Genomic DNA, 144,179 nt, shown 5'->3' on the forward strand with positions numbered 1-144,179 from the left:
CACTCATGAGTTCCAAAGTGCTATTAGTAGTCCAGATACCACAATGATTGTGCGTAGGGAGCTAAAATGAATGGAATACAATGGTCGAACAGCTCTTCATAAGCTAAACATTTACGTTCTGGCGCCAGTCAACAGATGATGACTGGATACAAGTGATTTTGAGTGTCGAATCGCGCTGTGCGGTGTGGCAACCCAATGGAAGGGTGTGGGTTTGGCCAATGCTTTGAGAACGTCGTCTGCCATCCTGCGTAGTGCCAACTGAGGTAAAGAGGGGGTGGTATCTGGTATCGGGATGTTTTTCGTGGTTAGGGCGTGGTCTCCTTATTGCGCTTAAGGAAATAATGATGAAGGATATGAACACGTTGTACAGTATTGTGTGCTGTATATAGCAGAGGAACATTTAGAAGGCGGTGATTTCTTGTATCAGCATGACAATGCACCCTGTCATGAAGCAGTACCTGTGAGACAATAGTTCGTGGACACTAGTGGCCTGCTCACTGCCCCGAGTTCACAACTGAATCCAATGGAGCACCTTTGGTATGAGTTAGCTCGCTGCAGACGCCAGAGTCCAAAGTCACTACCTTCTATGGTTTCAGCTCTTGAGCAGAAATAGGCTGCTATTCCGCCACAAACATTCAGACACCTGGTAGAAAGTATCCCCAGCAGAGTTCGAACCGTCATAAAGGCGAAAGGTGGACACAACCCGTATTCATATCCAGTAATAGGTATCTGTAAGCTTTTGATCAGCTAGTGTACACTCACTTCAGTGCTCTAAAATAATTATTACGGTCACTTGCCTCAGTCGTTTTAATGGGACATTCCAGCCAATCCTTTGAGTTTCCGGTAGCTTTTGACTAATTTGCTTCACGTGTGAGAGGTGAAAAAGATTGACTATGAGCGTGCATGTCGCTACTCTAATCATTAGCTATGATGATGGCGGCAAAGACGAAACCGGTAATCAGTTTCTTTAAGTAGCATGTGACCAATACACTGTCTTTAATAACATAAAGCCGGCCCCTGTGGCCGAGCGGTTCTAGGCGCTTCAGTATTTCTGAATATTGAATTCTCTAACGATTTCCGAAATGGAATGTCCCATGCGTCTATCTCCAACTACCACTCCGCTTTCAAAGCCTATTAATTCCTTTTGTGCGGCGACGACCAAGTCGGGAAACTTTTCACGTGAATCACCTGAGTATAAACGACAGCTTGTATAGACACTTAAACTGTTTTACCTATATTGGTATATAGTATGGGTATAGTTCCTTATTTCATCGTCAGCCGTTGTGACCGAGCGGTTCTAGGCGCTTCAGTCCGGAACGGCGCTGCTGCTACGGCCGCAGGTTCGAATCCTGTCTCGGGTATGGAGGTGTGTGATGTCCTTAGGTTAGTTAGGTTTAAGCAGTTCTAATTCTAGGGGACTGATGACCTCAGATGTTAAGTCCCATAGTCTTTAGAGCCATTTGAACCATTTAATAAAGTAAAATTAAACTTTTTCCCCTCTGTATTGCACGTCACATTTCGGAAAATGATGCTTGCGACGTAGAACTTTCTTCTGTCTTTCTTCTGCCATAGTTATTACAAACTTGCGCGAGAACGTTGTTTTCGCCATCTAATGGACTCTTTGTTGAAATTTATCTGGATGATACCACGCAGATGATTCGTTCTAATGGCAACTCACTTCGGTCCACTTCTTCCTACGCTTGTAGTGTTTGTCGGCGACAACGTAATAAAGATAACGCTTCATGTAAGATGTATTTCAGTGGAATACGCGTTACGTGAAAATGAATTCATAATTACGTCCCACGACTTGAAGGCTGTCACTCTGGGATCTGCCCCTGCGCTGGCGTTTCTGTGGAGTGCTTGATGGCGGCAGCTGCTGGGCGCTGTACTCTGTCGGAATCCTTTCTCGCTGCTGCTCTTTCCTTCGGCGCCGGCGTGCCGGGAACTAACAGGTGTTCCCGTAATTGAGGGTGGCCACAGCTACAACCTCTCCGCTCTCGGCGTGGGTTAAATCCTGCGGTTGATGTTTCCCTCTAACATTCGGATTACGTGCTACGAAACACCGTCTGGTGTTTACTCTGTTTCCCTCTAACTTTCGGATTACGTGCTACGAAACACCGTGTGGCGTTTACTCTTTTGCACCCAAATACTGCCATTTCATAGTTATACTTCTGAGTTTGTTCTAGACCAGGAAATTTTAATTGCACAGGCCTTTCCACTGAAAATTTAGTACATTTCACTGTATAACCACATGTCCTACCAACCTGTTTCGTTATTTAATGAAAATGTATTTGGTTTTACCGTCTTGTGTGCACTATCGAAATGGTTGCAGGACATAGGGTTAAAGCTCAACCTGTCCAAAACCCATGCGATACTGGTGGGTCATTCTAGGATCATTAACCTGAAATATCGGGAATGCCTAACGTCTTTAATTCTCAATGGGACAAATATCATCTTCTCCCCTCGAACAAAGATCGTAGGAGTAATAATAGATGAAAATCTAAATTGGTCTGAGCACGTGACTGCTTTGTGCAAAAAGGCATCAGTGTCTCTCAGTACACGCAAAAATATGAAAAGCTATCCTCTCTCGGTTTGAAAAATAAACTTGTACAAGCACTTATATTTGCAACTGTTGACTTCAGCGATGTTATGCTGCACGGCCTTTATCAGTAAAGCTCACGACGCCTGGAACTGGTTATGCATGCCTATGTTCGTTATATCTGTGATGTTCGACTCTTCGATCATATTTTACCACCATAAGCACAGCTGTCTTAGCTGCGCGCAGGCAAGCGCCGATATTTCCATGCCCTCTGTCTTCTCTAATGTCTTATCAACGAACACTGTCCTTCATATCTCTCCTCGACCTTAAGGCTTCTCTCTGAACAAAATGGCAAAAACACCCGTTCCCATCAGAGCAAAACCCTTTCTGCCGCAGTCCACTGTTCAGCCACTTTCTTGCAGTTCTTCTGAGTAGCAGGAACTCGAGTCTGGAATAATGCCCCGCATTACGATAAAGAACAGAATAACATATACAGGTTCAGAAGATATCGCTGCTGAACCAACAATAAAGATTACCATTTTCCCTGCATGCACTCCTTATACTTTTACTTCCTTCTTCCATACCAGATGTTCCTTTTTTCCTAGTAGTGTTAGCTGGTGCGGCCTCCTTAAATTTCCTTTCCCGTGAACTCTTGTACACTTATAATTACTTTTTCTTACTTTTGGACTATCATTACTGTTATTGTTGTCATTATTATTATTACCATTATTATTATTAGTGGCAGCAGCTGCACTAGTACAAGTACTGCAGGAATTAACTTTATTATTTCATAATCAGTTCACTTATATTGCCACTTCAGACACTCAACTCATTTTGATATTGTTTGTCACATTAAAATTGTTATTTCTTAGGAAACCATACGATGAAAACCGTACTCAATGTGGGCAACCGTGGTCCGATGTAAGAGAGGACCTGATTGCAGTAATCGGATAACGTTAAATAAATAAATAACCACCCTTCGATTCATAATTTGTTTACCTGTTATTTAAAATCTCTTTTTTCCTTTACTTTTTTTTTACCTCAATTTCATTTTGCTTCGATTTCTATTGACTTAGGAAAGGAAGACTAACCTGAACAAAAACGTACCATCGTGGACTTCAGTCATACACCGCGCCAAAGTGTGCCCTTTTTAATTCAGAAAATGTCAGTGGAAAAGCCACTGTAATGAAAAACATGTTTTTAGGAGCATAACTTTGTGACGAGATAGAGAATAGAATACAAATGAAGAAGCAACACATCAAAAAAAAAAAAAAAAAAAAAAAAAAAAAAAAAAAAGTTCAAATGTGTGTGAAATCTTATGGGACTTAACTGCTGAGGTCATCAGTCGCTACGCTTACACACTACTTAAGCTACATTTCCCTAAGGACAAAAACACACACCCATGCCCGAGCGAGGACTCGAACCTCCACCGGGACTAGCCGCACAGTCCATGACTACAGCGCCCTAGACCGCTCGGGTAATCCCGCGCAGCAACATGTCATAAAAGGACAAGAGCGTATCCTAATATAGACAAACAAGGCGCAAAGCACTATACGAACAAGAGACTAAATACTTGGAGTAGGACAACACAGCAAAAATTGAGGAATTTACAATCGAAGTAACTGGACTTTTTTTTGTTTCAATTGTTTGGCAGTGGGATACATCTCAGTGACGACGGCAGGGGTACAATAGAAGAATCTGATCATTAGATTATCTAAGTGCATTAATTCTGAAGCATGCTACTGAGCCAAAATGGCTCTGCTACCCCCCTCCCCCCCTGGCATGTCTGTGGACTGCGTAGCCGGAGATTCAGAAGCCGCGCGTCGGAGAGTGGTAATAACTTTGTGAAACGCCCTGTAGTTATTTCTTGTAGCGCAGAGGGACAGAGAGAGCGGGGAATCACCGGCTCGGTCTTCAGTTTTCAGACCTATGAAGGAGGGAACTGCATATCCACAGTCTGATGACCCATCTTCCTTCACGTTTCTACCCCCCTCCCCCCCCCCCTCATCCCCCACCCTGTTAAAGCCCCAGCATAAAATCTAGGAATTAATACGCTTCTACTGCACTTATTATTAGATGTGGTACATAAATTTGATATTAGTTCTTAATCGATTTCTATATCTAAATATATACTCAGCAAACCACCGTACGGTAACCTGTGCCACAGCGAGACTTTTCCTCGTCTGTTCCACTCGCAAGCAAAGCAAGGGAAAAACGACTGTCTCTATGCCTCCATACGAAACCAAATTTCTATATTGGTGGTCCTTACGTGAAACGCTCATTGGCGGCAGCAGAATCATTCTGCAGTCAGATTTAAATGCCATTTCTCTAAATTTATTCAATAATGTTTTTCGAAAAGAAAGTCGCCTTCCCTCCATTTGAGTCCCGAAGCGTCTCTGTAATACTTATTCGAACCTACCAGTAATAAATATAGCAGCCTGCCACTGAATTACTTCAATGTCTTCCTTCAGTCCTCGCCGGCCGGTGTGGCCGTGCGGTTCTAGGCGCTTCAGTCTGGAACCGCGTGACCGCTACGGTCGCAGGTTCGAATCCTGCCTCGGGCGTGGATGTGTGTGATGTCCGTAGGTTAGTTAGGTTTAAGTAGTTCTAAGTTCTAGGGGACTGATGAGCACAGATGTTAAGTCCCATAGTGCTCAGAGCCATCTTTTTCCTTCAGTCCGACCTGGTGCGGACCCCGAACACTCGAGCGGAACTCAAAGACTGTATCGCACTAGTGTGCTGTATGCGGTCACCTTTACAGACGAACCACACTTCCTAAAATGCTCCCAATAAACCGAAGTCCAGCATTCGCCTTCCCTACTACCGCCCTTAAATACCGGCTCCATTTCATATCGCTTTCCAACGTTACGCCTAAATATTTAATTGACGTGACTGTGTCAAGAAGCAGATTACTAACGCTTTATTCGAACATTACGGGTTTGTTTTTCCCACTCATCTGTATTAACTTACATTTTTCTACATTCTGAGCAAGATATCATTCACCTCACCAACTACAAATTTTGTTTAAGTCATTTTGTACGCTCCTACAGTCACTCAACGATGACACTTTCCCGTACGCCACAGCGACATCACCATACAGCAGCCGATTGCTTGCTGATATTGTTCACTAGATCATTTATGTGTATAGAAAACAACAACGGTCCTCTCACAGGCTTTCCTGAGACACTCTGACGATAGCCTTGTCTCTGATCAACACTCACTATCGAGGATAACGTACTGGGTAATGTTATTTAAGAAGTCTTTGTGCCATTCACATATCTTCGAATGTATTCTGTATGCTCGTACCTTCGTCAGTAGTCTATAGTGGAGCATCGTGACAAATGCAGTTCGGGAAATCTGGAAATATGGAAACTGCCTGTTGCCCTTCACCCATGGTTCACAGGATGTCATGTGAGAAAAGGGCAAGCTGAATTGTACACGAGAGATGGTCTCTAAAATCGCGATGATTCGTGGACAGAAACTTTTCCGTCCCAAGGAAAGTTATTATATTGGAAACGGTTATATGTTCAGTAATTCTGCAGCACACCCGTGTTAAGGATATTGGTCTGTAATTATGCGGGTCCGTTGTCTTATCCTTCTTGTATACGAGAGTCATCTGCGCTTTTCCAGTTGCCTGGGATTTTGCGCCGGGCGAGAGATCCACGATAAAGTGAGCTAATTTATGGGGCCAATGCCACAGAGTAACTTTGTAAAAATGAACTGGAATTCCATCCGGACCTGGTGACTTAGCAATTTGCTTTCAATTCTTTTAGTGCGCCAGGGGTGCTTTACTATGTCGTCTATATGGGAGTATGCACGATGGTCAAACGATGGTGTGTTTGTACGTGAACGATTTCCTAAATGCGAAATTTAAAACTTCGTCTTTCCTATTCCTATCTTCTATTACCACACCAGACTGGTCAACGAGTTACTTAGACCCGCTTAGTGACTTTTCGTAGAACCAGGATTTTCTGGTATTCTCAGGAAAATCTTTTGCTAAGGTACGGCTTCAAGCTTCGAACTTTCTACAGCCGAACGAATTTCTGCTAATTTTTGACTCTCGTCAGTTTCCAGGGGTCTTTTTGACAGTAGACACCAATTTTATACCAATAAACACTGTTTTTAATGATACTCTGTTCTTGCTTCCCTTTCAACGCCGAAATTACCTGCCCTAGAGAAAAAATGAATAGGACTTTTTTTGCAGTAAATTTTATCTTGCATCGGGAAACATTTTCCCTAAAAGCCGCAGTTTTCGAATTATTCAAGAAAACACAAAAATGTGAGTTGTATCCCCCCCCCCCCCTTCAGATTTTTAGTATGTAGTTTATGGCGCTCACTCTTACCGCTGCGCCGCGCAGGATTAGCCGCGCGGTCTAAGGCGCTGTAATCATGGACTGTGCGGCTAATCCTGGCGGAGGTTGGAGTCCTCCCTCGGGCATGGGTGTGTGTGTTTGTCCTTAGGATAATTTAGGTTAAGTAGTGTGTAAGCTTAGGGACTGATGACCTTAGCAGTTAAGTCCCATAAGATTTCACACACATTTGAACATTTTTCTTACCGCTGCACAAAAATTTCCATGTACACGAAATTTTTCCCCTGATTTTCCGTCGTTATCTGGGCTAATATACACTTTCGGTTATGCCTTGATCAATCGTTGGTCATCTTCAGTTTTCCCGCGCTCCAAATGCTGGTCTGTACCTGCAGTAATCAAGAAAAATCTCATACAGTACAGCAGGTACGTGCACTTCTCTGAATCGCGTAAGAGACGGTCGAATGAGCCTGTGATGTTTTTAAATATTGCAACAGAGTATTTTCGGCATGTACCATGTACTAAAGGGCTTGATTTATCGCATCTTCAATAGATTTATTCTCTCTGAACACGAACTGACGCGGTCTGAGTCCTCGGATGTTCCTGTGTGCCTGGAGACCGCTACTCATAAGACTATCGCGAAACTTAGCGAGCGTGTTAAGACGTGAGTGAATCACACACATTTTCCTCATCGGACATGAGACGTTATAGAGTAGATTCACTAAAATTACTGGTTATCTTCGCCAGTCCACATCCACTCAAATACTAACTACCATTCTGGAGAATACAAGGACCGGTGCATGTCACTCACCCCTCCTTCTCAACATCAGCCCAGACAGTTTCAAGAAGAATGGTCCTAGCACAGTGCAGTCGTAGGAGATGTTAGTGGGCCCACCAAGAAGCAGTCCAGTTTCGACAGCATCGTGCAGTGCGTTGCTGAATGTCTCCGTACAGCCTGTTCTTGCTGTGCCTTGTCGGTTGGTCCCTGTACCAAACGCCTGCTTAGAACGACGGCTGCGTAGTTGAGAGTTCCCTTTACTCCCAGATAATTGTAACGATTAATTTATTTGGTCTAGGAAACTGGACAGGTACTAGTAGAATTCACGTTGTGAGGGTTCCGTATAATATGTATTTCTATTGGATGCTGCTTCGGTGACTTGCATGTCCCAACCTACCCCAGTTATTCAACCGGGAAAAAGGCGAACTATATTTTAACATGGAACCTGAATCACATGTTGATTCCGGCGACTTCCCACATCGTCGAGTGGTGAATGCCAGCTTAAAACGAAAACCAAACAAATCCACGGACCGACTGAGGTTCGTTACCGCAGCCTTTCGGATTGCGGACATGTACTTTAACTTTTTTTCTTATTTTTTTTTATACGTGACATATATGCCTACATATTTTGATTTCACTGACTTATGAGTTATAATTTCCATGCCGCCAACGGACTGTAGACTTTAGTTGTGACATAAATTTGAACTTGATACTTCTACCCATTCCTGAGGAAAAGAGGTCTTAACAGTCGGAAAGACAGACAGACGGACAGAAAGACAGACTGACGGACGGAGAACAAAGTGATCCTCTAAGGCTTCTGTCTTTATCGATTGAGGAACGGAACCACAAAAAGCGACGGTTTACATGAACAACCTGAAAGAGAAGACGAGCATTCGAGTATGTGAATGACCTAGTAACTTTAAGTGTAGTAAATATGCAGAGATGGCAAAATTGTCGAGTGATGATGGGGAAAGGCATCAAACTAATTGAAGTCTACGTAGCTATTCAATGGAGTGTGGTCCTCCCCTGATGTGTGTCCAGTGTTGTCTCATCAGATAACATAATTCTGTCCACGCCCATACAGGTTATTCTATCGGTCGGGCACGAACTAGGTGGCATGGCGAGGGGTCGCTGGTCTCTTTAAACCGTCCCACTCACCTCACAGTCAGGTGTAAAATGCATTTAGAGAGGATGCGATGTTGTTGGATATAGCTCTGAGCATTGATTACTATCGGATAGAGCACTGCGGTCCACATTGCCGAATGTCTGCGGATTCTTGTGTGTGAATTATATTTGCCTCCAATGCCAGGGTCACGTGCCTGTTAGCCGTTGCTGACAACCCCTGGACATACTGGCTGTTAAACTTGTCCTGATGGATGTGACAGCAGTTAGTTGTGATCCTGAAGTGACTAGCTAAGGGCCTTTCCTTTGTACCATGTGATGAGTCAAATCTTGTGAGCAAGAGGTAATAGATCAACTTTAAGAGTGTTGGGGTGAAGAAAACAGGAATAGACAGGCATGACGATAATACGGATTATATTGAGAATGTGTCAGAAATACTGCTTGTCTGTTGGACAGAAGAGAGACAACTGAGAAGTTCCGAGAGACAAACCAAGCCGATGATCATCTTAGATGCAGACTGGTTTTGGAAAAGACACACTTTACTAGCTACTTTCTTACAGAGAAGGAGTGGGTAAGAAAAATGTGCTAATCGCAGGTATACCCAAGAGGCTGGTCGTATCACATCAGTGTTGCAGTTAAGGAATTGTAATAGGTATATGACATGCGACGAGGGATACTGATGCCACCAGTGACTGACAAACCAGTGAGGAATTCAGAGCTAATGACGTCGGTTGTTCGTTCGTATCTACCCTAAATAAACATAGAAAGGCCTGAAGAATGTTACAGACTTATGTTACACAAGCATTCATGGCTACTTCGAGTCTTATGTAGCTTTAATTATTTGTGCCATATTGGTTTAAATCAAATTTGTAAAGCATCGACGGGACGAAAAACAGTCCTTTTTTTCTAAACAAATGGATTGCATGTAGACTACAAAGATATCCTATATCACTGTCTGTTTGGTCATTCCAGTTTAAATGCTCATTCAAGATTACGCCAAGATCTTTTATTATTTTGAAGAGGATAACTGAGAAATTTCAAGGAGTATATTAGAAATAGGATTTTGTGCCCACCACGATACTGAATAAAGTGAGGAAAGCTTTACAGATATTTACTTTAGGGCGTAGATACTGAGGGTCAAAGCCCAAGCAACAATACAGTTTTCAGAGTAACTGGCAGATAATCAATGTTCTCAAGTGTAATATGAGTAGTAATGACTTCTCAAAGATTAAGAATGTATAGGAGTTTCATGGGTACGCTACGGTTTATAAGCAAGTGCCCAATATTCCTGGAATGTGTATTGGTGTCTCTCACAGCGAACACATCGTATTTCCCACAACAAGAAATTTAGAAGCTTTATAAATGGCACCCAAGAGACAGACATACATATATATGTATGTGCTGCACATAGACGAAATTATAGACTAATATTTGTCTGGAATAATGGTCAACACTGTCCCAGAACAAAATTAAAATACTCCCAAACACCAAATTACGGCTAAGGTTTCTAGAAGGTGTACCTTCTTTGTCAAGCGAATGTCAGAACTGATAATTTTGGATATAATATCATGGAATTATGTGCAATAGTTATTTAACAAAAATAAATTTGTGATATACCACGTTTTAAATCGTTTTAAGAAGTACAAAGTAATTTTTATTACCCCTACACAGATTTTTTACCCAATTTATGACTGTGAACTTTCAATGGCTATGAAAATGTATATAAGATTTACAGCAAATAACGTGCAGCACACGCAGTAAATAATAGAGAGAAGTTGAACTACTTGTACATCAATTAGTAAGTAGCGTCAAAGTAAAGAGGTGAACAATTCTTGCATCACCCCATGTTGTCCGTTTTCAATCTTACAGGATTTTCATAGCTTCTAAAAATTCACAATCACCGTTTCTCGGGACTACCTGAAACAGATCGGGAATGTATACAGGGCTGGGAAAAATTATTTTATACTTTGTAGGCCGATTAAAAAACGTGGTATAATATTATATATTATTTTTATTTAAATATTTTCTGCTGTTTAGTCTTGTAGGTGAGAAACGTTACAGTAGATTTTATAAATTTTGATGAGAACATGAGACACACATGTGTTATATTTCATGTTCATTTGAGTATTTTATCACCTGATAACATCTGAAATAGAGTAGTATTATTGCTGTCTACTAATATTATAAGAAATTGTTTAATTGTTATTTGGATAAAAAATATAATGAAGAAGCAACTAAAATAAATATATGATTTATTATAAAACATTTATTTCAACGCTAGCTTTATACTCATGGCATCACCCTTGCATGTGTATGGCACATAACTGCACGTCCCCCCCTCCCCCTTCCCTGTCCACCTCCTTCTCCCTGCGCTTTCTGTTCATTTACTCCTCTCTCTCACTGCGTCCATCTTTTCAAAAATGGTTCAAATGGCTCAGAGCACTATGGGACTTAACATCTGAGGTCATCAGTCCCCTAGAACTTAGAATTACTTAAACCTAACTAACCTAAGGACATCACACACATCCATGCCAGTGTCAGGGTTCTAACCTGCGACCATAGTGGTCGCCCAGTTCCAGACTGAAGCGCCTAGAACCACTCTGCCACATCGGCCGGCGTCCATCTCTTCCTACCCCCTCTAATTGTCCATCACCTGCTCCACCCTCTCTCTGTCTCCATCTCATCCTCACTCTCTCTCTGCTCATCTGTGCTGTCTGTACATACACATACTGATACTACCCACACAACATGCTGATTATGCAGGGCTGCCTAGACATCAGGTGTTACTGAATGTTTCCTTTTCCAGGTCCACATATACTGAACAGACAAAAAAGACAGCGAGTTAATATTGCATTGTCACAGAGTTCTGAGCTATGTTTCGGACTTCAGTCTTCTAGCTCGTCAGAGACTTAGTTTCCAATCAACTGCAAAATTTGTGATGAGCAGACAAACAGACAAGAGACTGACCTTATTAAAACGTGGTAAAAATAGTTCCCATCCCTAGATACTGACCAAGGTTTACACATAATGTAATTTCTCTTATTTGTGAGGCAGATGCTGGAACTGGAAACCACCTCCCAAACACTGTATTAAGTCTTTACCAATCCCAACCAGCTCACCTGTTATTTGGCCGAAAAGTCTCTGTGGTTAATGGGCAATTCCTTGAACAGCCCCGTTCCACGTGAAGAATTGAAAGCAGAAATAGAAGTTGAAGGTGCTCAAGACTCTGGCATACATGTATAGATCATAACAGTGTGCTAAGTATTACTGAGAGAGTTTCCTACATTAACATCAAAGTGTGAAAGCTTAGTTATGTCGTCGTCTAACTGCCAGCGAGATAACCTCCCATTTGAGGAATGTTTTTATGTGGATATATCAGATAATTTTCATATAAAACGTTTTAAGGAGACACTGAAGTTCATTTAGAAATCTATTCTTGTTGTTGTTGTGGTCTTCAGTCCTGAGACTGGTTTGATGCAGCTCTCCATGCTACTCTATCCTACTTCATCTCCCAGTATCTACTGCAACCTACATCCTTCTGAATCTGTTTAGTGTATTCATCTCTTGGTCTCCCTCCACGATTTTTATCCTCCGCGCTGCCCTCCAATACTAAATTGGTGATCCATTGATGCCTCAGAACATGTCCTACCGATCCCTTCTTGTGGTCAAGTTGTGCCACAAACTTCTCTTCTCCCCAGTCCTATTCAATACTTCATCATTAGTTATGTGATCTACCCATCTAATCTTCAGCATTCTTCTGTAGCACCACATTTCGAAAGCTTCTATTCTCTTCTTGTCCAAACTATTTATCGTCCATATTTCACTTCCATACATGCCTACACTTCATACAAATACTTTCAGAAATGACTTCCTGACACTTAAATCTATACTTGATGTTAACAAATTTCTCTTCTTCAGAAACACTTTCCTTGCCATTGCCAGTCTACATTTTACACCCTCTCTACTTCGACCTCATCAGTTATTTTGCTCCCCAAATAGCAAAACTCCTTTACTACTTTAAGTGTCTCATATCCTAATCTAATTCCCTCAGCACCACTCGACTTAATTCGACTACATTCCATTATCCTTGTTTTGCTTTTGTTGATGTTCATCTTATATCATCCTTTCTAGACACTATCCATTCCGTTCAACTGCTCTTCCAAGTCTTTTGCTGTGCATTTGATTTCTATAACTTAATAAGAGACTAGTTTTGCAAACTTTATAGGTTTCGAAGGGTAACGAACAGACGATTACGCTAACGGAATTTCATATCTCGCAAAACAATCTCAAACGACAGATGTAACAAATGATGTTTACGCCAGGACTGTTTCATATAGCGATCTTTAAGGGTGTCGCCAGATTTTCTAGCTCACGGGAATTGAATGGCAGAAAACATACTAAACTAGGAGATAAGACACAAGCTACACCGAAGATGTCGAAACAGAACTAAGCGTTTATGATGATATTGCAGTTGAGAAAGCTCTAAACACTAAAAAAGCGGAAAAAATGAATATTTGACTACAAAGGCAGTAACTATCGCATTTCAATTATTGCTAAGTTTTTCTAGGTAACACAACATCTCATAAGTTTGAACTTTAGTTTTTATAGCCCTCTCTAAATTTGTGAAAGTACACTGAAGTGTTCTTGCTTCTATTAATCTCAAACATTGATCACCTACGCGCTGCAAACAGTGATAGCGTCGGTGAAGATTAAGTTGATTTTCGTGAATAACATATCACTAACACGTGTGCGGAAATCAACTTGCTGATTGTCACGTGTGCTTAATTCCGCTTTTGACTTGTGGAAGGATACTCATTAGCGTGGCTGTCAAATGCGTTCTTCGCGGTGTGCTTGTCTTGCAGTTCACTGGGGATCTGAGAGGGGTACTTCTGTAGCGCTGACGAAGCACTATGTGTCTGAAATTACTGGAACTTGGGCGACAGATCGATTTAATCCTCAGAATAGGAGTCGTAATCCTCATGCCTGTCCCCCATTTCTTGTCAGAATATAAAAAAAGCCGCTGCGTTCGCAGTTGCGTGCCGCGCAAGTAATGAGCGACGCTTCATATTTGCTTTGGCCGTAGAAAGTTTTCGGTTTCACACGCTATTTACCATACTTTTTGTCAGAAAGTCTGCAGTAAGATGAACGAACAGCTAGTGCTGCAGACTCACTGGTTCAAAATTCTGCATCATCTCTGAAATAAAAGGAAGAAACACGACAACATACCGGATTGGAGATGAAAGTGAGAATGAAGGAAGATGAATTTTCAATGTCCCGCTGACGACGAGGTGACCACGTACCGAATACAAGCTCCGACTGGAAAAAGCTGAGCACGAAATCGGCCATACCCCTCAGGAATTCGAGCTATTATTGGAAACCAAGATATGAATGGAGCTACGAGATTTGAACGCAACTCGGCTCATAAGCTCGAAACAGATAAAGATGAGGCAGAAAATGTTACGAATCACCAAATGTGATTTAGGAAAGACGTGGGACGTCTGGATACCGATACACGGACGGGAATTTCAGTCCCACTCCTTCCGAGTATAAGCCTCGTGGCTTCTTACTAGGTTCCGATAAACAAAGGAAGGTCTTAGTGATTGTATTTTGTCGCTCGGTGAGCTCATTCTGGATTGTTTTCCATGGCTTCCTTAAAATAATTCACTTAGTGCCTATTAATGAGCTTCACATTGTTTGACGTTACATCAACAAGCTGACAGGTGAGGAACTTATCCCAATTTCATCGACAGCATGTGCGTTACCAGGGACTGTCGTCTAAGCCGACGTTGTTATTGTTGACTAAAAGTAGTGGGTCAGAAACTCATACATATCATAAAAAAGTAATGAAGATGGATCTGAGCTTATTATCGTCTTAGAAGAAAGCTAGCAAGGATACAACGATGTGTTACACATGATAGTGACAGGAACTTACATGACTACTCTTTTTATTTGACGGTTCTGCTGATATTACTCGAGTTTTATATATTTTTTCTCGTAATTGTTCCCGACACACACAGTTATCGAGTGGGGAGGGGCGGGGGGGGGGGGGGGGGGGGGGGGGGCAGGCGGGAGTGAATAATGAATGCTGTTGTTGTTTCTGCTGTGGTCTTCAATCGGAAGATTGGTTTGATGCAGCTCTCAGGGGTACTCTATCCTGTACAAGACTCTTTATCTTTTAATAGCTACTGAAACCTACATCCTTCTGAATCTGATTGCTATTTTGTCTCATTTTTTACCCTCCTCCCCCCCCCCCCCACCACCACACCATACTTCAATACTAAATTGGTGATCCTTTGTATTCCTTGATGTCTTATAGCATATCCTATCAACCGACCCCTTCTTCTAGTATGTCTGTGGCTGAAATTTCTTTTCTCCCCAGTTCTGTTCAGTATTTCTTCGTTAGTTACGTGATCTACCTATCTACTCTTCAACATTTGTCTGTGGCACCCCATTTCAAAATCTTCTATACTCTTCTCGTCTAAACCGTTTAGCGTCCATGTTTCACTTCCACACATGGCTACATTCCAGGCAAATACCTCCAGAAAAGACTTCCCGACACTTAAATATATATTCGAGGTTATCAAATTTCTCTTCTTATTTTCTTTCTTTTTTTTTTTATTTTTTTTTTTTTTTTTTGCTATTGCCTATCTACATTTTATATCCTCTCTATTTCGGCCATCATCACTTATTTTGCTGCCCAAATAGCAAAACTCATCTACTACTTCAAGTGTCTAGTTCCTAATCTAAGTTCCTCAGCTTGACCTGATTTAATTCGGGTACTGAATGAGGTCCGTTTCTACTTACAAGGAAATATCACGTTAGTCTAAAAATTTCGAGACTGGATTAATAAAAAAAAAACTGAGAAACGATAAGATTGTGGTATTAATTCTAGTTCATTGTACCTATGTTTCCTTTCCAACTTCTGTCATCGCCCTTTTTAGGGTGTGTTCTAATTGATCGATGAAAGGAGGAAGTACAAAATGGTCAGGGAGACTAAGGAATACAGAAATACAAGTCGCTGAGGAATGAAATAAATAGGAGGTGTAGGGAAGCTAAGAAAAATATGAAGAAATCGAAAAAGAAATGATTGTCGGTAGGACTTACTCAGCATACAGGAAGGTAAAAACAACCTTCTGGGACATTAAAATCATGGGCGATAACATTAAGAGTGCAACGGGAATTCCACTATTAAATGCAGACGAGAGAGCGGATAGGTGGAAAAAATGCATTGAAACCCTCCATGAGGGGCAAGATTTGTCTGATGTGATAGAAGAAGAAACATGAGTCAATTTAGAAGAGATAGGGGACCCGGTATTAGAATCAGAATTTAAAAGAGCTTTGGAGAACTTACGATCAAATGAGGCAGATGGGATAGATAACATTCCATCAGAATTTATAAAATCGTTGGGGGGAAGTGGCAACAAAACGACTATTCACGTTGGTGTGTATAATGTATGAGTCTGGCGACATACCATCTGATTTTCAGAAAAACATCATCCACACAGTTCCGAAGACGACAAGAGCTGACAAGTGCGAGAATTATCGCACTGTCAGCGTAACAGCTCATGCATCCAAGTTGCTTACAAGAATAATATACAGAAGAATGGAAAAGAAAATTGAGGATGCTCTAGATGACGAATCAGAATTAATTCTGATTTAGAAAAGGTAAAGGCACTAGAGAGGCAATTCTGACCTTGCGGTTAATAATGGAAGCAAGACTAAAGAAAAATCAAGACAAGTTCATAGGATTTGTAGACCTGGAAAAAGCGTTCGACAATGTAAAATGATGCAAGATGTTTTAAATTCTGAGAAAAATAGGGGTAAGCTATAGGGAGAGACGGTTCATATACAATACGTACAACAGCCAAGAGGGAATACGAAGAGAGGACCACCAAGAATGAAGTACTCGCATTAAAAAGGGTGTAAGACAAGGATGTAGTCTTTCGCCCCTACTGTTCAATCTGTGCATCGAGGAAGCAATGATGGAAATAAAAGAAAGGTTCAGGAGTGGAATTAAAATTCAAGGTGAAAGAATATCAATGATACGATTCGCTGATGGAATTGCTATCCTTAGTGAAAGTGAAGAAGAATTACATGCTCTGCTGAATGGAATGAACAGTCTAACGAGTACAGAGTATAGATAGAGAGTAAATCGAAGAAAGACGAAGGTGATGGGAAGCAGTAGTAATGAGAACAGCGAGAAAATATCAGAATCGATGGTCATGAAGTAGATGAAGTTAAGGAATTTTGCTACCTAGGCAGTAAAGTAATGACTGACGGACGGAACAACGGGGACATCAAAAGCAGATCAGCAATGGAAAAAGGGGCATTCCTGGCCAAGAGAAGTCTACTAACATCAAATATCGGCCATAATTTGAGGAAGAAATTTCTGCGAATGTACGTATGAAGTACAGCATTGTATGGTAGTGAAAGATGGACTGTGGGAAAACCGGAACAGAAGAGAATCGAAGCATTTGAGATGTGGTGCTACAGACGAATGTTGAAAATTAGGTGGTCTGATAAAGTTAGAAATAAGGAGGCTCTGCGCAGATTCGAAGAGGAAAGTAATATGTGGAAAACACTGATAAGGAGAAGGGACTGGATGATAGGTCAGAAGTATGATGGCAAAAACTGTAGAGGAAGACAGAGATTGGAATACATCAGGAAATAATTGAGGACGTAGGTTGCAAGTGCTACTCTGAGATGAAGAGGTTAGCACAGGAGAGGAATTTATGGAGGGCCGCATCAAACCAGTCAGAAGAACGATGACCCAAAAAAAAAAATTGTTTTAGATGGAGCGCTGGGTTCTGGCTGTGATATAGGGTGCCGTTCGCAATATTTGACGTTCAGTAAATCCAGAGTAAAGTCACCGTGAAGTCTAGCTGACGTGTGATACCACTTCTGTGAATATTTTCGATGGACGTGTTCGTCAACACTTAGCGTTTATTGTCGTAATTATGGGTAACATATTATGGCTATTACTGACAGTGACTCGTAATCAAACTGCAGAATGTGAAACCTCTGCCAGAGCCATCCCACCATTCAGACAGCATGAACAGACTGGTTATTCTCAGTGAGTTCCGAGAGTAAGTGAAGAAAATATTGAAATGTATTTGGAAGAAATGATGAATGAAGGTTTCGACGGAAGTGATATGGTCTCAGATCACTAGATAGAAAGTAATGGTGATATGAATTCAAAACAGACAGTGGATAATGGTGATGAAGGCAACTCGGAGAAACCAGTGAAGATGATTTAAGTGGAAAGCAGTCGTATCGCCTTGATTCGTACTTTTGTGGTATGGGAGTCTGCTTGCAATTAAGAAAAACACAATCACCAGCTAATGTCATAATAAAACAACACAACATTGTGTAGCAGATTCCTGGTCTGCGACTTTGGGCTTATGCCTTCGTTAAGAATCCAGGTGTTGAAGAAATACGGGGTCTACTTTTGACTCAAGACATTCTAGAAGAGATTCTATTGTGGTCAAAAAATACAATCAGCAAAATAAAAATATCTCATATGTTTTGTATATGATATTCGCGTTCTCGAGATGGAAGCTTTTATAGTCTTCATAGCAATCTCCAACTCTGGCAACGAACTCATAGATACATTTTTCTCAGTAGGTGGAAATGGACGTAATATTTTCCACAGTAGCATAAGGAACGGTTTTTGTTCATGTCGACAGCTCTTCGATTTGAGGTCCCGGATAACAAGGAAGACAGGAAGCAACATGCGGATGCCGCAGTATCAAACATTTTTAACAGATTTACTGGTCGCTGTCGACAGTATTATTCTCCAGGCTGTACTATTTGTGCTGATGAAATGCTTGTGCCTTGCACAGTCAATATAGGTCTCGGATGTACCTGTCAAGAAAACTGGAGAAGTATGTGTAAAACATTGTGTGTATGACAGACACTAGGATCTAGTACTTATGTAACCCATACAGGGCGACCTTCAAAAATTTGGAAGTTAACATAAAAATGTCAATTTACACTTGAAATTTTTCATGAATTTTGTTTCTGTTTCTGATTCTCAGTAGTTTATAACAGACAGGAACAGCATAAGATCAATAATTCAAAGTTTTATTACTAGATTTTTGAAAAACTTGGGGCAATCGGCTTTTTCGGAACATCACTTGCGTATTTTCTGTATTTTCTTCTTGGTTATTCATATCTTGCTGTAGTTCCGCTCCCATATCTTTGAAAATCCATAATTAACTATTTGAGATCAATAAACAACTAGTAAGTAAATACGATATTGTATAATTCGATAGTAAACACCTGGAGCCTGAGAGACACCATGATACCGGTACAAAACTGTGTGCCACACTTAAGGACTAGGTCATCTCCCAAGTGAATTACCTGCTGTCAGTATGGTGAATATTTGCGTTCTTCAGACTGACTGGGTTGCTGATTTTATTAGCTGGAAAAACGTTTAAATATCGATTGCATAGCATACAGCGAAGTGACGAAAGTCATGGGATACCTCCTAATATCGTATCGGAGCTCATTTTTCCCGCGTAGTGCAGCAAATCGACGTAGGATGGATTCAACAAGTCGTTAGACGTACCCTGCACAGATGTTGACATAGTGCCTCTACAGCCGTCCATAACCGCGAAAGTGTTGCCGGACCAGGATTTTGTGCACGAACTGATATCTCGACTATGTCCCATAAATGCTAGATGGGGTTCATGTCGGGTGATCTGGGTGGCCAAATCATTCGATCAAATTGTCCAGAATGTTCTTCAAACCTACAGCGAACAACTGTGGCCCGACGACATGGTGCATTGTCATCCGCAAATATTCCATCATTGTTCAGGAATATGTAGTTCATGAAGTGGTCTCTATACATCCGAACATAGCCATTTACAGTTCATAATCAGTTCAATTGGACCAGACGTCCTAGACCATTTCATGCAAACGCAGCCCACACCATTATGGAGACACCACCGGCTAGCACAGTGCCTCGTTGACAACTTTGGTCCATGACTTCGTAAAGTCGTGAAAGACTCGAATTCTACCATCAGCTTTTACCAACTGAAATAGGGACTTATCTGACCAGACCACGGTTTTCCTGTCGTCTAGGGTCTAACCGACATGGTCACGAGCCCAGGAGAGTCGCTGCAAGGGATGTCGTGCTGTTAGAAAAGGCACTCACGTCGGTCGTCTGGTGCCACAGCCCATTAACGGCAAACTTCGGCCCACTGTCGTGATGGATACGTTCGTCGTACCTCGCACATTGATTTCTACGGTCGTTTCGGATAGTGTTGCACTGACAACTCTACCCAAACGCCGCTGATCTCGGTCGTTAAGTGAAGGTCGTTCGCCACTGCATTGTGCGTAGTGAGAGGTAATGCCTAAAATCTGGTACTCTTTGTACAGTCTTGACACAGTTGGAAGGGCACAGTACTGCCCGACATAGAAAAGATGTACAACAACATACTTTGTTGTTCTTGTCAGAACACTGTTTTTTGTAGAATAGCCGGCCGCGGTGGTCTAGCGGTTCTAGGAGCTCAGTCCGGAACCGCGCGACTGCTACGGTCGCAGGTTCGAATCCTGCCTCGGGCATGGATGTTTGTGATGTCCTTAGGTTAGTTAGGTTTAAGTAGTTCTAAGTTCTAGGGGACTGATGACCTTGGAAGTTAAGTCCCATAGTGCTCAGAGCCATTTGAACCATTTGTAGAATATCACCATTTTATTTAATACACTGAAGCCAGATACCAATGTAGGAAAGAAGGGCAATTAGTATGCTTAATTATTCAGATGTGCACTACCTTGAAATAGATCCCTGAATCCAGTTTGGTAACGTTTGTGAATTGAATAAATGGCTGGTCGTCTGCTGACCACAGATAGTGAAGGCAGATTCTATAATAATCTTTGAGACGATTTTCTGGTTACCTTTGGCCGAACCAAAGAGAGGAAGTATACCAGGGCACCAGAGGGCCTGCAGTGTGGCTGACCAATACGGTGGCAAGGTCCTCCCCCACTTCTGCGGAAGCGCGGGATGACCGGATGAACGTCCATGTTCCAGCACTCTGTCGCTGGTTCCTGATGTGTGAAGACGTGCTCTATATGTGCTCCAGAAAAACAAAGTTAAATGAAAATGGTATGCATGTGGAATATTTAGGAGTAGATGAACTAGTAATTTTTCTTTTCAGAATATTTTGATGGGAAGCTGATGTAAATTCTTCTGAAAAAGAGAAGCAGGTAAAAAATTCATGGGGAACATAGGATTCTTCGGAAGTGACAAAGAAGCCACGTGTCGTAATCATAAGACGAAATACTAGCGTGTGGTAGTATTACAATGAAATACTTGCGTGTGTAAATCTAAGTTGAAAATAATTAAGATTTCCGTGTGCAGAACTTCAATTAGAGACAAGCACTTCCACGTGGTGAGTACATTGTGAGTCGCAACTTGACTATGAGACAATAAAAAGAATTAGAAGTGCTTGTTCTTGCATTCAGTTGAGGATCCGTGTGTGAGATAAATAAGATACCAAAACTTACATTATGAGATACTTTCGTATGACGCCAGCTTGATATTCAGATACTCTGAGAATGAATTAAGGTGAGTCAGCCATCTACCCGGCAACTCCATGTCGGCTGAATTGCACAGGGAGATGTGCATAAATCCACCAGAGTTTGTGGTAGGAAAACTATTACGCGGTTCAGTGACGTGTGAATCTGGGATGACTATTGTTTGATGTGGGAAAGTAGGATGAGTAGAAAACCAATCATTTTTTTTAGTTGTGTGTTATAGTGTCAGTGTGATTTATTATGTGTATTTATTCTGTGTGATTTGTGTGAGATAGTAGCGAATTTAGTGGGTCAAGCATGACTTTTCCTAGTGCAGCACTAAAGTTAGTAAATTCGTTATGTTGCTAATGAATGAGAATACGGGAGTGTGGGAGAGAAGGAAGTAGCAAAAGATTCCTTACCCATCCAGAAAGTGCACAGTAGCAACAGACAGAAACGTTACGAGATCATAGAATGGTAAAATGCTTATGTCATATCATGCCCATTGGGTGGAGAATCACTTGTGTAACTATTGCGTTTAAGTGTAATGCTAGGAATTTTTCAACATTAGCATGAAAGAATTTATTGTAGTAAAAGAGGACATATGTGAGACAAATAGTGGTCTTGATTATTGAGTTGTGGATAGCCATTTTGTTGAGGTATTTTACCATAACCTCCATTTTCTTGCTGGGATGTCTAAGCTTTGGATAAAATACACACCACAGGAAGGAAATGTGACCTTGCCAGGGTGGAGTGAGTCCATCAGAAATGTGCCCTAGTTATTAGTCAGATGCGTTATCCATTCCGTTGCGTTAAAAAGTAAAGACGAGAATAAATTATAGCTTAACTGATAGGCACTAGGGCTCATATTTCAAGCATAGTTGCAGTGGGTATGAAAATATTTCTGATGTACGAATAATAAAAGCACTCGCTTGGCAAGCCACTCATCTAGTGGGCCTGACTACTAGATGCCACAGAATGGGGTAGGAGCCTCCCACAGTGAACCTCAGAAATTTGAATTCCCTGACGATTTCCGAAATTAAACGTTCCAACTACTATTCCACGTTCATAATCTGTTTTTCCCGTCGTGCGGCCATAATCACGTCGGAAACCTTTTTCACATGAATCACCTGAGTACAAATGACAGTTTCGCCAAGGCACCGTACTTTTATACCTTTAGTACTCAACACCGGCTGTATACGTTCATATCGTTCATGACCTTTGCCACCTCATTGTACTACTACGCATCAGAACTAGAATTGTACTTCATAATGAGCCAAACGTGTCACAACTGGACTAGCAGTCCACGTTTACGGACTTTTCTTTGAAGGTACGAAAAATTGTTGCAGACTTCAATGCTACATGCCCTCAGTGAACTACAGTTTCGATTCTATTGTCAGTGCGACGTTGCCATAATAATCTTTAATGTAAATTGGGCTTGAAAAGGGAACAACTGTACCACTCTTAGAGTATGTATCTGTGTACTCACCGTCCGCGAAGTAGCGAAGTAATAGGCACGTATATCATGGCCATGATCCGGTGGAGATTTGAGCTGCACTCCTCTGTTGTTTAGCAGGACCAACAGACAGTAATTCTCGCAAATTACTCGGGATGCAGGCGCACCTGCCAGGCTATTCAGTATCCGCTGGACACGATTGCGTGACAGGCAAGTTGGAACTGAACACGCGGAGGAGTCCACACAGCGCGCTGGCGCAGGGACGAGACCCAGCAATTTGCGCGCCCCGTTTATTTTGGCAACGCCGGCCGTTAATGAGCTAACACGTAAAAGGTAATTTCCGTCCATTAAACGCGCCGGGATTTATACCGGCGGGTTTACGGCGGGGGCGAGCTAAAAGCAGCTTAAGCCCACGAATTTCAGCAGCAATTTCATGCATAAAACTCTGTGTAAATCTTCCTCCTGCGCGTTTTAACGTTGAATTATGGCAGCTCGGAGTGACGTAACGTAATTCGTTGGCGTGAGAGTAAGATCTCATACGAATGCCCGCCTGTGGAGGATGCTGAAATACGGGCCAGCGAAAGACGAAAACCCGACAGGGGGTGTGTGGCCTTGCTGGAGTCTCAGGCTGCTTCGTGAGATGTTTCGTCCTGGGTTTGGGGACTGCAGTTGTGCCACGAAAAGCCCTTGTTACTAGCGGGAAGGAGACATTATTATTAATGCTATTTTGAGATGAAAATATAGTAAGTGTATTCTGAAATGTCAACCACATCACAGCCAACTAAACAGTTAAGTAAGGAGGGGATGGTGTTGGGTTACGGTGGTGCTTTTCCTGCTTCACTAGGTTGACTCAAATGAAAATCGTGATCTTTCTTTCATGTAAGTAATACACTGTCCTGACACATTAATGTAACTACATGTCTAAAAGCCAGAATGACCACCTTACGTAGCGCGGGCCGCTGTAACATACGGGAAGAGAGTCAGTGATGTTCTGGAAGGTAATAACAGGGATGTGGAGCTATCTTGACTCCACCGCCGCTGCTAGGTGCGCTACGCTTCGAACAGCCCGATCTAGGTTGTCCCACAGATTCACGATTGGATTTAAGTCCGGGGAGTTTGATTGCCAGGGGAGTACGGTGAACTCATCCTGGTGCTCTTCAAACTACGTACGTACACTGCGACCTGTGTGACACGTTGCATTGTCCTGCTGGCAGATGTCATCATGCTGTGGAGAACCAAACGCCACGTAGGGGGGACATGTTCTTCAAGGACAGGTGCGCATTTGTCTTGATCCAGTGTGCCTTCCAGAAAGACGATATCACCCAAGGAATCCCACATAAACATTCCTCAGACGGTGCCTAAAGCTCCCTCCTCCGGCCTGGAACCTTTCGACGATAGCTGCAGAGTGTTTCCTTTCAAATGTTTCACGCGGATGGAGTGGAAAACGTGATTCATCTGAAAAGCGAATCTGTCGCCACTCGGGACTTCCAGCTGCGATACTGGCGTGCCAATTCCAGTCTTCATCGCTGATGAACAGCGGTCACCATCGATGCATGAACCACGCGCATATTGCGGAGGCCCACTCATAGCAACATCACTGAACGGTCGTTGAGGAGACACTACTGGCTGCCCCTTGGTTCATCTGGGCGGTCAGTTGTTCAACACGTCTCCGCAAGTTGTTCACCCCTGTCATCTATGACCCGTGGTGCACTACTGTTGCCTCGACGCCAGTTTTGGATGGCGCCAATTTGCCATGCGCGGTATACTTTAAGCACAGGGGCATACGAACAGTTTACAAAGTTAGCCATTTTCAAAATGCTTCCACCCTTGACCCCGAAGACCAACAAACATGCTTTTTGCGTCAGATAAATCTGTCTAGCTCCTCATTACGAAGGCACTACTTTGCACTGTTTCCGCGTTCCCTGGATACGCTTTTATATACCTGCCACTGGCAGTATTGCCTACTATCATCTGTGAGTGGTTACTACACGTTGACTTCGAACATAGGCGGTGGTCACATTAATGTGACTGGACGGTGTATTTACTGTATATAATCAGCACAGGGTTGAATCACTTTCCAGCATACACGAGTGGCCAAAAATCATGAAAAAACATTTTGCATGATGTCAGCCATCGGCTCCTCAGACTCATACAGTACTGGCAGAAACAAATTCGTCTCTCCCCAAGTACATACTATCTGATCAGAAGTATCCGCGTACCTCTATGTAATGCGGAACTGGCCACTAGATGTCATGAGAGGCGGATTCGGCCCGTAAAAAAGGAGGCGGTTGGTATTGCGCTGTCAGTAGCGTATGGGTCGACCCGAAGAGCTCAGTGACGTTGAACTTGGACTGCTCGTCGGATGTCACCTGATCCATCAGAGGCATTTCTAATCTAAGCTGTCAAAGACATCTGTTGATGGTGTCGTTGTGAAGTGGAAACGCCAAGGAACAACAGCTAAAGAAAGATCAGACAGATTACATGTACTGACGGTTAAGGACCATCGGGCGTTGCGCAGGGTGGTTGTAAGAAATCGTATGAAATAAGAGGAAGGAATAATTTTTGTGTTCCAAAGCGCAACAGCAGTCAAGCTGGTAGAATAACTGGGCGCACAGATTTAAATAAAATGGGATACAGTGGTCGAGCAGCTCCTCATAATCCACACCATCCATTGTAGACAATGCTAAGCGACGCATGAGGTGATGGAAGGAACAGCACCACTGGTCAGTGGATGACTGGAAACAAATAATATGGAATGGTGGATCATCATGGAACAGTTTAATTCTAGAGAATGTGTGGAGAACGTTAGCTACCATCATGTATTTTGCCAACAGTAAATTAAGGAGGATGTGGTGTTACTGTGTGGGGGCGTTTCTCGTCGTGCAGTGGTTATCACACTGAATTCACATCCGGGAGAACGACGGTTCAAACTCACCTCCGCCCATCCAGATTTAGGTTTTCCATGATTTCCGTAAATCACTCCAGGAAAGTGCTGGGGTGGTTCGTTTGAAAGGGCACGAAAGATTTCCTTCCCCATCCTTGACACAATTCTAGGCTGTGCTCCGTCTCTAATGACCTCGGTATCCTCAGCACGTTAAACCCAATCTTCCCTCTTTTCTTCCCTCTTGCTCTCGTTATTGCACACAAGAGGACGCTAAATGCGGATCAACCTTTACACATTTCATAGAGTTGTGCACTGCGTTCACTAAGAGAACAGTCCGGAGACAATGATGGCATCAGCATGACACTTCACCCTGTCGTAAAGCACCATTTGTGAGACAAAGAGGTATGAAGGATACTATTCCTGAAATGAAGTGGCCTGTCTAGAGTCCCGGTCTAAACCAAACGGTAAGCGTTTGAGATGAATTAGCATGTCGACTTTGTTCCAGACCACAGAGTCCAACGTCACTACCTTGCCTAGTTTCGACTCTTCAGGAAGAATCGGCTGGCGTTCCTCCACATCCTTCAAAACACCTGTTTGAAAGTGTGCCTAGTAGATTTCAAGCCGTCGAAGAGTAGAAGGGTGGACACACATCATATTAATGTCCACTGACGGGTATCTGGATACTTTTGATCAGACAGTGTACATCGGCGGCCATCTGAAACTTGTCCATCTATCGTCCCGTATGACTTTGCGGATGAGACGTGACGTCCGTTCAACAAGCTATTGTGGTTGGTCTGTGTGGCGGTATACGCGTGTGCAGACGCTATATCTGATACTGAAAATTCACACTGGGTCCTGTTTACCTCAAGAACATAACGAAACCACCAAAAGTTGCTGTAATGTATATTTAATTTTCGCATTCAGCTTCTGCCGAGTGACCATCTTCAAGTCACGAGCAGCATTACGTCAGGTTAAAGGAAGATTCCTTGGCGTCGAATACACAATCATTATCAGTTGCAGTATCTCTCGTTTACACGTACGTCCATTGCGTTATGCACTATTTCATTAGTCAGTATGTGCGAAAACTGACAGTTCATGTAATATTTCACATTCTGTGATAGCAAAGACGTATCGCAAACCTCCACTAACCTGATGTAGTGATGACGTAACTTCAGGATGGTCGCCTGAACGAAACTGGTTGCCGATAAATAAATACATATTACGGCAGCTTTGTTGGTATCGAGCTGACATTCTTTAAGTACACTGAATCTCTACAGCAATGTTGCCAAAATACGATTTACCACGCTAGCTGTAATTCTTGTAACATCTGTGATATGCTATGACGCAAATCGTTTTAATACTGCTTGTCATATAACATTTTTAATTTCTTAGGTACCTATGACATTAAAAAAGGTGGTCCGATGTAAGAGAGGGCATGATGACCCTTATCAGATCAGGCTACATACGTCGTTGACAAGTTATCTCTCTACGTACCCACAGTCGGGGCAGCCTATTCTGTTTATACACAGGATTTAGTTTAGTTTTTGTTCTCAGGCGCTTCTGTGAAGAAGTGAATTGTCTCTGTATATTTTACTGTTTTGACTAATGTATGGTAACGTACTCGAAGCTCAGTGTAAGTTTTGGTGCAGTTGAATTCTGTGAGCCGACTTGAGAGAGTAGTAAAAATCAGAAGTAGTGTAACCGCAGTACTTAGATTGCATCCAGCAAACTGCTCGGTTTAGTGTCATATTCGTTGATGTATAGACAAACATTAGTTAAAGATGGATAGGGGCAACGCCTGTTGTATATGGATGCAGGGCATTATACGCAAACAGCTGGAAGCTGTTTTGGCTGGATTCGGCTGCAGATTCAGGAACCTGCTCTGGTTTGCAGTGGGGTTGGATTACCGTAAACGAATGCTTTGACACCTCTAGTGTTCGTAGCATAGCCTGGGATCCTTGAAGTTCCACGAACTTCTGCTTTGATCGCCTTTGCCAGTCGGTGGGTACCGGTCGTACAGCTGGCCACTTGCGCTTGGAAAAAGGGTTTGAGGTATGTTGCCTAGGCTTGTTTCCAGTACGCTGCAGAAGTTTCGCTGGGAAGCCCTTACACATCGTCCATACACTTCCGATATCTCACCTTGCGGATTCCATATTTTTGAAGCCCCGAAGAAAGACATTCATGGCCGTCGATCTACAATGAGGTGACAAAGGCCATGGGATACTCCTAACATCGTGTCGGAGCTCCCATTTGCCCGGCTTAGTGCAGCAACTCGAGGTGCCATGGAGTCAAGAAGTCGCTGGAAGTCGCCTGGAGAACTACTGAATCATACTGCCTCTATAGCCGTCCATATTTGTGATAATGTTGCCGTCGACGGATATTTTACACGAACTAACCTCTCGATTATGTCCCACAAATGTTCGATGCGATTCATGAAGACCGATCTGGGTGACCAAATCATTCGATCGAACTGTCCAGAATGTTCTGCAAACTATTCGAGAAAACTTGTGGTCCGATGATACTGTGCATTGCCATCCATAAAAATTCCACCGTTGTTTGGAGAAGTGAACTCCATGAATGGCTGCAAATGTTCTCCAAGTAGCCGAACATAGCGATTTCCAGTCAATGATCAGTTCAGTTGGGCTAGAGGATCCAGTCCGCTCCATGTAAACACAGTCCTCCCCATAATAGAGCCTCCATCAGCTTGCACAATGCCACGTTCACAGCTACGGTCCACGGCTTCGTGGGGTCTGTACCACCCTGCCATCAGCTCTTACCAACTGAAATCTGACTCAACTGACCAGACCACGGTTTACCAGTCGTCTAGGGTAAAATCGATGTGGTCATGAGCCCAGGAGTGTCGCTGCAGGTGATGTCGTGCGTTAGCAAAGACGCCCACATCGGTCGTCTGCCGCCGTAACCCATTAACTCCACATTTCACCGCATTGTCGTAACGGGTGCGTTCATCGAAAGTCTCATCTTGATTTCTGCGGTTCTTTCACGCAGTATTGCTTACCTGTTTGCATCGACAGCTCTACGCAAACGCCGCTGTTCTCGGTCGTTACGTGAAGGACGTCGGCCACCGCTTTGTTCCTGCTCTAAGTTTGGTATTTTCGTCACTCTCTTGACGCTGTGTATTTCGGAATATTGAATTGTCCAACGATTTCCGAAATGGAATGTCCCATGCGTCTATCTCCAACTACCATTCCGCGTTCAAAGTCTATTAATTCTTTCTGTGCGGCCACAATCATGTCGAAAACTTTTCTCATGAATCACCTAAGTACAAAAGACAGCTTGTATTAGAACATAAACTGTTTTACCTATATGGCTATATAGTTTGGGTATAGTTCCTTATTTCATCGCCGGCCGTAATGGCCGAGCGGTTCTAGGCGCTTCAGTCCGGAACCGCGCTGCTGCTACGATCGCAGGTTCGACTCCTGCCTCGGGCATGGATGTGTGTGGTGTCTTTAGGTTAGTTAGGTTTAAGTAGTTTCTATGTCTAGGGGACTGATGACCTCAGATGTTAAGTACCATAGTGCTTAGAGTTATTTTGAACCTTATTTCATCTGTCTGTCTGGCTTTCCGGTACCTACAAGAGAGAGATGCAAGAAATTTTAGCAGAGCAAGCAGGATTCCGTGACATTGTCTTCAAAGTAGGAAGGAGGAGGACTGTCACCTAATAGTACAATATTGTATGTTGCAGATTTTTCGTGTATACGAAAAATCATAAGCCTGACTCTCTGAAGTGTTTGTAAATAAGCTGAGAAAAACGCTCCGGACGGAACTCACTACTGTTGCACCTCTTAAGCGGCGCCAGCAAGTCTCCATCGTAATTATTCTGCTTAAAATGATTAAGCAGTGGAACTGGCGACCGTCCTCTGGACGGTGCCAGTTAGAGCAGACAGATGCAATAATTACATGACATAAAACATGTTGTGTAACATTCTATTGTGCTAAACGTTTTTTTATTTATTTTCTTTCAGGATTGGAATATTGCCGAGAGAAAACCAAGGTCAAACACCACATGGTATGCATAAATTACTGATGGTTAACGGGAGGGATTGTACCAAAAACAGCCGGCCGTAGTGGCCATGCGGTTCTAGGCGCGGTTTAGTCGCGTAGTGCTCAGAGCCATTTGAACCATTTTTGTACGAACAACATTTAAGAAGATCATCTATAAGGTAGGAAAGAACCTCAACTTATAGTTCACATGACTGCGCCTGGTAACGCCTCGATCAAAAGTAGTATCAGTACCCTACGCTATCGAGTCATAGATTTGAAGCATTTTTTAAAGCAACAGAGATTGGGTTAGTATTTTTTTAATACTAACGGCAACAATAAGCTGCAATACTTGTGTAGAATACATGATGTACTAACAGAGGAAATTCTCGCAGTCAATTTTGAAAGGTTGAAATTCCATTTTATTTCACATTTATAACTTTAAAAATGATTTACGAAATGGATCCAGTTAAAAAGGGTATGCCGAGTAATGAAAATAGTGTAGAGATACAAACCGTCGTCGCGTGTATGCAACGACAAATGATGGTGACACCGAAAATATCGATCATATCGACAACAGCCGGGAATATTACACAAATTCAGTTTCTACTGATGGCAATAACGTTATACCCCATGACGCCGCCATGGCCATGGCAGACGAGACTAATCCCCAAATCTCACGTGAAGTATTTTCTCACATGAAGGCAGTGAAAGACGTGCTAGTGTGGAATCAGTAAATTTCAGTTTCTCATGTCATGTGAACTTGTTTCAAATGTAAGGGAACAAGACACGGTGGGTACACAAGACGCCAGTGCATCATAAACGCATTCAATTCCGGACATATAAAAAGACTTCATATAATGAGGAATTTATTTGCTAATTTTCCTACACAACAAACCGAAAAACTTGAAGAAAAACTTAACGATTTTAAAAATGAGTAAAAGCAAACATATGATGGTTTTAAGAATGGCCTCTCACTGGGGTCGATAATTTAAGTCAAAACCTATTCACTGATCTTTCTAACCACTGGCTGATATGGAGAAGAAATTAAAGGTGAAATTATTCACTGATTTGTCTTAGGAGATAAACAGCGTAGATCAAAAAGTGTCATCTACTGATGAGGCACAAGAGGAGATGGCACGTCTACTAAAAATCGTGAGTAGCATGCAGATCAGATGCAAGAGGCTCAGCCGGATATTTGTGAAATTTTAAAAACCATGACAGGTGTTGTAAATGAGTTGCAACTTTTATGTAAAGAATTGTTGGAAGAAGCGCAGGAGCTGTCGGTAAAATTGAATAACTTACATTTAGGCACTAGGTTCATAAAGAAAACACAAGGCAAAATCGAAAGGGAGTTAATTTAAAATACGGGGCCGAAGCGGGACTGCTAGATAAGGGTACGACCCTCTCACGGCAGGTCGTATAAGATCTTAAGACCTACGTCGAAGCAGTCGAAGAGGTAGTAAAGAAAAGGGAAAACGAATTGATTGCTAGGATTGAGCCGGGCTTAAAGGCAGTGGAAGAAAAGTTGCAGAGCAGTCTAAATAATGGTGCGGATGTCACAAAAGAGATGCCAATAGCAAGCAGTTAGGTGCTGTAAGGCAGGATAGATAGCGGTAATACTTATCAACCATTTGCTACCAGCCCTTTAGACGGAAAAGAAAGGAATTACAAAATGCAACGGGCACTGCCTATGTCAATACCAGCTGCGCAAGCTTATCCAGAGAATAATCATGTGCATCCGGACAAGCCACGTTGGCAACAGACAATACTGCATGCTTGTTTCCTTTATTAGCGGACGAGGGTATGCTCTGTTGCAGACAATTTCCGATTTTTTCAACAGAGGCTAAGAGAATGAACCCTGCAATGTGTTACCCCGCAACTGGACAGAAGAACAGAAGATCCGGTTCAATGTGGGGTACACAAAGGGCGATGTTTTATTGTGGGCAGCTGATATGACTGAGAGATGTCATACTTATGAGCGATTCCAGTGGGCATTCTTGGACAAATAGTGGTCACAGCAGTCCCAGAGAGGCTAAGTCGAGAGGTTTTGAACCCATCACCATTCATCAGTAAACATGGGGACTGAGGAAGTATTCCGAGAAATACTTAATCAAAACCAGGCATCGGACAAAGCCAGTTTCCTACGTGGACGTACTGAAAATACTGAAAAGTCACCTGTCCGCCCACATCGGGGAAAAGCTGATCACTTAAAAATGATGTAGAGTATTTCTTACCGTACTAGACTCGATTGACCTAAAATGTGAAGAGGGGCCATCGAAACTACAGAACATTAATGCGAAGTGTGCGCCTCTGCAAAATAGTCAGCAGCAGAATGGCAACGGCGACAATAACCAAAACGGTTGGCAGCCGTATTCCGCGTGGAACAAAAATATACAAGGAATAATTATGATAATGGGGTTTCAAAGGAAATCACAAACAGAATTACAATAGATCGGCTTATACCGAAGAGAGAGGCTATGGCCAATAAATTCACAACGCACCCTGAGCAGGTGATGATAACCAATACACTAATTGGCAGGAACCGATCGCAAAAGAACATCTAGCAGTCCTCCACCCTGCAATTACAATCAACGGAACAACAATTATGTATCCGTGGGGTCAAAGTCAAAGAGAATTTAATTACAGGACGATAAAGTACACGAACTGGCGAGGTCAAACCTACAGCTTGTAGGTAGTTGAAGTTTTTCACAATGATGAGGCAAACACCCCGATCAGTGAGAAAAACTCCAATATGTCGCGATAAGCCCTCATTCTCATACCAGTAAAAGGGATGGGAGCATGCAATTTATTCCAAATTACTTTCTCAGATATGACCAATGGGTAGATACGAAAGAGGAACTGTGTCTGGATGGTGTAAACTGCTTACACAAGGATAATGAGGAATTAGTGCAAGCTGTAATTCTTGTCTGGATATGTGATCTAGATGTAACTGTGATACTTGACATGGGTGCATCGACAAATGAAATATCACAAGGTCTGTTTAATGAGCTACAAAGACGGTGTCATATACCAACTTTTCCAGTGCACAATTGCCGTATTCCGACCGCAGTGGGAACAAGTCAGAAGGAGTTAAACTTCAGGCATTAATGTCCTTTAACATCAGCAATTTTTCTCTTAAGTGTATTTTTCCAGAAAAGGAAAAACGTGTACTAAAGAGTCTTATTGGAATGGACGCCTTTGGACAATATAAAGTACAGACTGACATAGGCTAAGGAAACTGTTTCTTTACAATCAACGAACAGAGGTTATCAGTAAATTTAATTAAAATCAGCACAACTGAAAATACGCTCAAACCGAGCACTGATGTCACAGTACAATTGTCATGTTGTTTCTTGATACACACAAGGGTGAGCACCCGTCTGAGGAGAATATGAACCTGGAGACTGTCCGAACCAAGGTAAGTGAATCTGCTGGTTTGTTAGAGGATCAGGAGAAGGAGTTACAAGAAGTAAAACTTTAATATACGCAAGTATTTAGAAGGCCCCCTGAGGTAATAACGGGTTATGACATTTATCCACACGAGACATTCTGCTTTTCTTCATATCCAAATCCTTGGGCAAAACAAGAAGCTGTGAGGAAAGAATTGAAAGGATGATAAATTGGAAGGTCTTACCTCCCATTCCTCATATTGTAGTCCTATTTTAGCTGTCACCGCCGGCCGGTGTGGCCGTGCGGTTCTAGGCGCTTCAGTTTGGAACCGCGTGACCGCTACGGTCGCAGGTTCGAATCCTGCCTCGGGCATGGATGTGTGTGTTGTCCTTAGGTTAGTTAGGTTTAAGTAGTTCTAAGTTCTAGGAAACTGATGACCACAGATGTTAAGTCCCATAGTGCTCAGAGCCATTTGAACCATTTAGCTGTCACCAAGACCGATGGTAGCATCAAACTTGTGTTTAATGCCCGAAGTATAAACAAAATCATAGTTTCTGTCAGGACACGCCCTGGTAACCTTGAAGGACAGTTACTGAAATTTCCGAAAGTTAGGTACCTCACTATAACTGATTTAAAAGCGCCGTATTGCCAAATAGAATTATACGAAGATAGTAAGAAATACACAGCATTTATGTGTGGGGGCAGTAGCTATGAATTTTGTGTATTGCCATTTGGCTTGAATGTCAGTGTGGGTGTTTTAATTTCCACATTGGACAAAGTTCATGGACCAGAACTCCTCAGCAGATTCACTCTGTATGTTGATGACCTGTTGATAGCTACTCCACATAGGAAGAACATGGAGGCTTTTGCCACAGGTATTATACCAATTTGCTGAATACGGGGTCACCACTAATTTAATGAAGTCAGATCATATTCATAGGTCATATTATCTCGCCACAAGACTACCTGATCCAGAAAAGCTTGATGTAACTAAACATCTACTATTGCCACAGAATAAAAAATAAAAAAATAACTCAAGGAATATTTGGGTTTGGTTTGACTTCTTAGGAAATTTATTGCTATTCTGTTACTGAATACTAACTTATTGCTGAAACTTTTGAAGAAAAATAGTCCATGGCTATGGACTGCTCAGTCTCAAGCAGACTTCGACAAAGTAAAGGAAGCCTTACTACATGCAAACATACTACACCATCCTGACTTGTCACAGGACTTTTGCTTGAGTAGAGATGCATCTTCATGGGGACTAGCAGCGTGCTTATTTAAGATCACTCAAGATGATGGGTAACTGACGCCTAAGATAATCAGTCTTGCTAGTCGAACACTTTCTGAATCAGAGTGGTCATATTCCATGAAAGAGCTCGAGGCTCTCAGGGTTATATGGACATTTAAGAAATTTGAGTACTACTCATGAGGCAAGCACACGAAAGTCTATAGTGACCACTAAGCATTTTCTTTTCTTTTGACACGCAGATTGCCACATCGAAAGTTAGCCAGGTGGTGCATGTATATGCAGGAGTTCAGTTTAGGAATTGTATACATTAAGGTTAAACAAAACATGATAGCAGACGCCTTGTCAAGGTTACCTCAAGGGTTGGATGAATTGTTGGGTTTCATAGAACAGAATTCTGAAATTAGGATTCTGCTTATGCAGGACAAGACACAAGAACCTTATTATGTAAAGATGTGAAAGAGTTTGGAGAAATTGCAAGAGGGAGACCTGCGATGGAGAAAGGTAAGGTCGAAATTTCCCGAAAAATATGAGAACTTGAAGAATATTCTTTACTATACACAAGAAAGTCCTTTTACATCGATGTACACTGAATCAAGAATAGTGGTGTGTGTGTTTACCAGAAAGTTACGTAGATGATTCATTTTGTACACTCACAATGTATGGGGCCACAGTGTAGTTTCCAAGTGCACCACCAACATATTTACTTTCTGCTTTTTTCTCAACGTGAGGAGTTCTCCAAGTAGTTCGGAAGTGCATTACTTGCCAAAATACGAAGTAGTCAAAAAAGTCCAAGTTGACTGAACCACATCCTAAAGTGCCTACAAAATTTTTAATATTAGTGTCCTTGGATGCTGCGAGACCCTACCCGCCAGTGAGGGAGGTGTCAAATATGTTATTGCCTTGTATGATGTTTTCACAAAATATGTTGAGGAGTATCATTAGGCGGATTACAGAATATTAACTCCCGATCGTGGGGATGCCACACATGTTGTTAACGGACAATGCATCGTACTCTGCAGGCAATAGGTGGTAGGAATTTACTAACACAAACAAGATAAAACATATATTTCTATCCAGATTTCACCCTGAGTCGAGCCCAATAGAAAGGATATTCGAAGAATTAACATGTCTAAACGAACATCCCAGGAGCACACGAAATGGGTCGACTTTGTCTCACCTTTCAACAAATCATCAACAACTTACCACACACCTTAACCGGTTTTACACTTTCGGACTTCTTGTTTAAAAGGAGAGAAGTTGACGAGTGGGAAAAACCGTTGCCCAAAAAACCCAGGGAAGAGATGTTACTTGAAGAAAGAGTACGCCAGCCTTTGATTAAGCTGGAGAAAAACGTTGAACAGAGGCAAAGTCGTACAACAAAATATTAGGGTACACTGTACAGTTTCAAGTAGGACAGGAGGTTAAGTATCCCTGAACTCTGAACATTGCTACAGGAAACATATGAGGCCATCCTCTATGTTTAAGAACGCAATGAATTCAACACAAATGGTCTTCTTTGGCCGTCAAAAGAAACTAGTAACCCACTTTGTAACTCGTTCCTAATTGGGAAATAAGTTCACAGCCAAACGCAAGTACTTGGAACAACAATGGGAAGGCTTTCACAGTCAGAGTTCGTTCTCTAATCGTTGACTATCATATATTTAAGCCCTCGATGTGCTTGAGCGGAGCACACTGGAACAGATTAACACTTAAGTTACAGTCTGTACGAGTTGACAGTTTCTACAGTCTTGTCAAGTGAGTCTGACGGAATACCAACTATCCTGCAAGCCGGTATGGAGGTTCCTCGGCGGCGACGGCGGCGTGCTGTCGGTGGTGCTGGATCCGGAGCAGTCTTCCTCTCTTTACTGGCTGTGTAGTAGTTGCAGTGATCATTTTTTTGTCCTTTATTGGGTTTCAATTTCCCCCAAAGGGGGCGAGCTGGCAGCAGCTCAGTATGCCGCTCCCCAGCCTACAGAATTTGTTTTAAACAAGGAAGATAATAAATAATAAAAACAGGCGATAGAGTCGGAGACTTAAATGGTAACATGGCGGAAAAAATCGTGGAACTTAAAACATAGAAACAAAGGGATGATGATGCTAATAAAATACATATGAAGCAGACAGGTAAAATAATAGACAGACAATTAAAAAAACACGGCGACAGTCTGGTTTCTGTTCGCAAAAGACATAAAATTCACACCCAACGACAGCATGGTTTCTGTTCGCAACACTTTGGAAAGACGAAAACACTGAACATTCACTTGAGCACTGCACTAAAAAATTTTGACAAATATGATATACCACAGCCGAGGGCAGATTGGGAGGAACCTGGACAGATGATGGGGAAGGAAAAGGGGGCGATGGAGCCAAAAAAACGAAGTGGGGGGGGGGGGGGAAGGAGCCTATAAATGACGAGTACCCATAAGAGGGCGGGCGGGTGCTGGGCAGACACGACAGGGAGTGGGGAAGGCAGAGGAGGGGAATACAAAAGGACTCGGGGGGGGGGGGGAGGGAGGTAGGGATAGACTAGGCAGGGAGAAAACAGGAGGGAAGGGGGGGGGAGAGGGAGCCCAGGGAAAAGGACAGAGGAAAGGAGCGGGGTGAGGATCAGAGTTGATAGGAGGGATAAATGGAGGGAGAGAGGGCATCATCCGGGAGGGGGAGTTGATGGAAGCCACTTTGGGAAAGGAGATGAAGTGTGTAGAGATGGAAGGTAGGGGGGACACAACAGTGAAGGCGTGGCAGAGGGCGGGGACGGGAGAGGAGAGGAGCAGCCAGGGGGTGAGGGGGATCAAGGCGGCGGGAGGTGTAGAGTATGCTCATATGTTCGAGGAATGGGAGCAGATGGGGGAAAGGAATGAAGTCACAGAGGATCCGTGTGGGGGACTGGAGGTGGATACGGAAGACAAGGCGGAGTGCAGTGGTCATCGCGGAAGCGGTCCTAAATATCCGCATGGTGGTGGTACACTTCTTCCTGATTGGCTGCCTGTGACACTGTCAGATGCAGCAAAACTTTCGTACTATGAACGACCTCTCTTGCTGATTTACACGCCCTCTGTTCTTTGATTTGGTGTACGTGACGGCCCTCTGCAGGTCGCACTGCAAATGACAGAGTCGGAACGTCAGGGGCAGAGCTGACAACCAACCCGATGGTGGTGTGTTGTCGTGAGGCGTCGGCGCTTGACTTCCTTTGCGGCCGACAAGACGTGTTAATACAAACGCACCCTAAATCTACGAAACTGCGAAGCTTAATCGTAAATGGCATCTTTTGTACGCTGGGCCATTTGTGTTTACTAAAACCCCACATCCAGGTGCATATAGATTAGCCTACCCTAAAAGTGGAAGGGACAAGGGACTATATGCCCAAAAGGATCTAAGAGAAGTTGTACATCTCATTTGAAGCACTGTACATGAAGAAATGACGTATTTCAGTATATGACAATTGCTTGCTTAATTTTAAGAGAAAATTTTCATTTTATTTATTTATGTGTCTGTAAATGGAAGCAATAATAGTAATTTAAGATTCTGTTTAATGTCAAAAGGCTATATGAAGCTTGAAAATGAAACACGACCACAGTGGTGCTGATTCACTATTAAATACATACACTTCCCCAATATAATGTGATAATGCACTTGAGATGTAAACATGTGAAGTAGCAATACGAGAGGGAGAGGACAGGCAGGTGTAGAAGGAGCTAACATTTAGCTCAGCGACCTCAGCACGTGCGCATACACAGTTCAGTCCAACGCAACTGCTTAGCATGACAGACGCAATGCAAACATGGCATCTAGCCGCCAAATAAGCTATATTCTGCAGGTGTTAGTATAACATAAGTACCATTTAAATGGAGCAGTTTACATTATAAGGATAAAACTATCACAGTAAGGAGGTTTAAAATGAAAGAAAATTTAGAAAGGAAGAAAGAATGACTAACTACAGAAACCTATTTGCACACTTCACTGCTATATACAGTATATACAAATTTACACGTTAGTTATATATGGTACGAATAAAACACAATAACGAAAGTGTCTATATAAAACGAAAGAATGAATAATTGTAGAAGTATGGTCACGTTCTGAACAAAGATAATGAGGTTATGTCCATCCACAACACTTATTAACTGCAATTTTTATCGTATTATGAATATGGAAGGCGTGGAAAAGATAAGTCGAAACGATGGACATGCCCTGAATATCTGCGCTCTTGTAAAAGAAGTATTGGTTTTGAGGATTAAAAATGAGTTGATGAAGTTACACATTCATGTATTTAAAGTAAAAGAGGTGTCTATAAGGAGAAAAGTATGTTAGTGATCCAAGGAGCGACTACGTTCTTAATTTATAAGTTTCCAGGTTACGACGAAAGGACAAGCCCTGGTAAAAGCAGGAACGAGAATTATGTAGCTAGCACAAAAAAGGGCCACACTACAGCATGAGTAATTATATGTACATAAATATGAGTATAAACGTGACAGTGTGAATGAGTGTGTGTATTGAATTATAGATACGTAGAATGTTGAAAAACGAAGTTTAGGCAATAGTAAAACAAGGCAAAAAGGTGTCAGACCGCCAATTAAAAAGCTCAAGCTACTCATATGAGCGAGAAATATGAGTATTCATGATCCATTTATACAGGATCACGACTTATCTGAACGTTCTTCTACAATATCTTCTTGGCACAACCTAAGTGATGATGACGAGGTCCCATACTGCGAGGAAGATAGGGGACGATGCGGGAGACACGCACCGCTGTACTAGGCCAGGTCCTAGTGGAGGTCATTAGCCATTGCCATCCTCCGACCCTAATAGGGATGAATGATGATGATGAAGACGACACAACAACACCCAGTCATCTCGAGGCAGGGAAAATCACTGATCCCGCCGGGAATCGAACCCGGGTCCCTGTGCACGGGAAGTGAGAACGCTACCGCAAGTCCACGAGCTGCGGACAACCTAAGTACAGACATATTGAAGTATATTATATACACAAGAGTGGTATTCTGAAGAAGCAAGAAGGTGCTCAAAACATCAATGTAGGACCGTGCTGTGGTAGTGCTACGCAAAACAACAGGGCGTGCAAGCCTCCCTCAATGAAAAACACGACCACACGGTAACAACACCGCCTCCGAATGTTACTGTTGGCATTACACACGCTGGCAGGTGACATTCACCGGGCGTTCGCAATACCCACAACATGCCATCGAATCGTCACATTGTGTACCGTGATTCGTCATTCCACACAACGTTTTTCAACTATTCAATCGTCCAATGTTTACACTCCTTACACCAAACGAAGCGCCGTTTGGCATTTTCCGGCGTGTTGTTTGGCTTATGAGCAGCCGCTCGACCATGAAATCCAAGCTTTCTCACCTCCTGCCTAACTATCATAGTACTTGCTGTGGATCCTGATGCAGTTTAGGGTTCCTGTGTGATGCTCTGGATAGATGTCTTCCTATTACACTTCACGACCGTCTACGACTGTCGGCAGTCTCTAGCAGTCAACAGACGGGGTCGACCTGTACGTTTTTGTGCTGTACGTGCCCTTCACGTTTCCACTTCACTATCACGTCGGAAGCAGTGGACCTAGGGATGTTTAGGAGTGTGGAAATCTCGCGTACAGATGTATGACACAAGTGACACCCAATCACCTGACTACGTTTGAAGTCCGTGAGTTCCGCGGAGGGCCCCATTTTGCTCACTCACCTAATATGAAAAACGTATGTTTTTGTGGGTGTTTGGATACTTTTGATCACATAGTGTATATTGAATTACACTAACTACTTCCAAACGAGTAATATTAATAACTGATACCAAATTGCACTGTCAGAATTCTGCAATTAGTTCAGCAAAGACTAAGCAAGTAGTTTCACAAAAATGCAAAGAAGTGTGCACAATGAGTTTTCTCCTTATTCTGCGGTGCGTAAGTCATGGATTACTGCAGCAGATAAAAACATGTTTCCTTCCATTCTCTGTCACCATTCCTTGTAGATCAGTAGACGCTTTCCTAATAGACTTGTGAGAGTTTGGGCTAAGCATAGCTATGTTTTCTTGTGATGGTTAACGCATAATCAAGATTTCTTCTCTTTCTTTAGCAATCTGGATTTACAGGTGCGTGAGTTGGACAAAATGTGAGGACAGTGTTTTAAGCATATAATCAAACTCTGTAGATGTGTATTGTCTTTTAAAACTTGAAACTGAAAAAATGATTTTAACTGTTGTTCTACGTAAGCCAATACTATTGCATGAACTGAGAGACTAAGGGAGTTTCCTCGTCGTGACAGATCTGTTAGAAACAAGCAGTCTTTGAATAGCCAGAGGAAATGTCAAGTATTGTTTATTTAAAATGTCATAAGATGTTGTTATGTGCGGCCTAAGGGCAAAGTAAAATCTTCAAGGGCATTAAGTGGTACTGAAATGTTGTTTTCTGGCCGGCCGAAGTGGCCGTGCGGTTAAAGGCGCTGCAGTCTGGAACCGCAAGACCGCTACGGTCGCAGGTTCGAATCCTGCCTCGGGCATGGATGTTTGTGATGTCCTTAGGTTAGTTAGGTTTAAGTGGTTCTAAGTTCTAGGGGACTAATGACCTCAGCAGTTGAGTCCCATAGTGCTCAGAGCCATTTGAACCATTTTTTTGTTGTTTTCTGGACAAGTTATAAATCTAGATGTGAATATGTATAAATTGTACCATATATGTACCCGACGTGTCAGTAACACGTGGACATAGGCTTATGTATGCTTAGGTTAGATCACATGATGTAGAGCTGTAATGATTATTGTGTATACGTTATGTGAAATCATACATGTATTGACAAAACAGACGTTAAGAGGAACTATTCAATTATCAAACCCCTGGTGTTTGCTTTAAAAATGTTACAATTATGTGTGTTACAGTGAGTGAAGGTGCGGGTGATTACAATGAGCCAAACGTTTTCGGTTCGTTTATAGCGGCGGAGGACGCTAGAGTTTGCTACAGAGGACCATATAAGATGAAAATGTTTATCGACTTATCTGAAACTTGGTGAGGTCTCGACGTGATGCTGAAAGTGAGGGCTGGCCTTGGACACTGAAATACATGACGCACGACTCGGTTCCAGTTCCACAGGTCGGAAATGACGTGCCTTTTCGATATCGTGTATACAATCGCTTCATACGCCAAGATAGCCACAACATACGGCGAAGCTGGTGACTTCTAGCAAAGTGCAAGTACACAAGTCTGTATGGGCGGCGTATATATATGTATGGGTGGCTTTCATTTGACCCACATCTGCATTTACATTTGTGATTAGGCAGTTCCCTTCGTTCTTACCCTTGGGTTTAGGTGAACTATTATTAAGTTAACATATTGAGCATTTAAGTTCCATTCCTTTCCTTTCTTTGTGCGAAGGCGTACTGAAAAATAATGCCTCCGAAGTTTTTATGTGAAAACTCTTAACGTTTTTCAAATAAAAAAAGGTTCATTAACATTTCTAAATCCTTATTCTTGATGCCTACATATATATTTCCCAACAGTCACTCTAGAAACGAACACCTTTCTTCCAACGAGAGACCAGTTTGGTGATACCATCACCGTAAAATGTTTGACTTTGTTGACGGAGCCACAATCTCATTTCTCCCTGCACCGCTTCGTCAACATCAAAGTGAAGTCCTAGAAGGTATTCTTCAAGTCTTGGAAGTAGATGAAAATGGGATGGGGCCAAGTCGGGTCTGTATGGAGGATGATGGATGATAGTGAACCCAAGGCGTCGGGCTGCTGCAGATGTCACAGCGCTCGCCCTGCGGTGTAGCCACGCGGTCTGGGGCGCCTTGCTACGGTTCACTCGGTTCTCCCCGTCGGAGGTTCCAGTCCCCCCTCGGGATGGTTGTGTCTGTTGTTCTTCCCGTAAGTTAGTTTAAGTTAGATTAAGTAGTATGCAAGCCTAGGGACGTAACACAAATTTCCAAAATTTCGCAGCGCTCGTGTGTGCAGTCTCGCATTGTCATGGTGAACGGGTGGGCGTTCCATGTGCGGGCGGTTAGATACACGATTACAGCACGCTGTTTCTCACGCACCGACATAGTTACATAACGCACCGCCATGTTACACGCTACAATTAGGAGTTCTATAGCAGCAGAGGGTTCCATCTTGCGCCAGCGAAGCTGGAAAGGCGAGCGAGTAACACGCATGACATGTAATACACCCACCGATATTGTGAACAGAATAAAAAAAATCTGGAGCATTACTTTTGAACACGCCCTCGTAATAGTGTTTCGAAATAGCATTGCTAAAATAAGATGGCTCAATTCTGAAGCAATTGTGACCATAACTAATTTGCCTGTCTCCATAATACGGGATTTTATTACTTCTTGTTGGAGGCGTTTGTAGCTGAGTCGTCAGCACGGCTGAATGCCAAACTGGGGACCCGCGTTCTATTTTCGGTACTTGTCAGGGATTTTCAGTTGTGGGAAATTGCAAGGTGTGCACTCAGGCTCGTGAGGCCAACTGAGGAACTTTTCGAGCGATTAGGAGCCGTCCTAAGGCCAAAAACCATACAAAGGCTGGGAGAACGGTATGCTGACGACATGCACTAACCATACTCCAGTCAATGACGCCACTGGCAGAGGATGACATAGTGGTCAGTCGGGACCAATTGGCCCCTCCAGGACCAGAATCGGAGACTTCATCTTTTATTATTATTATTTCTTAGAGGCACTTCAATGTAGCTTGTGGCTCAAGTAGTTCTTTCACCTCATTGTAGGCAATCAGTTTTACAAGTATAGCTTCAATAGTAGAACTGTGCTGGGCTACTGAAATAATAGCTAGTAATATACAAAACATTCAGCTATGTGTAGGTAGTGTAAGAGAAGAGAGAGGAGACTAAAAAGCGTACCAGAAACGTCTAAAGGTGTGCGGGTGCACGCTACTGACATGCATACACTGAAGTGCCAGAGAAACTGGTATAGGCATGCGTATTCAAATATAGAGATATGTGAGCATGCAGAATAGGGCGCTGTGGTTGGCAACGCCTGTATAAGACAACAAGTGTCTTGCGCTGTTGTTAGATCGGTTACTAATGCTGCAATGGCAATCAACACTTAAGTGAGCTTGGACAACGTGTTATAGGCGGCGCACGAGCGATGGGGCACAACATCTCCGAGGTAGCGATGAACTGGGATTTTTCCTCTACGACCATTTCACGAGGGTACCGTGAATATCAGGAATGCGGTAGAACATCAAATCTCCGACATCGCTGAGGCCGGAAAGATATGCTGCAAGAACGGGACCAAGGACGACTGAAGAAAATCGTTTACCGTCACAGAAGTACAATCCTTCCGCAAATTGCTGCAGATTTCAATGCTAGGCCATCAACAAGTGTCAGCGTGCGAACCATACAACGAAACATCATTGATATGGACTTTCGGGGCAGAAGGCCCACTCGTGTACCCTTTATGACAGCACGACACAAAGTTTAACGCCTCGCCTGGCCCGTTAACACCGATATGACTGGAAACATGCTGCCTCGTCGAACGAGTCTAGTTTCAAATTGTATCGTGTGGATGGACATGTACGGGTATGGAGAAAACCTCATGAATCCATAGACCCTGGATGTCAGCAGTGGACTGTTCAAGTAGGTGGAGGCTCTGTATTGATGTGGGGCGTGAGCAATCTGAATGATATGTGACTCCTGATGCATCTAGATACGACTCTGACATGCGACACGTACGTGAGCACCCCGTCTGATCAGCTGCATCCATTCATGTCCATTGTGCATTCCGACGGATTTGGGTAATTCCAGCAGGACAATGCGACACCCCACTCGTGCAGAATTGCTATATAGCTGGTCCAGGAACACACATCTGAGTTTAAACCGTTCCGCTGGCCACCAAACCCCCCAGACATTAACATTATTGAGCGTATTTGGGATGTCTTGCAACGTGCTGTTCAGAAGAGATCTCCACCATGTTGTACTCTCACGAATTTATGGACAGCCCTGTAGGTTTAAGTTCCCTCCAGCACTACTTCAGACATTAGTCGAGTCCACGCCAAGTCGTGTTGGGGCACTTCAGCGTGTTCGCGGGGGCGCTACACGATACTGAGCAGGTGTAACAGTTTTTTTGACTCTTCAGTGTAGTTCGTCCTTCTTTTACTTACTTTCATCGGAACATCTTTTTGTCAGTTTTCGACCACAGGAAATCGCCAGTTACAAACGTCCATGTATGGAGTTAAATGTGAAGCTGCATTCTCCATGAATTCGGATCTTTTTTATGTGTTTGGACTCAATAGTGTGTACTCTACTTAGCCATCTAAAAGACGTGGTTAAAATTGACATTGAATTATATGAACAGAATAAATAAATGCATACGTACAGATATGAAAATCCAAGCTCTCACAGCGCTGTCCACAGTAAATTGTTAACAAATAGTGTTCAAGGCAAATTAGACAGTTCTGATTTATAAATTCGCCCCATTTCTAAACTTTCATCACATGCCGGCCACAAAAATGAAATATTCATGCCCTTAAAACCTACAGGTATTTTTAACACTCTTAAAGAGAAAACAACTACTTTATGAAGACGAAGGGCGGATTGAAGCAGGCGGTATCCCAAATTCAGCAGCGTGTGTTGGATAATCCAAACATTCACACTCAAACTAGGGACTTGAAAACAAGATGTGGCTTCCATGAATTTCCGAGTCGAAATCACTGTCACTTGCAGGAGAACTGTAAATGTTGAGGCGGTATAAATGGAGAGGAAAGAAGGCGCGCTTGAAGAGGAGTCTAATGATGCTGGGAATCACTGGTCGGTCCAAATGTGTACTCGAAAACCACGGGATTGCAACGATTTGACGTTGTAACAACGCAAATTAACACCTTTCGATTTTTGGGTCACGTTCCACACTGCTTGCCGTTGCTGTTTTCTGTGACCCTTGACGACCTGTAAGCAGTCTGTATACGACAATTTCAAATCGAAGGCAGTGACGATAGATGCCACTTGCTTGGCTAATGCGCCATCTCCCTCATTATAGCAGATGCCTGCGTGGGAATGCATCCACGATATGTGGACAGCCTCCTCCGTCCTTTTCCTCCGAATATACTATAAAACCACATTCGATTAAACTTAGGGGAAAAAAACGCAACGTCAAATAATAATTAATGTAGAGTAATGAAATTTCGAAGTAACACGTATAAGTGATTAACACTGCAAAACCACAGGTTAATGTAAGCACAGGATAAACCATTACAAATGTGAAATGCTGGTACATTAATAACAAGTATAACCGCCATAATGTTGAGTGTAAACATGCAAACGTATATGTATTGTATTACACAGGTGCCGGATGTCACGTTTTGGGATGGGGTTCCATGCCTGTTGCCTTTGGTAGGCCCGTACAGGGACGGTTAACGCAGTTTGTGGGTGACGCTGGAGTTGTCCGATGATGTCCCATATGTGTTCCGTTAGAGAAAGATCTGGTGATCGAACAGGCCAAGGCAACATGTCGACACACTGTATATGATATACAACAGCGGCATGTAGACGAGCATTGTCCTATTACAGTAGTGGCCATTAAAATTGCTACACCACGAAGATGACGTGTTACAGACGCGAAATTTAACGGACAGGAAGAAGATGCTGTGATATGCAAATTATTAGCTTTTCAGAGCGTTCACATAAGGTTGGCGCCGGTGGCGACACCTACAACGTGCTGACATGAGGAAAGTTTCCAACTGATTTCTCATACACAAACAGCAGTTGACCGGCGTTGCCTGGTGAAACGTTATTGTGATGCCTCGTGTAAGGAGGAGAAATGCGTACCATCACGTTTCCGACTTTGATAAAGGTCGGATTGTAGCCTATCGCGATTGTAGTTTATCCTATCGCGACATTGCTGCTCGCGTTGGTCCAGATCTAATGACTGTTAACAGAATATGGAATCGGTGGGTTCAGGAGGGTAATACGGAACGCCGTGCTGGCTCCCAACGGCCTCGTATCACTAGCAGTCGAGTTGACAGGCATCTTATCCGCATGACTGTAACGGATCGTGCAGCCACGTCTCGATCCCTGAGTCAACAGATGGGGACGTTTGGAAGACAACGACCTTCTGTACTAACAGCCGATGACGTTTGCAGCAGCATGGACTATCAGCTCGGAGACCATGGCTACGGTTACCCTTGACGCTGCATCACAGACAGGAGCGGCTGCGATGGTGTACTCAACGAAGAACCTGGGTGCACGAATGGCAAATGTAATTTTTTTCGGATGAATCCAGGTTCTGTTTACAGCATCAAGATAGTCGCATCTGTGTTTGCGACATCGCGGCGAACGCACATTGGAAGCGTGTATTCGTCATCGCCATACTGGTGTATCATCCGGCGTAATGGTATGGGGTGCCATTGGTTACACGTCTCGGTCACCTCTTGTTCTCATTGACGGCACTTTGAACAGTGGACGTTACATTTCAGATGTGTTACGACCCGTGGCTCTACCGTTCATTCGATCCCTGCGAAACCCTACATTTCAGTAGGATAGTGCACGACCGCATGTTGCAGGTCCTGTACGGGCCTTTCTGAATACAGCAAATGTTCGATTGCTGCCCTGGCCAGCACATTCTCCAGATCTCTCACCAATTGAAAACGTCTGGTCAATGGTGACCGAGCAACTGGCTCATCACAATACACCAGCCACTACTCTTGATGAACTGTGGTATCGTGTTGAAGCTGCATGGGCAGCTGTACCTGTACACGCCATCCAAGCTCTGTTTGACTCAATGCCCAGGCGTATCAAGGCCGTTATTACGGCCAAAGGTGGTTGTTCTGGGTACTAATTTCTCAGGATCTACGCTCTCAAAATGCGTGAAAATGTAATCACATGTCAGTCCAAGTGTAATATATTTGTCCAATGAATACCCGTTTATCATCTGCATTTCTTCTTGGTGTAGCAATTTTAATGGCCAGTAGTGTAGAAAACCGGAACGTTGTCGTGGATGGCAGCACAAGTCCCGTCACCAGACTGACGTACAAATTTGCAGTCATGGTGCGTGGGATAACCACGAGAGTGCTCTGGTACCATAGGACATGGTTCTGCAGACCATAACTCCAGGTATAAGTCCAGCGCGTCTAGAACGCAGAGATGTTACTTGCAGGCCCTCAGTTGTCACCCCTCTAACCAACACAGGCATTACTGGCATCGAGGCAGACCCAACTTTGACCAGAAAACACAACAGACCTCCACCTTGCCCTCCAGTGAGCTCTCGCTTGATACCACTGAAGAAGTAAACGGTGGTGGTTTGCAGTCAGTGGAAAGCACTCTACAGGGCATCTGGCCCTGAGCTGTCTTGTAAGTCATCGATTTGTAACAGTTCGTTGTGTTGAAATGATACCAACTGCTGCGTGTATTGCTGCTACCGACGTGGTATTATGTGCCAGATCCGTACACCGAACATGATGGCCTTGCCTCCCGGTAGGGCCACGTGGCCGTCCGGAGACCGGTCATCTTGCGACCGTACATTCTCGTGATTACTGCTACTATCAATCATGTACAGTGGCTGTAATCCTGCCAAATATTTCTCCAGTATCGCAGTTAGAGCATTCATCTTCTCATAGCCCTATCACACCATCTCGTTTTGTAGGTACTAAATTTTAATCTGTGCATCGGAGTGCGTTGGAATTGTGTGGTTTCTAAAAGTGACTCTTTAATTCTGTTGCGCAATGATGTAATTCCTTTAAGTGTAGGAATATGGCCAGCTACGCATGAAAGAAGGTATAAAATATCAGGACAGTGGAACTAGATTTTATGAGAAGATGTCTACTTGTTGAAGGAGAAGATAAAAACGAAACATCCAAAATACGGAAAAGATGAAGTGACATAGTCCATGAAGAGCAGAATGGAGAATAAACAGGTTGCAGTGGTTTGGACATGTTAAAAGAATGGTGACATATGGCCTAAGAGGGTGTTAATGTGGGAACGTGGATCCCGAGAAGAACTAAAAGCAGACGACCAACAACTTTGTCATGGGAATTACACGCTTGGTGGAGAGGGGGGGGGGGGGACGATGTAACACCAGGAAGAGCTGTGCGCCATAAATGAAAGCTGAGAGGTGTGTTTTACATCTGAAAGAAGATGTCTATTCAAGCGGCTCGTATTGAAATTGCGTGCTTATGGAATTTCGTCTCACTTATGTGACTGGATTTGTGATTTCCTGTCACAGAGGTCACAGTTCGTAGTAACTGACGGAAACTCATCGTGTACAACAGAAGTGATTTCTGGCGTTCCCCAAGGTAGTGTTATAGGCCATTTGCTGTTCCTTATCTATATTATCGATTTGGGAGACAATCTGAGCAGCAGTCTTCGGTTGTTTGAAGATGACGCTGTCCTTTATTGGCTAATAAAGTCATCAGAAGATAAAACGAACTGCTAAACGATTTACAAAAAATATCTGAATGGTGCGAAAAGTGGCAGTCGACCCTGAATAACGAAAAGTGTGAGGTCATCCATATGAGTGCTAAAAGGAACTCATTAAACTTCGGTTACACGATAGATCAGTCTAATCTAGAAGCCGTAAATTCAACTAAATACCTAGGTATTACAATTACGAACAACATAAATTGGAAGCAACACATAGAAAATGTTGTGGGGAAGACTAACCAAAGACTGCGTTTTATTGGCAGGACACTTAAAAAGAGCAATAGACCTACTAAGGAGACTGCCTACACTACGCTTGTCCGTCCTCTTTTACAATACTGCTGCGGCGGTGTGGGATCCTTACCAGATAGGACTGACGGAGTACATCGAAAAAGTTCAAGGAAAGGCAGCACGTTTTGTATTATCGCGATATATGAGAGAGGGTGTCACAGAAATGGTACAGGATTTGGGCTGGAAATCATAAAAAGAGAGGCGTTTTTCGTTGCGACGGAATCTTCTCACGGAATTCCAATCACCAACTTTCTCCTCCGAATGTGAAAATATTTTGTCGACACCGACCTACATAGGGCGGAACGATCACTACGATAGGATAAGGGAAATAAGAGCTCGTACTGAAAGATATAAGTGTTTATTCTTTCGGTGCGTTATACGAAATTGGAATAATAGGGAATTGTGAAGGTGGTTCTATTAACCCTCATCCAGGCACTTAAATGTGATTTGCAGAGTATCCATGTAGATGTAGGTGTGCCCGTCGCATAAGACTGCTGCTAGTAGTACCACTATGACGCTGCAAACCAGTTTTACTTTAAATACACACTGCAACGGTCTTGTGCGTTAGTTCCGTCTGAGATTGGACGTGGTGAGTTGATTTTAGTCAAGAATGCCTTTAAGGTGACAAAGAAGCCATTATCTACACCTCAGTGAGTTTGAACCAGGTAGTGTAATAGGGCTACAAGATGCTGGATGTTACTTCTGCGATACTGCAGAAATATTTGGCAGGACTGTAGCCACTGTACATAACTGATGGCAGCGATGCTCACGGTAATGTACAGTCGCATGAAAGGTGGGCCCCGGACGGCCAAATGGCACTGCCGAGAGGGAAGACCATCGCGTTCGGCATATGCCAGTCCGTATCGTACTGCATCTGCACCAGCAATCTGAGCAGCAGTTGGCACTATAGCGACACAACGAAGTGTTATAAATCGGTTGCTTCAAGGACAGCCCAGAGCCAGACATCCAGTAGTGTTCGTTCCACTGACTGCAAACCAACGTCATTTGCTACTTCAGTGGTATGAAGCGAGAGCTTATTGCAGAGCAGTTTGAAAGTATGTTGTTTTTTCTGATAAAAACTGGTTCTGTCTCGGTGGTGGTGGTGACTGTGGGTTGAATGGAGGGAGGCTAGTTGAGGGCGTGCAACCAACCGGTCTCCAGTTCTGGTCTGCAGTGTGATTTCGTATGACAGCAGGAACACTATCGTGGTTATCACACGCACCCTCAGTGCAAATCTGTACATCAATTTGGTGATTCGACCTGTTGTGCTGCCATTCGTGAACGGCATGCCAGGAGATGTTTTCCGACAGGACGTCGCTCGCCTACATACCATTTTTGTAAACCAACATGCTCTAGAGAATGTCGATGGGTTGCATTGGCCTGCTCGATCACCAGACCTGTCTCCAGTCAAGCGCATGTGGGACGTCGTTGGACGACAACTCCAGCGCCATCCACAAACATAATTAACCGTCCCTGTTTTGACGGACCAAGTGCAATTAGCATGGCTCAAATGGCTCTGAGCACTATGGGACTTAACTTCTGAGGTCATCGGTCCCCTAGAACGTAGAACTACTTAAACCTAACTAACCTAAGGACATCACACACATCCATGCCCGAGGCGGGATTCGAACTTGCGACCGTAGTGGTCGCGCGGTTCCAGACTGTAGCGCCTAGAACCGCTCGGCCACTCCGGCCGGCGCAACAAGCATGGAACTCCATCCCACAAACTTACATCCGGTAACTGTGAAACACAATTCATGCACGTTTGCTTGCTTCCATTGAACATTCTGGCGGTTACAGCTGTTATTAATGTACGAGCATTTCATATTTACAGTGGATTGTCTTGTATGTATATTAACCTGTGATTTTGCACTATTAATCACTTGAACATGTTACGTTGACAAATGTATTCCCGAAATTTCATTACTTGACATTAGTCATTTTCTGGTGTTGCGATACACTGATCCAGCAACGAATGGGAAGAGGTTGTAATGTTCTTAAAAAAAAAATGAAAATAATAAACTTCACGTTACGTTGAATGAATGTCTGATCTGTGGAATGAGTACTGAACTCGAATTGTCGTGTTGCGTGTTGTAAGTGCAAGAGGTGTGCTTACTCTGTGTTATTGTTAGCAAAACTTTACATGAATCGATTGGGCAATGCAACTCCCAGTACCAATAAAGAAATACAGTTACTGCAAAATACATTCAGCCCCATAGTTTAGGGGATTGATGACCACGGATGTTAAGTCCCATAGTGCTCAGAGCCACTTTTTTTGGTCCCTGTGCACATGGCAAATACGAGGGTTATTCCAAAAGTAAGGTCCGATTGATTGCCAAATTGAAACCACAGTGAACATCAGAAATGTTTTACTTGTAACAATTAACTACACCTTTCAGCTACTTCTCTACGTAGTCGCCGTTCTGACTTAGACTTTTGTCATAGCGTTGTACCAACTTTTCAATAGCCTCATCATAGAAGGCAGCCGCCAGTGCTTTCCGCCGATACTCCACGCTGGCCTACACCTCGTTGTCTGTGTCAAAATGTTGTCGTCAAAGACAGCGGTTCATGTGACCAGAGATGAAACTCAGGGGGAGACAATTGCGGACTGTATTGTGGGTAATCTAACATTTCCATTTGAAAACGATGCAGGAGCATCTTCATTGCCCCTGCAGAATGTCGTACTTGGCGGCAGACACTATTTTCTAGACATCTTTACGCACTCACTGCGAGCTCAGAAATGAGAAGAGCGACGTGATGCTAACTGGGGTTATACTAGAGACACTACCCAACACATCTGTGCAAAGCTTTATCGGATTTTCATAGTCGTTTCCATTTCGCGACCGATCGGACCTTACTTTTGGAATAACCCTCGTAAATTTGTCTTACGTCTAGAGCAGCACCGGTGGAGCGCGAAATATTCTGGTCTCTCATAAAAAATATAAATGCTAGCTACAGGCTTGGGAGTGTGCAATGCTGGCCATAATACTTTGCAATACACATGAAATTCTTTTGGCTAATAAACGACAGTTTTTAAGGAAATCCAACTTCTTCAAAAACCCGTGCAGTTACTGATTATGGTGAATTACTAACACTGAGCTTTTTGTTTAAAATGAAAGGGTACAGTACCGCCCGACATTGAAAATAGGTACAACATACTTCATTATTTTTGTCAGAAGAACACATTTTTTTAAAAAATAACTCAATTTCAATTAATACAGCGAAGCCGGATACCAGTGTGGTAAAGAATGACAATTTATTTATTTAATTGATCACATGTGCACTCCCACAAAGTAAATCCCTACATACAGTTAGGTGAGATCTATGAAATGAATGAATGTATGGTCGTCTGCTAACCGAAGATGGTGAATGTGAATATATGATCATCTTTGAGTCGATTCTTTGGCCACCTTTGGTGGGACCAAAGAGATGAAATTTACCAGAGCTTTGAGTGCCTGAAATGTGGCTGACCAATACGATAGCAAGGTGCTTTCCCCACCTCGACAGAGATGGGAGAGAACCTCAGGAACGGCCATGTTTCAGCACTCTGCCGCTGGATCTTGTGCTGTTAAGACCTGTTTTAGTTGTGCTCCGTAATGACGAAAGAGTGGAGACGTGGTACGCATGTGGAATATTTAAGAGTAGTTTGAAATATTAATTTCTCTAGTTCAGGAACTTTTGTGGGGAGAATTAAATGTCAGGCAGGTAATATTAATGGGATTGTAGGAATCTTCGGAAGTGATCGACGGTCTCAATGAAACCACGTGTAGCAATAAGTTGAAATACTTCCGTGTGCTTAAGTTAAGCTGAATTACTAGCGTGTGTACAATAAGTTGAAATATTTAAGAAATAGCATGTGTACCATAAGTTGAAATATTTAAGAAATGGCGTGTGCAGGACTTGAAATTAGAGACGAGTACTTCCACGTGGTGAGTACTGTGTGAGTCTCAATCGGTGTATGAGACAAAAGATAAAGAGAAGTACTCGTCCATGGTATCAGTTGAGGACCCGCGTGTGTGATGTTCTTAATATTGCTTTGCGTGATATGATTCCGTGTGACGCTTGATTCAAACTCTGAGAGAGAAGCAAGGTGAGTCGGCCGTCTATACAGCAACGCCACTTGGCTTGCATTGCACAGGAAGACGTGCAAATATCTCCAGAGTTCATAGTAGGAAAGTGGAATTACAAAGTGGGGCAGTGTCGTGTGAAACTGGGATAAATATTAATTGAAGTGGGAAAGCTGAAAGTGATAATGTTGTGACTATTCTCTGTGTAGTATTTCATGTTGTAGTGTGGTGTATGTCACGTAATTTGGGTATGTGTGGTTTGCATGGGAGAGTAGCGAGGTAGTTTCAAAAGATTAGTGGGTTATGCTTGTTCCTTCGGTACCGCTCGGTCTGGAGGAAAGTTTAGTGATGATGATTGTGAGAGTCGAAGTGTGAGGTATAATAAAAGATCCACCATCCTATCCAGAAAGTGCACTGTAGCGTTAAAAGTAATTACGAGACCGTAATATAGAGATTCACCATTGTAAAGCCATGCCCACTGGGCGGAATTTCTTATGTGTCATTGTTGTAGGTTGTAGAATTTGTGTGTTTAGGTTAGAGAATTTATCGGAATAAATAAGATAGTGAAAAGAAAAAGATTGGTGGACTTTTACTTCGAATTTTATGTTGTCATAATGTCCCGAATTTATAATGTGTGCGGTGGCCACGTGTTGACAAAAGCCGTTAAATAAAAGACAAAAAAGAAAATGTGGTATTGCCAGTGCGTAGTGTACAGTCAGAGTTCTGTAAATTATTGATAGTCAGATGCGTGTTTCCGTTGCGTATTAATCATATAGGAGGATAACTTGTAACTTAAATTGTGAGTACGAGAGTTCACGTTACTCGATAAATTAAGAATGAATCCACTCGCTTGGCAGACCACTCATCTTGCAGGCCTGAGTGCTTGATGCCACAGTACGAGCAAGGCATGTGGATGCCTCTCAAAAATTCTTTTGGGTATTATGCCGCGTCATTGCTAAAAACTAACAACAATAATAAACTAAAACCGGCGTTTAGGCCAAGCTGCAACGGCCTTCCTCAGGGCACGACTGGTTTTGCATGGAGAAAGGTGCTTCTATTTATTACAGACTATCGATGTCTGACGTCACTGTTGTAAACCTTTTAATTGGCCCTCTAATGTGAGTGGCTAGTCATGACGTAAGAGAAGATGGAAGACGGTGTGAGTGCGGAGCTTCCTACATAGGAGAAACAGGGAGACCTGTCAGCTTATGAGTAGCAGAACACGAACGCTATGTACGATTACAACAACATAATAAATCGGCGATAGCGGAACACCACCGCGACAGTGGACAACCTATCAGGTTCCAGGAAGCCCGAGTACTGGCGAAAGAACCGTGGATGCGAGAACGCAAAATACGGGAGGCGATTGAAATTATTAAGGAGCCTGACATCAACAGAGAAGATGGCTACAAACTCCCGGCGTCTTGGCTGCCGGCCATCCCAGTCCAACGGGCCGCGGGCAGTCGCAGGGCAGAAGCTACACGGGACACGAACGTATCTGCACAAACAGCTGTAGAGCAACTGTCAGTCCACTTCCGCGCACACCACGAGGAAAACTTGTCGACCAGAAGCCGAACGCTGATTGGCGGACAGCTACCAATCGTTGACGACATGGACATCCACGAACAGCCTTTTTCCTTCCATCTTCCCTTACGTCATGACTAGCCAATCATATTAGAGGGCCAATTAAAAGGTTTGCAATAGTGACGTCAGACATCGATAGTCTGTAATAAATAGAAGCACCTATCCCCATGCAAAACCAGTCGTGCCCTGAGGAAGTCCGTTGCAATTCCGCCGAAACGCCGGTTTTAGTTTATTATTGTTGTTAGTTTTTAGCAATGACGCGGCATAATACCCAGAAAAATTTTAAGCACTTTGACACCGGCCGCGGAAGCGTACGTTCTTATAACAGAGCTTCTTTTTTTACCAAAATTATATTGCAAGTTAAGTGTGGGTTTTCAATAACATCTGACAATTGAAGTTACATTACTCAGAATTGATTCATAAACAACGAGGTTTACACATCAAGTATTATCTAACTTCATTAATCCAACATAAATGCAAATCATCAAATTAAAAACAGCTCTGTTAACAAATTTTAGAAACATTACAAACTGAAATATCTAACTAGCCTTTTTATCAAAATAGTTTACGTGTATTCAGGGGTTACTCAACAATTACAAATTATCGGCCGACTCAACTAAACTAACGCGTTGGCAAAAACCAAAATCATAATAATTTAACATCTTTACCTCGCTTGCATGAAGACTTCTGCTTGCAAGTTCAATAATATTGTCATACGTACGTTAATCTAACACTTGGTGGCTTCACACAGTACACCACAAAAAGTGCCTACTCCATCTCCTTTCTCTCACAGACAGCTACCTACAAGTGTGCGCCAAGCGCTCTCTTACTCCAACATAACAGTATCTCTGGGTCTGCAGTCTTACACAGTCAGCGATATAAAGCCTGTCAAAGACATACATCGTTTATGAAATCGTATTCGGGTGTCGCATACAAATGTGCCCCCGTAGACTCCTGCGACAGGAGTAAGCTAGAGTACTGGAAGCACAAAACGACTACCCTAGTGGAAAAATTCAAAGAAGAAGAAGAGCAAGAAGATATTTCATATGTTGTATTGTAATTAAATAGTTTATTGTTTTCACAGGCTGCGACATTGTCGCAAATAAAACAGTGAACTTTATACACAATAAGTTTCCTTTAATTTACGTCTATGCTCACAAACTTTTGTTAACAGATTACCGGTTTCGGTCTATAATAACCATTATCAGATCTGTTTTATAAACAGTTTTATGGCAGCACTACATTAGGACTTTGTTTTTATAAAACAGATCTGACGATGGTCATTATAGAGCGAAACCGGTAATCTGTTGACATAAAGTTTGTGACCATAGACGTAAATTAAAGGAAACTTACAGTTTATTATTATTGTACTATTTCAAGTATTATTATTAAAATCATATTCATCCGGGGCACGTTAAAACCGGAGGTGGTCCCATTTCATATCTGGAAGGGGACTTTGCGCCTACTGTGGACAAAGTACGGAAGAGGAACCAAGAATGAAGTAAGGCGTGGCATGGACCAACAGGTTATTGAGTGTTACTCAACAACAGGCTTTATTATTAAAGATGTGCAAATATGAACACCTTTCAAACGAGTGTCTTTATTTGCTTCCTTTTCGTTTGCTTTTATTTCTCTGTTAAATGGTTTAGGGTTTATTCTTCCATTCCCTTCTTCTCTTATGTCTGAAACCTCAAACGTGTGCAGATCTGCCAGCAGTGAGAAGCACTTTGTTGAACAATTTTGCAAATCTCAACGTTACCTCAAGAAGTGTGAACCATTTCGCGTGGCTTGAGGTTTTGTTGGTTTTCTTTTCTCCTCCATAAACTTTGCCATGTGGCCACCCATTTCTGCAGTGAATTGTTTTTATTTCTGATACCATCCTAGAGCTTTATAGGTCCATCACATGTCTTGTCAGTTTCTAGTTGTGTTGTACGACACCACTTGGCTGTTGACTCACTCAGACGCACGCCGTGTAAGCGCCGGAGTTTATTGCAGGGCGGCCGCCATCTGTGGCCGGTGGCAGTGAGCTCCGGGCTGGCGCCGCGGCGCGTCGCGTCGGTTTGTTTGCGGCCTGACTGTGCACAAGTGCACTCCACAGAAGTCTGAGAGCGGACAGCCCAGAAATAATGAGCAGCCAGCGCGGCAGCGGCAGCGGCGGCCAGACCACCTGCGGGCGATGCCTCATTAGCGCTGCTCCGCGGGTGATCCCCGTCTCAGCCGGCCGTGGCTGCGCTGGGCCCCACTCACCTGTACGGCACACGCGCACTCGCCGACGGCGGATGACGACGTTGTGACCGATGGGCCACGCTGTTAACAGCTGAGTAGTCCATGCTAAGATAGGCAACATCTCGGAGACTATGCTCTCATGAGCGCCGTGGTCCCGTGGTTAGCGCGAGCAACTGCAGTAGGAGAGGTCCTAGGAACAAGTCTTCCCTCGAGTGAAAATTTTAATTTTTTATTTTCAATTATTATATGTCCGTTCGTTCATTGACGTCTCTGTTCACTGTAACAAGTTTAGTGTCTGTGTTTTGCGACCGCACCGCTAAACCGTGCGATTAGTAGACGAAAGGACGTGCCTATCCAATGGGAACCGAAAAAGTTTGATCGCAAGGTCATACGTCAACCGATTCCTCCACAGGAAAACACGTCTGATATATTCTATACGACACTGGTGACGGCATGTGCGTCACAGGACAGGAATATGTTGTCGACCCACCTAACCTGTACACTTGGCGAATGGGTAAAAAGATTCTTCTACCTTGCCCGATTTAGGTTTCCTTGTGGTTGTGATAATCACTCCCAAAAAAGTGATCGCATCGGACGGACAGATAATAATTGTCTGAAAATAAAAAATTAAAATTTTCACTCGAGGGAAGATTTGAACCAAGGACATCTTTCGTACTGTAGCTGCTCACGCAAACCACGGGACCACGGCCCTCGTGAGCTAAGGGTGTACTTGATGTTGCATATCATATACAAAGGCTATTCAGTTTGTATATTTTGCTTATTTTTTTCATACTTCCACACAACTTCATCCTATTTTCTCGATTGATCTGTGTTCAGTGTTTCAAGGTCTATTCACTGTGCCAACTTATAACTAAATCTGAGGGGGGTGCGATGGGGAGGTTCCCTTGTTAGCGCAGCTCAGTTCCACGACGGTGTTTCGTGCTGCTTCTCTGTCTCCTCTCTGCACTAAATACTCAAACTCCTTCATAACAAAGCACTGTGTTCGAGGGCCCGATATCATTCGATACAGTGATGTCAACATCTATAGAATCATCATTTTAGTGCCCATTATTTTTTACTCACTCAGTAGGAGAACGCATTCCAGACAGAGTTTTATCAAAGGAGAGCCGCTATCAATTTGACGTACACAGAATGCTAAGGAAGCTTTATGGGTATGATGTAAGGCACAAAAAGAGATTTACGAGATGGGTGACGCTTTTATGGTGGCCTTAGTGACTATTATGGGTTTGGTGCAAGAAGGAGGCAGTTCCACTTTTTCCAGTTTGTGGCAAATTAAGAAAAACGTTTTAAAAACTCAGTTTTCACCAAAACGAAAAAGTAGTCATCCTCGTTTTAGACTATGGGGTATCTAATACTACTGACGAGAATACACACAAATGCATGCACTCAGGTACTTGCAACAGAGTTTTGAATTTTGGAGCTGCCTCCATTTTGCTCCAAGGGGAATGAAAAACACTTTGTAGGACCATTTTCTTCATAATTTACCATATTTCAGTTTAAAAAACATTTATTAATAAATAAAATACAACATTATAGGCATAATACATTAATTCTACAGTTCTTCTTCAGTCTTCCACCTCCGCTTCAGTCACCTCAGAATCGTTTGAAGCATCTGACGTCAACTGGTCGTAAAACCACATTTCGTTTTGCCCAACATGCTTTCTGGCCAGCTCTTTGACATCTTTAAACTTTTGGCCTTTAAGCGGGAGGAGACAATCATAAGCTTGATGAAGGTGGTCCATTGTTATGAGACTCACAGGTCCTTGGTGCAAATTTGCGCATTATCGAAGACAGTCATCCCTACGGTCACACTGCATTGAATAATCCCTTTACCGATGTATAGCTGTTCACAGAGGAATATTTTGTACTTAGTGCTTAAATATTTTCCTCTTTTCTTGTTCGATAATGATACGTAAGTGTTCTTTAAAAAATTTCTTCAACGTGACAACAAAGTGGAAAATAAATCTCTGGTCCACTTCAGTGACATGAAACGCATGATGTTTACACCAGTCTGCTGAACAATACGTGACACAACCTCTTCCTGCTATTGTTTGGGGAATGAACGAGGCAGTTCCCGGAGCTGCCCCTGTTTTCATGCAAACTCGGAGTACAGGCAGCTCCAACTGTCGGATTTATCTGAAACTAGTGGGTGGAGCTGCCCCTTTCTTGCACCAAACGAAGGGTTTTTTTTTGTATGTGATAGAATGTTCAACTCAATAGAGCCAAAAAGTGGAGCTGCCTCCTTCTTGCGCCAAACCCCTCAATTACTGTTAGACAGTGAAATGAATGGAATAGTTAATAATAAATTAAGTATAACGTCTTCTGAATAGCGTTATTACTTCACCAGTGTACATTTCTAAGTCACAGCTTCATCATCAGAGTTTTATTTGTTACGGTCAGATCTTCACTGTGATTTCAAAGTTCCTGAAAGGCGCATCTGTGAATTTTGCTGATTTCTTTTGTACGTGACACCAGTACTTCCACATAAATCTGTGAGGTACTTCCCACTGTACCAGTTATAAGGGCTTCTTGTTCTTCCATTGACGTACAGAGTGATCGAAAAACGATCGTTTAAGGCCTCTGTGAGCGCCATAATTACTCTTATCATGTTCTCAAGATCACATAGATACATAGAGGTTTATAGCTTACTCTTGGACTCATTATTTAAAGCTCGTTCTTAAGACTCTGTAAGTAGGTTTTCTCGAGCTAGTTTGCGTCTGTCTACAAGCCTACTCCCACCAACGACAAGGTGAGGCGCACTGGAGGATATACATAACGAATAGAAAAAAAAGTCCAAACGTGTGTGAAATCTTGTGGGAGTTAACTGCTGAGGTCACGAGTTCCTAAGCTTACACACTACTTAACCTAATTCATCCTAAGGACAAACACACACACCCATGCCCGAGGGAGGAATCGAACCTCCGCCGGGACCAGCCGCTCAGTCCCTGCCTGCAGTGCCCGAGACCGCTCGGCTAATCCCGCGCGGCTATAGCGAATAGAATCTGATGTATAAGGGACACATTGCACTAGAGTGTTCATCTACATCTACATCTACATACATACTTCGCAATCCACCATACGGTGCGTGGCGGAGGGTACCTCGTACCACAACTAGCATCTTCTCTCTCCGTTCCACTCCAAAACAGAACGACGGAAAAATGACTGCCTATATGCGTCTGTACGAGCCCTAATCTCTCTTATCTTACCTTTGTGGTCTTTCCGCGAAATATAAGTTGGCGGCAGTAAAATTGTACTGCAGTCAGCCTCAAATGCTGGTTCTCTAAATTTACTCAGTAGCGGTTCATGAAAATAACACCTCCTTTCCTCCAGAGACTCCCACCCGAGTTCCTGAAGCATTTCCGTAACACTCGCGTGATGATCAAACCTACCAGTAACAAATCTAGCAGCCCGCCTCTGAATTGCTTCTATGTTCTCCGTCAATCCGACCTGATAGGGATCCCAAACGCTCGAGCACTATTCAAGAATACGTCGTATTAGTGTTTTATAAGCGATCTCCTTTACAGATGAACCACATCTTCCCAAAATTCTGCCAATGAACCGAAGACGACTATCCGCCTTCCCCACAACTGCCATTACATTCTTGTCCCACTTCATATCGCTCTGCAATGTTACGCCCAAATATTTAATCGACGTGACTGTGTCAAGCGCTACACTACTAATGGAGTATTCAAACACTGAGGGATTCTTTTTCCTATTCATCTGCATTAATTTATATTTTTCTATATTTAGAGTTAGCTGACATTCTTTACACCAATCACAAATCCTGTCCAAGTCATCTTGTATCCTCCTACAGCCACTCAACGACGGCACCTTCCCGTACACCACAGCATCATCAGCAAACAGCCGCACATTACTATCCACCCTATCCAAAAGATCATTTATCTAGATAGAAAACAACAGCGGACCTACCACACTTCCCTGGAGCACTCCACATGAACCCTCACCTCCGATGAACATTTACCATCGAGGACAACATACTGGGTTCTATTACTTAAGAAGTCTTCGAGCCACTCACATAGTTGGGAACCAATCCCATATGCTCGTACCTTAGTTAGGAGTCTGCAGTGGGGCACTGAGTCAAACGCTTTCCGGAAGTCAAGGAATATGGCATCCGTCTGATACCCTTCATCCATGGTTCGCAAGATATCATGTGAAAAAAGGGCGAGTTGGGTTTCACAGGAGCGATGATTTTTAAAGCCGTGCTGATGCATGGACAGAAACTTCTCTGTCTCAAGGAAATTCATTATATTCGAACTCAGAATATGTTCGAGAATCCTGCAACAAACCGATGTTAAGGATATTGGTCTGTAATTTTGAGGATCCGTCCTTATACCCTTCTTATACAGGGTGTTACTAAAAGGTACGGCCAAACTTTCAGGAAACATTCCTCACACACAAAGAAAAAAAATATGTTATGTGGACATGTGTCCAGAAACGCTTACTTTCCATGTTAGAGCTCATTTTATTACTTTTCTTCAAATCACATTAATCAGGGAATGGAAAAACACAGCACCAGAATGTACCAGCGTGACTTCAAACACTTTGTTACAGGAAATATTCAAAATATCCTCCGTTAGCGAGGATACATTGAGAGGCACCCACTTGCCTTTCTCATACTGTGGCATCAAGCAGTCAGGCCTGCAAGATGAGTGGTTTGCCAAGCGAGTGGAATCTTCCTTAATTTATCGAGCAACATGAATTCTCGTATCTTACTATTTAGTTACAAATTATCCTCCTGTATGAATAATACGCAACGGAAACACGCATCTGACTATCAGTGATTTATAGAACTCTGACTGTACACTACGCACTGGCAATACCACATTTACCTTTTGTCTTTGATTTAACGGCTTTTATATAAATTCGGGATATTACAATAACATACAATTTAATGAAAAAAGGCCACCAATCTCTTTCTTTTCACTATTTGATTTATTCCTAAACACACAAATTCTACAACCTACAACAAAATCACATGAGAAATTCCGCCCAGTGGGCATGGCTTTACGTTAGTGAATCTCTATACTATGGTCTCGTAATCTATTTACCGCAACAGTGCACTCCCTGGATCGGATGGTGGATCTTTTATTATACCTCACACTTCGCCTCTCACAATAATCCTCACGAAACTTTCCTCCAGATCGAGCGATACAGAAGGAACAGGCATACCCACAAATCTTTCGAAACTACCTTGCTACTCCCATGCAAAACACACATACCCAAATTACAAGACATACACAACACAACAATATGAAATATTACACAAAGAACGGTTACAACTTCATCACTTTCCGCTTTCCCACTTCAATCAATATTTATCTCAGTTTCACACGACACTGCCCCACTTTGTAATTCTACTTTCCTACTGTGAACTCTGGAGATAAACGCACGTCTTCCTGTGCAATGCAAGCCAAGTGGCGTTGCTGGAAAAACGGCCGACTCACCTTGATTCTCTCTCAGAGTTTAAATTCAGCGTCACACGGAATGATATTTCTTAAATACTTCAACTTATGATACACACGCTATTTCTTAAATATTTCAGCTTATTGTACACACGCTATTAATTCTTAAATATTTCAGCTTATTGTACACACGCTATTAATTCTTAAATATTTCAGCTTAAGCTCACGGAAGTATCTCAACTTATAACTACACGTGGGCTCTTTGTGACCGTTGGTTTACTACAATCCCCTTAAAATTACCTGCCTCACTTTGTAATTTTCCCCACAAAAGGTCCTGTGAAATTCTAACTACTCTTAAATATTCCACATCCATACCATGCCTCCACTCTTTCATTCCGGAGCACAACAAAAAAACAGGTCTTTACAGCAGAAGGTTCAGCGGCAGAGTGCCTGAAACATGGCCGTATTCCGATTCTCTCGCACCTCTCTCGAAGTGGGAGAAGCACCCTGCTACCTTATTGGTCAGCCACATTTCAGACGCTCAAAGCTCTGGTAACTTCCATCTCTTTGGTCTCACCAAAGGTAGCCAAAGGATCGACTCAAAGATGATCATATATTCCGATTCACTATCTGTGGTTAGCAGACGACCATACATTCATTCCTTTCACAGATCTCACCAAACTGGATGTAGGGATTTATTTTGAGGGAGTGCACATGTGATCAATTAAATAAATAAATTGTCATTCTTTCCCACACTGGTATCCGGCTTCGCTGTATTAATTGAAATTCAGTTACTTTTACACAAAAAAATGTGTTGTTCTGACAAGAATTTCGTACCTATTTTCAATGTTGGGCGGTACTGTACCCTTTCACCACCGGCTACCCATGCAGAAAAAAATGGCACGGTACTATCCTTGCAATGCGAGGGTAGTTCCGAACATTTTTTTTTTTTTTTTTTAAGAAAATTGTATTAAAACAAACGTAGCAATTCATCAAAATAACCAGGAGGAGACCTTAGCCCCTGGTGACCTCAAATTGACGACCAAATGTTGTTACTTTACCAAATTGGCAGTTGTTGCATTATTGTACTCTCCACAATCCGGAGTAACGTACACATACAAATTTACAACAATCTACATGACAAAACATCACATCATAGAAATGAAAAAATAATCTTGAGATAAAATTTTGCTTTAGTTACTGGGATCTTCGTTATTTTTATGAGTAATCCAAATTTCAATAATTCTAAAACAAATAAAAAAATACTTTCTCTGTTGTCACACATATAGACGACAAGAACTTGCATTTCGACTAGCCTTCGTTACACTTTAATGTGAAATGTCACCACTGTGATAATAAAAATAAGTGGCTTCAGTCAAAACACCAACAAGATTATTACTATGGACGACATCAAAATACATCAGTTAATTCCGATATTTGTTGTGCAATGCAAACTCTTGTCCCCTGTGACAATCTTACTGATCAATGCTACATGAACCGCTACGTTAGTATTACGCCACTGGCTTATAATTAGAGCATCATTGTACCAAATATTCTAATAAACATGCTACGTGAACTTGATAACCCAGAACAGACAAAAAACAAACACTAACTATTCTAAACACAAATGTTGATGAAATACAATTACACTTGCTGTCCCTTCAGGAATGAAACACATAAAAAAAACATTTACACAATTACAAATACATTATTCCCTATCTTGCGAGTCACACGGTAACCTTTCATTCTGTGATTTTCTTGGGGTCAAAAAGTTGCTGATAGTTTTCCTAGAACCACTGTCTCGGTGTCAAAGCTCTCCCATGGTTACCCGGACGAAAGTCTTTGAGTCACTCAAATCGGCATTTTGAACACGCACTGAACAGTAAACTGTATCTCACATTAAAGACAAATGTCATAGTCACTGTCAGAGTACCATCCACACGAATCTGTTCGTCCAAAAAAATGGCCCTACAATTACTATTACCCACGGTTCTGTCCTTTCAGTTCATGGTGTAATTAAAAGTCGTAAGTTTCAACAAACAGCACTTATTCCCGCACCAGTTCAAGAAATGTCTCCTACTACAGACGCAAATGTCAATGTCCCACTCTAGTTTCTTGCCTTCATACAATAATTGTTCACCAAACGACAACTGTCCTCTAAGTATACCAAGTGTCCCACATGCAATTCACAAAGCACACTTAACAAGTCACTGCCAAAAGTTTATGGATCCCACCATTCAGTGGTCAAGACAAAACAAAACGATCGTCCTGTCTGCTAAAGACAAAATCTTTTCCACCACTCACAACGTGGAAACACCAGTCCTTCACTTTCCACATTATGGAAAGTCGCAGTCATCTTGTTTCACGGCTCCACAGTCCAGTACTAGTTATTAGCTGCTGGTGAAAAAAATGCTCGCCGGGCTCTGCCGCGCCTCGTCCATTCTGCAGTAGCGCCGCTGCGCGCGCCGTTCAGCAGAAGAAACCACCCGCTGTTGCCTCCGCGGGATACCTCCCCCAGTCGTAAGGGTGGCGGAACTCATGAATGGCCAGTGGTACGTGCGTGTCGCCCCAGGCCGTTGACCTGCTGTAGCGGGCGCGTGGAGTGTACCCCGTCCGACAGTGGAGTGGGGAGTGCCGCGGCTCTGTCGCCTGTCGCCATGGCATCGTCAGCTCGGCCCGCTAGCGGTATGGGCGTTACGACACCCAATCAGTTAGCCTTCCGTGCATCTCGCAACATTACAGACAAAAGGAAATTCTTACATTAAATTTATACACCCTAGTTTTCTACACATACAACATCAACATTTATCTCTTTTCTATAGACAGCCCACACTCGTTCTATTCATTGTACCTGTCGTCCCTCATACAAAACATGAAAGTGTAAAAAAAAAACAAAAGGAATAATAAACAATCTATACAGCTCATAATTACAACATCAAATAGTAGGCTACTCTAACATCCTATCACAGTGAAAGTATTAGAAACTTTATCCTAAAACTACGATATACAATGAACTTTTGTGCTTGTGACACACTGAAATTAATACCCCTTGAAAGTGTTCTAACAAAAAAATAAGAATAATCTACATAGCTCACAATTACCTACCACAGGTTATTAAATATTAAACTACTTTAACATCCTAACACAACAAACATTTTTAGAAACTGATGACTCTAAATCTACAACATACAATGCACCTTTGTGCTTGTGACAGATTGAAATTAGTATCTCTTTATACATTTTACATTTTATTATATATAACAACATTTCTAGGACATGTATGAACCATCCACATGATGTCTAATCCTGACCTGCCATCGAGGTTCATCCAAATCAAACAATACACAATAATGTTTTAGTTACAGATCGGTAGGATCCCCTTTACAGGAGTGGGCGCATTGATCACACTACTCTACGACTCTCACTCACCAGACATCACATTTTCCTTCTCATTCAATCCATTAATACACTAACAGAATAGGTCTAGAAGTCAGTTAACCTTAACACCACCACACTCACGACAACATACCATACCTTTGCTCCCTTATACTTATAACACCACCACACTCACGACAACATGCCATACCTTTGCTCCCTTATACTCAACCACATAACACATGAAGCTGTTCCGGAGATAGCTTTCCAGTCTCCGAATTCGTCCTTTCACTCTGGCACCTCTCTCCATCGGCTTACCTCCGCATTCACTTCATGCTAAATATCAACTTAGAATTGCGACATTTCATCTAAGAAACAAAAATACACAAATTATTCAACCTGCAAAATAACTGTACACATTCTTGGTACCGTTTTGATTAGTTATCCTGGTACCAGGCTTCAACAACAACAACAATAAATATTATTTTTGCCAAATCGCAAATGTTATGCTAAGAATTAGATCTTACACTTATATTACATCTTACGTCAGTGTTCCACAACGTTCACCATCTGGATCTCATACTCCCTTTATGTCCTTTCACATTGTGCAGTTGTCCTCATCTCTTCATTCGTATTTCGGCTCTCCGTCCGTCCATTACTCCATCATTTCCTGGTCTTCCTTCGCCATTCGCATCAATCTCTATTGCAGCATACACAGGTCTCTCTGTAACATACATCTAAGACATCTCCACATTATTCAATTCTACTCACCTTTATTTACCACTGTTTCATCACGTCGAATCTCTATCTATTAATCACACTGCTTCGCGTCGCTTCTTCCCTTACCTATCACCTTTATCCACTACTATTTATCACGTCGCTTCTCTATCTACCATCTTTATTCCCTCATAAATCATCACGTCGTTTCTGCTTGATCCTTATTCATACGACAAAAAATACGTACATACACCACTCTGTCGACTCCTGTTCATGACTCATTTGACCAGTCTATTCCGTCATACTTCCTGACATCCCGCCTGAAAATTCTTATGTTCGATTTGACCCTGCACAACGTTACACACCACAAATAAATACACTGACTATCTACCATAAATTGCCTACTTTAGATCTATCCTTAACTTTTCCATAATTTGATGTTAGAAATGTGATGAAGCCCACGAGACTGTTTTCCCTTGATCGTCTCAATCAGTACAGCATTTTCATGGACAATCCGCCTCGCTCTGAATGGTCCACTATAAAGAATTTGCTAGTTAGGAATCTAAGCTTACATGAAAATTAAATGTATGCAGAGAATATACAAGCTGGGAGAAATGGGACAGCCCAAGTGTTAGAAACTTTGGTGCTAGTAGCCTCTTTCACTAACACCAGAATCCGAACAACCATACACAGCACCTAATTATAACTGTCACCACGACTATGACATACTATAGATCAGATGGCATCTAATTTAAAAACTTCGATCACATTACTGATGTTACCTGTAACAGCAGTATAAACGTACCCTATTCCATACAGATCCCAATGTTTACTTTTTACATTACGTGTTAAGTACCTGCAATAGTAAAATCGCAGTAATTATACTGGACTCCTTGGCATTATTACATAACATTTTAGCAACTGGTTTCTTTGAAGAAACAGTTCTTTTACTTTACAGTTCGAAATAAAAATTTGCAAATTTTGCTCTGAGAGACCAGCCTAACAGATGCAATTACTGGTGGTTTATTCTCTGATCAGAAGTATGGTATTTGCACTCCTACATATCAGTAGAGTATGTCCGCTACATAGACAATTTTCAGTGCCAGCTGCATGTGTTTTAAGGCAAGATGCTAAGGGCTGATATGTTGGATTTGTTTCTCCTATCCATCAATCTATTACGACAAGAAAGAAATACCAGGATTCCATGCTCTCCTGTCATTCTGATAGTTTCTGCCGTTCCTGTCCTCGACTCTGTCTGACCTATGAGTCGTGTCTCCGTTCACGATATTGCTCTCATTACCCAGTTCCTGTAATAAGTGCTGAAATGACGCAGAATCGTTCAAGCCTCTGCCTGCTATCACTATATCTCTGCGCAATCTCACTGGCAACTTCGTTATACAGATCCTAATGAGCTCCCCACTTTCGTATGGCACATCCAAATACCTGTTTCGTCTCAGCATTTCCTGATAACACGACACTGGATCTCTTATACCACCTTCGCTACAATTTGGCATCATCAATATGCTTTGCTTAACCTGGTCCTGCTTACTTTTCGACCAGAATTCATTTAAAAATTTGTCACAAAACATCTTGTAGCTACTACAGTCTTTAATAACTTCCTGCATTTTCGCTCTAGCCTCGTCCCTCAAATGGTTACACACAAACTTCATTTTTAGGAGCGGTCCCCACGATGAAGGTAATGAATCTTGAAATTGAGACAGCCACAGGCATGGATGTTGGTAATTATCAGGATCCGGAAAACAAGTGTACGTTTGTACCGACACGAAGTGTCTCCTACATTCTTCTTCCGCATTTATGTTTTCCGACCTCGGGCTATACCCAGTTGGGTTTGCCACCTGTTTTATCCGACACAACCGTTCTTCTGACTCTCTGAATTCGTCTTGCTCTTTCTGCCTATTTTCGCTTTTTGAGTTTATCTCACTCTCCCTCTGCAATCCACCTGGTGGTGTGTCACCTTCGCTACTGCACGCTAATTGCAACTGTGCTAGTTCTTCCCTATGTTTCCTATTTGTTTCCAATTGTGCCTCTTTAAACTGTAATAGTGATTGTATCTCCTCCTGGTCGGCATAAACCTTTCGCTGCGTACTGTCAGAGCCTGTTTCGCCTCTTATACTGATCTTTTCTACATCTGCGCTAATCGTATTCATTCTGACCACTACCTCCGCAACTTCATCCCTGTGTTTATTTAGCGCCATTTCCTGCCGTGTGACTTGAGCTTCCACGCTGTCTAATGCCCCTTGTTTATCTGCCAGTAAGTCCCCCACTATCTCTTTGATTCGCTCATCCGGCCACACGCCCCTATGTTCTGTAATATCGCTTTCTATTGCACTTATTCGTACCTCCAAATTATTGGCTTTTTCTTTCACAGCATCACATTCTTGCTGCACCGCATCCAGATTCTTCTCCCCCTCATCTAACCGATTATTAACTGCGGACAGACGCTCACCGATAACTGTGTGTAGCTTCCTCATTGCCTCTTTATTTCCCTTATCAATTGCCTCCAATCTTTCCTTATTTGCTTCCAATCTCTCCTTAGTCTCCCTATCCATTGCTTCCAATCTCTCCTTAGCCTCCCTATCTCTCTCCTTATTCTCCCTATCTCTCTCCTTATTATCTCTATTGATTGCTTCTAATCTTTCGTTAGTTGCTTCAAATCTTTCCTTAGTCTCCCTACTCATCGCTTGTAAAAACTGCAGTATCACATCGTTATTTCCTACTTTCGACGCGCTCACCTCGTTCGCCTGAGAAACCGTAGCTTCGCTAAAGGCCGGTTCCCACTAGGGCTGCCGCGCGTCAAAACGGCGCGTCAGCGGCGTGGTTGCCATGGAAATGGCGTCAGCGGCAAGGCGCGGCGGGCTCTGCGTCGCGGTTTGACCATGTCGAACCGCTTCCGCTGCCGCGTGCCGCGCTCCAGGTGCGCGCCGCCAATCACAGAACGCGCTGAGCGTGACGTCAGGTACGGACTCCCGGGCCACACGAACTTTCGCCGAACCGCTGGCGCGGTCGCGGCGGCAGCTGTGAAATACTTATCATCCTATCTCAAGGAAACTATTCGGTGAAAAAATTTGATACTTTCGCATCTTACAGTCTGATATCTTCGCCCGGTAAAGGACTGAATTTCGTTTTGTTTCTCGTTATGGTTACTTGCTGCATCGCTTCCAAGTAAACCACTACACGGAATTTTGTGCAGTGTGCAGAGGTAAAAACGCATTGCGTAGACTTTGCGTATAGTTCATTTTAGGTAATACATTATTGCGAATGAAATTTAGCCAACATATTGAAATTGTTTTTAAAGTTGAGAGCAGACCGATAGCTGTCACCGTTCTTGAGATATTGAATTAACATATCGGCGGACGGGCCGCCCGGTGACCAAGCTTGGGTCGCCCTGCTCGTCGTAATCATGTCATTGTAGCAGCATCAAATTTCGCAAACGGTTCGAGATATCGAAACGTGGTTTTTTGCAAATGATAACTCGCAAAGAGTTGCGTAATTTGTCGTACGGTAAATAAGCGAAACTCTTACCTAATGAGGTATGGAACTAACTATAGGTTCTTACAATTGATCGATGTACTTTTTAAACGCTATTCAACAGCATGTGAAATGAGAAGCACGGAGTGCGTTAATATTTACAATGATGTATGTGGACCTACTCAGCTCAAACAGAAACCAATTTGCTGGTACGTCATAAGATATAATTGCTACATATAAACAAGTATTAATTATTTCATTTTCCCTCAAGAAACTTTCTTTGTCTATAACATTTAGAATAATTTAGCAATACATGTAATAACACCAGCTGGCCAAATAGTCTTTAAAGCAATGCTAAAACAATCTTCGCAGGTGGATATATATCCTCTGATAAGTCACTTCCTTTTACCAAAAGACTGTACATCCCTGATCGCCTCCTGGCGAAACATCTAGGCATAAAGTACCATATACAATATTGTGTGCACTGTCCTTAGTATCTACAGACTCTGGAACTTATTTCCTAGTATAAGACTGTTTACAGTAACAGGACAATATACACAAATACTTCACAAGTGGACAAGTGATACGTACTAGTTGCTATATTACAAAACATTCTCTGGAAGTAAATGCACAACTGAGCTAGTTAATCAAAAGTGCTGCTAGCTGCTGCTGGTTGGCGTTAACAGTAATACAGTTCCTTTATTTGTTCGCTCTGGTCTTCAGCTCGAAGACTGTGTTGATACAGCGTTGCACTGTAGTCTATTCTACGTAACCCTCTTCATCTTTGCCTAACTACTGCATCCTACATCCATTCGAGTGTGCTTACTGTTGTCTGTACAATATTGGTTCCGTTACCAAACTGATGATTCCTCGATGGCTCAGAATATGTCCTGTCAACCAACCGCATTTTAGACAAGTTGTGCTATTATTTTATTTTTCTACTGTCTATTTTCCTATTGCCTATTTGATTTACTCCTTTTTTATATTTGCTTCTGTTGTCAATTCAAGTCAATACATCATGTGTTACGCAAGGCTTTCTACTGCACCTTTTTCCTGTTTTTATCTTCTGCTGCTGTCAATACCTGTTCTATCAAAGGTACCGATTCGTCTTGTAGTGTTATCCTTCCTCTCTTTCAATCATTCGTTGGCTAATGTTCCCTTTAAGAATATCGACAAGCTATGGTCTTAACTTATTCAGATTTCATCTCTTAATTCGCTACATTTAGCTGTCTCTTTCATTGTCATCTGCAATAAATTATCTTCAGTCTGCATCTCCACCAGGAAATGTGTTAGAATTTAAAATCTTGTTTTGAAAAGTCTACTGTCTTCATGTACTTCTTTCATGATTCTTGAACAAAGATGTAGCGATGATTAACTTACGCTCTGCGAGAAATTTTATCAGGCAGCTCACCGTTTCATTTCTTCCCCCTAGCCCATCTTCTCCTACTATTTCATCTTCCTGTCTCTGTTATCGAAATCCAGTCTTTCATTGTATTTCAAATTTTTGTCTACTTTAACAATCTGAATAATTTTCTTTATTTTATCGTACATCTTTCCAAAGTGTTCACCATCTGTAGTGTTGGTAGACATGAAAACTTGTCTATGGTGGGTGGGTGTCCGTTTTATGTCTATATTTGATATGGTAATGTTAAAGGCAGTTTAGGATGGAAGTGACTATTATAAAATTATTTCATTTATCGTTTCACTAACAAATACTTGAAGAGTGGATGAAATACGTGATCTTAATGGAGAAAATACTGAGGATCAACTTACAGACATATTCAGTTACAAATAACTGCCTACCATACCAATAGTAATTTACTATCATTGTAAACCTAAAATAGGTACTGGAAACTGCAATGTTAAAAAATTGTTACAAGAGTCATGAGAAGTTGTTATTTTGGACTGGTCACATTCCTCAATGTTGTCACCTACATTAGGGAACAATCATTGAATGTGTCTGAGTTTGACGTGAGGTGTGACCTTCGGAGCTATGAGAATTTTCGACGAAGTGGTCTAGCGGACACGCCCGCTGTTAGGAAATACTTATCATCCGATTGTAACAAAATATCCCATGAAAAAAAAAAAAAATACTGTTTTCCATCTTAGGGCCTGATATTCTCGCTCGATAAAGGGCTGCATTTCTTTTCGCTATTCGTAATTTTACTGTGCTGCACGAAATCAAGTAGAAGACTGCACGAAATTTTAAATAAATTCCAGAGATAAAAGCGCATTGGGAACACATTGCAATTTGGTTCGTTTTAGGCAACGTATCGAAATTATATTTAGGCAACGTATCGAAATTATATTAAAGCTGAGAGAAGAGCAATACATCTTTTCGTTCTTGAGATACTGGTTGTTCAATAGATGGGTCGCACGTGGGGCGCCCACTTTGGTATGTTACAACGGAAGTAGGCGAGGTTGTCAATTAGAAGCTGAAGGGTCTCTACCTGAGCCTCTTCATCATTTTGTTTTCTAACCTAATGTACCCACCTCTGCCACGTCAATTCTGGGTGCAAACTGTAAACTAAAAAAAGGCGCTCACCTTACATTTTCCTAAGATTTTGGTAATTATCGGCGCCCCGCACACCAGTTCAATCCATCTCTGTGCAGTACGTCAGTATATACATGGTTTGCTCCTCTCTCCTGATGAATGAAAATCATGAATAAGAGAGTACACGGTAAATTTTAGTATCTAGATCTGTTGGAGTAAAAGTAGTCTGTTACTGTGGCAGAATAGTCAACCCTATAAACCACGTACCAGGTAGGAAACAGGTTTTTGTTCGCCTCGGACGAAGCTCTTGTACATGATGGCACCACACAATAGGGAGCTCTCTGGGTATTTCCGGAAGAGCGGAAACCGTGGGTCCCAAAAGACTCGCTCGGCAGTGTTCCGGTAGACGCGAGACGGGCGACACCAAGTGTAAGTGTGCCTATTCGTAGTTGACCCATTATATTATTTTTGTAGATTTCAGCTCAAGTTAAAATTAGCGTATTTCTCTCTTTGCTCATCGCTTGTTCAGCGGGGTACAGAATTTTTCTTGCTAATTGCGGAGCATTTTGAGCATTTGCATGTAGCCGCACTTACAAGCCATTGTTCCGCTCTACCTCTGTTCAAACGTGTGGACTCGTGATGTATCTTCTCAGTTCACTCCGATGTAGTTCGTTTTTGATCTCATGAGTGTAGTATAACTGAACAGATTTCTGAAACTTCGCTAATTTAGACTTCAGTTCGTAATCTAGTTCCCACGTGTCTTTGTCGTCTCAGCACGTTTTAAGTACGGATCTGAGAGCCTTAAGTTCGCAGGTCGTATCTCACAGTAATATATCCTGTCCAATTTGATTAGCTATTCTGAATTTTAGCACACATTTAATCCAGAATTTCTGTTTGTGACGACCACGTATTTGCGGATTGCGAGAGTCATTAAATGTCACAGTTACTGATTCTCGGGGTAAAACTTCCATATTAGTTTTAGAACCTCTTCTACGGTGCAACTATTAACAGTCTATTCTTATCGGTGAATTCTTGATCACTTGCTTCGAGACCTCAGCAATTTGATCCCATGGGAACTTAACATCACCAGTTGCTTCGTGCACTCAAGACAAGGGAACGACCGTCTGCCAACCACGTGCACTCTGATAAAGTTTTTCTTCGTTCTTATATTTGTCCTGAATTTCTGTAATATGTGTATATGTGCGAGAATGTCGCGATTTAAAGATTCCCCTTACGTTTCCATAATTAATAACTGATGATAAATCGTGCTGGGGGTCTCCAAGACGCAGTTGTAGATGTGAATTTGTAATTCAGCCGAGAGTGCTACGAAGAACAGCAACCATCACTCATTTATTAGCTGTTTAGCTTATTTTGTTCAGCTATCCTAGAATAAACGTGATATTTTTACCAGAGTGCATAATTACGTATTCCCACGCAGAGGTCCAGTTTACGTCCTACTGATATCCGTTGTGCTACGGTTATATATGGCCAAGTTATTTATTTAATATTTATTGAACTATCAGGAGTGTGGCAGATCTGTCACCGATAAATACCCTTCAAAGCAAGATGTCAGACAACACAGAAGTCTTTATTAATGAACTCCGCCGTTATCCGTGGCTCTACGACCATCGTCGCCCAGAATATAAGGATCTGCAGCGGAAAAATAATGGATGGAGGACATTCTCCAATACTGTTGGGATGACAGGTATGTATTTAATAAGCTGATAGAATGCTATCCATTAATATAAAATCCCGTCACCGTAGATGCTTAATTTTATTCGTGGCTAATAAAATGGAAAATATTTCTGGCCACCAAATTAGTTTAGTGTAGTATGAGCTTAAGAATTCGTACTTACGCACAAATACACAGAGAAAACAGTTGTTAAAGTTAATTGTTAGGAAATCGAGGCGTTGTTACTAGTCACTGATATTCAGGTACGACTTAGGAAGTAATAATATTCAATTTATTATCTGCCAGAAACATTTGTCTTGAACTATATTATTTTTGTTGCCGCAAAAAGTGAAAACGAAAAATGTTTTAGTACCTCGATAGTAAAAATGTCTTCGTAATTTATGCAGTTAAGGACTGCGTAGTAAGATATACGTTACTGCAATACATTTTGGAATTGCCTTCTTTTATCGAAAGCTGCGAAAATCTACTATACAGTATGTCCAAGGAGGAATTGTCAGTATTCAAGGATATCACAAACGATTTTCGAAGCAAAACGTCTAGTAAATATGGGATCTAAAATGCTTGCCCTAAAAGTTATGACTTGTTCAGCAGAAGACGAGTTTCTCACATTAATGTTGATGAAGTGTTCATATCTATGAAGGTACGCACTTTGGAGCCCATGTTTACTAGACTGTTTTCTTTCGAACGATCGTTCGTGACATGCCTGAATATTGACAATTCCTCCTGAGACATCCTGTACATCGTATGGACACGAGTTCTGTAAATAAATCGTTTCGAAAATAGTGTTACGTCTATTTGTTAAATTGCAGCCTGTATGGTTGTGAAACTTTCCTGTATGTTATTCAACATAACTGTCATTTTATATATTACCTCATTTTATACCAGCCTAGTTAATTACGCGGGGCAACTTGGTTGATCAAAAACTTGTCACTGTTTGATCACATAACTTATGCTGTTCGCTAACATTCATTGTTTCAAATATCCCTGCAGAGCTGTTAGTATTACTCGCTAGATCGTTGAAATTATATAGTGTGTGAACTTCAATTTGGCACCAGGGTTAGAACACGTAAGAAGAAAGTTCTGCCCACATCTTGACTCACACATGAAGAGCGGCAGTGTAGAGTTGGGGAAACAGTAGCTACCTCCCTCGCACTAAATGTGTGCTATGTATCGAGCATCTACGTACATGATTATGCACGCAAATAAAATGTACCTAATAGACATATTCATGTCAGAGATGGCGTTAATGGAGATAGTTCCGTGTCAGGACTCAAAGGACTTCTACCTGTTCAGGAGCATTCAGGTCGAAATTAAAGTTAAGAAATAGTACGTATACCGTATCTTGTAGGAACAGAGTTATAGCATATACCAATAAATTGACGACAAATAACAGTGGCTTAACTAAGGTTCAGGGGGTCCTCTGCAAATGAATTTCGGGGGCCTTGTTTACTAATAAACTTTCTAAGAACGGATACGAATCGTTTGACTTTTAAAAACAAATTTTACGTGCAACGTCATCGAAGTTAATCTAATAACATGTTTTATGTGTATTACGTAGAACTATCGAAGCATATACTCTGGAGCCGGGCATTGAGTTTCTGAGGAACGTTATGATTAGTTTTAATTTAGAAAATTAGAAGTAACTGGCAGAGTAAAGTAGAAAAAAGTTGTGTATATACCAGAGAGACAACGTCCATATATACCAGAGAGGATACGTCCAAGAAAAATAATTTCAACGAACAAAAATTCCGCGAAACTTTTCACTGACTTTTTCCTTCCTTTCCAAACTCCTTCGACATAAGTGTTTTTATGTAGACAATGTCATGTGAAAGATGTGCGGCAGTTTCTTGCCAGCTTTCCGGCTCTTTTCTGAATAGTTGTGAACTATAGTTGCAGATGCAAAAACTAAATGGAAGTGTTTACGCGATCGGTATTGCAAAGAAGTGCGTAAGGAGCAGCATCCCAGTGGATCTGGTACAGACATTATAAGCACATGGCCCCGGATGAAGCAAATGGAGTTTATGAGAGGAGTTATACGCCATAAACCGTAAGATGAAAGTAGCGTGTTATTTAGCATTTAACTGCAAGGTCAATACTTCTACACCTGAGATACCAAGTAAACGATTTTTATTTTCAGAACCATTGGCAACTGCTGGGCCTCCACGTCCACTGCATGCAAATCAGAAGCCAACAATTCTGGATTGACAGTATCAGGTTAATACTAGCGTTTCAGTAAATTGCAGTTATTGAACTGGTGCTTTATAACTTATATGTTTTCTTGTTAAATTAAAGATACCGTGGACAGCGAAGCTTCCAGTCTTGGTGAAGTAGATCAGGAATCAGGAGTTCTAAATAGTAGTGCTTCTGAAGACCAGGCATTACTTTTCCCGATGTGCGAAGAATCAGAGGAGATGGCCCTAGCTTTCTCTAAAATATCAGATTTAGAAAATCCAACACCTGCAACAGCAGGCAGCGGAACTCTTCGAGCTCCAGGTAACGATCACAGAACGTCATCTCGAAAAAATAGTGGTACATGGCCTTCCTAAATGTTACTTTAGAATGATCGACACTGAACGTTAATTTAATAGCTGTGTACATTTCTTTCTAATTTCTAGATGCAGTGAAAACCCCCAAAAGTAAAATGAACATCAAAACTGGTAGTAATCTCGATAGCATGCTGCAAGCATTCAATGAGAGCTTGTATAAAACGTCAAACACAGAAGATGCAGAATACTATTACTGCATGAATGTTGCTGCTGCCTTACGCCGGCTAGACCCACGGTCCCGCGCAAAGGCAAAAATTGAAATTGACAAGCTGCTATACGACTTAGAATTCCCTAGTGAAACTAATGAGACAACGTAAAACTAGTGGAAGGCCTATAATATGTTGTTTCAGTGAAAGAAAAAATAAAAGTTATTTCTTTCTTTTCCATTAAGTGTCATAGGCAATGTTTTTTATTTCATTTAAAGTGTTAACAATCAGTACAAGCCTTGCCTTGCAACAATGTTTTCCTTGCAACAATGTTTTTCCTTGCAACAATGTTTTTAAGTCACCAATACTACAGTCTGCACAATAATGTGTGCCTTCTCGTTGCTAAAGTGCAGTAATATATTTCCTTTTCTTACCCAAGATTGCACCCTAGACTGTAATCTCGGAACCATCAAATTGGTTTCTGGGACAAAAATTAACAATGTAGATATACGCAGAAATAGCAATAACTCAGTTTTCAAAAAGGAACCAGAACAGTGCAGATAGAGTCACAATTATTCGTAATAATTACAACGATATTCTATGTAGGCCTTCTGAGCTTTAACTGAAAAGAAGTTTACTACTATATGTAGATATACGCAGAAATAGCAATAACTCAGTTTTCACAAAGGAACCAGAACAGTGCAGTTGCGTAAATATGCCATGAAATTACAAATTACTGTAGGCAGCAGAAATCTTACTATAGAGTCACAATTATTCGTAATAATTACAACGATATTCTATGTAAGCCTACTGAGCTTTAACTGAAAAGAAGTTTACTACTATGTCACAGGATATGGATGCTAAATAATTACTGGTTTTACTTATTTCATTTTGTTTATTTTTAAATGTTACACTCCTTTACAGCCACGAGTAACAACACCTGCTTGCCAGCTGGTCTTCCCAGCATCGCTATTAAAGTAGTCTCTGTAGGCAGTGCGTACAGCTTCTGATACTCTGGTGTAATTTCTTTTCCCAAAAGATCGAACATCTCTAATTGCATCCTCTTGCGATATACCTTGACGCCAGGTGCCATGTATAATTTCTTCAACGCCATTTTCACTATCTACAAGTCCAGGTGAACAGTACAATCCGCTGGATGAACGTTCCAATTGGTCGCAGTCTTTCAAGTAATTGTGAAGGGCCACGGTTGCCATAATAATTAGTTTCACTGTTTCTACGTCAGCCGTTATAGCACGGCGGAATATTCGCCATTTCGTTGTCAAAATGCCGAACGTATTTTCAATTAACCTGCGTGCCCGGCACAGACGGTAGTTAAAAATTGCCTCACAAGGTGATAGGGCGTCCTTCGATCGGCCTGCATATGGTCGCATGATGTTTGGTGTCAGAGGGAAAGCCTCGTCTGCAACAAATACATGTGGCAGGACGACGTCAGTACCAGGCAGCACAGATGGCGGAGGCAAGTTTAATGTTTGCTTCATGAGGCGATTTCCAAATTCTGTGTAACCAAAAATGCCCCCATCACTGTCTCTTCCTGCAGCTCCAATGTCCACCCACGTAAACTTGTAATTGGCATCACATGCCGCCATTAACACCACACTGTGGGTCCCTTTATAATTAAAGTATTCTGATCCAGAATTTGCGGGGCACTGCATTACGACATGTTTGCCGTCGATAGCCCCTACACAGTTTGGGAACTGCCACTTTGTATGAAAATCGTAAGCAATGCTTAACCAATCGTCCGTTGTTGGTTTTGGAAGAAACTTAGGCTGGAGGACATTCCATAGTGTTTGGCAGGTCCTACGAATAATCCTGCATGCAGTTGATCGTCCAACACGGTAACTCAATGCAATCATTTGCTGCGTGTCTCCATGAGCGAGATATCTGTAAGTAAATAAAATACATCTTCAGTTGACACGAACAAGACTGTTCCAGATTATTATATCATATGAGTGCACGGAAAAGTAATGGTAACCCAACTACGACTTCGATGAAACGCAGAACTTATTTGTACAATATGTTATCAGCACCAACTAGTAATTACACGGCGTTCCATGATCGTTAAAAGCAAAATTAATTTAAGCTGCTGACATGTACTCAACACTGCGTGAGACAGTAGTAACTTATATGCTTCTGCAATTAACTCAGCGTGTATCTTTTGATTTGCAAAATTCATTGCAGGATGAACGCAGCGAGTAAAAATGGTGTACATGTCGCATAACTGATCAGACTTATTATTAGTTTCAGCTAGACGTAGTAACATGAAACAAAATTCGTCTCACAAACACATTTTAAAAATGCAGTAGAGTAGTACACTACATTACTTAACTGAGCTCTAACACATACGCAACTGCATACAAAAATAACGAACAGCAATTTCAGCAAACTCTATTTAAAACAGCTTCAAATATTGAAATTTCCTGTACCTGAGTGTCATGGCAAGTTGTTCCTCTGGAGTGACTGGTTTTCTAAATTTTGTCGTCTGTTTCGTGATGTGCGGAGCAATCATTGACAGTAATTCATCGTATCTATTAATACAAGACAAAAAATTTTATGAAGTGCATGAAAGAATATTATGTAAATAAGAAAATAACTAAAGAGCTTTAAAAATTGGTACGTCTTCACCTAGCCTTGTCTTTCACATAATACAATATAATTTATGTGGTTTAGAAATAGGTAGCATGCCTCTTTAGCTGTTCTACAGACTTATCCTTTAATTTTTTAAAATATTGTTGTCTCTTGCATCTTTATCATGGCATACTACAGCTTAACAGTTCAATTATGAATATCAAATGTGACATATATTTACCTCTGCGGTGTCATTCGAAAATATATACAGAACTTCTGTATGTCCTTTTCCCTCATATCCCGTACGAGGGTGTGAAACTCTCCTTCTTCACCTCTACTACGAAGGAGTGGGCATATCCAGTATCTGCGCCTGGACTTGTCACTGTGGTATGCTTCCAGAGCCTTGCACAGAATGTAGATGCACCACACTATGTGTTTCATTCTTCTTGTATTATGCGTGGCAACAGCAGATGTAAGTTCAGTCACTGCTGCTGTAAATGACACACGCGAAGCACGGGCCACAGTTTTGTTGTGTACACCATACCGCATATTATGGTACTCTGTCACATCAAACCATTCCTCACGTTTCCTTTTTGTTCCTCTTTCGAATAATTTTAGAGTTTCGTTAATCATCTGCACTGCCGTATTTGCAGCAGATTTCATCTCATTTCCGGACTGCATGCACACACAAAAAAGCACTGCAACTGCACATTCCAAGTCACCGTTACGAGCCATGTTAGCGAATGAACCTGTCTCCAAGGTGAAAGTTGAAGCGCCTTTCAGTGGGCCCCCCACCCGTACCTCAGTGGCTGTCCGTCATTGGCTACCGCTAGCGTCTGCCGCTTCCAGGTGGGAACGCCAATTCCGCGAGCCACCGCGTCAAAGCGGAAAACGCTTGCCGCTGCCGCTGCCGCACGCCGCGCTGCCGCGCTCTAGTGGGAACCGGCCTTAAGGGTAGCTGCACTTTCACCGCGCACCTGGCCTAGTCTCGGCTCGCCCGCGTCGTCGGGAAAAGCCCGCGTTTGTGGACAAAGCCCACCGCATAAAGGTTCCCCTTGCAGCGGTCCACTGAACAATACAGCCCGTTCGGAGCGTTTGTCTTTCTCGCTCATTAACCCATGGTCAACAGCTACTTCCTGCTGCACTGCTACGTCCAGCCCAGAATCGCTATTCTCCATGGTAGCTACACTTTTCGACTGCGACCTAGTTACTACGGACATTACGCAAAAAAAATTATGAAACGATCTTCCAGCCTTGTGCGATATAGCAATTAATTACATAAAATAAAATAAAAGATCCTCACCAATCCAGAAAGAATTTGCAAACAGAAAAATTTTACTTCTTAGCGCTATCACAATACATTCCATAAAAAAAATCTTAACAGCAAACCCTAACAACAAAATATCCTAACAAAAACGATCCTGGCAAAGGAATCCTGGCAACAAATTAAATATCCTGGTAACAAAATTATCGTGGCAAAAAACGGAATCCTGGCAACAAATTAAATATCCTGGTAACAAAATTATCGTGGCAAAAAACGGAATCCTGGCAGGGTCGAAATTATGAGAGGCACCCACTTGCCTTTCTCATACTGTGGCATCAAGCAGTCAGGCCTGCAAGATGAGTGGTTTGCCAAGCGAGTGGAATCTTCCTTAATTTATCGAGCAACATGAATTCTCGTATCTTACTATTTAGTTACAAATTATCCTCCTGTATGAATAATACGCAACGGAAACACGCATCTGACTATCAGTGATTTATAGAACTCTGACTGTACACTACGCACTGGCAATACCACATTTACCTTTTGTCTTTGATTTAACGGCTTTTATATAAATTCGGGATATTACAATAACATACAATTTAATGAAAAAAGGCCACCAATCTCTTTCTTTTCACTATTTGATTTATTCCTAAACACACAAATTCTACAACCTACAACAAAATCACATGAGAAATTCCGCCCAGTGGGCATGGCTTTACGTTAGTGAATCTCTATACTATGGTCTCGTAATCTATTTACCGCAACAGTGCACTCCCTGGATCGGATGGTGGATCTTTTATTATACCTCACACTTCGCCTCTCACAATAATCCTCACGAAACTTTCCTCCAGATCGAGCGATACAGAAGGAACAGGCATACCCACAAATCTTTCGAAACTACCTTGCTACTCCCATGCAAAACACACATACCCAAATTACAAGACATACACAACACAACAATATGAAATATTACACAAAGAACGGTTACAACTTCATCACTTTCCGCTTTCCCACTTCAATCAATATTTATCTCAGTTTCACACGACACTGCCCCACTTTGTAATTCTACTTTCCTACTGTGAACTCTGGAGATAAACGCACGTCTTCCTGTGCAATGCAAGCCAAGTGGCGTTGCTGGAAAAACGGCCGACTCACCTTGATTCTCTCTCAGAGTTTAAATTCAGCGTCACACGGAATGATATTTCTTAAATACTTCAACTTATGATACACACGCTATTTCTTAAATATTTCAGCTTATTGTACACACGCTATTAATTCTTAAATATTTCAGCTTATTGTACACACGCTATTAATTCTTAAATATTTCAGCTTAAGCTCACGGAAGTATCTCAACTTATAACTACACGTGGGCTCTTTGTGACCGTTGGTTTACTACAATCCCCTTAAAATTACCTGCCTCACTTTGTAATTTTCCCCACAAAAGGTCCTGTGAAATTCTAACTACTCTTAAATATTCCACATCCATACCATGCCTCCACTCTTTCATTCCGGAGCACAACAAAAAAACAGGTCTTTACAGCAGAAGGTTCAGCGGCAGAGTGCCTGAAACATGGCCGTATTCCGATTCTCTCGCACCTCTCTCGAAGTGGGAGAAGCACCCTGCTACCTTATTGGTCAGCCACATTTCAGACGCTCAAAGCTCTGGTAACTTCCATCTCTTTGGTCTCACCAAAGGTAGCCAAAGGATCGACTCAAAGATGATCATATATTCCGATTCACTATCTGTGGTTAGCAGACGACCATACATTCATTCCTTTCACAGATCTCACCAAACTGGATGTAGGGATTTATTTTGAGGGAGTGCACATGTGATCAATTAAATAAATAAATTGTCATTCTTTCCCACACTGGTATCCGGCTTCGCTGTATTAATTGAAATTCAGTTACTTTTACACAAAAAAAATGTGTTGTTCTGACAAGAATTTCGTACCTATTTTCAATGTTGGGCGGTACTGTACCCTTTCAACATGCATCCACCCTCCGTCGCATGGAATCCCTGATGCGCTGATGCAGCCCTGGAGAATGGCGTATTGTATCACAGCCGTCCACAATACGAGCACGAAGAGTCTCTACATTTGGTACCGGGGTTGCGTAGACAAGAGCTTTCAAATGCCCTCGTAAATGAAAGTCAAGACGGTTGAGGTCAGGAGAGCGTGGAGGCCATGGAATTGGTCCGCCTCTACCAATCCATCGGTCACCGAATCTGTTGTTGAGAAGCGTACGAACACCGACTGAAATGTGCCGGATCTCCATCGTGAATGAACCACATGTTGTGTCGTACTTGTAAAGGCACATGTTCTAGCAGCACAGGTAGCGTATCCCGTATGAAATCATGATAACGTGCTCCATTGAGCGTAGGTGGAAGAACACGGGGCCCAATCAAGACATCACCAACAATGCCTGCCCAAATGTTCACAGAATGTGTTGATGACGTGATTGCAGAATTGCGTGCGGATTCTCGTCAGCCCACACATGTTGATTGTGAAAATTTACAATTTGCTCACGTTGGAATGAAGCCTCATCCGTAAAGAGAACATTTGCATTGAAATGAGGATTGACACATTGTTGGATGAACCATTCGCAGAAGTGTGCCCGTGGAGGCCAATCAGCTGCTGATAGTGCCTGCACACGCTGTACATGGTACTGAAACAACTGGTTCTTCCGTAGCACTCTCCATACAGTGACGTGGTCAACGTTACCTTGTACAGCAGCAACTTCTCTGACGCTGACATTAGGGTTATCGTCAACTGCACGAAGAATTGCCTCGTCCATTACAGGTGTCCTCGTCGTTCTAGGTCTTTCCCAGTCGCGAGTCATAGACTAGAATGTTCCGTGCTCCCTAAAATACCGATCAATTGCTTCGAACGTCTTCCTGTCGGGACACCATCGTTCTGGAAATCTGTCTCGATACAAACGTACCGCGCCACGGCTATTGCCCCGTTCTAATCCATACATCAAATGGGCATCTGCCAACTCCGCATTTGTAAACATTGCACTGACTGCAAAACCACGTCCGTGATGAACACTAACCTCTTGATGCTACGTACTGATGCGCTTAATGCTAGTACTGTAGAGCAACGAGTCACATGGTAACACAAGCACCGAAGTCAACATTACCTTCCTTCAATTGGGCCAACTGGCGGTGAATCGAGGAAGTGCAGTACATACTGACGAAACTAAAATGAGTTCTAACATCGAAATTACGCGTTTCCGGACACATGTCCACACAACATCTTTTCTTTATTTGTGTGTGAGGAATGATTCCTGAAAGTCTGGCCGTACCTTTTTGTAACACCCTGTATACAGGCGTCACCTGCGCTTTTTTCCAGTCGCTCGGGACTTTACGTTTGGAAAGAGATTTGGGATAAATGCAAGCTAAGTAAGGAGCCAGTGCAGTAGAGTACTCTCTGTAAAACCGAATTGGAATCCCATCAGGACCTGGCGTATTATTTATTTTCAACCCATTCATCTGCTTCACAACCCCAGGGATGTCTATCACTATGTCCTCCATACGGGAATCTGTTCGAGATTCAAACGGCGGTATGTTTGTACGACTCTCCTGCGTGAAAGATTTCTCAAATGCTAAATTTAAAATTTCAGCTTTCGTTTCGCTGTCTTCGTTGCCAGGCCAGACTGATCAGTGAGTGACTGGATGGAAGCCTTCGACCCGCTTACCGAGTTTACGTAAGACCAGAATTTCCTTGGATTTTCAGCAAGATCTTGTGCTAAGGTGTGACGGTGGTAGTGGTTGTATGCTTCGCGCATCGTTATTTTTACAGCAGCACGAATCTCTACTAACTTTTGCCTCTCCTCATTCTCCCGATCTTTCTTGTACCGCGAGTGCAACTGTCTCTGCTTCCTGAGCATTCTCCAAAATTGCGCTGTTAAACCACGGTGGGTCTTTTCCGTCCGTAACCCACTTTTTCGGCACATACTTCTCCAATGCATGATTAACAACGTGTTTAAAATTTGTCCATAATTCTTCCACGTCCATCGTACCGGAAGTAAATGAAGTCGATTCATTTACTAAGTGGGATGCTAAGAACTGCTTATCTGCTCTTTCTAGGAAGAATACTCTCCTAACCTTCTTGACCGACATTTAATTTTCGTAACCATAGGCGTATTGACAACATCATGATCACTAATCCCTGTCTCAACACTGACACCGTCGATGAGGTCTGGTCTGTTCGTGGCTACCAGATCTATAATATTTCCATTACGTGTTGGCTGTCGATTTACCTATCATTTGTAAGGATTCTTAGATAAGAAGCTAAATTTGGCACTGATGCAGTTTTGTTCTAGACACTTGGGGGTGGAGATGACCAACTCGCATTTATTAATACTGTCGAACGCCAGGGATTTACAAGTTGTTAAGGAATAATGAGTAACTTATATTAATGAGTACGTTTTCCGTGTTTCCAAGACACATTTAGATGCTATTCGTTACGATTTGAGGCAGTGAAACTAGGAGAGCTCAGCTCACATTTTATGTTAAATGTTCTGACAGGTATTACTACTATTTTTCCGCTGTGGCTGAGCTTTTGCGTAAGCTTGCTCTCTCTGTAAGTATTCAACTCAAATCACGTTTATCCTTTAAAACTTTCCTCTATTTGGGGCTCATTTCGGGGCACAAATAATTCTTTTCAGCTTGTATGAATATGCAAGTTCTAGTTTACAAGACACGTAGCAGCTTACATCTTTTCCCTTTTTACGGTTCAGTTTTCGGACATGTTTTCGAACTACAGTACAAATACAAAGGGTGTGCTGCAGATGGCGCTGGGGGGCATATTTGAACAAAGGAAGAATCATTCGAACTATCAATTGTATTTGACATATCTTCATCGATTAATAAAAAATTACAAATTTTAGGGACGTTCCTCGTAATAACCAGGTAATTCATGATACTTCATGCACAGATACAGTGCAGATAGCGAGGATCCACGATCTCAGCAGTCCGTCGAAGTCTCCCAAGGGCTGATCCACTTAAACCCGAGTGCATGTGTTGTCAAACGTCGAGCACTTTTCCTTATGTCGAAAGGGTAACTGTTATCTATGTCAACGGCCTTGTCGCAGTGGTAACACCGGTTCCCGTCAGATGACAGAAGTTAAGCGCTGTCGGGCTGGGCTAGCACTTGGTTGGCTGACCTTCCAGTCTGCCGAGCGCTGTTGACAACCGGAGTACATTCAACCCTTGTGAAGCGAACTGAGGAGCTGCTTGTTTGAGAAATACCGGCTCCGGTCTCGTAAACCGACATACGGCTGGGAGAGCGGTGTGCTGACCACATGCCCCTCCATATCCGCATAAAGTGACACCTGTGGGCTGAGGATGACACGGCGGCCGATCGTACCATTGGGCCCTCATGGCCTGTTCTGGCGCATTTTAGTTTTAGTTTAACTGTTATCTACAGGCGGTTGTGATCGTTAACTGCCGCACGCATAGTGATGGATGTTTCACTGTCAGGCCGTTTCAGGCCATGCCATTGCGTGAGCAGTACTGGCGGCGGCCCCGAGCCAGTCAGAGTGTTAAAGAGTAGTGGCTGGTGGCTCATTCGCTTTCTGTAGTCGTGGTTCATGTTCCTGACATTTTGTCCATAGCTGTGCTGGAACACATTCAAATGTTCTCCTGGTTCCGCTGAATTCTGTCGACTGCAGTTTATTATTATTATTCGTTTTGTGGTCTCCATTGGACCACCAGTTATACAAAGGTTTATACAAGTTGTTAGTATTAAATAATACAATTCACTTCAATAATAATCCAATAATACGGTGATTATACAAGGATTATTATAATTTATTATTTCATGAACCGTGTTCTGCTCTTGTGTGTGCCCAATACTTCTTCATTCTTTCGGATATTTTCTTTCTTTCTTCATCTGAGATCACTTTTCCTGTAGTCCTTGTAGTCTGGCTTCTGTGTCTTTTGTTTTCTAGGCCATCTACCGTAATTTGTAGTTGTCTTATACCTTCCTTAATTTCTATGATCCGTTTAGCGTTGTCCTTACTATTCCTCAATTGTTCTATTACTCTCTTAGTAATTCTATTTCCTGACGTTCTCATAAGAGGTCCAAAAGAACGAGATGCGGTCCTTCCTGATCATGGTCATTGCTGGTTCTAAATTTCGCATATTCTACATCTACATCTACGACCTTACTCCACAAGCCACCTGACGATGTGTGGCGGAGGGTACCTAGAGTACCTCTATCGGTTCTCCCTTTTATTAAAGTCTCGTATTGTTCGTGGAAAGAAAGATTTTCGGTATGCCTCTGTGTGAGCTCTGATCTATCTGATTTTATCCTCATGGTCTCTTCGCGAGATATACGTAGAAGGGAGAAATATACTGCTTGACTCCTTGGTGAAGGTATGTTCTCGAAACTTCAACAAAAGCCCGTACCGAGCTATTGAGCGTCTCTCTTGCAGAGTCTTCCACTGGAGTATCATCTCCGTAACCCTTTCGCGACAACTAAATGATCCTATAACGAAGCGCGATGCTCTCCGTTGGATCTTCTCTATCTCTTCTATCAAGCCTATCTGGTAAGGATCCTACACCGGTGAGCGTATTCAAGCAGTGGGCGAACAAGTGTACTGTAACCCATTTCCTTTGTTTTCGAACTACATTTCCTTAGGACTCTTCCAACCGATCTCAGTCTGGCATCTGCTTTACCGACGATTAATTTTATATGCTCATTCCATGTTAAATCACTCCTAATGCCTACTCCCAGATAATTTATGGAATTAACTGCTTCCAGTTGTTGACCTGCTATATTGTAGCTAAATGATAAAGGATCTTTCTTTCTATGTATTCACAGCACATTACACTTGTCTATATTGAGATTCAATTGCCATTCCCTGCACCATGCGTCAATTCGTTGCAGATCCTCTTGCATTTCGGTACGATTTTCCAATGTTACAACCTCTCGATGTACTACAGCATCATCCGGAAAAAGCCTCAGTGAACTTCCGATGTTATCCACAAGGTCATTTATAGCCTATGGGTTGTGAATAGAAACGGTCCTACGACACTCCCCTGCGTCACACCTGAAATCTCTCTTACTTCGGAAGACTTCTCTCCATTAAAAATGACATGCTGCGTTCTGTTATCTAGGAACTCTTTAATCCAATCACACAATTGGTCTGATAGTCCATATGCTCTTACTTTGTTCATTAAACGACTGTGGGGAACTGTATCAAACGCCTTGCGGAAGTCAAGAAATACGGCATCTACCTGGGAACCTGTGTCTCTGGTCCTCTGGTCTCGTGGACGAATAGCGCGAGTTGGGTTTCACACGATCGTCTTTTTCGAAACCCATATTTCATTTGAAGCTACTCTCACAAGCTCATTAACTTGATATTGTTTCTTTATGAATGTTCTGAGTATTCTTCTTTCTGTCTTTACTGTTTTGTCAATTTTTGCTGTATTAGTTGTTTTGAAGATGGTTTCAGCTGCAAATTTTTTCTGGTTGTGTGACTGTTTTATAACGTTTTAATTCTGCAGCTATAGATGGGCTTTTTTATTGTATGTTTTTTTGGTAATGTAAATTGTGTTGCTTAGATTTTTTATTCAGTTTTGCCATTTGGCTTCTATAGCTAATACGGTATAGGACATATATCGTTCATTAGTACGAGGGGCGTTTAGTATGTAACACATTTTCTATCTCGGCCAGTTTAAGTTGAAAAGTGCGGAATTTGATGTGGAACATCGCGGAATATTCCCCGTAGTTTCACGAAGTTCCGATAGGTGGCAGCGCTATATGTAGCCTTCAAAATGGCGTCCGTAGCGAAAGTGCGTTCCAAGCAGAGAGCTGCCACTGAATTTCTTTCGGCGGAAAACCAGCGCGTCGCAGATAATCAGAGGCGCTTGCAGAATGTCTACTGAGACCTGACAGTGATCAAAAGCACGGTGTTCCGATGGGCGAGGCGTCTCTCGTCATCGCAATAAGGTCGCACAAACCGGTCAGATCTTCCGCATGCCAGCCGGCCGTACTCAGCTATGTTCAGGAAACTGAAGAAACGACTTCAGTGTGTTCATCACCACGAAAATGCAAACGAGCGTCTCTTTCTCCATGACAACGGAAGGCCTCACACAAGTCTGTATATCCGAGAGGAACTCACAAAACTTCAGTTGTCTGTTGTCCCTCATCGATCCTACAGCGTGGAGCTCGCACGTTCCGACTTTCATCTGTTTCGCCCAACGGAGCACTCCGCGGAAAGCAGTATGTGTGTAACACCGAAAATGCAGGATGCGTGGCACCTGGAACCGACATATAGCTTTTTTTTTTAGTTGTATGTAAATATTTGTAATTTAAATGCTTTCTTTTAATAAGTAAGGACATTGCTTCACTGTATGTGTACATCTAGGTAGAAGTCTGTTGACGTTTCATTGTATTTATCTGTGTTTTACTGTGAAACTTATAAGCTCTGGAAAAAAGCCAAAGGAATTGTTATTTGCATCGACTAGCAACTATAATAGCAGTGCTTGTGCGTTGTAGATTCGTTGGGTAGGGAGTTGTTGCGCAGAGCGCGCGGAGAGAGAGGAGACGGGTTCCAGCACTTTTAGTGTGGGGAAGTGTGGTGTTACCGCTCTCGCAGTAGAGAGGAGCATTTTCGGCGGCGTCATGTACGCGCGCCGGTCAGATGTCTAGAGTGGGAGTACGGACGGTGGACGGGCGGAAGAGGCTGTACTTATTACGATTGTCCGTTCCTATAATTAGCCGTGGCTCCACAATATGCTACCGTCTTAAACAACAGCAGGGATTCCAGCAACACAGTTCCGTCGTCGGCTCCGAGTTTCGTCGTATGCACAGCAATGGAGTAAGACTGTTCATTGGTAGAAAGTATTAACGGCTAACCCATCAGCACAACTGAACGTGATTTGATTGATAAGATTTATTTAAATAATAATCAGTTAAACTCACGGCGATTGCGTCCTCATTGCCCCCAGACATTGTTACCAAGCAGGATCCTTGTTCTTTTTTTTTTACTATATATGCTAACTGAGTGTCATAAGAAACAAATTGAATAGTTACAGGCAGTTTATTAATACATAATTTCTTTTTCAAGAATTTTATCCTCAGTCTACTTTCAGTTAGCTGTTATACAACAGAGGCTTCAGTGTATGACTGAAGTAAAGCAATTTCATTTTTCAAGTTTGAGAATCAATCACTGGAAAAAAAATCCAAATCTAAAGAAATGGGCAAATTAAGAGTGCGGAAGTTTTATTTATTTTTACATATAGCTTGGAACACATGGCTGTTTGGTTTGGTAAGTATTCAGGATTTAATTCTGTTCAAGTCATTAAAAAAGGCTCAGTTGTTCAGACAATAATATGAAATCCAATTTGCAAAATAAGTAATGGCAAAGTAAAAAGTGCTTACTTTTTTTTCTAAATTTCTTTGATGAAGTTATGCTGAGGTCACTGAAAGTCATTGTTCACGTAACGAAGTTCAGTACTAACATACAGTTTAATTGCATATTTTCAAATCATGACACGATTGCCTTTTTCAAAATTTAATGCCAAACACAACGTAAGAGTGACTTCTCAATTTCCTTTGTCATTACATACTCACTTAAAATTAATGTAAAAGAAAAGTGGCAACCTTTAGTTGCCACGTCAGTGTTTAATAATACATGTTTTTCTTTCCCATCATATTGTACAGGATTTTGTATGTAAATTGCCCTAGTGGATTGGTGACTGTTAATTGCTTCCTTTTTCGTTCATTAGTGTAACTTTTGGATTCATGATCTGTGGTACCCCTTTTTGTCCAGTGTTGTTTGTGAGTGAATGCAGAAAAGAACTTTCATTTTCCAAATTATAGCCCTGTTCGGTTTGGTTCAAATGGCTCTGAGCACTATGGGACTTAACAGCTATGGTCATCAGTCCCCTAGAACTTAGAACTACTTAAACCTAACTAACCTAAGGACAGCACACAACACCCAGCCATCACGAGGCAGAGAAAATCCCTGACCCCGCCGGGAATCGAACCCGGGAACCCGGGCGTGGGAAGCGAGAACGCTACCGTACGACCACGAGATGCGGGCCTTGTTCGGTTTAATTACTTTTATTTTTAGTAGACTTTCCATCAGAAGGGTCGGTTGTACACTTTCCTCCTACGTATCGGTATCACTTTTTCGGGAAAGGTAGCCTTATACAATTAGAAAAAATCCATTAGGCACACACCCGATCCACGATCATATTTTATATCGCAAGCAGGACAGGCCGGTTAGTAAGAGGGAGGTTACACGTGGATGTGGGGGATGTTAGTGATGCAGCAAGAGGTTGGCTCTGACATCGAACTTTTGAGCATATAGACTCTCCCAGCAACGCGTGGTAAGCCCATCACATTGAACGCAGATTACGTTGACAAACAGGATTTTGTAGCCAGAAAAGTGGGGAATAAAAGCTGAATAAAAGCAAACCGCTTTCAGGGAAAAATGTGTTCCATTACTTAATGAACACCGCTCGTAGAATCACTTAAAATTTTTCCTGTCGAAATGCTTTATACATCCACATTCTTTTTATCCATTTTCTTGTGCTTCTGTATTACTCTCTGAACTCCATATTTCATAAATTTACTAAAGTAATTAACTGTAATTTATTTAATTTACTCAACTTTATTACAGATTCTCACAGCTTACATTCACTTGTGATGAATCTGAGACTGCAAATAACGCTTTCCACTATCTCGGGAGCATCGACCTGTTGCTCGGGATCTAAACTGGTTTCGCTGGTGACGCAGCGACGTGGAGTACCTGGCCTGCGATGAGAAGCTGAGTGGCGGGGCCTCGTCCTCACGACAGATGCGAGGCAGGCGCGCCGCAGCCGGATGAGAGAGAGGCGGACAGTGGACGCTGCGCAGACGCGGGCACAGGAGCGCGCGCTGTGCGGTAGCTGGCGGCTGGCAGGCAGCTATTAGGCCTCAGCGGCTGTCCGCCCTCCAGCCTACTTTCCTGCCAGCAGATGACGGATGGCGCTCCGAAGGAGACCTTCGCCAGCATCTGCCTTCTTTCCTCTGACATCAAGCTTAGCGCGTTGGCTAGAGCCTGTGAAATTACAAACAAGTCGCCCATATAATTTAGCAGCGTAGCTGAATAGGGAAATTATTGACACAGTTCAGCTATAACATTTGCCTAGCACTGACAAGGAAGAATTTACAAACCGTTGGGTACAACAGACATACATCCTTGTGATGTTGAGCACAGTAATGTGAATATCTAGCAACATCAGCGACAATATAGACCTTGTTTCTTATACACTGAAGCACTAACGAAACTGGCATAGGGATATCTAAACAGGCAGAATGCGGCGCTGCGATCGGCAACGCCTATAAGACAACAAGTGTCTGGCGCATTTTTAGATCGGTTACTACTGCTACAATGGCAGATTATGCGGATTTAAGTGAATTTCATCGTTGTGTTATTGTCGGCGCACCAGCGCCCGTGCGTGAAATCACGAGTGTACCGTGAACATCAGGAATACGGTAAAATATCAAATCTCCGACGTCAATGTAGCCGGAAAAAGATCCTGAAAGAACGGGACCAACGACGACTGAAGACAATCGTTCAACGACAGAAGTGCAGCCCTCCCGCGAATTGCTGTAGATTTCAGTGCTGGGCCATCAACAAGGGTCAGCGTTCGAACCATTCAACGAAACGTCTTCGATATGGCCATTCGGAGCCAAAGGCCCACTCGTGTACCCCTGATGGCTGCACGACAAAAAGCTTTAAGCCTCTCCCGGGCCCGTCAATACCGACATTGGACTGTTGGTGACTGGAAACATGTTGCTTGTTCGGACGAGTCTCGTTTCAAATTGTATGAAGTGGATGGACGAGTGCGGATATGGAGATAATCTCAAGCACCCTACATGTCATCAGGGGACTTCAAGCTGGTGGAGGCTCTGTAATTGTGTGGGATGAGTTCAATTGGAGTGATATGGGACCCCTGATGCGTCTAGATACAACTCTGACAGGTGACACGTACGTAAACATCCTCTGTGATCAGCTTTATCCATTCATGTCCATTCTCCATTCCAGAGAACTTTGGCAGTGCCAGCAGGATAATGCGACACCCCAAATGTCAAGTATTGCTACAGAGTGGCTCCAGAAACACTCTTCCGAGTTTAAATATTTCCACTGGCCACCCAGCTCTCAGACATGAACATTATTGAGCATGTCTGGTATGCTTTGCAGTGTGCTGTTCAGAAGAGATCTCCACCCCCTCGTACCCTTACAGCGTTATGGAGAGCCCTGTAGGGTTCTTGGTGTCAGTTCCCTCCAGCACTACTTCAGATATTAGTCGAGTCGATGCCAAGTCGTGTTGCGGCACTTCTGCTTGCTCGCGGGGGCCGTACACGATATTAGGCAGGTGCACCAGTTTTGTTGGCTCTTCAGTATAAGATAGACTGAAGAGGGGCGAAACCAAGTTAACAAAATTTGTAGATTTAGAGAAAAATCTCACAATGTTGACTGGAACACACCCTTCAAAATCCTTTACATTTCAGGGATAAAATACAGTGCGAATGGTTAATTGCAAGTTGCTCAGAAACCAGGCTGCAGAAGAAGAGTCGGAGAACGTGCCAGGGGAGAAATACGTGAGATGAGAGAGAGACAAGTTTGCAGCCGATTGTCGATGTTATTCAGTCTGTACATTGATTAAGATGTGACGGAAACCTAGGAGAAGTATGAGAAGGAAGTTAGGATCCTGTGGGAAGATGGTAAAACTTTGATGCTTGCTGATGACATCGTAATTGTCAAAGACGCAAAGGGCTTGAAAGAGTAGCTGAACAGCATGGACAGTACTTGAAAAGAATTTACGAACGTCAACAAAATTTAATCAAGAGTAATTGAATGCAGTCTAATGGAAGAATGCGATGCTGAGGGAGTCAAGTTAGGAAACAAGACACCAAAGTAGTTAACGATATTTGCTAAATGAGCAGCAAAGTAGCTGATGATGGCAAAAATAGAAATGATGTAAATGGTGTTCTGAAATTCCCATTACAAACTTTTAGGACTTGTGGAGGGGAGTGAGTGTATAATATTTTCAATAGGTACCCATGTCCGGGAACGTCATCCAACGACGCTACAGATCGGCTAATTGTGTATATATAGGGTGATTCCGTAATGATGTTACAAACTTTCAAAAATTATAGGGACGGGTAGTCGTATGAATTTGAAGTAAGGGTCCGTGCTTCAGAAACGAATGAGTTATAAGCGAAAATAATTCTGATACCACTGACAGTGGTATACATGTACCGCTACTGATGTTTCTTGGAATGTATGGTAAGCAAGCTCCAGAGGTGGTAGTATGGACCAAAACATGGGCTCTAAAATGCATACCTGAGGAGCTACGAGCACTTTTTCATCTTCGCTACTGTGAAACACATCTTCCTCTATTGAAAAAATGCTCATTGCTCTTTGGTATTTACTGGATTTTTTCTTCTATCACCTTTGAAAGTCGTCTAACCTACAAATTTAGCAGAAACAGTACCAGTACATGTATTCCACTGTCAGAAGTATTAGAACGGTTTTCAGACCGTTCGTTTCGTGTACAGGGACCCATACTTCAAATTGATGCATTCATCTTTTCCATTATCAGTGAAAGTTTGCAACATCATAACGGAATCACTCTACATATGCATGCATTTACTGGCGTCCGCGCCTATACGAGTAACTTTGATGCTCTGTAGCATCTTTGGATAACGTTTCCGAAAGTGGGTTTCTATTGAAGATGTACATTCTCACACGCCTCTACAAGTCCTAGAAGTTTGTAACCGGAATTTACGAAAATCCTGTAAGATACTTACCGGCAATTTGAAGAAAAGCATTTCTGAAAAAGAGAAATTTGTTAATATCTGATGTAAATTTACCTGTTAGGGAGTCTTTTCTGAAGGTTTTTTTCTATGGCGCACTTTCGTAAGGAAGAGAAACGTGGACGATACACAGTTCAGTGAAGGAGAGAAATGAAGCTTTCAAAATTTCGTGCATTGTAAATATATTGAGGATTGGATGGGAGGATCGAATGTCTAAGGCAGAGGTACTGAATCGAACTGTAGGAAAAAGAAGTTTTTGGCACAAGTTGACCAAAAGAAGGAAACCGATTGATAGTACAATCCTGAGTCTTCAAGGAATCGTGTTTTGCAGGACTGGGGGGTTTAGAAGGGGGTAAAAATTGTAGTATGGGACCAGGAAAGCAGTTTCGGATGTATGCGGCTTGCATTAGTATTGGAGGCATGAAGAGACTTGCGCATGACAGACCAACTTGGAGAATAGAATGAAACCAATCTTTGGGACTGAAGACAATTGTAAAAGAATGAACAGTGACTTATACGGTACATCATGCGTGAATTGTTTTTCTCCGTCCAGATCAGCATGTGGACGTCTTTTACGTCACATGGTATTTTTTTCTGCACTCTACTTATGCCCATATCCCACGCACTATATCCACACAAGTAACGTTATTGTTAGCTACGATATTGTTAAATTTCTCGATTATTACTTAAAAATGAGAAGTTGTTAATCGAATAATGACAGCTCCACCAAACACAAGAAAAGGTGCAGTGTGTGAAATGGTGCACTGAAACCAAATTACACAGGCAGGACCAAGGAAACTCCAGCCTGGAAGAATCATCTTAGCGTGTAGTAGACGTCTCATTGCATCCCCAGGTTTATTTTCCTTGAGCAACAACAGTCGATGCGGGTCCAGAAGCAAACGCTGTTTATGGCCGTACGACAGATTCCCCCTTTCTATGAGATCGATCTGATAAGAGTTCCGTAATAAGCGCTATGGAACTTTATGTATTTGTTCAAAGTCTTAACCGCTTGTCATAGGGTGACCTGCCTGGTGATTCACATCCACACGTCTCTTCTTGAAGCTGATTTACCACTTTCGCAATGACAAAAGTTTACTTGTGCCTGTATGCATGTGTGGTGTTGTTTCCATACACCATTTGACGTTCTGTGCTACTTCTAGTATTGTATTCTAAATATCCTAAAGATACAAAAAGAACCTTTTCGAAATCGTACGTCTAGAACTGGTCATGTTTTTGGAGGCGTGAAACTATAGAATGATTTTTCAGAAGCTCTGTATGTAGAAAAATCTGAAATACGTGACACAGAGCTGACAGTCATAAGCATCTAATTTCTGCAAAGTAACACAGATTCTGTCTGATTCATATCGACACCACGTTTCATTTTCCTTGACTACCTGATATCGAGGATGAAGACAAGGAATCACTGTCTGGTGCATGTTTAAGAAATTAAACAAACTCTTCGCTATTGTAACACTATCCCAGTAATTACTGTTGTCTACATGGACGTTGTTCTCATACAGGTCTGGAAGCGAATTAGTTTTAAAAGACGATTTGGTTTTTCCAATGACTGGTTTTACTTCCTCCAACTCTCGCAATAGGTGAAGCCTTGTCAGAAGAAGCAGATGGATTCTGTAATTAGAAACCAAGAGTACATGCGCTGGTCGGCGAAACCACAAACTGAGGAACGCGTTTCATAATGTGTGCTTGAGGAAAATAACATTGTGTGAATGTGAAAGATGGACTGAGTGATAAATCAGAGAGATAAAAATTGGAAGAATTAAAAATCTTTTGCTGTTATGTTGTTTGCCGTGGTCTTCAATCTGCAGACTGCTTTGTTGTAGCTCTCCACGCTAGTCCATTCAAGTCTGTTCGTCCCCGCATAACTATTCAAAGCTACGTCAATTTGTAATGCTTACTGAATTCAAGCTTCGATCTCCGTCTACAGTTATTACACTGAACTATCCCTTTAACAATCAAATAAATTATTTCTTGATATCTCATGATGGACCTTATTAACTTACCCCTTCTTTTAATCACAGCATGCCATAGAACTCTTTTTTTTCTTAGTTCCATTCAGTGGCTTTCTATAACTTACTCGAGCTAGTCATGAAATCTTTAGTATTATTCTGTAGCTCCAGTTTTCATAAGATTCCATTCCGTTTCCTTGTCTGCACCATTCGTCGTCCATGTTTCTCTTCCGTAATAAGGCTACCATCCATACAAATACTTTCAGAAAATAGCACGTAAGCCCGCATCTCGTGGTCGTGCGGTAGCGTTCTCGCTTCCGACGCCCGGGTTCCCGGGTTCGATTCCCGGCGGGGTCAGGGATTTTCTCTGCCTCGTGATGGCTGGGTGTTGTGTGCTGTCCTTAGGTTAGTTAGGTTTAAGTAGTTCTAAGTTCTAGGGGACTGATGACCATAGATGTTAAGTCCCATAGTGCTCAGAGCCATAGCACGTAACACATATAAATTCAGTATTGAGATTGTTGTGGATTGGCAAGACAGCCAACCCACTATGAGAGGAAGCCGAAAGGCACGCGTTTTAGCTCACGCAGGCTGGCGTGAGGTCTGGAACAGGTCATGGAAATGAGACTAACAAAAAACGTACGTAGCTGCTGGAATACTTAACTTTAATCCATAATTGGTGAACATCGCTCTTGACGGCACATGTTTTACAGCATCAATAGTAACTGGTAATGGCGCCTTGCTAGGTCGTAGCAAATGACGTAGCTGAAGGCTATGGTAACTATCGTCTCGGCAAATGAGAGCGTATTTAGTCACTGAACCATCGCTAACAAAGTCGGCTGTACAACTGGGGCGAGTGTTAGGGAGTCTCTCTAGACCTGCCGTGTGGCGGCGCTCGGTCTGCAATCACTGATAGTGGCGACACGCGGGTCCGACGTATACTAACGGACCGCGGCCGAGCTACCACCTAGCAAGTGTGGTGTCTGGCGGTGACACCACAGAGATATTCTTCTGTAAGGAAAGGCTTTTATTCGTAGTGCAAACGTACATATGAATCACTTTTTATTCTGCAGTGATGATGATGAGCGTTTGGCGTCATTGGCCGGGAGGCCCCTCGCGGGGCAAGTCCGGCCGCCATCTCGCAGGTCTTATTACATTCGGCGCCACATTGGGCGACCTGCACGCCGGATGGGGATGAAATGATGATGAACACAACACAACACCCAGTCCCTGAGCGGAGAAAATCTCCGACCCAGCCGGGAATCGAACCCGGGCCCAGAGGACGGCAATCCGTCACGCTGACCACTCAGCTACTGGGGCGGACTTTATTCTGCAGTCAACAGCACAAATGGAAGAACTCTTATACTACTTTCAGTGCTTCATTTTTATTGTAATTCGTGTTATATAACAAAACGTGAGTCCAGATAGCAACAGTTATTTACTTACTAATTCCGGTAACTGGTTTCAGTCGAAGCGACCATCTTCAGATCAGAGGCTCCTTGATGACATGTAGAGGTGGTTCATCGAGCTGCTGTGCGTACTAAAAACTCTACAGAATCGAACATACGACCCGTCAAGAAGAGCTGCAGACGAATAACATTCACCAGAAATCTAAATAATTGTTATTACGCCGGCCACAGCTTAAAACGAATGAAAGTGTGTTACCTTTGCATTTCTTGTACTAACTGCATTCATTTGGTGAATCAGCCGGAGCAGACATATTTTACTCTCTCCTGGGGTCATCGACCAATGTCAATTTTATCTCTGTCTGCGAGTAGTATTCAGATGTTTAAATTACTGTGCCGTGTTGGTTAATTTTTGCAGTTAAAAAATTGGTTCAAATGGCTCTGAGCACTATGGGACTCAACTGCTGAGGTCATTAGTCCCCTAGAACTTAGAACTACTTAAACCTAACTAACCTAAGGACATCACAAACATCCATGCCCGAGGCAGGATTCGAACCTGCGACCGTAGCGGTCCTGCGGTACCAGACTGCAGCGCCTTTAACCGCACGGCCACTTCGGCCGGCTTTTGCAGTTAATAATCGGGTACTTCCCTCTAACGTTTTAATGCTTGCCAGAAATCAAAGTAGGTGAACGTTTATGCTGTAATTACTGCAAGCAGTTTATTCTCTCTTTGTAATTCCACTTCGGATTTTTTAATATATATATTCTTCACTGTAACGTAAGTACTGTTAATTGTTTATCTAGTGAAGACGTCGACACTGAAGAGCCAAAGAAATTGGTACACCTGCCTAGTATCGCGCTGCGTCCCCGCGAACACGCAGAAGTGCCGCAACTCGACGTGGTATGAACTCGACTAATGGCTGAAGTAGCACTAGAGGGAATTAGCAGCATGAATCTTGCACGGCTGTTCATAAATCCGTAAGATACGAGGGCATAAAGAACTCTCCTGAACAGCACGTTGCAAGGCATCCCGGATATGCTCAATAATGTTCGTGTCTGGGGGAGTTTGGTGGCCAGCGAACGTGTTTAAATTCAGAAGAGTGTTCCTGGAACCACTTTGCAGCAATTCTGGGCGTGTGTGGCGTCGCATTTTCCTGCTGGAATTGCCCAAGTCCGTCAGAATGCACAATGGACATGAATGGATGCAGCTGATCAGACAGGATGCTCACATACATGTCACCTGTCATCTTATCGTATCTAGACGTATCAGGGGTCCCATATTACTCCAACTGCACACACCCCACAGCATTACAGAGCCTCCACCAACTTGAACAGTCCCTGTTGACATGCAGGGTTCATGGATTCATGAGGTTGCCTCCATACCCGTACACGTCCATCCGCTCGATGCAATTTGAAACGAGACCCCTCCGACCAGGCAACATGTCTCCAGTAATCGCCAGTTTAATGTCGGTGTTGACGGGCCCAGGTGAGGCGTAAAGGTTTGTGTGCAGTCATAAAGGGCACAGGAGTGAGGCTTCTGCTCCGAATGCCTATATCGATGATGCATCATTGAATGGTTCGTATGCTGACACTTGTTGATGGCCCAGTATTGAAATCTGCAACAATTTGCGGAAGGGTTGCACTTCTGTCGCGTTGGAACGATTCTCTTCAGTTGTCGTTGATCCCGTTCTTGCAGGATCTTTTTCCGGCCGCAGCTATGTCGGAGATTTGATGTTTTACCGGATTCCTGATATTCACTGTACACTCGCACGGGAAAATCCCAACTTCATCGCTACCTCGGTGATATTGTGTCCCATCGGTCGTGCGTCGGGTATAACAGCACGTTCAAGCTCACTTAAATCTTGATAAACTGTGATTGCAGCAGCAGTAACTGATGTAACGAATGCGCAAGACTCTTGTTGCCTTATATAGGCGTTACCGACCGCAGCGCCGTATTCTGCATGTTTACATATCTCTATACTTGAATACGCATTCCTATAGCAGTTTCTTTGCCGCTTCAGTATATAATATTGTAGATCTCGTTAGTATATTAGACACCGTGGAAATGCAGTATATGAGATGAATCAGATCGCTCAGTCTCTGCAGTCGTTGCTGCACAAACCGAAGGAATTTTCATTCGGAAACACAGACATTTATAGACAGACAGAATGTCGCAGAATCCTTTCGGATTCATCATGAGATGGAAAACAGGGGGCACCGTGGCAGCTCAGGCTAAGAGTACCGCCGTCTTCCTGCTCGCTTGCCGTCAAATATTTACATATGAAGATTGCTGCAAAAAGAAAAGTGCTTCCGACGTCTCTGGAAAAACGTAGAAACCCACTTTCAAGAAATAAGCGATCTTCATTATTTTTGCCGTGACCTTTAGCTGCAGTATTATAGTCATTCTGAAATGTCTTGTTGAAGATACAAAATAATTACAGTAGAAAATGCAGAATATCGACACAACATTCTTGAAAAAAAAGAAGAAATATGAAACTTCATCACCCTCGGAAAATGAAAGATTTCTGCGGAGTCAAATTTATTTTCGTACCAAAAACAATTCTTGTAAACTGTGCAGCAATCTATGGGTGGTTTGGAAGTAGATGAAATTTCTTGGTGAAATACTAATTTTGGGCGTCAGTTCACCGGTTAGTGCAAAAGAGAAGTGACATGAAGAAAATGTACCAAAACTAATGTAAGAATAGGAGTGCCCTTCCTTTACACCATCAAGAGCATCAAGTGATTTTAATTCATTCAGTGCCGCCATGTGATGAAAATGTATCGGTCTAATTTTTACTCTCTTGAATGTTGTTTTACAGTCGTGAGTCTCTTCTTCTTGTCATTGTAATAGTGATTTTACTTGCTTGCTGAAAACCGATGGAACAAATTACGGGACCGTGGTCTACCGTTTGACTGAAGCCGGCCTGATTCCTTACTTCGTTTCGGACAGAAGCTCTTAATATTAGAAGTTTACATGCAGAATCACTGACGAATGTAACTAACAAAGGTTTCCAAATAGATCTGAACGCTGGTCTTCCTTGTTCCTCACAGCAATCTTTTCACAACGTTCTAAGATATGATAACACTAACAAGGGTGTGGGCTAAGGGGGATGCAGAAGCTGGAGGAACAAAACCTTTGTATTTTCAGTACAGTGAACCAAAGATGAAAGAAGGAAGGTATTAACTTACTTTTATTAAAATACGATGCTTCGAAAACCTTTATTTTCTGTGTTATACAGAGGCATGCGTTTTTTTATTCTCCCATCAGTCATTCTTAGGTTGCATAAATTCGTTTACAAAGGTTTTGATCGCCCTATCTCCATATCTATATGACTACTACCCTCGGTTCCTCCTTCCTTCAAAAATAGTTAAAATGGCTCTGAGCACTATGGGACTTAACTTATGAGGTCATCAGTCTCCTAGAACTTAGAACTACTTAAACCTAACTAACCTAAGGACATCACACACATCCATGCCCGAAGCAGGATTCGAACCTGCGACCGTAGCGGTCGCACGGTTCCAGACTGTAGCGCCTAGAACCGCTCGGCCACCCCGGCCGGCTCCTCCTTCCTTCGCCCAAGCTAAATCTGACTGTACGTTACGTACAGATTTCCAACCATCCTGTTGCTTTTCTAGTACTATGTACCCACGTACAATACCACACTACATTTAACAAAGTTTGACATCTGCTAGTAATTACTATTTCTTTGCACTACTGCACTTTCTATAGAATGAAAGTTTAGGCTTGAAATGAAACTGCTGGTGTCAAACTGTATTAAACAAGGCTTTTTGTAAGTATGATGATGGTGACATCAAATTTTACGTATTATCGTTTTACGTTTCTGTATGATGCCCCGTCTCTGATGCTTGTGCCTATTATAATATGACGGGTAGGCGACGACAGCAGCATTTTGAGTCATTCAAATTTCCTTCTTTCTAATGCTGTCTATTTATTTTACTTCTGAGGAAATATCAGTCAAATATTTAAACATGTTCTACATTTACACCTGCACAAGCTCCAAACAGTACAACTATAGCCAGCACCTTGCCAATAACTGCAGAGAAAGCTGAAGGGGAACAACAAATTGTCAGGTAATCTGCGAATTTTAGGTGACGATCTTGCTAGTTTCCCAACAAAAGGGAACAGTCACAACTATTGTAACTACCAAACATCCATTCCTATTGCGAAATCTCAAAACTGAAGCGTTGAGAGGCCGTTAGATGGGCTCCCCTAGGGGCAAGAGGTAGCTCACTAACCTATGAATCGCAAGGGTCCATTTTTGAGTACCGATTAGGGCACAAGTTCCATCACACAGCGGCATCGAAACTTGCTTCCGTGAAAGTGATGAAAGTATCACAATGACAAGTGCAACCGGTATGTTGAAATACACCGGCTGTCCTGCATCTAAACTTCACGCTTATCCATACCGTCAGAAGACAAGGATTCCATAAGATAATTTGATACTGAATAATGAGAGCCAGGCAGAGGCAACTATATGAAAGTTGGTCGATAAATGTGGCATCTCAAAACACCATGGCCGTTGAAATATACTGTTGGTGATTAAGTTTGCAGCACCGTTAAGGTGCCCCGTAAAATAACGCCAGAATAGATATGCAAATGATAAGCAAAACAGCGCAAATGCACAAGGTGGATAGATCTACCTTGTACCTCACTCGACACCGAGCAACCCAATTAAAGGATTGAAATGGTTCAAATGGCTCTGAGCACTATGGGACTCAACTGCTGAGGTCATTAGTCCCCTAGAACTTAGAACTTGTTAAACCTAACTAACCTAAGGACATCACAAACATCCATGCCAGAGGCAGGATTCGAACCTGCGACCGTAGCGGTCTTGCGGTTCCAGACTGCAGCGCCTTTAACCGCACGGCCACTTCGGCCGGCAATTAAAGGATTGAGCCGTGCTCACTCCCAACTATGCGTTTTCGTGACCTTCGAGGTCGATCTGTGTTTGGTTTGCCACCCTTGTTGCGGTTACGTCGTGGTTCTTCTTCCTTTTATGTGTGGTAGCAGTGATGTGTACCGATCTTTGCGCCATGTACCATCTTTGGTTTGGTGCATATAGTTTCCGGCTAGGGGGTCTGAAAGCAGTCGGTAGGTTGTTGCGGACGAGGGAAGTTATCTCCGCGCGGTGCAGTCAGCTGGGGCCCCTGGCAGCCCCTGCCCAGTGTGGGAGCGTGTGTGTAGCTGTCCGATCGCTACGAGCTTCGTGGTTCACTGACCCAGGACGTCAAAGTTGAGCAGTGGTTTCAACAACCCCAGCCACGTCCATTTATGCTGTGGTGGTTCGTTTCGGTGGTTTGCTGTTGCGGAGGTTTTCCTGTGAGCAGCACCGAGTGTTTCTACTGCTGAAATTTGGCCACCATGCCATTAACTATTTTGGTCGACTACAATTTGAGTGCACCAATGGAATTTTCTGTCTTGTGGCCGTTAGTGTTCTGGTTACCTGCCCTGGGCCCTGACGTAAATTCAGGCAGTGTTCTTTTGAGTGAAGTTAACTATATTACCGTGTTTCAAATTCAAGTGTACCAGCGGAATTTTCTGCCTAGTGGCCGTTAGTGTTCCGGTTACCTGCACTGGCCACTAACGTAACTTCAGGTAGCGTCGTATCCTCACCTGCTGTCGCTGTTCAACATGGTGTGTAATTTTTACAGCTAATACATACTCGATTGTGGATTATCACAATTGTAATCTTTCCGGTTTGAGTTCTCAGGTACTGATTGACGGAAAGGAATCGTTGTGTCGGTCTGTCCGTGGTTGTCCCCTGGTTGTTCCGACGGATCATGTATAGTTGGGCTCACCACCTGCCTCGCCTAAGTGAACGAGGGCAGATTGACCTCCCTGGAGGCTTCTGAGCCGGCCGAAGTGGCCGTGCGGTTAAAGGCGCTGCAGTCTGGAACCGCAAGACCGCTACGGTCGCAGGTTCGAATCCTGCCTCGGGCATGGGTGTTTGTGATGTCCTTAGGTTAGTTAGGTTTAACTAGTTCTAAGTTCTAGGGGACTAATGACCTCAGCAGTTGAGTCCCATAGTGCTCAGAGCCATTTGAACCATTTTGAGGCTTCTGAGTGCCACCGATGTTTAATTATCTGTTGTCAGCTACTTTAAATTCAAGACTTATGGTTACTTTTTTATTTTCTTAAAAATTTTTGCAAAATTATATTTTAAATTTATCTTTCAAGCTTAAACATTGCGGCCTTCTGCCTTTAAATGATTATGGTAATATATTTTAAAATTTTGAAACTTAATTGTGGTCTTCAGCCATTGTTATTGCACCTTGCATATGTATGTTCTATTTGCTTAGCCTTAAGGCTTTCCACGTAGCAGTGACACGCCTTTTTTTATTTATTTGATTTTCCTCTTTAATTGCATTTTTAATCATGTTGATTTTTAAGATATCTTTTTGTTAAACATTCTGGAATTCTGCCTTTAAAAGTCTATGGTAATATATTCTAAAATTTTGAAATTTAATTGTGGCCCTCAGCCATTTGTATTGCACTTTGCATATGTTTGCTGTTTTTAAAATTATTTTATTGCTATCTTACTTGGATTTTTATCTTGTTGATTTGTTAAGATTTCTTTTTTGGAGGCCTTGAGCCGTGAAGGAGTTGCATTCGGTAAAGGTCCGACTATGTGCCGATTTAGTTGTAAAGGTTGTTAAATTACAATAAATGACAATTAGAAGGAGAAACTGACCTCAAAATTTGGCCCTTTCCACAATCCTATTACATGTTCAGCCCATGGGTTTATCGGACGTACCAAGGATCACTTTTTCGAAACACCACAACTGTCTCCCTTTCACAACTTTAGCTTGAAAACTGGCTCAAAGGTGCCTAAAGCCTTCCTCTGTAATGGTGCAAAAGCCTGGCGACCAGCGACGTCACTCTCGGGATCTGCAACGCTTCAAACAGTGGAGGAAAGGCCGCAACTCAGTCCATGTGAACTGTAAGGCGGGTTAATAACGTCACATTGTCACAAAATTTTATCACAAACTTGCCCATCGTGGACGTGTCACACGATGGGAATGTCGTCACACACCTTATTACCCGCAATAAACACTTTCTTCTAACACCTCTCTGATGGAAGTAGTAGCCACGACGTCCATCGTTGTGACGGTGCAGTTTCCTAGTGGTGGCCGAGTAAAGAAATGCAGACACATTGCCGCTCAGAAGCGACACGAAAAGGACTCAGGGGGTGGCAAAAAGGGCGTCAGTGAAACTATCCCTTTCCTTGGGCAGTTGATTTCCATACATTTCGCGGACGAAAACGACAGTTCGCGTTGTAATGAGCAACAGAACGGCGCTGTTGGCAACCCTCGACACTGCTGACACCCCCTGACAAATCAACTCTCCCTTAAGGACATCGCGAGCCAGCAGCACCACTGAACTTGATCGCACCCCTTTGGAGTGCAGTGCAGTGCAGCTCTGGTGTACAGCGTGTAGCCATTAGCGGCCGCTCAAAACGATTCGACGAAATTTGAGTTTGACCCTAAGGCTCCTCAGCTCGCAACACCAGCATTTTTTCAGTGCTTTTAAATGCATCTGAACAGAGACAACCTGTGACAAAAATTCCTAAGCGCTCTCGGGCGGGCAACCTCTTCAATGCCCCACCGAACCCGGATGGCTTACTGAAAGGCGCAAGAACAGCAGCGTAGTCTGCCTGCAGGAGCCCAGGACTATAGTTATGAGTTCTGTCTGCATGGGTTCTTTCTTAAGATGCTCAAAACAGGTAGGCGGGTGGCACAGAGGATGTTACTGAACTAAGTGCTCTTAGAGGAACTCTATTGTTTTATTTATGCATGTGCCAATGTCACAGCCCTCTGTGACCCCTGCCACAAGAGGGCGCAAAACAGGAGGTAGACAAAGCATAAACTCCCCCTTGCTGCTCCGGATCACGTTCAGATTTCGTCGAATGCTTTAGAACGGTACGTAATGATTCCACCCTGTACCCCTGAGCAAAAGTTGCGATTGCACTGCATTCCGAGCTGGTGCGGTCGAGTTCAGTGAGGATGCTGGTCCATGATGTCCTTACAGAAGGTTGAATCATCAGGGAGAGGGAGAGGGGAGGGTGTCAGCTGTTCAAGAGTTGCTCGTCGCATTGCGAACAGTCGTTTTCGTCTACGATATATGTGGCAATCAATGTCCCAATGTTTCATTGACGCACTTTATGCCATCTCCTAGAGCCTTTCCTCGTCGATTCTGCGCGGCAGTGTCTCTGAAATATTTTCCTCGGCCGTTCATAAGAAAACCGCTGAATCTCAACTCTATCACAGAATCATTAAAAGAGGGGGTGGAACGGGAGTAAAAGGGTGGCGTGACGACCTCCCCATCGTGTGACCCGTCCACGATGGCGCTGGTAGGATTTTGAAACTTTGTACGAATGTGACACCATTTAATCATCTTCATCTCATACGAACTTATGAGCTCCGGCCTTTTTTACATAGACACCGAGAGTGATGTCGTAGCGTGCTGCACTTTTGCACCATTACAGACGAATGTATTCGGCACCTTTGAGCCAAATTTCAAACTTATGACTCGAAATCAGAGACAATTGTGCACTTTCGAAAATGTGAGCCTTCGTGTTGCGCAGTTTGTGTTCTCCACATAATGAAATGCTACACAACGGGTAGAATGTTGCTTGTTTTTGAGGAAGTCATGTTGTGCCTCGAATAACAAAAGACAAAACGTTTACGAGCACGTGTCGTAAATTGACAGTAGCATGATCGTTACAGCAGGACTTCAACGCCACATACACTATGTGATCAGAAGTATCCGGACACGCCCGAAAACATACGCTTTTCATATTAGGTGTATTGGGCTGCCACCTACTGCCATGGTACTCCATATCAGTGACCTGAATAGTCATTAGTCATCGTGAGAGAGCAGAATGGGGCACTCCGCGGAACTCACGGACTTCGAACGTGGTCAGGTGATTGGGTGTCACTTGTGTTATACGCCTGTACGCGAGTTTTCCTAGGTCCACTGTTTCCGATGTGATAGTCAAGTGGAAACGTGAAGGGACACGTGCAGCACAAAAGCCTACAGGCTGACCTCGTCTGTTGACTGACAGAGACCGCCGACAGTCGTAGAGGGTCGTACACAGCAATTCCAAACTGCATCAGGATCCACTGCAAGTACTATGACAGTTAGGCGGGTGGTGAGAAAACTTGGATTTCATAGTCGAGCGGCTGCTCATAAGCCACACATGAAACCGGTAAATGCCGACAGACGCTTCACTTGGTGTAAGGACGATTGAACAATGGAATAACGTTTGTGGAATGACGAACCACGATACACAATGTGACGATCCGATAGCAGGCTGTGGGTATGGCGAACAAATGGTGATCTTTATGTCTTCATGTTTGAAGAGCAATTCGGGGATGGTGACTGCATCTTTCAGCACGGTCGAGAACCTGTTCATAATGCACGGCCTGTGGCGGAGTGGTTACACGACAATAACATCCCTGTAATGGATTGGCCTGCACAGAGTCCTGACCTGAACCCTATAGAACACCTTTGGAATGTTTTGGAACGCCAACTTCGTGCCAGGCCTCACCGACCGACATCGATAACTCTCCTCAGTGCAGCACTCCGTGAAGAACGGGCTGCCATTCCCCAAGAAACCTTCCAGCACCTTATTGAACGTATGCCTGCGAGAGTGGAAGCTGTCATTAAAGCTAATGGTGAGCCAACACCAAATTAAATTCCAACGTTACTGATCGAGAGTGCTACGAACTTGTAAATCATTTTCAGCCAAGTGGCCGGATACTTTTGATCACATACTGTATAATCTCAATGGCCCTTTGGACTAGCGCTCGAGAGGACGTACATATTGGTTGTTCGGCCTTGCACGGTCGTACAGCAACGTCCCGTACCTTGATTCAGGCAGTGACACCACCTCGTCTTCAAAAGTTACGGTTTTGCGTATAGCATCTCATTGGACGTATCTGTGTGTGGAGATTCCTCGGAGAAGGGACACTGACGTGACGATGTAAAGCGCCATCGTGTACACAACACTGTCACGTTGGTTAGCATAGCCGTTACTTTGAACAGCAGCTGATACATTTCTGGCATACTAAGGCTGATGGCTGTAGCGTGTCTTCTCTGTAACGTGACTTTCCCATAAGATAACGGGGGGCCGCTGTCCTGACCCACCTCAGCACATAGGGTGTTCGACTGTTGTCATACTCAGCGCCATTTCAAATGTGTTGCCGTAAGACTGGAACTACTTTACAGGTTGAGTAACGAAATCTAGCATAGGTTGAAGCAACATGTAAGACGTGCGCATACTTGACATTTCAACTTGATAACCGACCGAATTAGAGCCGTTGTTGTTGGCCGAGATGCTAGCTCTGTATGCTACATACTCTTAAATCACGTAAATCACGTACAAATTTAGTCATAAATGCTTCCTATTGTACTATTGTACACATAGCATGTAAAGTTTCGATATATGATATCCTTAGCGCTTGTGGAGGAATGGAATGCACTACCTTTTTAGCGTTGCAGAGAATGCACGGTTGTCCGTGGTAATTACACACCCTATTAAAAATCGTGTCCCGTCTTTTGTAATGACCAGGGGACTATCATGAATCTTGGTGAAATCAGCGTAATTATTATCTTTCTGTTCGTCAGACAAAGAGAGACCGAGAGAGAGAGAGAGAGAGAGAGAGAGAGAGAAAGGATGGTGGCGGGGGGAAGAATATATGTTAAACACGGATGAAAGAAGTGAAACAGATTCCTTCCAACGTGGGACCCTCAGTACTGTGGTCGTTATCTTACGACTTTGGAGTCACCTGTCCCCTCGCAGCGGCTCAAGGTAGTGGAATGCGATCCGGAGTGGTGGCTCGCCCTGTGCTGTTGTGGGTGGTCCCAGTGGGCAGAGCAAGCCGCCACCCAAGCGCCTGCAGCGTCCGCACTGCTCGACATGCGGTGTCCCTTCGGACGGGAACGCGTGCACGCTCGATTGCGATCTCGCTGGCCGATTTGTAGCGACGGCGACTAATTCATTCGGCGCCGCATCAGATAAGCCAGTGATCGATGCCGGCCTCAGCGGCACTGAGCGGCGACCACGTTCCGCTCACGTGGGTGCCCGCTTCGGGCCGGCCGTTGGACTGCACTCAGAGGAATTTGTTTCGCTAACTAGGGCCTGCCTCTCAGATACCGCCCACTTGTTGCTTGCCTGCGTTTCTTGATTCACAATGAAAGAATTCCAAAGGAGGCGCTACTTAAGCCCATCTCAGTGTGGCTTCTGTGCTGCAGTTTAACGTCATAGAGGGTCAACGTTCTGTATGAAATAGGCACAGTATTCTGACACCGGTTGTCTGCTATATGCAGAAGTGTCATCAGTGGCCAAATCATTTATTAAGGGCACTGCAGAAGTAGCAATACGGACTCCCGTAGGAAATGGTGTAAAGTGCAAGCACAGCAGAAGAAAGAAAATCGACAGATGTAAAGGTAATATCCCAAGTATCACAGGGAAGTGTGATACGACCGTTGCTGTTTACAATGTATATAAATGATCTAGTACAAAGCGTTGGATGCTTTTAAGCAACGCCAGAAGATAGTAAGAATTTGCAGAACGACCTGCAGGGAACTGATGATTGGTGCAGGCTCTGGCAGTTGACTCTGAACGTAAGTAAATGTAACATATTGCACATAAATAGAAAAAGACATGACAAACAGCTGGAGGCAGCGTCGCGCGTAAAATATCTAGGCGTAACTATCGAGAGCGACCTTAAGTGGAATGACCATATAAAAGAGATAGTCAGAAAAGCAGACACCAGATGCAGATTCATCGGAAGAATCTTAAGGAAATATAACTCATTCACAAAAGAAGTGGCTTATAAGGCGCCTGTTCGCCCAGTTCCTGAGTATTGTTCATCTACCTGGGATCCCTATCAGGTAGTACTGATAGAGAAGATAGAGCGGCGCGTTTCGTAACGGGATTGTTTAGCTGGCAAGAGTGCGTTACGGAGATGCGAAACAAACTCCACTTGTAGCGTTACAAGAGAGGCGTTGTGGATCGCAGAGAGAGTTACTATTGAAATTTCGGGACAGCACTTTTCAGGAGGATTCGGACAACATATTACTTTCCTTCCAAATACATCTCGCATACGACCTGAAAGGTTCGCAGGAGAGTTTCTGTGAAGTTTGGAAAGTAGGAGACGAGGTACTGGATGCAGGATGTTTCCTTTGAGAGGGCACAGCTGACTTCCTTCCCCACCGTTCTCTAATCCGATGGCACCGACGACCTTGCTGCTTGGTCTCCTCTCCCAAACCAATCAACCAATCAACTGAACGCCTCCTTAAAAATGGCTCTGAGCACTATGGGACTTAACATCTGAGGTCATCAGTCCCCTCTTCCAGGAGTGCTAGTTCTGCAAGGTATGCAAGAGAGCTTCAGCGAAGTTTGGAAGGTAGGAGACGAGGTACGGGCGGAATTAAAGCTGTGAAGACGGGGCATGAGTTGTGCTTGGGTAGTTGAGATGGTACAGCACTTGCCCGCCAAAGGCAAAGGTCCCGAGTTCTTGTCTCGGTCCGGCACACAGTTTTAATTTGCCAAGAAGATTCATATCAGTGCACACTCCGATGCAGAGTGAAAATCCCATTCTCGTCACAGAACATCTTTACCATGTACAACAGCGAGGGACCGCTGATAGCAACTTAGGCTTTCGTAGTACGTGAAAGACGAAGCACGGAAGCGGACGTTTTGCTAGTAGTCGCCCATGGTGAGCTACACCGTCCAGTGACAATAATGAGACCACCTGTTAAACATCTCAATAATCGCCTTTTGCAGCGCGGAGGTGGAGAGAGAGCCAGTCGGTGCCGTTCTGGAAGACGTGGATGTGGTCCCACGCCGACTCCAGTGCTATGGCCAGCAGCGCTAGGCATCTCAGATGAGGATCCATGGCGTAAACAATCCGATCGTGGTGGTACTCTGGATTCTCGATTGGGTTTAAATCTGTGAAGTATGGTGGTAAGGGGACTACGGCAAATTCATCCCGGTGCTCTTCGAACCACGCACGTACGCTGTGAGATGTGAGACATTTTACACTGTCCTGCAGGTAGATGCCATCGTGCAGAAAAACAAATTGAATATATGAGTGGATATGATCCTCAATGATAGCTGCACACTTACGTTGGTCTACTGTGTCTCCCAGAGTGACGAGATCACCTAGGGAATGCCATGAAAACATTCCCCAGACCATAACGCTCCATCCTCCGGCCTGGACTCTTCCGACCATTGTTGAAGGGTGTTTGACGCCGATGGAGCATAAAATGTGCCTCATCTGAGAAGATCACTTGTCAAGACACAGTGCACGTCCAGGTGCAGTATTGGCATGCAAATTCCAGCCTTCGTCACCGAAGAACGGTTAGCATGGGTGAATGAATGAGGCACCTGCTGCGGGAGTCCATACGCAGCAACGTTCAGTTAAAGGTCGTCAAGGGGACACAGTTGGTAATCCCTTCTTCGTCTGGACGTCAGCCGCTCAACAGTTGCACGTATGTTCGCGCTTGCACATATGTGCAGCCGTTGTTCACAAACGCTATCTACGGCTCTTGGTTCACCACAGTTGCCTCGGCGCTGATTTTGCATAGCACCATTTTGCCGTTCATGGTACACTTTATCCATGGCAGCACGCGAACAGTTTATAAACGCAGCCGTTTTGGAAATGCTCCCACCCCTGGCCCGAAAGCCACTGATCGTGTCCTTTGGGACGTCAGAGAAACAGCTCCGTTTCCGCATTGCGATAACGACTGCACTGTTTCCCACGTTCCCTGGACGCGCTTTGTATATCATCCACTGCTACTGCTGCTACTGCTGCTACCTGCCGTCTGTGAGTGGCTACTTTACACTGACGTCGAAAATATGTGGTGGTGGTATTAATGTGACTGGACAGTGTATATATGTGATTGGTGAGTTATGGATCAGGATAGTTGCTAAATATAATTGATTGCTGACGTACCACATACAGCAAGCGCAGCAATGACGATTTCATTAATTCATCGTAGATTTAGGGTAAGCAAATGTGACTTAAAGTCGTTACGTTGGTTGCTTGAGTGATGTAAATCAATCTTTTAGAATGACCGAATAAACCCACGGATGAAATCATCCTCTTTCTGTCTGCTCTTTTCGTGAACATTATCACCTATTTGAATCAGTTAATATTACGTCCATACAGAATATGGTAGCGGCCGTTCAAGAGCTGCCGAGTTTTAATGTGTTTGGTTTCCAGGAACTTGCGTTTGGCTCAACCCGGTGCGTTACAAAGCTAAAACAAAGTGACAGATCGGCATGGAAATAGTGAGGCACAGAACGTGAAACTGTAATCAGAAACCCGTGTACGAAATTTCGTAGTCGCGCAGTTGTCAAGGAGAGCGGGTAATGACATGTCTGGATGTGCGAAAACTGACTATTCGGAACCAATAACTGGAACTGTTTTGGTAATTGCTACGCAATTCAACTCCTCACATTACTCCTTTTATAACTCGATGGTTGTTGTTGTTGTTGTTGTTGTTGTTGTTGTGGTCTTCAGTCCTGAGACTGGTTTGATGCAGTTCTCCATGCTACTCTATCCTGTGCAAGCTTTTTCATCTCCCAGTACCTACTGCAACCTACATCCTTCTGAATCTGCTTAGTGTATTCATCTCTTGGTCTCCCTCTACGATTTTTACCCTCCACGCTGCCCTCCAATACTAAATTGGTGATCCCTTGATGCCTCAGAACATGTCCTACCAACCGATCCCTTCTTCTGGTCAAGTTGTGCCACAAACTTCTCTTCTCCCCAATCCTATTCAATACTTCCTCATTAGTTATGTGATCTACCCATCTAATCTTCAGCACTCGATGGTACTCATCTCAAAACTACAGTATACAGGGTGTTACAAAAAGGTACGGTCAAACTTTCAGGAAACATTTCTCACACACAAATAAAAGAAGATGTTATGTGGACATGTGTCCGGAAACGCTTAATTTCCATGTTAGAGCTCATTTTAGTTTCTTCCACTTACTCTCAATGGAGCACGTTATCATGATTTCATACGGGATACTCTACCTGTGCTGCTAGAACATGTGCCTTTACAAGTACGACACAACGTGTGGTTGATGCACGATGGAGCTCCTGCACATTTCAGTCGAAGTGTTCGTACGCCTCTCAACAACAGATTCGGTGACCGATGGATTGGTAGAGGCGGATCAATTCCATGGCCTCCACGCTCTCCTGACCTCAACCCTCTTGACTTTCATTTATGGGTGCATGTGAAAGCTCTTGTCTACGCAACCCCGGGGGCAAATGTAGAGACTCTTCGTGCTCGTATTGCGGACGGCTGTGATACAATACGCCATTCTCCAGGGCTGCATCAGCGCATCAGGGGTACCATGCGACGGAGGGTGGATGCATGTATCCTCGCTAACGGAGGACATTTTGAACATTTCCTGTAACAAAGTGTTTGAAGTCACGCTGGTACGTTCTGTTGCTGTGTGTTTCCATTCCATGATTAATGTGATTTAAAGAGAAGTAATAAAATGAGCTCTAACATGGAAAGTAAGCGTTTCCGGACACATGTCCACATAACATATTTTCTTTCTTTGTGTGTGAGGAATGTTTCCTGAAAGTTTGGCGGTACCTTTTTGTAACACCCTGTATAAATCAGTTGTTAAAAAGACTTCAGAGATGCACAAGTATTTGATTCTCTCAAAAATTTCGGGTTTTCGTTATTCACGCTGCTGACAGTCCGTAAGCAGAAAGTTCGGACTGCTGAAAAAGTGTCATACTGTGGGAGGAAGTGGGTCACGCAAAGTGAGATTCCAGGTCTCGAAGAATGCTTACTGAATTGGCTTGGTCAATGTCGAGGACAATCGTCCCCATCATAGGACGTATACTTCAGGAAAAAATATTCTCTGTTAGTATGGTCATTCAAGGTTTAAGTTATAATAAGAGTGCCTCACAAATTTTCTTTTAAAAAAGTCTTTTTAAGGAGATTGGTGGTAAAAGTGTACTTTGCCTATTTTGGAGTTTTCTTCTTCTTAACTTCTTCTCTCCTTCTTCATCCGCCCAGTCGTAGTCTTTTCACAGGAAAGCCAGAATTTCAGCGTCAGACAGGGGACCACAGACTTCCACATGAACGTCAAAATCTACATAACCACCAAAAGTTGTCGAAAGTCATGAAGAACACCTCAGGTACCGTGGAAACCTGGGTCCATTCTTCCGCTCTCCTCTTATTGCTCCAGTTGATTCTGTATCATATTGCTGAATCGACAGTAATTTAAACAGTTTGAAATCATCGGGTACGCAACGTTCTTCCACGTTTCATCAGGCAAGGACATTGCTGACAGAACTTAAATGTAGGAACCCGGACCACTTTCAATGCTACACATATCGTCATCATAAGTTAACTGCGGTAAACTGTTCTAAAATTCTGAGTTACCCCTCACCTTTGTCTGAGATCAACAGCCACTCATTATAAAGTTCTGTTGCCATACCCGACCTTTTACTATAGTAGTAGTGGAATACAAGAAATGAACTCATAACCCTGAAAATCGAGGGTTAGCAGTTTTCGTTATCAAAAGACGTTTGGCTTTGTGAGGGGCGTCTACGTTTACTGTAACCAAAAACGTTACGTTTCCTCTGCTGTGCCATCTCTCAAGAAATTTTCGTCTGTAGAAGTCAACATTCGATCGCCAAGACATTTGAAAACATGTTTCGTCAATACTAATGATGTCGCATGAGCCTCAATTTTCCGGCAGGCTTTCTTGCTTATTTTTCCAAATCACTGTACTTATTATGTGGCCTGGCGATGAAACATGACACAATCTCTATGTATAAAAGTCAATGAGCGGATTAAGTGACTCAGCTATTCTTCATCGCTCAGTCCAAAGCACTAAGAACAGGAACTTAAGGTTTGCAGATGGTGTTTGTCTTACATATATTGTAGGCATCGTTTAAGAAGGGAGTTTTCGAAATTCCACCTCTAAGTTGTGGTGGTGAGAGTGGGAGAGGGGGGGGGGTCAAGAGCGGGGAGTGGAAATAGAGGTAGAAGATTTTTTTGAAAATATCTCACTAGACCTACGAAAATTGGTATTTGGTTTCTCGGTCAGAAATAAAAGAATGTGTTTCGGCATTTTTGGAAATTTGACCCCTATAGGGGTGAAATAGTGGTTGACAGTTCTTCTTTAAAAAATGGATCGTTACTAAAGAACTTCTAACATATTTTTCAACTACCTCTATGAAAATTGACATTTGATTTGTAGGTTACAAATTAAAAAAAATACGTGTTTAAGTGTTTTTTGAAATTCAACCCCGAAGGGGAAAAATAGGGGCGAAATGTTTTATGAAAATATTTCATCCTGAAAGCATTTTAAAATAAAAGTATAAAAATTTTAATTTGGCTTCTCAGTTAGAAATAAAATAATGCTAATTGCGTTGTTTTCTGAAACTCAATGACTCCGGTGATGAAAGTTTGTATTGAAATGTTTCGTTGTGCAAGCATTTTTAAAGCTAAATCTATGACATTTTATATTTGGCCTCTCTATTAGAAATAAGAAATATGTGTTTCACTGTTTTTGAAAATTCAGCCCGTAAGAGGGTAAACTAAGGGATTCAAATATTGACGAAAATATTTCGTTATATTAAAAAAAAATTGAAGCTAGCTATGTGTGTGACAACTGATATTTCACTTTTCAGTTAGACGTAAAGAAATATGTCTTAGGTAATGAAGTTTGTATGGAAATATCACTAGAAGAACGCAAACTGCACGATTAACAAAAACCTTGGACTCTGGCTACCAGAATGAGCACAAATACATTCGGAAAAGACCATGCTTCTACGGCCTTAACTAGCGTGAAAGGTCAAGAAGGTTTTGCAGTTTGTTAACAACATAAAAAATCGGTTAAAGGAAAGCAAAAACACCAGTGCAGTCCGCAGAGACTACGCGAGCGAAGCAGCGGGCCCTGAGCTAGTCACTTTATTTTCATAAAACACACCGGCCGGGACGCCTTGCATAACTCCTTGGAAAATTTGACTGCTCATAATGTCACACGTAACTACCTCATCAGCGGACTTAGGCTTTGTGGCTCGTTTTGTCATGTACTTTAGTTGCACAAGTAACTATGGACCGCCAGAGCGGAGAAGGTAAGCGGCCTTGACTTTTCCGTGAATCCGGCAACAGCCTCACACAACCACAATGGGCGCCAGCAGTTGCATGCCGACAAATGCGCTATTGCTGGGCGTGCGAGCTGCCATTGTGTTCGCGCCGCCCTTCAAATATTTACCAGTCACGGAGGGGGCGGCGCTCGGAATGCGTTTCGCATACTAGCACACCTGGCCGCAACCGTGCGCGGTCACGTTCTCAGGCAGACTGCTGGGCTGCAAACGCAGCTGCGGCAGTGAAACGGCCCTGACGGAGAGCCTTTCCTCTGTAGATCGCCCCGAACTCGTGCATTTAATTTCCCTACTATTTAGTCATTTTATTGTCTCCAAATTCTAGTATTCAAGTTAATCGAACACAAGGCAGCTAGACGAACTGGAAGATTAGTATGGATGTTTGGAGTCTATATGGAGCTACGAAGCTCACAAGGATCTTCAAAGCTTTTGAAGGAGCACGTCTCGCTGCTTCACTTTGACCGTGTCGGTTCCACAGATATTATAAACGGAGAATTTGGGGAGATTTCGTTGACTATGAAGCACTGTGAAAATTGATGTTTTCTTGCCATAATTTGAATGCAAAATATATTACGTATGTGACCAGGTAATACTCGGTCCAGGCGCATTAATATAACCACGACCTCTGTTCGGCGTCAGTGTGCATTAACCACTCACAGACGGCGTGTGGCAGCACTGTCAGTGAAGGGGGGTGGGGAGGGACGCGGAAAACACTGTACTCGTTACCCTGTGTGTTTATTCTGTGTATTGAACGGGGGAGCTAGAAACGACGGAGAGGCTTCGTCCCACCGTGGCCCACACTGGTCCACAACCCCACAACAGGCCACCCCACCGCCGCCCAAACCGAAACCAGTGTTATTGTGCGATCTCGTACCAGACGAGTGTACCCCAAATCTTTGCGTGGTAGAGTAATTATGGTGTACGCGTCCGTGGAGACAGTGTTTGCGCAGCAATCGCCGACATAGTGTAACTGAAGCGGAATAAGGGGAACCAGCCCGCATCCGCCGAGGCAGATGGAAAACCGCCTTAAGAACCATCCACAGGCTTGCCGGCACACCGGTCCTCGACACCAATCCGCCGGACGGATTCGTGCCGGGGACCGGCATGCCTTCCCGCTCGGGAAGCAGCGCGTTAGACAGTTGGCTAGCCGGGCGGGCTTTTAGTCGTTAGGGTAATGCGGAAACGGAGCGTTTTGTCTGACGTCCAAAAGGGCATGTTCATTGGCTTGCGGGCCAAGGGAGAAAGCATTTTTGAAGCTGCGAAGTTTGTAAACTGTTCTCGTGCCGCCATGGCTGAAGTACACCGCGCATGGCAAAATGGCGCTATACAAAACAGGCTCAAAGGCAACTATGGTGCACGAAGGGCTATAGATCATAGGATTGAAGGACGGCTGTGGAGATGGGTACGGGCGAATACATGTGCAACCGTTAATCAGCTGCCCGCCCAGATGAATCAAGAGGCTATCAGTAGTGTCTCCTCAATGACCGTTCAGCGAACGTAACTGTATATGGGCTCCTCAGCTGGCGTCTCGTTAGTGCAGCCATGCTGACTGCTGTCCATGGGCGACCAAGGTTGAAATTTGCATACTCATACCGCAAATGATCGTCCACTGACTGGCAGCTGGTGACCTTTATAGGTGAATATCACGTTGTCGGATCGGTTATAGTGTATATTAGTAACCCTCATAAGAGAACATAGTGGTGGCTTTGGAGCACTTTAGATGAACACAACTGGCACCAAGCTGTCACGCGGACGTTCACCGCCGACGTAAGCCATGGCAGCGAAGTGATATGTATGCGCCTGTCAGCTTTATGGAATCAGAACAGTAAATTGCGTCGACGTCGAGACATAACGGAGTGACATCAGGAGCTGATGCGTTTTGACATGCCCATTACCACACTGCAACTGAAGTTAACCGGTCTGTTGGCGTTCAAAGTGTATGGAAGGAATGGTGAGCCACTCGCAACCATGTAACGCAGAGTATAAACAGTAGTCGTAAGAAATTCCAACCGACAGCAACCTGGGACCGGAGTGACGTATGTGTCCTATCAATGACAGTTGGATTCAAACGCTACAGAAATTGCCACTGTCAGTGAATTTAGGTACGATTCAGTTAGTTTCCAAGCGGACATCCTCAAGCGAACTGCGTTCAGCGGATATCTGGAATCGAGTAGTTCACAAAAGACCATTCCCCACAATGTCAAGTAAACGTTCACGTCTTCAGTGGGGCAAGAAACATAAATGCTTGTCAGTAGCTGACTGCATGTAAGTACTATGGTCCGAAGAATCGTGATTTTGTCTCTTGTCCAATGATGTAAGGCGTCGTTCACCGACGGGCCAGTGGGGTGCTTAACCTACAGTATGTGAGGACGTAGTGTAAGCTGGAGGTGATTTGAGATGTCTTTGGTGTGTACTATGTACCAATGTTTTTGGCCCAGACTTTCAGGCCGGCCGCTGTGGCCGAGTGGGTCTAGGCACTTCGGTCCCGAACCGCGGGCCTGCTACGGTCGCAGGTTCGAATCCTGCCTCTGGCATGGGTGTGTGTGATGTCCTCAGGTTAGTTAGATTTAAGTAGTTCTAAGCCTAGGGGACTGATGACCTCAGATGTTAAGTCCAATAGTGCTTAGAGCCATCTGAACCATCAGACTTTCAGGTTACCATGAATGCAAACAAAGACTCGTATTTCAGCCTTGTCGCACATTGAGATATCTTTTACATCTTCGTGATGAGTGTGCTGTGGTCATTCTCGTCTTCAAAGAAGACAACAGCCGTCTTCACAGGGCTACACGTACTCGATCCTACTTTGATCAACACTTTCACGTCATATTGAATTTCAAGTAGCTTAAGATATAGTCCTGTAGAAATTACATGGGTTTATGTGGAACAATAGGTGAAAAGCAGGAATCAATATCCGTGCAGGTCACAACAAGTTAATGACAACTTCCACTGGGCACAGCACAACAAAATTATCAGTGTGTTTGTGGCAAAGTTATACGAAAAAATATTTGTACATATCTGGAGGACCTCATATCCTATAATTTTATTTGCAAACACGGCCACCGCAAGAACTGTAAAACCAAATGATGACAGGGTATTGTTATTTATGGAGGATGACATTAGTGATGCGTGTCAGATATCCATTGCACTGTCCATGAACTCCTCGAGGAGACTCCTTTGATTGTTATATGTATAAGGAACCGTTCAGTTGATTGATTGATTGATTGATTGATTGGTTTGGGAGAGAGGACCAAGCAGCAAGGTCATCGGTCCCATCGAATTAGGGAAGGATGGGGAAGGAAGTTAGCCGTGCCCTTTCAAAGGAACCATCCTACCTGAAGCGATTTAGGGAAATCACGGAATGGATGGCCGGACGCGGATTTGGCCATTCAGTTGTGGTTTGCTTAGTAGCATATGTGATTTCATGTGTGGCAGTATCTCTGACGTCGTCGCGCGCCGATAGGGCAGCAAGTCGTGAAACCTCCCGATCTGTCTGAAGTAAATACTGTGTGGAAGAGATCCAGATTCAGCATGAAGGACGCTAGTAGTATTCTGGTCATTAGCTCCGCCTTCTCCTCAGCAGAGCAGGTGGTTCCGTCTGGTCCCTGTGGTGCAGGTGTTTTGTCTTGTTGCCTGGTGAAGTGATCAGCTAGTTTCCATATGACAGTGCGTGAGATGTCCAGCTCGCGGAGTTTCTGTTCCCACTGTCCGTTTCGGAATGTTCATATTATATCCCGTATCGTACTCTGTAGACTGCCGACAGGATGTTTATTCAACGGGTTCTTTGTGCGCTGTCAATACCACCTGTCAGCATCTCGTGCAGATGAGGCGGAAGTCCTTCTGGCGCAGTCCTGCTGAGTGCTATTGAGGTGCGATAATTAGAATGGCGTCAGCTGTTGCATCTTGGACTACAGTGGCCAGTTCCTCTATGGCCTCATCTGTTTGTCCTGTAAAGGTGGTTACGTTTTTTGGGGTACGTCAATCAAATGTTTCCTTGAACGTGGTCCAGTTCACGCGCTTGTAGTTTAGCATTCGGTGCAGTTCAGCTTTGTCTATTTTGTGTACACTATAACTGGTAGGTGGTCGGAGGCTAGATTGTGTTCACCAGCAACGTCGAGTGTTCCGATGATTCTCTCTTTACGGGCGCTGTGTCTAGTATGTCTAGCCTCTGACTCCTATCGTTGGGCCCATGAGTTGGGACGTCGGGTGCTTTAAAATGTAGTTTCGAACCAGTATAGAGTATAGAGTTTTTGCTGATGTACTCATTGGTCTCTGAAAACGATGATGGCTGCCCCATATCCAAAATCTGTCGTTCCATGAGCGCTACTATTTCACTGCTTTTGTTTGAGATCCCGTTGGCATTCGAAACAAGATCTACGTCTGTGTTGTTTTTTGCTTGGTGGAGCGCGTGTAACATATTTTGTGATTGGCCGTTGTCAAACGTGTTCTGAGAAGCGTTCTCTGATAGACTACTCCTGGCCTGTCCCGGCCAAAGGAGACTGAATTACCAAGGATGCAAACTTCATAAGAAGCGCATACACTGTGAGACTGGAGAGTAATGTCGCCAATAGTCTTCCACGCGTGAGGCCGCAAGTACTTTTTTTTCTCTCTGCAGTGCTCAGTAGTTGCAGGAGTTGTTATTGTTGGCGTCTGTAGGACAGGGTGTAGTGTGTGTGTGTGTGTGTGTGTGTGTGTGTGTAGTCTGAGTAATGGTTTCGCTGCCCCAGTTGTGTGAATGTTTCGCTGCGCTGTTGCTGGATTTTCAACTGCGGTGCTCATGAGTTCCCCAATACGCTGGTAATGTCCTTCTTCCTTCGGGATCTTGGCTTCTCTTACATGAGTGCGTTTAGTTGTGTCTGTGCGTGGCAGCTCTTGGTCGCGGGTTCCAGTGTCGAATCGTGACCCGTTTCTCACACAGGACACGGCTCAAGTACTGTTTCCTGTTAACTCTGTACGTCTCCTTGTGTGTTATGACGCCCTGTAGTTGGCCAGGTGCAGCCCTCCACAGTTACTGTACTGCGCCTGTCTGTTCAAAAATGGTTCAAATGGCTCTGAGCACTATGGGACTTAACATCTGTGGTCATCAGCCCCCTAGAACTTAGAACTACTTAAACCTAACTAACCTAAGGACATCACACACATCCATGCCCGAGGCAGGATTCGAACCTGCGACCGTAGCAGTCGCGCGGCTCCGGACTGAGCGCCTAGAACCGCTAGACCACCGCGGCCGGCGCGCCTGTCTGTCATGGAAAGCTTACACTATTGTGGGACGTGGCTGCCAGAACATTTGCGGCAGCGGAGTGGCAAACCACAGCATGTGGTCGAGTGTCCAAACCGGTGTCGGTGGTGCCATTATAGGGGGTCATCCGATGGATTTTTAGCTTGACGATAATATGGAGGAGACGGGTCGACGTCAGGAAGGTCATCGATTTAGGCCAGTCGGCCAATTGCACAAGACGGCGTGTGAGTGACTTGTGAGAGGAGAAGCCCCATCTGGCTAACGCTTTTATACTCCGAACCAAAGTCTAGGAGATCCTGTTGTACTGATGTGGGGAGGGATCGTGTATGTATTCCTTTGACTACGAAATGTTCTTCGCGGGTCCTCTACACGTGATATTCCATTTTACTTTCTTTCAGGAGATTAAGTAAATTCGCGCAGTAAATTCTCCAGTTTGTTTTGTGTAGTTGTCCTGTGGGTTACGCATTTCGTAAAATGTTTTGTTTAGGATCGGGAGGACGACGGTTCAAATCCACGTCCGTCTGTCCTGATTCAGGTTTTCCGCTACTTCCTTAAGCCCCTGAGGAAAATGTTTAGATGGCCGATTTCCTTTCGCATCCTTCGTTAATCCGAGGGTGTGCTTCGTTTTTAATGACCTTTCATTGTTCAGGCGCCATAAACCGCATGTACATTAAATGTATTCAGATTTTCGAATATGGACAACCATCAACTGCATACTGGAATGCCGATAGTGGAAATTTGTGCCAGACCGGAACTCTAACCCGTATTTTACACCTGCTGCGAGCTTACCATAGGGTTTTCGGAGCACAGTTCACGGCCAGACTCAAAATTCCACACGTCATCAACCTTGTGTCCGTAACCTGCACTCGTACATCCATTATGTACAACGTGTACAGGGGTGACATTTTCTAACGATGTCGCTCGACCGGTGTCAGGGGCTAAATGAATTCTAAGACCCATGGTAGGAAATGGCTCAAATGGCTTTGAGCTCTATGGGACTTAACATCTATGGTCATCAGTCCCCTAGAACTTAGAACTACTTAAACCTAACTAACCTAAGGACAGCACACAACACCCAGCCATCACGAGGCAGAGAAAATCCCTGACCCCGCCGGGAATCGAACCCGGGAACCCGGGCGTGGGAAGCGAGAACGCTACCGCACGACCACGAGATCCGGGCCCCATGGTAGGAGTCCAGTCGTTGTTGTCGTGGGCTACGAATCAACTATGCCTAATATGGCTGCTGCTGCCACTGCACTATTTGCGTTGTTTTGTGCGGCCGTTCTCTGGTGCTAGTTGAGTGGGTGCTTAACAGCAGATGAGCATGTGGGCTGACCTCCGTATCACACATTTCTCTGCTATGTCAGTGGTTGTCTTGGCGCCGGCATTCGCCAAAGTCTTCCTGTGGACGGAAGTGTGTGTTTTCGTATAGAATGATACACACTGAACCACCAAAGAAACTGCTGTAGGCATGCGTATTGGAATACAGAGGTTTCTAAACAGGTAGAATACGGGGCCGTGGACGGCAACGTCTACATAAGACAACAAGTGACTGCTGCAGTTGTTAGATCAGTTACTGCTGCTACAGTGACAAGTTATCAAGATTTAACTGCGTTTGAACGTGGTGATATAGTCGGCGCACGAGATTTGGGACACAGCATTTCCGAGGTAGCGATGAAATGGGGATTTTCCCTTACGATCATTTCACAAGTGTACCGTGAATATCAGGAGTCTGGTAAAACATCAAACATCTGACATCTGACATCGCAAAGGTGTGCGGAAGGAAGAGAAATGCCTACAGTAAGTAAAGTAATCAGACGTCAACGAAGCGCCGCCATTGAAACTCCTTAATAAAGAACGGTAGAATCCCACTAGGTAACTGACGTGAAGATGGGGGAGTTTTGTCAAAGACTGGTATCTTCCTGAGCGTTGAGAATGTGTCAGCGAGATTTTATATTATAATCTAGTCGAGCTGTTGCTGCTTCTTTTTCTTCTGATGCTGATGCTATATCTGCCGCTTTCGTTGCTTCAGTCCACTGCTACCAGCCGCACAAGTTGAGTCAGCACGTCCGCTGTCTTGCTAGATGTCATGCCCATTCTGCAGCGGCAAGCCGGCCCTCTCATACACACATTAAAAAAGTTTTGCAACACCTTGGTTCCGAGAGTTCCGGAACCTGTACAGAAAACTGTAATAAACATAATTTCCGCTCTTTTTATTGCTCGTGAAAACACACGTTGCATATTGTACCACCATACAGCGAGACCTTCAGAGGTGGTGGTCCAGATTGCTGTACACACTGGTGCCTCTAACACCTAGTAGCACGTCCTCTTGCGATGATGCAGGAAATGAAGAGAACATGATGCCAATCCTGAACGGTCCATTTGGCATGTTGTAGGGCCCATCTGTACTGGACTGCATGGTGTCCTGGTTGCAAAAACAGACTTCGCCGCGGACGTCGGGAGAGAAGTTGCGCATCATGTAGCCTATTGAGCGCAGTTTGAGTCGTAAAACGACGTCCTGTGGCTGCACGAAAAGCATTATTAACATGGTGGCGTTACTGTCAGGGTTGATCCGAGCCATAATCCGTAGGTAACGGTCATCCACTGCAGTAGTAGCCCTTGGGTGGCCTGAGGGAGACATATCATTGACAGTTCCTGTCTGTCTGTGCCTCCTCCGTGTCCGAACAACATCGCTTTGGTTCACTCCGAGACGCCTGGACACTTCCCTTGTTGAGAGCCCTTCCTGGCACAAAGTAACAATGAGGACGCGATAGAACCGCAGTATTGACCGTCTAGGCATGGTTGAACTACAGACAAGAGCCGTTTACCTCCTTCCTGGTGGAATGACGAACTGATAGGCTGTCGGACCGTCTCCGTCTAATAGGCGCTGGTCATGCATGGTTGTTTACGTGTTTGGGCGGAGTTAGTGACATCTATGAACAGTCAAACGGACTGTGTCTGTGATACAATATCCACTTTCAGCATCTATCTTCAGTAGTTTTGGAAACCGTGGTGATGCGAAACTCTTTTTGGTGTGTGTATATTGCGCGCAAAATGGCGTGGCCGCTAGATGTGCAGTCGTCTGGGGAAGTGTGGGGAGACCGGCAGTGGTGGGTGTCGCTCTGAGTACTGTAGGGGGAAATGCCGAACGCAGGAAGGGAAGGCCGTTTTCAACTGAAGCCTAGACTCACATTTTTGATAAGTACTAGGCGGAGCCCCTCAATGTCCACAATTGAATGATGGCCATTCCAAAAGGTCTGTCACTTCTTTGGGTATTATCTAAAAAGAATCCCGCCAAAAATGCATATTTTCGCCTGGTTTGTGAACCATTTGTAATTTTCAGAAAAGTGTCACGAGTGTGGAATTTGAGTTAAACCCACATATTTCTCTTGTTCCCATGTTAAAAAATAGCTTCATTTTCCAATACTTAGCGGAGTTTACAGTCTCACCTCATTAGCTTGTTGTGCAGAGTCAATTGCGAGAGAATTCTTAAACAGTGATTTTTAAGTTTATTATGTGAGAAACTGAGGAAAAGTATGGTCAGCATCTTATGAAAAAGCACATCCTTGGTACAAAATAAATGTCTAATGAGCTCACTTACGTTGTTCCAAAGCCCATAGCATTTCTCGTTTCTCCAGCTATCGATGGCCCATAAAAATTATGTTCTTTCATAGGAAAAGTCTGTAGTTAGTGGAATAACACGGAAGATAATAAAATTTTGCATAATAACCATATCGCTAATTACTCTCTTCTTTGTGTCCTATCATTTGCCGAAATCTCACTTCGATATCTCAAACCGTTTTGAAATATGAGGACTGTTGTAGATATTTCACTCTGGGTTTATCCCTGGCGCGGTGCGATCGCAAATGAGTGTGCTACATCAGATCATTTTTTTCGAAATTGGTGCGACCGGCCTGAAGGTGGCAAACCATTGCTGGCCTCCCACTCTGAACAAACGAATAAACACGTCCAGCTCTTTGGACGAAAACTGGTCACTGCCCATTGGCCACCGTATCCAGCACGACCTGCACCCCTGGGCTGGATTTCACGTAACCACCTGTGAGCAAGCCCAGAATTTGTACCAGTACAAAATTATAATTTCTGTATCCTTAATCCATATATATATATATATATATATATATATATATATATATATATATATATATATACTCCTGGAAATGGAAAAAAGAACACATTGACACCGGTGTGTCAGACCCACCAAACTTGCTCCGGACACTGCGAGAGGGCTGTACAAGCAGTGATCACACGCACGGCACAGCGGACACACCAGGAACCGCGGTGTTGGCCGTCGAATGGCGCTAGCTGCGCAGCATTTGTGCACCGCCGCCGTCAGTGTCAGACAGTTTGCCGTGGCATACGGAGCTCCATCGCAGTCTTTAACACTGGTAGCATGCCGCGACAGCGTGGACGTGAACCGTATGTGCAGTTGACGGACTTTGAGCGAGGGCGTATAGTGGGCATGCGGGAGGCCGGGTGGACGTACCGCCGAATTGCTCAACACGTGGGGCGTGAGGTCTCCACAGTACATCGATGTTGTCGCCAGTGGTCGGCGGAAGGTGCACGTGCCCGTCGACCTGGGACCGGACCGCAGCGACGCACGGATGCACGCCAAGACCGTAGGATCCTACGCAGTGCCGTAGGGGACCGCACCGCCACTTCCCAGCAAATTAGGGACACTGTTGCTCCTGGGGTATCGGCGAGGACCATTCGCAACCGTCTCCATGAAGCTGGGCTACGGTCCCGCACACCGTTAGGCCGTCTTCTGCTCACGCCCCAACATCGTGCAGCCCGCCTCCAGTGGTGTCGCGACAGGCGTGAATGGAGGGATGAATGGAGACGTGTCGTCTTCAGCGATGAGAGTCGCTTCTGCCTTGGTGCCAATGATGGTCGTACGCGTGTTTGGCGCCGTGCAGGTGAGCGCCACAATCAGGACTGCATACGACCGAGGCACACAGGGCTAACACCCGGCATCATGGTGTGGGGAGCGATCTCCTACACTGGCCGTACACCACTGGTGATCGTCGAGGGGACACTGAATAGTCCACGGTACATCCAAACCGTCATCGAACCCATCGTTCTACCATTCCTAGATCGGGAAGGGAACTTGCTGTTCCAACAGGACAATGCACGTCCACATGTATCCCGTGCCACCCAACGTGCTCTAGAAGGTGTAAGTCAACTACCCTGGCCAGCAAGATCTCCGGATCTGTCCTCCATTGAGCATGTTTGGGACTGGATGAAGCGTCGTCTCACGCGGTCTGCACGTCCAGCACGAACGCTGGTCCAACTGAGGCGCCAGGGGGAAATGGCATGGCAAGCCGTTCCACAGGACTACATCCAGCATCTCTACGATCGTCTCCATGGGAGAATAGCAGCCTGCATTGCTGCGAAAGGTGGATATACACTGTACTAGTGCCCACATTGTGGATGCTCTCTTGCCTGTGTCTATCTGCCTGTGGTTCTGTCAGTGTGATCATGTGATGTATCTGACCCCAGGAATGTGTCAATAAAGTTTCCCCTTCCTGGGACAATGAATTCACGGTGTTCTTATTTCAATTTCCAGGAGTGTATTGGTGTCTGACAGTGAGGGATATGTTACCACGTTTGGTTGAAATTGGTGCAGTGGTTTAGGAGATGTGGAACATACACATCTCCTAAACCACTGCACCAATTTCAACCAAACGTGTTAACATATCCCTCACTGTCAGACACCAATCGCCGTGGGAGTTAGAACCCCCTACCTATCGTTCAAAATGGCTCTGAGCATTGTGGTACTTAACTTCTAAGGTCATCAGTCCCCTAGTACTTAGAACTACTTAAACCTAACTAACCTAAGGACATCACACACATCCACGCCAGAAGCAGGATTCTAACCTGCGACTGTAGCGGTCGTGCGGTTCCAGACTGTAACGCCTACAACCTCTCGGCTACCCCGGCCGGCCCTACCTATCGTAATTCAGGGATATGACATCATAAACAATGAGAAAAAGTGAAAAACTGCAGATAACGCATGACTTTGAAATATTTTACTCGTGTGCTACTAATTCTATTTACAACATTTTTTGCACACAGTATGCACACATGCCACTGAAGTATATACAAAATTATGTCATTGTATGATCAGGGGACATGATTTCATAAACACTGAGATACCTTAAAAACTGGCACATTGTGCATGAAGTTTAAATTTATTACTTCTTTGCAACTAACTCTATTCGGAACATATTTTTCAAACAGTATCCCCACATGCCACTAAATATACCTACAAAATTATACAGTGTGAATCACCTAAAACTTGCACCACAAGTATTACTGGAATGAAAAGTGCTTCTGATGTGCGGTTTTCACATAATGCTTTGGTAGTCAGCGGCTAGTATTGTTGTATATTCAACAGATTGTAATGAAACTTAGAAAATGTATTTTTTGTTCAAACACACACTTTTTTAAATGGAACAATGCCTGTTAACATTAACAAACTAAAAGAAGAATAAATAAGAATGTCCGCTGGCGTTTGTAGCAGGATTATAGTGCGAGTAGCAAGTAGCTAATTGTGCAAATTTTCCGCACCGACACTTGTTTATGCCATTCAACCTACATAGTTTCTAGGTACGACGTTGTTATGTTCGCTTGCAGAGTGCTTGTGTGTTCCTTGAGTGCATTATGACATGCTAGTCAGTTAATGTATGAGAGGTCAAGCAGTAGCTCGTGAGTTTTCGATCGTATTTATCGGTGCAGAAAAAGCCGACATGCTTGTAGTGTATGGAGATTCTAAGAAGAATGCAGTTTGTTCTAGGACGGCGTATGCGGAAAGATATTCCAATAGACGTCAACCATCAGAGCAATTAATTATCAACCTTTTCAGCCAGTTACGTGAAGGTGTATTGTGACACTTAGGCACCGTAACAGCAGGAGACAAGTGACGACACAAGGGGAGCGGGAGAAATGGTCTTTCTGCTGTTGTAGTTGATCCGCACGTTAGCTCTCGAGCAGTCGCGCGAGGAAGTGTCATGAATGTGGCAAATGTCCTCATTCTCTATCGACAGAGTTTCTATCTCTGTCACATCTCTCTCCATCAAATGCGGCATGGAAACGATTTTGACAATCGTGTTAACTTCGGTACATGGTATTAAGACTGGATACTCCACATGTACGATGTATTTTGCTTAGTGATGAAACCACATCTACCAATCACGGCCAGGTAAAGTGCCGAAACATGCACTATTGTTCTGTTGACAATACCCATTGGCTTCATCAGGTGGAACGTCAGCGCCCACGGAGTCTAAAGGTGTGATGCGGGACAATGAACCATCACTCGTAGACCCGTTTTTCAGAGACGGAACATTGAAAGCGCACGAGTATCGCAGCTTCCTAACAGACCATCTTCCACGGATGACAGGACACATACGTCTGCAAACTGGACGGAATCTGTGGTACTAACATGATGGCTGTCCAGTCCATAATGCACGAAATACTACAGCATGTTTTCACGATTTATTTTGCAAATCGTTGGATTGGACGACTTGGCTGGCCCAGTTCCAGGATTTGACGCATGTCTAGGGGTAGCACCTCTGATTGCTAATCAAAACGTCCTCAGTCCCGAGTTCTAAATCCGCCACAGTTTCAATTTTGAATGAAAATCATAAGTAATGGCGGCCGAAGTTTCCGTTATGAATAGTCACCCACATTCCACAAACGCCCTTGTCATCGAGGGCGAAGGAGATGGATGGGAAACTGCCCATAAGGATCGAATAATCAGCTGTGATCAACGGCATGAGGCTGCAGAAGGCAATGGAAACCACTGCATTAAAAAGCATAATGAGTATCCGCAAGAGAAATGGTCTGTAAGTGAAAAAGTGTCATGATGTTCTCTCCATTCTCAAAAGATTCCAGGATAGTCCTCCATTCTGATATCCGCGAGGGGACTGCCAAGCGGGAGCTGACCGTGAGAAAGACATTGAATAACCAACGAATAGATAACGTTCTACGAGCTGGGACGTAGAATGTAAGGAGTCTGAAGATAGAAGAGAAGTTAGAAAATCTCAAAAGGGAAATCTTAGGTCTAGTGCTAGATAATCTGAGGGTCTGTGAAGTGAAATGGGAAGAAGACAAGAATTACTGGTCAGACGAGTATAGGGTAATATCAAGAGCAGCAGAAAATGGTATGAGGGGATTAGGACTCGTTATGAGTAGGAAGTCAGGGCAGAGTGTGAGTTACTGTGAACAGTTTAGTGAAAGGGTTGTTCTCATCAGAGTGGATTGCAAATAAATAACAACAACAATAGTTCAGGAATACATGTCAACGTTGCAAGCAGAAGATGAATAGATAGAGAAAGTATATGAGGATACTGAACGGATAATTCAGTACGCAAAGGGAGATGAACATTTAATAGTCATGGGGGACTGAAATGTGATTGCAGGGAAAAGCGTAAAAGAAAGGATTACGGGACAATATGGATTGGTATCTGGAATAAGAGAGACGAAAAACTGAGTTCTGCTATAAATTTCAGTTAGTAACAGCGAATACTCTGTTCTATAATCACAAGAGGAGAAGGTATACTTGGAAAAGGCCAGGAGATGCGAAAAGATTTCAGTTGGATTACATCATGGTCAGGCAGAGATTCCGACATCAGATACTGGATTGTAACACGCACCCAGCAGCAGATACAGGTTCAAATCACAATTGATTGGTGATAAAGAATAGGTTGAAGTTTAGGAGAGTAACCAGGAATAAGTGGGATACGGAAGTAGGCAGGATGAAGAGAAACGCTTGAAGTTCTCCGAGGCTATAGATACTGTGATAATGAATAGCACAGTACGCAGTTCAGTTGAAGAGGAATGAATATCTTTTAAAAGGGCAATAACAGAATTTAGAAAGAAAAACATAGGCATTAAAAAGGTGACTGCGAAGAAACTATGGGTAAGAGAAGAAATACTTCAGTTGTTCAATGAAAGAAGGTAGTACAAAAATGTTCAGGGATATTCAGGAATACAGAAATGCAAGTCACTTAGGAATGAAGCAAATAGGAAGTGCAGGGATGATAAGGCGAAGTGGTCGCATGAAGAATGTGAGGAAATTGAAAAGGGAATGACTATCGGAAGGACTAACTCAGCATACACAAAAGTCAAAACAACCTTCGGAGAAATTAGAAGCAAGGCTGGTAACATTAATAATGGAATGGGAATTCCACTATTAAATGCAGAGAAGAGAGCTGAAAGTTGTAAAGAGCACACTGAAAGTCTCTATGACTCGACAGAACAAGAAACAGGAGGCGATATGAGAGAGATAGGGAACACCGTGTTAGAATCAGAATTTAAAAGAGCTTTGAATGACATAAGATCAAATAAGGCAGAAAGGGTAGATAACATTCCATAGGAATTTCTAAAATCAGTGGGGGGAGCGGAACAAAACGACTATTGACGTTGGTGTGCAAAATATTTAAGACACGATATACCATCTGATTTTCGGAAAAATATCATCCACTTAATTCTGGAGGCTGCAAGAGCTGACAAGTGCGAGATGTATCCCCAGCTTAACAGTTTATGCATTCAAGTTGCTGACAAGAGGAATGGAAAAGAAAATTGAGGATGCATTACATGATGATCAGTTTGATTTTAGGAGAGGGAAAGGAACCAGAGAGGTAGGTTTGACACTGCGTTTGCTAATTCAAGCAAGACTGAACGTAAATCGATACGTTCGTAGGTCCTTTCGATGTGGAAAAAGCTTTCGACGGTGTCACATTGTGCCGGATTTTCGAAATTCTGAGAAAAATAGGGGTAATCTATAGGGAAAGACGGGAAATTTACAATATGTATGTATAAGAGCCATGAGGGAACAATAAGAGTGGAAGACCAAGAACAAAGTTCTGGGAATGAAAAAGATTGTACGACAGGGATGTGGTCCTTGAACCCCACTGTTCAGTCCATACATTGAAGGCGCAATGAGGAAAACAAAAGAAAGATTCTAAAGTGGAATTGGATCAGTGATAAGATTCGCTGATGACATTGCTATTCTGAGTGAAAGTGAAGAATAAATACAAGATATGTTGAATGGAATGAACGATCTAATGAGGACGGAATATGGATTGAGACTAAAATGAAGAGAGACGAAACTTATGAGAAGTAACAGTAGCAGAAATGAGAACAGCGAGAAACTTATAAGGATTGGTGATTACGAAGTAGATTAAGTTATGGAATTCTGCTACCTACGCGCCAAAATAACCCATGTCAGATGGAACAAGGTGAACATAAAAAGCAGACGGGATAAAGGGTATTCCTGGCCAAGAGGAGTCTACTAGTGTCAAATATAAGCCCAAATCTGAACAAAAAATTTCTGAGAATGTAGTTTTGGAACACAGCACTGCACAGTAGTGAAACATGGACAGTGGGAAAACGGAATAGAAGAGAAAAGAAGAACTTGAGATGTGGTGCAATAGACGAATGTTGAAAGTAGTTGTACTTATTAGGTAAGGAATGAGAAAGTTTTCTGGAGAATCGGGGAAGAAAGGAATCTGTGGAAAACAATGACACTAAGCAGGGACAGGATGGTAGGACATTGTTAAGACATTGGGGAATAACTCCCACGGTATTAGAGGAAGCGTAGATGGCGTAAACCGTAGAGGAAGACACGGAGTGGAATATTGTTTTTCCTTTATTGTTATTTTATTCCCCTGCCCATATGGGGCAGGGGAGAGCTGGCAGTGGGACAATCCGCTGCTCTTCAGCCGAGTGATGCATTTAATAAAAAATGAAAATGATGCATATAAAAGGCGATAAAGGGGCACATAAGAACATAACAAGAGGAGACAGTGGGGCTTAAAATATACATGTGCATGGAGACTTTCATTGTGGGACAGTTAAAAAATGTCCATATAAAGTTAAAAAACACAATTGGCCATTTACATAGTATGTAAAAACACTAAAGTCACATGCACAAGTTAAAAGATTGGCCACAGTATTAAAAAGGAACCAGAATGATGGCACTTTAAAACCACTGCATGAGATGGACCACACATGACAAAGAGTAACAACTGCTGGGAAGGACCTGTTGAAGTAGGGAAGGCCTGAGAGGAGGGAAAAGTGGGGACAGGAGGGATCAAAAAGGGAGGGGGGCTGGAGAGGGTGGGAGGAAAAGCAAGGAGGTCATAGGGGCTGCCCCATGGGGCAGGAGACGGGCAAGGTAGGAGATGGAGAGGAAAGGCAAGTCAGGAGGGAGTGCACTGGAAAGAGAGGGGGAGAGGAGGGAGGAAAAACCGCTAGGGGAAGAGGAGGGGAGAGGTACCCCTGAGGTGGGAGAGGGGGAAGGTGGGGTTAGAGTTGATAGGAGGGGTAGATATCACGGTGAAGCTCATCATCCAGGAGTGGTAGGCTCTGGAAGTTGTGTTGGGAAAGAAGCTTGAGGGTATGGAGATGGAGAGAAGGTGGGACACTATGGTAAAGGTGCAGCAACAGGCTGGGGGTAGGGAGGCTAGAAGACAGCAGTGGATGCAGGGAATTGATTTACTGGGTGTGGATGTGTTTGAGGAAAAGGAGAAGATGGAAGGGTATGGGGTCATAGATCTTTGTGGGAGGTGGATACGAAAGGTGAGACCGTCTGCATGACGTTCAAAGATTTGGAGGGCAACATAGAATCTGGGTGGGGCAGAAATCAAGGCGACCGTGGCATAACAAAGGATGGGACAGATCAAGGACTTGTAGGTGTGAAGCATGGTGCAACGATGCAGTTCCCATATCTTTCTGGATGGGAGTTTCAGGAGGCGGCGTATATTGTGGGCTTTGTGTAGTATCGTATGCAGATGGGAAGTCCAGGTGAGGTGACGGTACACCTCACTCATCGCCACCGATCCCGCGTAATGTCCCGCTGCAGCTGACAGCAGTGATCTCCCTTTAATTTACATATAATGTTTCACAGCTGCGGAGTCTGCATAATGTTTATCCGAAAGAACAGACACCACGCATTTATAGACTCAGATAATTAAGACGGTTAGAATCGGGCACCACATGTGCTCATACGATACGGGCACGTCAGCGTGTGACGTCACTGCATTGCCTCGGCTGTGCTGTGACATCTGCAAGCAGCCGTGCCACTTACCCTCCAGTCGAGGGAGGGCCAAACGCTCCTGAGAGCTTCAGACGACATGGCGGGAACGTCCGTAATTAAAGCTGCAGCAGCATTTTTTCCTGGGATGCTCATAAAAGTAGTAAGCACATGAAAATGAATGTCTTAGCTGCTGCATTAGACGCTAATGTATGAAAAACCAATTATTGCCAAAGCATTTTCTACAGTCACTTACGATCTGTCTTTAATCTATGTCTACGAGACTCGAAATCTTTGTTGGTAATAGATTTTTCTCACTCTCCTGAAAATGTTTTCTTTGAGTCAAATTCATAACAGCTGTGTGATGCAGATGCAGATTTATAGACAAGAACTGAGTGGCTATAAAATGGAGTGATCTACGTTCTGCACAACGGACTAATGTATACCTTTTGGCTACAGAAGTAATTCGTATATTAGAAAAATTAATATAAGGGGCAGTAACAAGTTTCTGTTTGGACGCCGTACAGTCCTGAATTGGTATGCCAGTTAGGCAAAATCGATGGAAGCATTAAGGCAACCATCCAACTGACGCACCAGGATGGAGATACCCATTTGGTAAAACATCGTGTCGTGCTGCGTGAAGATTTCTGTAAGTGCCTGCTGCACGTCCTTGCCTGTCAAGTGTCTTCGACTCTTCAAGACCCTTTTTAAGGGACCGAAGGAGTGATAATGGCTTTGGGGGAGATCAGGACATATGCGCTCGAGTGTCTTCCATTTTGGTTCATGTAGCTTCTGTATTACGTAATTTTCGATACTGCGGCGGGTTTTATCATGAAGCAACAGCACCCCTTGGCGTACCATTCGACAACGATAGTTTGGAAAGACATGCTGCCCCGTACAAATTCTGCGTTTTTCTTCGGATGTCTGCTGGTACGTGTCTTTCGGCAACCAAGAAAAAATAAAAGTGCATGGGTCATGTTTGAACGAATTTAGTAATAACGTCGCCATAGTTCACGTCTCCGCATTTACCACACGCAAGTCGGAAAGAAACGAATGACACCCTAATCCCTTGGCTACAAGTCGGTGCTTACATACCCGCATTGGAGTCGAGCTACGTTGCATAAACGCTGCCGCAACGCTCTCAAATGGAAACTTTTTAATCGATGCTGATACTTATACTGCTTAACATAATTTCACCATTTGCAAAAGTGGTTGGAATTAAATTGAAGGGGAGCAGCAAATGAACAAATAAACTTTTTTTCAAGCTAAAAGAAACTTCCATAATGAAAACAAGATAACAGTAAAGATAAAGGCAGTGTGGTCAAAAGAGAACATACACTCCTGGAAATTGAAATAATAACACCGTGAATTCATTGTCCCAGGAAGGGGAAACTTTATTGACACATTCCTGGGGTCAGATACATCACATGATCACACTGACAGAACCACAGGCACATAGACACAGGCAACAGAGCATGCACAATGTCGGCACTAGTACAGTGTATATCCACCTTCCGCAGCAATGCAGGCTGCTATTCTCCCATGGAGACGATCGTAGAGATGCTGGATGTAGTCCTGTGGAACGGCTTGCCATGCCATTTCCACCTGGCGCCTCAGTTGGACCAGCGTTCGTGCTGGACGTGCAGACCGCGTGAGACGACGCTTCATCCAGTCCCAAACATGCTCAATGGGGGACAGATCCGGAGATCTTGCTGGCCAGGGTAGTTGACTTACACCTTCTAGAGCACGTTGGGAGGCACGGGATAAATGCGGACGTGCATTGTCCTGTTGGAACAGCAAGTTCCCTTGCCGGTCTAGGAATGGTAGAACGATGGGTTCGATGACGGTTTGGATGTACCGTGCACTATTCAGTGTCCCCTCGACGACTACCAGTGGTGTACGGCCAGTGTAGGAGATCGCTCCCCACACCATGATGCCGGGTGTGGGCCCTGTGTGCCTCGGTCGTATGCAGTCGTGATTGTGGCGCTCACCTGCACGGCGCCAAACACGCATACGACCATCATTGGCACCAAGGCAGAAGCGACTCTCATCGCTGAAGACGACACGTCTCCATTCGTCCCTCCATTCACGCCTGTCGCGACACCACTGGAGGCGGGCTGCACGATGTTGGGGCGTGAGCGGAAGACGGCCTAACGGTGTGCGGGACCGTAGCCCAGCTTCATGGAGACGGTTGCGAATGGTCCTCGCCGATACCCCAGGAGCAACAGTGTCCCTAATTTGCTGGGAAGTGGCGGTGCGGTCCCCTACGGCACTGCGTAGGATCCTACGGTCTTGGCGTGCATCCGTGCGTCGCTGCGGTCCAGTCCCAGGTCGACGTGCACGTGCACCTTCCGCCGACCACTGGCGACAACATCGATGTACTGTGGAGACCTCACGCCCCACGTGTTGAGCAATTCGGCGGTACGTCCACCCGGCCTCCCGCATGCCCACTATACGCCCTCGCTCAAAGTCCGTCAACTGCACATACGGTTCACGTCCACGCTGTCGCGGCATGCTACCAGTGTTAAAGACTGCGATGGAGCTCCGTATGCCACGGCAAACTGGCTGACACTGACGGCGGCGGTGCACAAATGCTGCGCAGCTAGCGCCATTCGACGGCCAACACCGCGGTTCCTGGTGTGTCCGCTGTGCCGTGCGTGTGATCATTGCTTGTACAGCCCTCTCGCAGTGTCCGGAGCAAGTATGGTGGGTCTGACACACCGGGGTCAATGTGTTCTTTTTTCCATTTCCAGGAGTGTATTTGCACATCTATGTTGTCGTAAGCTGTTACTAGATAATATACGAAAGCGTGTGTTGCTCGATCCTATGATCCTATGCAATATTACGCGCTGGGATCTTCCTTGGAATGTTGTCCACGTGTGGCGTAGACATTGCTAATCAAGTTCGTCGAATCTTTGACGGCGGCCATCCTGAGATTAGCCACTTTGTTGTGAAGCTGACACTCGGTAACGTACCTTGCCCACTGTCTTCGCACACAACGATGCGGGGTTGAGTGGAGGGGGAAGAGGTGGCTGTTGTACTGTTGTTGGAAACCTAGAGGCCACACTGGTAGTGAGAGGGTGGTTGCGTACTGGCTGGCTCTGAGCACTATGGGACTCAACTGCTGAGGTCATTAGTCCCCTAGAATTTAGAACTTGTTAAACCTAACTAACCTAAGGACATCACAAACATCCATGCCAGAGGCAGGATTCGAACCTGCGACCGTAGCGGTCTCGCGGTTCCAGACTGCAGCACCTTTAACCGCACGGCCACTTCGGCCTGCAGGTTGCGTACTGTCTAGGTGGATATAGCCCCACAAACTGCTTACAAAATGTGAATCAGTCCCCAGATCTATCGCATCTCGGCTTACCTAATCAGCCACAACACGAGGGAAGTCATTTTCTGCGTAGAATGTATTTTTTTTTTTAAATAAACACTTCTTCCTGCTTGAGCTATTAGCTAATTTCACCCCTTTGCATTTTCAATGTACTTCGGTTTCTTCTGGCATGGTGAAAACCGGTAATCGTATAACATCTTATATTTGTATGGAAAAAGCAGCACCTTATGGTGCCCTTGATAAAGGTGTCTTACGACCATGGTAGTTACGGAGATAACTTTCTCAGACGTTAATTCTGTATACAAAAAGAGATTTGTATATCTACATCTACATGGATACTCTGTAAATCACACTTAAGTTCCTGGCAGAGTATTCATCGAAGGACCTTCAGAATAATTCTCTAGTACTCAAATCTCGAACAGTGCGTGAAAGTCGAACACCTGTATCTTCACGTGGGAGCTCTTATTTCCCTTACTTTATTATGATGATCGTTTTTCCCTATGTACGTCAGCATCAACAAATTATTTTCGCATTCGGAGGAGGAAATTGGAGACTGAAATGTCTTGAGAAGATTCTGCGGCAACGACAAATGCCTTTGCTTTAATGATAAATCTTGTACCATGCCAGTGACACTCTCCCCCCTATTTCTCGGTAACACAAAACAAGCCGCTCCTCTTTCAATAGTCTCGATGTACTTCACTGATCCTATCTGGTAAGGATCCCACACCGCGCAGCAGTTCTCAAAAAGAAGACGGACAAATAAAGTCTCTTTAACAGATCTGTTGCATCTTGTAAGTGTTCTGCCAATAAAACGCAAATCTTAATCGAATTAAGATAAGCCGCAGTACTTTTCATAATGACCCTGCTGTACCTCTAAAAGTAGAGTGTCTGTAAGAAAACCTTAAGATTTATATTTCTATTATTGTGAAGGTGGATTAAATAATGGCACAGAATAGTAAAATACATTTAGGAAACTGATATGGAACAATAAGAAGAAAAGCACGAAGAGGGAGCGATAGTTACTCATATCTACAGATTGACAGTGAGATAACTGGTTCATACTGTGACATGGCACAAATACGACATTTACTGGTCATTAAAACACAGAATTATTTGCAAAATATTATCAGAAATAAGTAAATTGCACAAACATGTTCCGTGAATAAGGACCTATTTTGAAACGATTCGTCGAGCAACGAAGCACAGTGATTAGTGATACATATATAGTCTACTAAAGAACCGCCAACAACCAGTCAGAATCATGGTTTTCGTTCAGGAGAGTGCACGATTGTACACTACAGTTCAACACCAGTTACTCTCCAGAATACTATTATAGTTTTCCTTGTACATCGGTTGATTTCCTCAGATCTGGCAGTCACCGACATATTTTTAGGTTTCTGACCTACTGCGAAGACTGTTGGGAGGCCGTCTTTTCCGATTGTTCTGCAAGGATTTCAGTCCCTCAACAGGTGCCAGTGGCGGGCAGCTTACGGTTTCTGAAAGGGTGACCACCCGTGGCAGAGTCGCTCAGGTCGTTCGACCAGTATTTGCAAACCTGTAGCATGTATTTCACTTACAACTGAAACATTCTGTCAATACTCACTGGGATACGTAATGGGCTAGATGTATATAATCTCACATGGTGGAGACATGAAGAGAAAGCCGATTGCTTACAGACATAACTGACAGATTTTCTTGTGGAAGAGGTGATCTCGCTGAAAGCAGACCTTTTAGTTGTCAGCAGACACTCTTCCTTTCTCGCATGAAGTGTATATGCAAACGAGATAAAACTAAAATCTTGAACTAATGAAAGTAAGCAGCAGATCATTGAAATTGCAGCATCAAGAAGAATACAAGTAAGGAAATTACATTTCTTGTGTGTATATTCTATGCTCGAAGAACATTTGTAGCTGATTTGGGAGTATATGGGAGTAACGAACCCGTCAATTCTTCGCAGCAACAGCTAAATATGTATGGGAACTGCATGTTTGTCCTAATCACCTTCTCCATACTCTGAGTCCATCTCTTTCTCCCCCTCCCTCTGTCCATCTCCACTTCATACCCCCTCTCCCCTCTCTCTGTCAATCCCGTCTCCCCCTCTCTCTTTCTCTCTCCTCCTTCTAAGACTCCATCTCATCCTCTTTCCTACCCCGCCCAGCCCTTCCTTCCCTCGTCTATGCCCATATCCTCCCGCTCCCCCCCCCTCCTATGTCCACGTCCTCTTTCCCACTATCTCTGATTTGGAGCATTGTTTATTGTATTGCAATGTATGGAAGAAAGAGGTTGTCTAAGGGGTTAAATGCCCTGGTGCCGCAGGTAAAATTGACTACGATAAAAAAAAAAAAACAAAAAAAAAACACATTTTCACAGCAGAGCACAGCATATCTTGTAACCGTATGAATGTTCATTAGCGTATTGTGTACAAATTTGAAGTAATTGGTCAAACACTTTTTGAGATTTTTTGGTAACAACGTTAATTAAAGTCTTGTCTTCATATGGCAGTAGAGATGTGTAATTTGGTACACAGAGTTGTCGCCTCTCGCAGCTGCAACGGCTATAACTTGGTTGTGCACCGAGTCAGACTGAGCTTCAGTGATAGATATAGGTACACCATTCTATGCTGCTACAACAATGTATGTACTAGAGCTCATCAAGTGGCAAGTGGTGGTGTACTGATCCCTCTACAACCTGTTTGTTCGTTAATGGAAATATACACTGTTTTCTGTGGCATTTAAAAAAGGCTTCTCACAGGACTTCAACGGAACGACATGTCTGGGACTTGATGAAATAATATCAAGAAAACAGCGCAGGAACCACTCCCCACCGTTAGGAGAAGATGTTCCACAAACGTCTGCCCTATTATACCAAATATAGACAAACACGTAGTTCAGGGATGGTTATTGTATCTACCTAAGCGCTTGAAGCCCATTGGTTTGTGCTCTGCTGTTGTAGTAAACAGATAAGTTGCTTGTAAACCATTCAAAATGCATACGGCAGTCGAAAAAGTGAATACCGTACATCGTGAACGTCGCCTAACTATTAGAGCGACGGTGTAGGTGTATGAAGAGGCTCCAGATCGTGCTAAGGAACTAAGATCTGTCTTTGCAAACATTATAAAAATGTTGTAGAAACTGGACGTGAGGAGAATAAAAAACGCCAAGGAGAAAGAGTACAACTGGTGAAGAATTGAAACTAACATTTTGGTAGCAGTAACACACAATGCAAATGTCACTAAGTCGTATCTCGGAAGTACGAGAGAGATCAACCAAATGAGTGCTCTGCAAACGCTACATTCTGTTACATTTCATCCTTATTGCTTCTCGCTGCGTCAACTGATTAATAGTAATGACTTCAAAAACTGCTTACAGTTCTCTGAATGTTATCTGCAAAAAGTGAAAAGTGATGAAGCCTACCTTTGCAAAATTTTGATTAATGAAGAAGCTTCGTTCACGAACCATGAGCAAGTCAGACATCACAAAATGCATCAATTGTCAGTTGAAGATCCGAGCTGACTCAATGAAATGGATAGAAACAAAGTTCTTGATATTCCAACGTTTGGCGCACGTTGTTCAGGACCCACATTATTGGTCCCTGTTTTCTTGATGTAGATCTAAATACACTTAAATATCTCGATATCATAAAATATGTTGGAAATCATTGGAACGATCGTTCAGAAAACGATAAATATTCGGCACAGTCACCAAACTTAAACCTTTTATACTTTTGTCTATGGCGGAAATTAAAACAAGAGTTCTATTAGGGAACACCAAAGACTCACGAAGGCCTTATAAAACGGGCTTGTGCTACAATGAACTCTAGATGAAATTCAACGTGCAGTAAAATTTATCCAGGTTTGCTTTATAGCGTTTAGCAATGCTGTAGAACAAGATTTTGAGCACGTAGTATAACAAGGCAGACGTTTGTGGAACTTCTTCTCCTGACGGCGGGAGAGTGGTTTGCTGCGATATTATCTTCAGCCACAGAAAAAAGTACAGAGTGCGTAAAAAAATAGTCGTTTTGTAATTCGGCGACTGTAATGATAGATGACCATGATTTTTTTATATTTCCATATCAAACCATACAGCCCACAAAGCACTGGAAAACTGACATATACTGCATTATATATTCATAAAAAACAAAGTAAGACAAAGTAAGACTTCGTTAACAAAGTCAGTTCAAATTTCATACTAACTACGATTTTTTTTACAAAAATTGTAACGCCTGGCCATTTCACCTGTGCAGCAGGGTTAGGTAGTCAGACACGCAACGGATAGATGGTAAGCTGACAAAACACTATAAAAACAATGAGGAAAGCGTATTAAAAATGATCCAAAAATCTTTTTATTTAAGTACTTGGCACAGGTAAGTTTTAAATAAAACTAAAATTTAAACTATTATACCCAACAGTTATATGCTTTATACAGGCCTAAAGTACTATTTTACAAATGACACTACCACATCGATGGCACACACCTATATACGATGCGCAGGATTCGTGTAGCCAAAGCTGGCACCCGACACATGGAGAATCTACACAGCAGCAGCCAGGCGGAGGGATCCGCAGGGCTGGGCAGCGACGACGAGGGAGAAACTGTAAAGAAAGCTCAATAAATAATCGTAAAACTCCACGCCGTCTCAGTCTTTGGCGCAGCCACTGTGTCCGCTGCTAACAAGTGGTGCAGAAGCCGAAACAGAGTCTAGCCAATATAGGAGACATATTGTATGGTACTTCGATTGGCATGATTTGGTTTCGTTCATTGGAAAGTATAGGTAATAAAGGTGACAGGGTTCTTCTCTCAGAGAATGTTTCATCACATTTGTCTTCTGAAGTCGGGGTGTCTGCTCCAGCAGTGTAATGACGCTGAGATAAGAAAGTTGTTTCGTCGGATCTTTCGTCTGATGGGTTGTTGGTTTCATTGCTGCAAGTCCAGCTGGATCACTTGTAAAGACGTAGTCTGGAACTACATCTGGATTAAAGGGGTCTTTGAACCCAGATATGGCAATCGCTTGCGTTGCTGCTTTCCACCAACACTTACTAAGAATATCGCCAATTTGCAATGTCCCGAGCTTCCGACCTGGATGATGTTTTTATCATTTTGCTGTGGCACTGTAGGGATATTGTTTTACACATTAAATACAGATCGGTCCCACATCTGCAGATAATGTGTAGCGTAACTTTGAAAGCAAAAGTCATAATCTTCATTTTAGCAAACTGCAACATCTGTACAGAGATCGTGGGCCATACAGAATTAGCAGAACATTTCCAAGGGGTTTACGAGGCAGAAAATGATCCCTTTGCTGGTCATTGGAAAAAGATCTCAGGGTTCAAATGGGCTGATTTCGTTGACGTCTCTATTTTACTACCCGGTGACATGTTGTCCTAACACTCTGTTTTCCTGTTAACTCCCTTCATGACAACATAAGGAGGAAGAAACATCCCTTCAGCATTGCAGCATGCCAGCACGCTAATAGTTTCTCCCTTTTAAGACGCTGTAACTACAGGAACTAACTTTGATCCTCTCTCAGATATAGCTGCGACTGATCCGTGGCTTAACTAAACTCCCGTCTCATCCATATTAAATATACTTCCTGGTTTTTCGAGCAATTCGTTCTTGTTCATTAGATCGAAAAGTAAATCAAAATATTCCTTGATTTTATTACGACTTATTCCTTGGACTCTGACATGAGATACATCTTCAGATTTCCGCATAGGTAGATCAGTATTTCCAGACAAAAAAAGGTGTACCCAGTCGTTACAACATTAAACTTGTTTTAGATGATGCTATACTGCAAAATTATAAACTAAAATCTGTAGTTTTACTCTTGTTACGGGGTACCTGTGGGCTTGCATGTATGACGGACAAGTCGTTCCTCATTGGTTAAACCCAGAAAGCATCCTGGATCCATCGCAGTTTTTGAATCACAAAAGATTTTTATTTTTCGCTTTAGGGTTCTCCTTGGATTATTAAACTCTGTAGACACTTTTTTGACTGGATAACCATCAGTTTTTACTCTGCTAACTGCAATTTGAAGACCTTCTTCTCTAAATGTGCCTCAAATAGTACCTGTGCTGGAAACTTGTTTTTTTGGTATCTGCAAAAACAAAAAGATGAATTCTCGTCAGAGCAAAAAAATGAACAATGCTTTACGAAGAGGCTAACTATCCCAAGGATGATATGGCCATCCCTCCTAATAGGCAGGGGACAAGGCCATAGCGTGTCATCAAACATTGTGGACAGAAACGCAAAGCTAATCAATATGACGGTATGCAGCTAGACTTACACGGCCTTGAAATATGAGCTTCCGTAACTGCTCATAGTCTGATTTGCGAAAAATGGAAAATTATTGACATGTTAAAATGTAATAGTAAGGTGTATTAAAAACTAAAATCTCTGAAAAACAGTCACTTTTTGTTGAAATAAAGAATCAAGGAAAGTATCAACGTATCACTCTCGACAAAGACTCACTGTCACCTGACCGGCATCGCAGTAAAGCGGCAGTTGGAGAACTACAGCTGTTGGTCATCTCTCCCGTATGGCCAACGATACCCGTTTTACCCTAAACGATAGAAAATACTTGCCAATTTCAGGAAATTCGCCATATTGTCCGCAACAACTTAGTGAAAACTGCGCTTGAATATATTTATTCATTCTGGATACATAGGGCTTTTCAAACATTTATTGCTTCCAAACAACAAAAGATATAATTTCTCTAAGCACGTCCGACGTCACCTGAATGGCACAACTCCAGGACGTTGAAGAGAAGGAGCAGAAGATGAACTTCATCGCCGGTGGCCTCCCAGGTCTCCAGACCTGACACCTTGTGACTTTTATCTGTGGGGTCACGTAAAAGACCGCGTTTTAATCCCTCCCCCCTCAATATGCTTAAGACTCTTGAAAGTCTGCGACATCGCATTCTTGAAACTGTGAATTCAGCAACGAGAGACCAGCTGCTTCGTGTGTGGCAGGAAATGAGCCACCGTTTTGATATTTGAACTTTCCAGGAACGTTGGAACTGTGTTTCTATCTTTTGTAGTTTAGCAGCAATAAATGTTTGAAATCTGTTCCTTCTTTTTGAATAGTCCTGTATTTGAGGTTGTCTGTCTTAGATGCCTCACCCCGTATACTCCGAGGTTGACGGACCAATGAATAGCTTGAAGCCTTCCCGTCTCCTCTATATCTCTTTCTTTTTTTTTACGCAACCTTCCCTTCTACAATAACCTATGAAACCTTTCCTTTGGATTTCTATCTCTTGCTTAATAATAACAAATGAAATCTTCCCTTTGAAATTTATTCTCTTTCTCCATCTTCGCATACAAATTTAATTGCTGCTTATTAAAAGTGATTTTCTGATTATTTCGACGAAACATAGAATGTGTCGTCGTCGTGGCCCTCAGTCGTTATCTGCAATAACCCAAAACTGTTCCTTACCTTTTTTTACTGTTACTGGATCGCCATCTGACTGCTACAGCGAACTGCGACATGAATATACTTACTCTGGTTTGCTGTACTCTATTAACTGCTGGTGGGCTGTCATAATAAGTGGCTGTATTTACTACCAAAGCTGACGTTATTCTTTAATAGCAAAGCTGACGTTATTCTTTAATTGATTTGACTGAAGTCACGTAATTTATAGTCA

Source organism: Schistocerca americana, chromosome 2, assembly GCF_021461395.2.
Source record: "Schistocerca americana isolate TAMUIC-IGC-003095 chromosome 2, iqSchAmer2.1, whole genome shotgun sequence".
Taxonomy (NCBI): Eukaryota; Metazoa; Arthropoda; class Insecta; order Orthoptera; family Acrididae; genus Schistocerca; species Schistocerca americana.